Source organism: Oncorhynchus keta, chromosome 11 (genome assembly GCF_023373465.1).
Source record: "Oncorhynchus keta strain PuntledgeMale-10-30-2019 chromosome 11, Oket_V2, whole genome shotgun sequence".
NCBI lineage: Eukaryota > Metazoa > Chordata > Actinopteri > Salmoniformes > Salmonidae > Oncorhynchus > Oncorhynchus keta.
In genome coordinates, this window is record NC_068431.1 from 40,252,548 (window position 1) to 40,396,726 (window position 144,179).

The 144,179-nt window shown below is 41.2% G+C and overlaps 4 protein-coding genes and 2 long non-coding RNA genes across 7 annotated transcripts; 2 read left to right on the forward strand and 4 right to left on the reverse strand.

Annotated features, from left to right (window-relative positions):
- Positions 1-5,604: 5,604 nt before the first annotated feature.
- Positions 5,605-44,095, reverse strand: LOC118390267 (oligophrenin-1-like). Of its 2 annotated transcripts, XM_035780657.2 has the most exons (24): positions 43,659-44,093; positions 40,081-40,176; positions 39,472-39,533; positions 38,941-39,012; positions 34,318-34,419; positions 33,983-34,093; positions 32,902-33,006; positions 32,583-32,712; positions 32,378-32,478; positions 32,061-32,152; positions 29,038-29,116; positions 28,741-28,774; positions 28,526-28,588; positions 27,517-27,591; positions 26,891-26,975; positions 26,070-26,128; positions 24,899-25,004; positions 24,316-24,475; positions 23,667-23,817; positions 21,778-22,107; positions 21,395-21,545; positions 16,566-16,616; positions 9,719-9,767; positions 5,605-9,427 (listed from the first exon to the last, which is right to left on the reverse strand). In XM_035780657.2, the coding sequence occupies exons 1-24, from the start codon at positions 43,810-43,812 to the stop codon at positions 9,416-9,418; spliced, it is 2,430 nt and encodes an 809-aa protein (XP_035636550.1). In that variant the 5' UTR covers positions 43,813-44,093; the 3' UTR covers positions 5,605-9,415. The 2 variants fall into 2 exon arrangements, 1 of the variants encoding a protein (XP_035636550.1); XR_008060576.1 differs by lacking the exons at positions 5,605-9,427; positions 9,719-9,767; positions 16,566-16,616; positions 21,395-21,545 and adding an exon at positions 23,277-23,405 and having other exon boundaries at positions 21,973-22,107; positions 43,659-44,095.
- A 312-nt stretch (positions 44,096-44,407) lies between these two features.
- LOC118390268 (protein YIPF6) lies at positions 44,408-50,942 on the forward strand. Its single transcript, XM_035780659.2, has 7 exons — positions 44,408-44,545; positions 45,295-45,423; positions 46,747-46,825; positions 47,374-47,416; positions 47,896-48,021; positions 48,200-48,357; positions 48,862-50,942. The coding sequence occupies exons 1-7, from the start codon at positions 44,513-44,515 to the stop codon at positions 48,981-48,983; spliced, it is 690 nt and encodes a 229-aa protein (XP_035636552.1). The 5' UTR covers positions 44,408-44,512; the 3' UTR covers positions 48,984-50,942.
- An 8,945-nt stretch (positions 50,943-59,887) lies between these two features.
- Positions 59,888-91,848, forward strand: LOC118390792 (stAR-related lipid transfer protein 8-like). Its single transcript, XM_052457524.1, is given in 15 exon segments — positions 59,888-59,951; positions 60,233-60,501; positions 60,587-60,712; positions 61,671-61,789; positions 83,805-83,978; positions 86,589-86,691; positions 86,693-86,749; positions 86,978-87,040; positions 87,877-88,003; positions 88,006-88,075; positions 88,579-88,693; positions 89,048-89,269; positions 90,487-90,704; positions 90,957-91,142; positions 91,445-91,848. Coding segments are annotated over 15 exon segments (2,031 nt in total). The 3' UTR covers positions 91,563-91,848.
- A 19-nt stretch (positions 91,849-91,867) lies between these two features.
- Positions 91,868-96,218, reverse strand: LOC118390794 (relaxin receptor 1-like). The gene is made up of 5 exons (XM_052457526.1): positions 96,202-96,218; positions 95,721-95,950; positions 95,139-95,549; positions 94,728-94,940; positions 91,868-94,621 (listed from the first exon to the last, which is right to left on the reverse strand). Exons 1-5 carry the CDS (start codon positions 96,216-96,218, stop codon positions 94,425-94,427), a joined length of 1,068 nt encoding a protein of 355 aa, XP_052313486.1. The 3' UTR covers positions 91,868-94,424.
- A 571-nt stretch (positions 96,219-96,789) lies between these two features.
- On the reverse strand, positions 96,790-98,387 carry LOC127906185 (uncharacterized). Its single transcript, XR_008060579.1, has 4 exons — positions 98,316-98,387; positions 97,327-97,398; positions 97,128-97,199; positions 96,790-96,855 (listed from the first exon to the last, which is right to left on the reverse strand). It is a non-coding gene; the product is annotated as an uncharacterized LOC127906185 (long non-coding RNA).
- A 785-nt stretch (positions 98,388-99,172) lies between these two features.
- LOC127906184 (uncharacterized) lies at positions 99,173-111,067 on the reverse strand. The gene is made up of 5 exons (XR_008060578.1): positions 110,983-111,067; positions 103,915-103,986; positions 100,121-100,192; positions 99,350-99,421; positions 99,173-99,245 (listed from the first exon to the last, which is right to left on the reverse strand). It is a non-coding gene; the product is annotated as an uncharacterized LOC127906184 (long non-coding RNA).
- Positions 111,068-144,179: the final 33,112 nt, after the last annotated feature.

Below are 144,179 nucleotides of genomic sequence, written 5' to 3' on the forward strand. Positions count from 1 at the left end.
CTGCAGGTCATTCACTAGGTCCCCCCGTGTGGTTCTGGGATTTTTGCTCACCGTTCTTGTGATCATTTTGACCCCACGGGGTGAGATCTTGCGTGGAGCCCCAGATCGAGGGACATTATCAGTGGTCTTGTATGTCTTCCATTTCCTAATAATTGCTCCCACAGTTGATTTCTTCAAACCAAGCTGCTTACCTATTGCAGATTCAGTCATCCTGGTGCAGGTCTACAATTTTGTTTCTGGTGTCCTTTGACAGCTCTTTGGTCTTGGTCATAGTGGAGTTTGGAGTGTGACTGTTTGAGGTTGTGGATATGTATCTTTTATACTGATAACAAGTTCAAACAGGTGCCGTTAATACAGGTAACGAGTGGAGGACAGAGGAGCCTCTTAAAGAAGAAGTTACAGGTCTGTGAGAGCCAGAAATCTTGCTTGTTTGTAGGTGACCAAATACTTATTTTCCACCATAATTTGCAAATAAATTCATTACAAATCCTACAATGTGATTTTCTGGATTTTGTTTCTCATTTTGTCTGTCATAGTTGAAGTGTACCTATGATGAAAATTACAGGCATCTCTCATCTTTTTAAGTGGGAGAACTTGCACAATTGGTGGCTGACTAAATACTTTTTTGCCTCACTGTAGCTCATCTGTAAATAGCCCATCCAATCGACCCCATCCCCATTTGATTTGATTTATTGATTTATCTTGCTCCTTTGCACCCCAGTATCTCTACTTGCATATTCATCTTCTGCACACCCTACCATTCCAGTGTTTAATTGCTATATTGTAATTACTTAGCCACCATGGCCAATTTATTGCCTTACCTCTCTTATCCTACCTCATTGGCACATGCTGTATATAGATTGTTCTACTGTATTATTGATTGTATGTTTGTATATTCATTGTGTAACTCTGTGTTGTTTTATGTGTCGAACTGCTTTGCTTTATCTTGGCCCGGTCGCAGTTGCAAATGAGAACTTGTTCTCAACTAGCCTACCTGGTTAAATAAAGGTTAAATAAACAAATAAAAATAAAACACAACGTGCCATTGGAACACAGGAGTGAGGGTTGCTGATAATGGGCCTCTGTACACCTATGTAGATATTTCATAAAAAGCTGCCGTTTCCAGCTACAATAGTCATTTACAACATTACCAATGTCTACGCTGTATTTCTGATCAATTTGATGTTATTTTAATGGACGAAAAAAGTGGTTTTCTTTCAAAAACAAGGACATTTCTAAGTGATCGCAAACTTTTGAACCGTAGTGTGTGTGTATATATATATATATAGCATTTGTTTTTATTTAACAATACAATATATGAAATACTTTTGTTTACTTTCCAGCATTCAAAATAATAGATATCTCTTAACCCCAAAAAACATGTAGTAGTAGCTAATAATATTATAACCGCCAATAATGCAATAGCTGCACATAATATAATAATTTTTGCATTTATAATGTAATAAATGGTGCTAATGTAATGCATTGCCAATAATGTAATAAATATGCTGAACGTAATAATGTTTTTGTGCATAATGTAACAATGTTTTTGTGCATTGATCATTACATTATGAAGTGGGGGGAAACAAATCATCAATTGTGTCATAACTTTAACCAATATTGTAATTAACAACCACATGTAAAACGAAATGGACTATTTATTTTCATTTATATCAAGTGTAATGCTTCAGTAATAGCTGACTATACACCAAACCATATTCCTGAATCCTAGCTCTGAAGCTTACTTTCATAGTAATATCAAGACTTTCAATTGACACAATTTACTCCCCAATACACACCCAACAGCCCCATATAATCAAATGCAAAAACTCCTAAGATGCTGTTTACTGTTAAAACAATGTTGAAACAATCCAAGACACTTTCAACAATTGTTTTTATGAAAAACATTTTATTTAATCAAACATTGTTCAACACTTAACAATCACAGTTTTATTCAACAAATGTGACACTATTTTAACTTGTGCTCAAATCTTTAATGACCCAAAATCTTTAATGAACCAACATATTCATCTTATAAAACACTTAACCAAACTTTTCTCGACAATTATAACAATTAACTAAAAGGTTATCCATGGGGATTTGGAAAAACAAAAAATAACAAAAAGGTTAGCCATCTGGGGATACTCCTCTCTGATGGTCATTGGGGTGGTTTTGGTAGTGTTGGTGGGGACACTTAAGGCGGTGTGGGTGGGGCTACGCGCTGGCTCACCACAGCCTGCAGCAAGCGCTGCCGAATAACTCTTTTTCTACTGTATGGAGACAGTAGCCTGGTCAATCCTGGGATAAGGAGGAGTGAGAATTTGGAATATCACTGCAAGGTGTGTCTTTTTTTCTTGACGACACTGGATGTTTGCAATGCCAAACAAGTCTGCTTTGGCAATGGATGCAAACACAAAGTGTTCCTCAAGTGTCAAGTGTGAGATAATGCATTCCATTAAAGAAAGAGTGTGATTTTAGGTTGTTATTACATTATTTGTTTACGTTATTACACTATAGATTTTTAAAATCTACTTTACCATGTAATAATCAACGTTATTACATTATTACATCATTACATCAACGTTAAAACGTTATTACATTATGCGTTCAGCATATTTAGCACATTATTTATGACAATAGCAGCATTTATAACATTATACATGCAAAAGTTATTACATTTTTAGCAGCTATTACATTATTGGCAGTTACATTATCAGTTGCTACACGTCACTACAACTCTACTCAACTCTACTCACTACAACTCTACCCCTGTCCAGGGGTATCGTCGGATGGGGCCTCAGTGTCTCCCGACCCCTCCTGTCTCAGCCTCCAGTATTTATGCTGCAGTAGTTTATATGTCGGAGGGCTCGGGCCAGTCTGTTATATCTGGAGTATTTCTCCTGTCTTATCCGGTGTCCTTTGTGAATTTAAGTATGCTCTCTCTAATTCTCTCTCTTTCCTTCTTTCTTTATTTCTCTCTCTCGGAGGACCTGAGACCTATGTCCATGCCTCAGGACTACCTGGCCTGATGGCTTTTTGCTGTTCCCAGTCCACCTGGCCGTGCTGCTGCTCCAGTTCCAACTGTTCTGCCTGCGGCTATGTTTTCAACTCTCTAGAGACAGCAGGAGCGGTAAGAGATACTCTGAATGATAGGCTATGAAAAGCCATCTGACATTTACTCCTGAGGTGCTGACCTGTTGCCCCCTTGACAACCACTGTGATTATTATTATTTGACCCTGCTGGTCATCTATGAACATTTGAACATCTTGGCCATGTTCTGTTATAATCTCCACCTGGCACAGCCAGAAGAGGACTGGCCACCCCTCATAGCCCAGTTCCTCTCTAGGTTTCTTCCTAGGTTCTGTCCCTGCTAAGGAGTTTTTCCTAGCCACCGTGCTTTTATAACTGCATTGCTTGCTGTTTGGGGTTTTAGGCTGGGTTTCTGTACAGCACTTTGAGATATCAACTGATGTAAGAAGGGGTTTATAAATAAATATGATTTGATTACTACTGGGACAAGCCAATTTGATTCTCCTATGTACTTGAAACAACGCACAGAGTTTTGCAATATAAACCACTTGCATTATGTTTTATCATTGATAAACAGTTCAATATAAACAAAAACATGTATGATGTGTAACTATTTGTAATTGTAAAGTGTTTTTCTCGGTTGCATAGCTAAGGGACACAAATCCCACCACAATTCTAGAATGACCCATATCAAATTCAATACAAATTAAATTGTATTTGTCACAAGCATTGAATACAACAATGCTTACTTTCAAGCCCTTAACCAACAATGCAGTTAAAGAAATAGAGTTAAGAAAATATGTACTAAATAAACTCAAGTAAAAAATTTGAATCAAATAAATGAGGCTATATACAGGCGGTACCGGTACCGAGTCATTGTGCGGGGGAACAGGTTACTCGAGGTCATTTTGTCCCCTTAGAGCAATTACTAAATAAGGGTATCTTCTAATTGGCAAAAACACAATAGAATCCAATCTATCTTCTTAATTCCTTTTTGATAAGACCAAAGAGCATTTAACAGGTTATTATGAGTATGCTTTATAGGCCCAGTGCAGTCAAACACGTGATTTTCCTGTGTTTAATATATATTTCCACACTATAAAGGTTGGAATATGTCAGGGAAAAATGACATACTTACCTGATTTGTTTGATATTAATAGTAAACGGTTCTATATTTAACTAAGAGTAAGACTGGCCTGCTAATGCTGAGTTTTTATGGTGTCCACTCTAACTTCCTGCAGTTAGCCTGGGCTTCTGGTTAAGGAAATGGGTTTTGCTAGGGATAGCTTGAGCTGACAATGACTCTGTGATAAAAATCCAAAAGCGGACATTCTATAGACAAGGTCTGGTGTGTGTGACCCAAGATAGAGATAGCCGGGAAGAGTTTAGATCAATGTCTCATCAGTTAACAGACCAATAAGAAAGAGAGTCCCAAACCTATCTGCCAATAACAGCTAGTTTTCAGTTTTCCCTTCCCCACTCAGACGACTCCCAGACGGTCCTAGCAAAGTTTTTTCTTGAGAAATGTACCTTCTCTATTTTTCACATTTTTAATTGAAAACAAAGTAAGGTTCATTTTATTTAACTAGGCAAGACAGTTAAGAACAAATTATTATTTACAATGACGGCCTACCCCGGCCAAACCCAAACCTGGACAACGCTGGGTCAATTGTGTGCCTCCCCATGGGACTTCCAATCACAGCCGGTTGTGATACACCCTGGAGTCGAACCAGAGTCTGTAGTGACGCCTCTAGCACTGAGATGCAGAGCCTTAGACGGCTGCACCACTCAGGAGACCATAATTGTTACCCAGAAATGATTTGATACTGAGATAAATACAGTTGCAATGGACCTTCAAAAACAGAATCTGGCTCCCCTGGATTCCTAAGAAACTGATTCTCCGACATTCTGGAACCTCTGAGAGGAATCTTGGTTGATACAATCCTGCCCTTTAAATAATTACTTTTCTTTCACCACTTATCAGTATTGATAACCGACTCAACCTGTTTTTTGTTTTGTTGAGAAGTTGAGAACTCCAGAAGGCCAGGTATATTTTGGAATGTGTGTGACTTTTAACCATATGATTTATTGAAAATATGTTGTGGGAAGGACCTGGCTTACGGCCAGTTGATATTTGAGAATGATGATATTCCTATGTTCAGTGAAATGCAGGCTGCAGTACCAAGCTGTACTGCTACATGTATCATTGCCACTTGTTCATCTTAATCCCCCTTTTCTCAAATTCTGACTTAATAAATCAATTTTTATAAACTTTCTTAAAAAGGTCATTTGCATGTGTCATTTTTTATACAGTATTATCTTGCCCTGGATCTGAGTTATAGTTGTTTGTGTTATAGGGATTTGGATGACCACACTAGTCTCTTTTGCTCCACTTATTAACCATTCTGATTCCACTTTTCATTGCTATTTAAAAAAAAAATGTTACTTTATTTTTCAATGTTTTCCTGAACCATGCTCATACATGGTAAATGTTTCTTGAAAAACTCGTACAGAATGCATATAAGGGATAAAGAAAAGGAAAATGTAAACATGAGATAAGAAATGACAGGACATTGAAGAGCATATTGGTTTTATACAATCATATCATTTTCATACAAAAACAGATGAAAACAGTTGTTGTTCCTGTAAGAACATATTACAGACAGGGTCAAGCAGGTCAAACACATATAAGAAAATGTATGTTTCATTGTTCAAATGTTCACAGAAATAAAAATGGGAGTTGAGACTCAATTTAAAGATGAAAAACCTCTGGGAACTCTAATGACAAGATCTTAACTGCGCTGTCAATCTTTCACAAAATATTCTAAGACAGAAATCATTGAAGACAACAAAATAAAATGCTCATCACCTTCCACACAACCCAGGATTCCTAACAATTCCCTTCACTGCTTAAAAGATGTATTAAAATGTCATTTTCACAACATTCCACAAATGAAACATTCATTAATGAATCAATTAAATTAAATCAAAAGACAAGTTATCCGAATGTAGATTAGAAAATATATATTTTCTAAGGACCCACGTCAAGTGCAAAAAAGGTGGTTATAAACATGTTAGATAAAATGGTTTCCTTCATAGTAATAAGTGTTGCTAAAGTTATAGTGCTAAAGTTCAGTTAGGTAAATTACACTCCTCACATCTGTGATACATTGACATTGTAATAGATATTAGCTTTGCATAAACCTCCCCTCATAATATAATGCATTCTTAAAATGACACCGTAATCTCCATTGTGAATTAATTTGCAAGTCTTTGAAATGGTACAAGCCACAAACCGGTATAACAGTTGCTGGTACTATGTGGGCTGTGTACCCACACTGAGAACACTGTACAGTACCTGCCAATTGAATTACTATGTACAGTTGAAGTCGGAAGTTTACATACACTTAGGTTGGAGTCATTAAAACTCGTTTTTCAACCACTCCACACATTTCTTGTTAACAAACTATAGTTTTGGCAAGTCGGGTAGGACATCTACTTTGTGCATGACAAGTCATTTTTCCAACAATTGTTTACAGACAGATTAGTTCACTTATAATTCATAATTCCAGTTGGTCAGAGGTTTACATACACTAAGTTGACTGTGCCTTTAAACAGCTTGGAAAACTTCAGAAAATGCTGTTATGGCTTTAGAAGCTACTGACAGGCTAATCGACATCATTTGAGTCAATTGGAGGTGTACCTGTGGATGTATTTCAAGGCCTACCTTCAAACTCAGTGCCTCTTTGCTTGACATCATGGGAAAATCAAAAGAAATCAGCAAAGACCTATTTCCAAATGCCTGAAGGTACCATGTTCATCTGTACAAACAATAGTACGCAAGTATAAACACCATGGGACCACGCAGCCGTCTTACCGCTTAGGAAGGAGACATTCTGTCTCCTAGAGATGAACGTACTTAAAAAAAAAAAATCAATCCCAGAACAGCAGCAAAGGACCTTGTGAAGATGCTGGAGGAAACAGGTACAAAAGTATCTATATCCACAGTAAAACGAGTCCCATATTGACATACCCTGAAAGGCCGCTCAGCAAGGAAGAAGGCACTGCTCAAAAACCGCCATAAAAAAAGCCAGACTAAGGTTTGCAACCGCACATTGGGACAAAGATCGTACTTTTTGGAGAAATGTCCTCTGGTCTGATGAAACAAAAATAGAACTGTTTTGAAGCACTAGGGTGGCAGCATCATGTTGTGGGGATGTTTTGCTGCAGGAGGGACTGGTGCATTTCACAAAATAGACAGCATCATGAAGAAGGAAAATTTTGTGGATATATTGAAGCAACATCTCAAGACATCAGTCAGGAAGTTAAAGCTTGGTCACAAATGGGTTTGCCAAATGGACAATGACCCCAAGCATACTTCCAAAGTTGTTGCAAAATGGCTTAAGGACAACAAAGTCAAGGTATTGGAGTGGCTATAAAAGCCCTGACCTCAATCCTATAGAAAGTTTGTGGGCAGAACTGAAAACGTGTGTGCAAGCAAGGAGGCCTACAAACCTGACTCAGTTACACCAGCTCTGTAAGGAGGAATGTGCCAAAATTCACCCAACTTATTGTGGGAAGCTTTTGGAAGGCTACCCGAAACATCTGACCCAAGTTAAACAATTTAAAGGCAATGCTACCAAATACTAATTGAGTGTATGTTAACTTCTGACCCACTGGTAATGTGATGAAAGAAATAAAAGCTGAAATAAATCACTCTCTACTATTCTTTTTTTAAATTTTACATTCTTAAAATAAAGTGGTGATTCTAACTGACCTAAAACAGGGAATTTTTACTAGGATTAAATGTCAGGGATTGTGAAAAAATGTATTTGGCTAAGATGCATGTAAACTTCCGGCTTCAACAGTAAATTATGGTCTTAGTCACAGTACATACATGACACTACTTAATAAACATTCATGTTGGAGTGTTGTATGAATGACAGTACCCAAATGGAAATGGAGAGATGCCAACCATCGGCTTCAACAAAATAACAATGGCAAAAACTAGGACTCCTGAGCCTTCAAATTAACCAGTGCTAATTTGGATTCCACTATCCAAAATAATTTAGTTATGAGATCTGCATGAGTTGAAACAGCATCAATAGTCGCCCCCAGGCACATATCTTATTTGTTTTGATTATGAAGAGGATAGTAGCATCGTGGTAAAAACAAGTCGTTGTACATACTGTGCTGTTCTATTGTGTGTGCAATGATGTACGAAGGGGAAGAAAAAAAAAAACAGTGTTGGTTGTCGAAGTGTTTTTGTTGTTGTAATATCGCAAATGAACATGGCAGTTTCACCACTACGAATTTAGGGATTCCAGCATTAAGGGTTCTTAACTTCTTAAAGCATTGTTGGCTTGTAAGTAAGCATTCCACTGTAAGGGCTGCTGTATTTGGCACGTGACAAATAAAATGTTATTTGATTTGAGTTATATGATAGGACTGTTGACTATACTCCTTCTGTTCATGATGCACTTTGGTGATTGAATACAGACCACAGGAATTCTGATGTGCTGAATACCATAATTCAATTTGGTTAAGCTTAAGGTTAAAGTCCTACTTAACCAACCATGATAGCAAATAATAAGTAATGAATAAGGATCCACTCTCTGTCACACTATGTTAGATGCTGTTAGAGAGAAAGTGTCTCTGACAAAAAAATCACAACCATTCCCATGTTCTTAAGAAAAATAAGTGTTAAGTAAAAAAATAGATCAGTAAAAAGTTTAAAATAAAAGTAACAAATAATTCAACGGCAGCAGTAAAATAACAACTGAGACTTCTGCACCTTTGGCTCTCAGTTTTGCATTAGATACTACTGTAGTTAACAATATTGTGCTACAACTGAGTCACTTGCTTTCATTCCAACCTGTTACAGTAGGGTACTACAGTATAGCCTACATGTATGTGAATCCAAATGGTATTAGGTAGCTACAGTAGCTTGTTTTCGAGCAGTTTAAAAGTCAAATAACTGTATACTGGAACTAGCCACTTGGACTAGGATTCATTTAGTTAACATTACATCATTCAGTTAACAGGTAAATTGTTTTTGTTTAAATTACATCATTATTGGGTTGATCCCATAGAATGTATAAATATTGATCCAGTTGCCAGAATCTCCAAGATTTGGATCAGACAGAGACATATACAGGCCTCCTTTAATAAACAGATTGTTTTTAATATCTAGACTGGAGCTCCTTTATCACAAATTAAACAACATGTTAATTGGGTCCCTCATAGCAACAAGCAGGAGGGTGTCCACAGACAGGACAAAATGCACTCTGTTTCCTTTGTTCCACTACAGTACAGTATGTGTCCAGATGCTCACTGCAATTCCACAGGTCAGTGACAGGAGTAGAGGCCATGGTAACAGACTCATCAACTTAAATTCTAAGAGAAAATAAAAAGAGTGGTTTTGATCACAAACGGCAAAGTAAATTATTTAAAAAACAAATGTGGAGAGGGCCTGGGCATTTTCTTCTGGTTTATGGGCCAAATTAGTTCATAAAAGCTTAGCAAGGCCTATTTGAAACCCATTTCCAGGTATACTGTACGTATGAAGCTGAGCTATTATCTCAACTAGCTCTAAATCGCTTCTGCAGTAGCTCATTCAAACCATTACTCTCTCTCTGTCTGCTTGTTCACAAAGTGTAAGGGGGGTGAAATCACAGGACATCATACCTCCTCTTTCACATTGAGTAAAGTAGATGCTGGAGGTGAGACCGATGAGCTACATGAGGAAAGCAGAACAACCCATTAAACATGAAATAAGCAACAATGTCAGATAAAATATTATTTAAAAAAATACATTTAGAATTTCTCCAACAGTTACAGTTGGCAAGCAATACTATTGTCTACAGTAACCTGTCAGCTTCAAAGAACATCCCTCTACATTATTATTCTGCATTTGCTTTACCCGCCTGGCTTGTGTATACAATTATTATTTAATTATTAAATAGACTTCAATCATCAATTATAACAGTATAATTATTGTATATACAGGTAACTTCCAAAATAAAGGAAACACTTCAGTAAATGAGGGATACAAAGTATATTGAAAGCAGGTGCTTCCACACAGGTGTGGTTCCTGAATTAATTATGCAATTAACATCCCATCATGCTTAGGGTCATGTATAAAAAGTCTGGGCAGTCCATTATCTTGGCTACCATGGCAATGCCCCATAGGATGACAATGCCCCCATACACAGGGCACGAATGGTTACCGAATGGTTTGATAAAAATGAAAACGAAGTAAGCCATATGCCATCGCAATCTAAGTCATCCAATCGCAACAAAATTGAACACTTATGGGAGATTCTGGAGCGGAGCCTGAGAAAGCATTTTTTACCACCTTCAACACAACACTTGTGGAAGAATGGTGTAGCATCCCTCCGATAGAGTTCTAGACACTCGTAGAATCTATTCCAAGGTGCATTAAAGCTGTTGGTAGCCCAACGTCCTATTAAGACACTTTATGTAGGTGTTTCCTTTATCTTGGTAGTTATCTATAACGGCATACAATGATTTACTGGATTTGAACCAAACGGTCACTGAGACTACTGATCATTTGACTCTATGCTAAATTTAGGACAAAACAACAGCCATCCAATCGGTGCCTGAGCTTTATTTATTCTGAAACTCAAGTGGTTCTTTCAAGGTTTAACTCATAGTTACCAGGTCACACCTGACACCAGGAAAACGCAACATCACTGAGGGCTCTATTTTAACAAACCTAACACAATGTTAAATCTTAGCACTGGCGGTTCAGTGGTATTAAAAAATATTTTCAATATTTTTTACAACTGGAATTATGGGCGCAGTAGATGATAGAGGCACGAAAGGGCTGAGTTTTGATGAATAAACAAGTTGTATGTGTCGATGATTGACCCTTCACTGACCAATCGGAACGTGACTAAATATGCGGTTTCTTGAAGTTGTGTATTTACAGTTTTATGTATTGCGTTGGAATCAACTCCAATTCAAATGTTAGTACGTTATAGGCTAGTTAGTTAAAAATAGCCTACAGAAACTAAATGTATGTTGGTCTATCCCATCTTTTCTAAATATGTTGAACATGTAAGAAGCCTAATTGTATGGCTTCAATATGGAAATATACAGTTAAACATAGCATTCACACTGATATAGGGGCTAGGCCTATAGTTAATGTAATTAATGTTTGCCATGTCTGAGCCATGGAAACATTGTCAATAAGCAAGATTAAATTCACTATTGATAAGGCTTCAAAAGAGAGTGAATATTTGTAATCAAATGAAACAACTTGTTTTAAATAGGTTGTCTTAATACAGTTACAGGCACTACAATTCAAGATGGCGCTATCCGTACCTCTAATAAACCTGGTTCATTATCAAAATCCTAAAAATAGAGATGTTTCTATGTTAAATGCACATGTTTAGTATTAGTGGATGGAATTTCTTTGCTTAGCTTTACTTCCTTATGTGTTTCCATTCCCCTTTAAAAATAGTTTATTTTCTTGTCTCTACACTTTACATTTTAGCCTCAAGGCAAAAGGACAGAGTTAGCCTACTAATAGCTAACAAAATCTCTTCACCAAGTAATGCTAGCCTATCAAAAATGAATGATTACCCCTCTAATACAAATATAAAAGTACTGTAGGCCTACCTTACAACAAAACATGCTTAATTTTGATCAAAATCATGCAAATCATTAGGCTTCATGTGGCAAAAGCAAATTGCAACTGAAAACGTGGGTATAATTCACCGGGAGTTGAGATGTTTGGCTGATTTATATGGAAACCCATTCCCGCCACCCAAAAATAAAGGTTGCGTTTCTTCATTTGTGCCATTGTGTGGCGATATCTATCTACGCTGCAGCGGGCCGCTGGAAAATGTGTGGCGAGCAGGCATTTGCCCCAGCACTTTGATTTGGTTTAATAAAAAATATTGACACAAAAGCGTCGAAAAGAGGGCCAAAGCACTCTTGTTTAGACTGATTCGCCTCATGATTTGTTTGACAGGATGTTCATGTTTTTATCCTTCCTAGGGTTTTTCCAGGATTTAATATTTTTTTTAAACCATATGACCGGACCCAAAAATTATTCACATCATAGCCCATATAAAACAGTTTTTATTTACAGTTGGTTTATTAGTCATTACCATCACTCTGGGATCTGTTGTGCCACCTTTGAAATCACCACACAATGTTACAAATTAAAAAAGCATTCTATTCGTATGATCTATCTCAAAATGTTGACTTACGCAGTTTTACTTACTTTTACTCAACATTTTGACATACACATCTAAACATTTTGAGGTAGTGCTTGAGACGTGATAATTTCACAAGTTTACACAACGGTATTGTCTCTAGAGAATCGATCCCTCGAGAACCTGTCGAAAATGTCCCTTTGCTATCGTCATTGTGAAAACGGTCTAAGAGGACTATAGATTTTAAAAGATGAGACATTGAGGATTGTAAACACTGATGTCACATGAGCAAGTCAAACACCTGTGAGTCGAAAGATGAACTTCACTTTTCATGTCATAAAACATATACAGTGTCAATGTTTATGATCACTATGTTTGATGTACAGTTACCAGATGACATGGCATCATTCCCTGGGTTGTTCTGAACAGTTTGTCTACTGTGAAGAAAATGTATCACGGCACACGCACCTGAATGCGCTCATGATTCCTTTCTAATCCGCACCAAAATGACATTGTTTCTCTGAATTGCATTGTGAAAACCTAACACTGATATATCGTATTTGATAACTTTGGGTTGCATAAACAACAACAGTAATTATGTGATGGCTGGGATGCAGGGTTGTGTTCCAAACAAAACTACTTCAATTGTGCTTGCTCTAGTTCCTTGACGGCAAGCAAGGCTAGGAAAGCTCAAAACAGCACCTTATAGTTGAAGACTGTTCTTTGAGCCATAAAAGGGCATTGGAATTACTTAGGAAATGTGTGCACTTTGGAGAGGAGTGTGGCCATTTGGAGACATCAGTTAGTACTCTCACTCAAATCCTTGTAATTATTTTGTCTTATGCTGTATGAATTTTCCATGAATATTCTTATCATGTTACTGAATGTATCCAAAGCATTTTCAGATTTCGTTATAAACAAATATGTCAACATACAGTAAATCTAAAATGCACATAAAATCAACAGTGTAATGTTTGGATTCAGCTTTGTGTCAGGTGAACTGTTGTGTCCTCACATTTGGTCTGATAATTCCCCCATAATCTCCAGTGTTCCCTTTCAATTGCTACCATATTCTTCTGTTCGAAACATTTACATTTATCCCTATCTGTATAGGCCAATTCCCATGAGTCTAAAGGGTTAAGGGAAGGTTAGGCTATGCATTTCGCTACACCCGCAATAACTGCTAAATATGTGTATTTGACCAATAAAATGTGATTTGATGCTTGGTTTTGTATCAAAATAAACAAAATGGGCAGAAAACAATTGTTATGTTTCCCTATATTGTATCACTCCATTATATTGGTATCACTCCACAGTGGAGGGATACATCCAAGTAAGGATTTACGCCCGTGTACACCTGTGTCACGGCTGGGGTCCACCCCTATATATAGACCCCATGGCCGCGACACACGTTCTATTTCATTTTCTCGATGGACGTCTGTACGGTTTGAGGTACAAACTTTCTGAAGTTCGCTTGGTAAGTCACTGGTAAGTGTGTAATATATTGCGTAGAAGTATACTCACTGGCTGTTTACAGCCTGGAGCATGTGGCCTGGCCACATGGCCAGCCCCTCTTCTTCAGTGCTCCACTCACTGCGTGCGGTTGATCTGCATCTTCCGCCTGTGGTTTGTCGTGCTTGTGCTTCGTTAGTGTTACACTATGATTCTGTGTGCATCTATTAATATATTGGTGGCTCTTGCTGCCACAAACTGGATGTACCTTATACAAATTTGCAGACTGGCTTGTTTTGTGTGTGTTGTGAATTGCTTTAACATGCTGTCCCCACGCTATAGGCGTGGGTTCTCTGCTAATTCCCCTACATGTGTTCTCTGCTAATTCCCCTACAGGTTTTTTTGTTCTTTCTCTTGTTCTTTCTCTGCAGAATGTAAGAGTATGGTGGTGGGCTGCGACTACGTTGAGACATTAACTTTGGAGTTCCTTAACGGAGTTACTCCATCATACGGTGCTGTTTTTTGTTTTCTGCTTAGATATGAAACATTCTAGGTTAAATCGCAGTTGGCGTAAAACAAAAACAAAAAAAACAAATCAAATCCATTACCTGGTTGCTGTTCTTTTTTTATTCTTCCTGTTTCTCCCACAGGGGCCTTCCCCTGGGTTTGCAGAGGTACTGGGTAATTTATCCCTCTCCGGGTTCCTATTCCTCCGGGCGGGTCACAACATAAGCTCTCCCAGGGCGTCGGACCCCTGCTCCGTGGCCTTGTTGGCTGAGCTTATGGCTTCCCTTTGTGACAGGTGTCAACCGTCACCGCCATAGGGACGTGCCTGGGGGACCCATGCGCTCAGGGCACCAGAGGATAGGGAAGGGTGTGTTCCCTGACACACCCTTCCCCGGCTGCTTCTCCCGGTCTCAAAGGGCAAAGTGGGAGGAGTGTGTGGAGTCCCCATGGGTGTTGTCCCCAATGCTCGAGGGGTACCGACTTCAATTCCGGTGCCCGCCTCTGTTCTTCAGGGGCCTTTGTGTCACCACGGTGGCCGACCCTCTAAAGAAAACCCTGCGGCTGGAGATTTCCACACTCCTGGACAAGGGTGTCGTCTGCAGGATTGAGACATCAGAACAGCTAGGTGGGTTCTACTCCACTTATTTTTTGGTCCCAAAAAGAGACGGAGGGTTTCGACCGATTCTGCTCCTCCGCAACCTCAATACTTGAAGGTACTGAGATTCCACATACTGTCCCCAGACCACGTGTTGCAGGGACCAGTGGTTTGTGACGCTGGACATGATGGATGTGTACTTCCATGTTCCTGTTAACCCAGCTCATTGGCAGTACCTTTGATTCGCTTTCGAAGGGACGGCTTACAAATTCATGGTTCTACCCTTGGCACCCTGAACTTTCACCAAGTGCATGGGCACTGTCCTGGCACTTCTCACGTCCCGAGGATTGTTGATCCTCAATTACCTGGACAATTGGCTGATTGTGCAATGGGGCGCCCAGTGGGTCGCCATGAAGGGTGGGGCGCCCCACAGTGGGTCGCCATCCCTTGGTCTCCTGGTTTATGAAGGGGGTTTGTCGCCTGGGTCCAGCTAGGACCAGCTCAATGGCAAGCTGGGATCTGGATGTGGTCTTGGCAGCTTGGCAAAGACGCCTTTCGAACAGTTGGAGCCTCCCTGAAACACCTCTCTATGAAGGTGGTTTTCTTGGTAGTGATTACTTCCATGAAGAGGGTGGGTGAGCTCCATGCTCTTTCAGTAAGTTCTGAGTGCTACAGGATGGACCCTGGGGGGAGGAGTATATCTCTCCGCCCCAACCCTTCATTCCTCCCGGCCAGCTGGGCACCTTTGCTCGGTACTATCGGGTAAATGTGGCACCTCCCTCTGCGGTTGGTTCAGTAGTCCTGGGCGGCACCTCCCCTTCCGGGGACTGTGCTCGGACCTACCCCTTCAACATTGACGGCCCCTGCGTCTTGGTCCCGCGCTGGGACTGTTCCGCTGGTTGGCCAGGTCTCTCTTGCACCGACTAATCTGGTACGGGTATACCAATATATTGGAGTGATCCAATATAGTGAAACATAACGAAGGTTACGTATGTAACCACGGTTATGTGAGCTATACGGATCACTCCAATCCTCTATGGAGCTAGAGGCGCCTCAAAAATGATGTTGAGAATGTGTGTCGCGGCCATGGGGTCTATATATAGGGGCGGAACCCGATTGTGATAGGTGTACATGGGAGTAAATCAGTAAATCCTCACCTCGGATGACAATTGTCAATTTTGTGCTTGTTTTTAAGGACACACCTCAAATATTGCCACCACTTCCACCTCAGTGCAAGCGAGCTGATGTTAGACTGGTAATTTGCTGAACCTGGCATAAGAGGTGGAAAATGCCAGTGTGTTTGACACTTGCGCCTCTTTAGCGCCAGGCGAAAATAGAGCCTAATCATAAGCTCAATCACTTGTTAAAGCTTGTTCGTGGGAAAGACATATAGGTCTGTGGCAGTTAAAGTTGGGTGCTTATCACTTTAGTCATACAAGCATGGACATAGTTGTATGGCCAAGTATGGATCATTTTCAACATTCATTTGAGATCATTCAAGACAACCTCTCAGCTCCTCTTTAATTATAAACGGCCAAACAAGCTGAGACCAGGGACAGTGACTACTTCATTTTTAAGAGCAAGTTACTTTCAATAGTTAATCTTTAAAGTGAACTCACTGATTTATTTCTCAGCCATCAGCATGAAGCATTATGTTTAAACAACTTGGCTTGGCAGCATGTTGAGGCCTTGCCATCTCATCATGTAACATGCATATCTTGCTGATTTACTCTACATAAGGATTTCATGGGGCAAAGGAGCATGTAGAGATTGAGTTTATTTTCAAACCTACCTTCCAAATTGCCTTGAAGCATTCTCAAAAAACTTGGCTTTGGAAGCAACACTGAAAAAAAGAGTAAGAGAAAGACAGATTAATCCCAGATGATCCCGGAGACATGTTAGGCTTACAGCATACCAAACACTGCTGGAGTACAATGACAAACGTTACGGGCAACATTTTCAGCCCTGGCAATGTGAAAATTACATGTAACTTAGAATAGGATGTTACACAACCACTGTAGTATTTGAAATAGACAGGAGGTCACCTATAATACAAAAGGAGTTTGGAATAATACAGCTTGTGACCTCATTGCCTACATCTGTGGAGCACACTGTTCACTTGAGATCCACATGAATGATTACCACAATCACATTGACATTGTAAACGAGAGCTTTTGAGATGCATTACAGTGAAAGTATTATTAGTAACAGTTTTCCTTTTGTGCATTTTAGCTGTATTTAGTGGGCAGAAAATATCTCCCTAAATCTATTATGGCATTGCACGGCATACCCCTTGTAAAACAACAGGGGCAGGCATGAACGGAGTACAAGGGTCAATGGTGAGTAGGTTATTTTGTTGCTACAATGTGATATCAAATAGGACACTGAAGCTGAAATTATAGCGGGGGATTTCTGAAAAGACTAGTGAATAATAAGAAAATACACTGACTAAGACTTCATGTACACCTTTCCAGAAACAAGTCTCTCAACGTTGCCGCTTGCTATAGACCACCCTCTGCCCCCAGCTGTGCCCTGGACACCATATGTGAATTGATTGCCCCCCATCCATCTTCAGAGCTCATGCTGCTAGGTGACCTAAACGGGGACATGCTTAACACCACGGTCATCCTACAAGCTAAGCTTGATGCGCTCAATCTCACACAAATTATCAATGAACCCACCAGGTACAACACCAAATCCGTAAATACGGGCACCCTCATAGATATCATCCTAACCAACTTGCCCTCCAAATACACCTCTGCCATTTTCAACCAAGATCTCAGCGATCACTGCCTCATTGCCTGCATCCATAATGGGTCTGCGGTCAAACGACCACCCATCATCACTGTCAAACGCTCCCTAAAACACTTCAGCGTGCAGGCCTTTATAATCGTTCTGGCCCGGGTATCCTGGAAGGATATTGACCTCATCCCATCAGTAGAGGATGCCTGGTTATTCTTTAAAAATGCCTTCCTCACCATCTTAAATAAGCATGCCCCATTCAAAACATTTAGAACCATGAACAGATATAGCCCTTGGTTCTCTCCAGATCTAACTGCCATTGACCAGCACAACAACATCCTGTGGCATTCTGCATTAGCATTGAATAGCCCCTGTGATATGCAACTTTTCAGGGAAGTTAGGAACCAATATACACAGGCAGTTAGGAAAGCTAAGGCTAGCTTTTTCAAGCATAAATTTGAATCCTGTAGCACTAACTCAAAAAAGTTCTGGGACACTGTAAAGTCGATGAAGAATAAGAGCACCTCCTCCCAGCTGCCCACTGCACTGAGGCTAGGAAACAATGTCACCACCGATAAATCCACTGTAATTGAGAATTTCAATAAGCATTTCTCTACGGCTGGCCTTTCCTCCTGGCTACCCCTACACCGATCAACAGCCCACCAACCCCCACAGAAACTCGCCCAAGCCTCCCCATTTCTCCTTCTCCCAAATCCGTTCAGCTGATGTTCTGAAAGAGCTGCAAAATCTGGACCCCTACAAATTGGCCGGGCTACACAATCTGGACCCTCTCTTTCTAAAATGATCTGCCGAAATTGTTGCAATCCCTATTACTTGCCTGTTCAACCTCTCTTCGTATCGTCTGAGATTCCCATAGATTGGGAAGATGCCGCCGTCATTCCCCTCTTCAAAGGGGGAGACACTCTAGACCCTAACTGCTACAGACCTACATCTATCCTACCCTGCCTTTCTAAGTTAACAAACAGATTACCGACCATTTCGAATACCACTGTACCTTCGCTATGCAATCTGGTTTCAGAGCTGGTCATGGGTGCACCTCAGCCACGCTCAAGGGCCTAAACGATATCACAACCGCCATCAATAAGAGACATTACTGTGCAGCCGTATTCATCGACCTGGCCAAGTTTTTCGACTCTGTCAATCACCACATTCTTATCGGCAGACTCAACAGCCTTGTTTTCTCAAATGATTGCCTCGCTTGGTACACCAACTACTTCTCTGATAGAGTTCAGTGTGTCAAATCGGAGGGCCTGTTGTCCGGACCTCTGGCAGTCTCTATGGGGGTGCCACAGGGTTCAATTCTCGGGCTGACTCTTCTCTGTATACATCAATGATGTCACTCTTGCTGCTGGTGATTCTCTGAACAACCTCTATGCAGATGACACCGTTCTGTATACCTCTGGCCCTTCTTTGGATACTGTTAACTTCTTCGAGATAGGGGGCGCTATTTTAATTTTTGGATAAAAAACGTTCCCGTTTTAAACAAGATATTTTGTCACGAAAAGATGCTCGACGATGCATGTAATTGACAGCTTTGGAAAGAAAAAACTCTGACGTTTCCAAAACTGCAAAGATATTATCTGTGAGTGCCCCAGAACTAATGCTACAGGCGAAGCCAAGATGAAGTTTCATACAGGAAATGCCCCAGATTCTGAAGGCGCTGTGTTCCAATGTCTCCTTATATGGCTGTGAATGCGCCAGGAATGAGCCTGCCCTTTGTGTCGTTTCTCCAAGGTGTCTGCAGCAATGTGACGTATTTGTAGGCATATCATTGGAAGATTGACCATAAGAGACTACATTTACCAGGTGTCCGCCCGGTGTCCTGTGTCGAAATTATTGCGTAATCTTTAGGTCCATGCGCGTTCCATTTTTTCAGAAGAGAAAGTCAACTGCCACAATGGATTTATCGTCGATAGATATGTGAAAAACACAGTGAGGATTGATTCTATACATTGGTTTGCCATGTTTCTGTCGATATTATGGAGTTAATTTGGAAAAAGTTTGCGTTTTAATGACTTAATTTTCGTTTTTTTCTTACCCAAACATGATGAAGAAAACGGAGCGATTTTTCAACAAAAATAATATTTTTGTAAAAACTGAACATTTGCTATCTAACTGAGAGTAGTCTCCTCATTGAAAACATCTGAAGTTCTTCAAAGGTAAATTATTTTATTTGAATGTTTTTCTGTTTTTTGTGAAAATGTTGCATGCTATGGTTGAGAAGCATATTTTGAAAATCTGAGATGACAGTGTTTGTTAACAAAAATCTAAGCTTGAGAGCTAGCATATTGATTTCATTTAATTTGCAATTTTCATGAATAGTTAACATTGCGTTATGGTAATCAGCTTGAGGCTGTATTCACGATCCCGGATGGCTCGTCGCAACAGGTTAACAAACCTCCAGACGAGCTTCAATGCCATACAACTCTCCTTCCGTGGTCTTCAACTGCTCTTAAATTCAAGTAAAACTAAATGTATGCTCTTCAACCGATCTCTGCCCACACCTGCCCGCCCATCCAGCATCACTACTCTGGACGGTTCTGACTTGTGGACAACTACAAATATCTAGGTGTCTGGTTACTGTAAACTCTCCTTCCAGACTCACATTAAGCATATCCAAACCAAAATTAAATCTAGAATAGGCTTCCTATTTCGCAACAAAGCATCCTTCACTCATGCTGCCAAACATACCCTCGTAAAACTAACCATCCTACCAATCCTCGACTTCGGCGATGCCATTTACAAAATAGCCTCCAACAAGCTACTCAACAAATTGGATGCAGTCGGTCACACTGCCATCCGTTTTGTCACCAAAGACCCATATAATACCCACCACTGCGACCTGTACTCTCTCGTTGGCTGGCCCTCGCTTCATACTCGTCGCCAAACCCACTGGCTCCAGGTCATCTACAAGTCTCGCCTTATCTCAGCTCACTGGTCACCATAGCAGCAACCACCCGTAGCACATGCTCCAGCAGGTATATCTCACTCGTCACCCACAAAGCCAATTCTTACTTTGGAAACCTTTACTTCCAGTTCTCTGCTGCCAATGACTGGAACGAACTGCAAAAATCACTGAAGCTAGAGACTTATATCTCCCTCACTAGCTTTAAGCACCAGCTGTCAGAGCAGCTCACAGATCACTGCACCTGTACATAGCCCATTCAACTACCTCATCCCCATACACTATTTATTTATTTATCTTGCTCCTTTGCACCCCAGTATCTCTGCTTGCACATTCATCTTCTGCACATCTACCATTCCAGTGTTTAATTGCTATATTTTAATTACTTCGTCACCATGGCCTATTTAGTGCCTTACCTCCCTTATCCTACCTCATTTGCACATAGTGTATATAGACTTTTCTACTGTGTTATTGACTGTATGTTTGTTTATTCCATGTGTAACTCCGTGTTGTTGTATGTGTCGAACTGCTTTGCTTCATCATGGCCAGGTCGCAGTTGCAAATGAGAACTTGTTCTCAACTAGCCTACCTGGTTAAATAAAGGTGAAATAAAATACAAAAAAAAAAAAAAACTCTTGACTATATAATGCTTTCCAACTCAACTCTGAAACAGAATAACAAATGTTTGGAGAGGAGTAAACCAGACAGACTATGTTGGCAACAAATGCAGTCAATGGAATCGGTATGGTGTGGAGGGTTCATTAGGAAAGGCGGATACAACTTCATGTGGTATTTCAATTTTACAGGAGAAACATTTAACAAGGGACTTACAAGGACTGGAAGAAGACCAGAAGGAAACTCATAGCTAACATTTTGTGATTGTTCTCTTGATTACAATTTGAATCAGTCTGGATGGAGTGTCTGGGTCTGGCTGAGTTCTAAGATCTACTTACTACGACGCTGGGGTGTCCTCGCTGGGGGCTGCAGTGGGGCTCTTGTGGGGTGCAGGGTATCGGCTAGGGGGGTCAGGGGGTCTGGTTGGAGGTCTGCAGATGGCAGGCTTCTCAGCTAGAGACCTCGTTTTTATCATGCCATCACTTTTTGCTGCAATGCAAGGAAGGAAAATCTTAGGAAAACTGTTGTAAAATGTAGATTCAAAATGAAAAAAGCTAACAATGTTTGAAAACCCACTTTCCAATTTCTCTTCTCATTACACATGATATGGCATCAATATCACAGACCAGCTAGGCACTGTGGTTAAGCCGCATATAAAAGTCTAGAATTCATAGTGTGTTTGTGTTGTGAGATGATATAGTAGGCTAGATTGTTCTGCTACCTTCTCTGATGACTGCAACACTTCGAGGAGGTGGTCTCCTACATTGGAAGGACTGCGCTCGGTTCACAGTGACTCCTGTCTCACCATTGACTGTTGCTGCTGTATCTGGCCTCTGACCTCCGTCTTGTAGCTTAGCGACCAGTTTGGCAACGTCAGAGTCTGAGTGTCTGTCCTGTCGGGTGGATGGCTTGGGCAGGAGGGCCTGCCTTTGAGTGTCCCTGTGGAGCCGTAGAGGGGCGGTGATAGGTTTGGTCCTTTGGAGAGGTGTGGGGCTCGTTGGGGTGTCCCCGCCAAAATCCACCCCCTCTGGTCTGCTGCCATTCTGCTCATCTATGTGACAAACAGTTTCAAAACATAGTTAAATCGAAATACAAAGTGCAACATATTTTCAGCATAGGCAGATTCCTGGACCACCTTCTTGTGGTGGGTTTATTGGTTAAAGAACATGCAGGTAATTCCCCACATAGTCATAGTGCAGAGGTTGCTGCTTTAGAACTGACTTTGAACTTGATATGATCATTACTTCTCCTGAGCTCCTAACGATCATGTGTAGCATACTACTACTATACATGTGGTATGTGTGATTTAACCATGTTTAACTATTTCAAACAACTGAACCACACAAACTAAGATATTTTATTTTAATTAGTACTTTCATTCATTCATTCATGCATTCTGAGTACTATGAAAGCAATGTCTAATGTGGGCATTTGGGCAGATTTATTAAATAATGGAGAAAAAAAACAAAGCCTTTTGTGAATTAATATAGTCTGTGATCCAGAGAAGAATTATGTTTTTAGGAAAGAAGATTGCGTATAACAATTATCTATTCATCTAGGAGATTAAAAAGTAAACAGACAACTTCGGTGTACTCTTTGTCTCATCTAGAGTCATGCTGTTGGCCAGGTTTCCAGTGGTACATGCAGTATTCAAATGCTGCGATGGATTCAGACAGGTGGTAGTTACTTGTCATGCAAAGTGGAGCTGGTTATTTGGTAACTCCACGCAGGAACTCAGAGAATAGCAATAAATAAAATACCACACAATGAGGGGAGGACACGTAGCAAGTGCTCCACATCTATCCATACCACAGTAAATGAAAGAACTGACTCACACAGAGACATTTAACGCAAAGTTACAAGAGGTATAAATTACATGATTTAGCCTGAAGCAAAAACTTCCATTCAGTGAGCACACAAGACCTCCATCTACCTCTCTAAGTGCAGTTAACAAATAAAATGTATGGTTAAGCTTGGCTTAGGAAGAGGTCGGAATAAGCCAACATCTAGATATGACATTACATTTTTTTATGTTTATTGGTTCCAATTCAACAAAATTGGTTTAAACTTGATAAAATAACTCACACTTTTCCCTCAAAGGGCATGCAATTAATGTAAAGATCAAACATTTAGAAATAAAAGTACATGCTGTATTCTGGCTCCCGAGTGGCGCAGCGATCTAAGGCACAGCATCTCAGTACTAGAGGCGTCACTACATACCCTGGTTCGATTCCAGGTTGTATCACAACCGGCCGTGATTGGGAGTACCATAAGGCGGCGCACAATTGGCCCAGCGTTGTCCAGGTTAGGCCGTCATTGTAAATAAGATTTCGTTCTTAACTGGCTTGCCTAGTTAAATAAAGGTTATATATATATTTTTTAATCATTCTATGCTAGCAATTCACAAGTACTTAGGATTCACACATCAGTAATACTGTATCCAGAATAAACATCAGCCACCTACTGTATAAATCACCTTACTCATACCAACTGAACACTGTCATAATCTAAATATAATCTGCATTCGCAGGACAAGGGATGGTAATGATAATAATGGTTATGGTGATGATGAGGATGATCATGATGATTAAACCAGAAGCAAATAATTACTCTCAGTGTTCTGGAGCTGGCCACAATTAACTGCTAGGCAGATGCGGAGCGGACGCTTGGCGATGGTGATTGGTTGCCGTTTCCTTGGGGTGATCCTTGGAGGAGGCATCGGTGGAGCTGCGGAACTCTCATCTGGTGCGCTGCAGAAGATCTGTAATCACACCAGCTCATCTGAAAGGACTTACATTTAATATACATTACATTATACCTGAAAATACACATTTAATAGTATCTAGATCTACTAATACACCTTTCAAGAGTAAGTTGAATGACCGACTCAGGCTTTCAACATATTCTTGAAAGTTGTAATAGTAGAATACACAAGGTGCAATTTCGAAAATGGGTAGTACATCAGCAGTTTTCCTCTTGTCATGTCAGGCATTGCAGACCTTTGAAAGCCATTTATAACTTGTCAGAAATGTCCAGATCAAGTAGCACATGTCAGCTGACGTTTTCTTTATAGCTAGGTCGTTCCCCAATGATGGAAGGTGCCCCCCCCGCGAGATAAAATGTTTTTTTGAGATTCACTGATCGTGAATGTGCCGTGGCCTACTTGAATGTTTATGATGCCACAGTGCATAAAATAACCATCACATGACTCTGGACCTCTTTGCAAGGGAGGAGCGGTAAATTAATCTTTCAAATTCACCTTGGTATAGTCCTCAATGAGAATCTCAACAACAATGTTCTGGAACTTTATATCCAACATGGCTGCCACAGTCTCCTCCTTTGCCCTCATCAGGGTGGGGCCAAAGATCACACCCATGTTGGAGGGAGTCATCAGGTTGTCCCCACTGTTACCGCAGACACTGTCAATAGCAATCCAGACAAGTTCGTAAACAAAATGACTCTCTAAAGACATGCCCAATAGGAACAAACATCTCTCAAATAGTGAACAACAATGCCAGTTAATGTCAATTTATAATTGCGCAACTATCATAAATTAATGAACAGGATAGTGATTATATTGGAGGACTGGACAGGTATTTCCCAATGTAAAAGTACATTACATTTGCACTCTACATAGATACAAGTTTCTAGGTCCGATACAGTAATCATCTGAACAGATGCAAGTTAACCCCTTCACTGGGCCCACGGGCAACACAACAGATATGTAATTACACCACAATAAAATGCCTAAATAAGAATAACCCTTGTGACTGCATCAGTTAGGAGGCAAGGCACAGAGGCTGCGGCACAACAGCGGCACATCATATCAGGTTAGCTCTTACTTGACCAGGTGTTGGATCAGTAGGCTTAGCATTTCTCGATTCTTCCCTGGGAGTTTGTACGTCAGGCAGTGGATTGCACCCAGTCGATCATCTAGATTATCAGATTCTAAGAGACGAGAAATACTTTTTACATGCTCATGCTCAATCATTTATATATTATCCTCAACTGAGACTGACCTAAACATCACTGCTTTTCGGGCATTTATCTGTTGCCGATTTTACACAATCCATTATTGTGGGGTGTTAATTAAACATGCATAGACATTGTGCATGAGCAAATAAATCAGCAAAGCCTAATCCCAGCCAAAACATTTCAGGGGTCCAGCTCCACACAGCTGCATTGTGGTGTAATGTGAAACGAGGACCTCGTTCAATTGAACAATAGGTCTCCTGGGGCATGGGAGCTTGTCTCAGTTAAGAGGATTAGAGCTGGTGTACAACATACCATTACAATGATTTTACCATTTAATTATGGCATTTTCAAATACAAAATATGGAGTTTCACACACCCACTATGACACTGTGGATCCAGTCTGTGGAGAAATGGAACAGAATAGAAAGCAGGGGACTAGAATCCCCCTGCAGGAGAACTGAATAAGCTATCTGGAGGTTGGAACTTCTAATTGATTGGAAAGACCTAATAAAAGAAAATGCCTTTTTCCTTTGTTATTGCTTATGTGAGGAACACACAGATGTGTGCGTGTGTACTTTTTTTCTTCCGTTTTATAGCTGTAACCCAGCCTGTAGAACTTGAGAATGAACTCACTCTGATGGAGAACAAATGCACAATGAATTAACTCCACAGAGAGCATTTGGCAAACACACGACAAGATGTGGACGTAAACAACCTGTTGCTCAGCTCCCAAAGCCAACCGTAAAAATGTAATGACTTGTACAATACAAAATGTACAGTAGTGTCAGACAAAATGTGTCCTACAAAGACATACCCTCGCATGAGAAGGAAACGTATGTTTTATGTGCAATGAGACTATGTTAAAGATCTATAAATCTGTTATGATAACAGAATTCCATCAGTTTAGGGGACTGGTGCAGTTTCTTTTTAAATGTGTAAGCCATATGAAAATCAGATAATATTGTATCTTGAAGTGGGTTTCAGTAATTGTTTCCCCAATGTTGTTTTTAAGTCAGTAAGTGTGAAAACACATCTTACTTGCTGCTAAGATGAGGTCCCTGTTGAGACCATAGGTCATCAGAGGCTCTGCTAGACTCCTGTGGATGAACACACGCGATCAGGTAAACAAGTACAGTACAAATACTATAACACTTACATCATACCCTAAAACACCCTTTTTAACCACTGCTACTCATGTGTTACTCATGCACTTTCAGCATCAACAAGTGCTACTCATTCTGAATGAATGAGAGTTCACTGGCACATTTCTCTTTATCAACATTTTTTTTTCCTGATCTGAAATTAGATTTATCAGTGCAGTGTTAAGGCATGAGAGACCAAAGGCCTTGAGTAAGCTCCTTCAAACAGCTGCCTGGCCTCTTCCAAGTGTGGCAAGAAGACATGTGAGTAAATCATCATGATGGGTATTGGGGGAGGATAAAAACCTGGCCTTGAAGCCAAGAGGCCTTGTCACTGAGTACTTCAAACAGCAAACAATTATACTAGGCTCATGGAGCAGAGGAAAAACCTCTCATCCTCAGCCAGCATAGATTATTAGAAAGTATCTCTAATCATTACACATAACTAACTTGAAACATACTATTTTCATATTAAACATATACAGAATATACAGTCTGGAAATGCCATAGAACTGCAAAATGTTCATACCATACTGTGCATACTGTACACTTCACGCAATACAGAGCCGTATATAATTTTATATGGCTCTGATGTAGAAGCTGAGTGCTAATGGGCTTCAGACAAAGGCTGGTGTAACACAATTCTATTGAACTTGTTGTTCCAGAGCAGCTGGCTCTTGCGTGTCACCTGCTGGATGATTTAAGAGGATGGGAACACACCTGAGATAAAACTTCATGGCACTGGTTATGGTTTTTATGTCCCAGTCACTGCTGTGGAAATCCACATCCCCTGGGCATTTCTGGTCTACAGGGAGAGGAGGGAACCGATTAAAAAGAAACATGCAGAAATTATAAAAAATATATATAAATAACTGGCAAGTTATCCACAGTAGGTTCAGCCAGTTGAAATATCTCTAGAGTCTAGAGTGAATTAAACTACTTTATTAAAATAGTTGATTTTTCTTAGATTATTTATTTATATGCAACCATTTATTTTATTCCTTCATTCAAAAAGGCAAGTAAATATAACATTTCAATGTTTCCACAACATCATTATAGAGGGCTGCAAACATGGATAAAATATTATAAATTAAGCCTTTGCAATGGCACATCATAAATATCGAAAAAATGAATTGTCATCTGCCTTAGGGGATAAATTAGGAATAAAACAATATTTACTTAGTGCTTTTTAATATTGTTTCAAATCCTGTTGTGTGTGCTATTGAAACAGGGAAATTTAACAGCTTAATCATTTTATTCTGCTTCAAAACAGCCCTTCTGTTTCTATGCATTCCTCAATTCCAACTCAATAGAGGGCACAGATGTTGACTGGGTAATTTCCTCACCAAAAAATACATTTAAAAGCTTCTGGACTTGGATGTTGCTGCCAACAGTTCTGTAGACTCCTTCTTGTGTGAGTCCTGTAAAAGAGAGCAGGAGATGGAGAGAGTGGATGGGGTTGAGGTAAAAGGAAACTAAAGGGGGAGTTTCCTCCAGAGAAATTCCAAGCAGTGGAAATGTACAGGCTGTTCCTCAGTGCAGGCCTGTCTGAACTGGAGTGAAAATGGGAACGTAGCAGACACCGCCTTGACAACGCTAGCCTACGTCCCAACCTCTTTCAAATGAATGATTTGTTTCACTGCTCCAGTGGACGGCTGGAGTTTGTTATTATATGATCCCTGCATATCTTACCGGTTGTGAAAGATACAGGGAGCATATCATAGTGCTGGTGCCTCACCAAACTCAGAATTAACAGACAGAGTGTATTTTTACTAAATTAAAGTAGAGTATAGAAGAGTGAATTAGGGAGGGCTGAAGTGAGAAGGCCCATGGAATCTATAAAGAATTTAAGCTGCTTGAGAAATAAAAACAGTGGAACGTGAGGTGCCCACACTGTTAAAAGTGTTCTGATGCCACATGTGAATAGACTCCCTCTGGAATAATACCTTTGTTGCCTACCTGCAAGCATGGTTATTAATAAGCTATGCATAGTACTGGTGCATTATTAATAGTTCCATTGATGTAAACAAAGTAAAACAGCTCATTTAGTACGGACTGAAGTACTCTACTGTAAGGAAGTTTATTATGTTGAGCTACATGCCAAAGTTATGCTCTCCTGGCTGGACGTCACATTGGAGCCAGTGTGTTTTTATTTAGTACTGGCCTTTGGTGAGAAGGTTCATTCAGGACAGCAGTGAGGCTTCAGCAGATCTCGTTCCAAACACAACTCATCTCTGCCCTCTAAAGGGCAATGAGGCAAACTGACTAGACTATGACAAAACTGGCATGAAATCTGATCCGCGACATACAAAGCGAAAACACATGGTGGGTACTGGAACTTTCTGGTAACTTTACCTTTAGTTTCAACATAGTTGATGCATTTTCTCACAAACTTGAATCCAACTTCATTCAATTCCACTGTGGAAGGCAAGTAACATTTTATAGATTTGACAAGCAGTGGCACTACATTCAAATGTGTGTGTAAGGATGTTCAATGAGACGAATACATTTAATTCACTGTATTATACGGCAGAAAAATACAAAAAATGAACACTGGTAATGGTACATACTTTCAGCTTGCTTGTGAATTGGGGAATGATAAATCTGGAATGAAAGGAACATGTAAGACCAAAAGAAAAAGAAATATATGTGAAGCTTTCTGTGGCCATCATAAATTATCTGTATGATGCTGAATATATGCTATTATTATAAAGAGATGCTGCTTTTATAATCATATTATTGTTTATCAAAACCAAAGTAAACAGCAAGATGAGGACTATAAACATAATGCCTTCACAGTACAGAATAACTTTTGGACCAGGGGGGGTTGTATGGACCCTCCAGTAGGAGGCAGCAAAGAAACTCACAGGCTCCTTTCCATACATGGCCTCCATCCACAACTTCCTGTTGGCCTCCGAAACTGCCTGGAGTGTGACAGGTGTGTTTCTATGGATATAGGAACAAGTGTCACAGTTAGGGCATATATTGCATTTATTTGTCCACTGCTTTTAATCAGGGCAAGGTGTCTGGTAACATGTCCGAATATAAACAATGCAGCTATTCCCTCCGCAAGGCTATTAAACAAGCTAAGCGTCAGTACAGAGACAAAGTGGAATCTCAATTCAATGGCTCAGACACAAGAGGCATGTGGCAGGGTCTACAGTCAATCACGGACTACAAGAAGAAACCCAGCCCAGTCACGGACCAGGATGTCTTGCTCCCAGGCAGACTAAATAACTTTTTTTGCCCGCTTTGAGGACAATACAGTGCCACTGACACGGCCTGCAACGAAAACATGCGGTCTCTCCTTCACTGCAGCCGAGGTGAGTAAGACATTTAAACGTGTTAACCCTCGCAAGGCTGCAGGCCCAGACGGCATCCCCAGCCGCGCCCTCAGAGCATGCGCAGACCAGCTGGCCGGTGTGTTTACGGACATATTCAATCAATCCCTATACCAGTCTGCTGTTCCCACATGCTTCAAAAGGGCCACCGTTGTTCCTGTTCCCAAGAAAGCTAAGGTAACTGAGCTAAACGACTACCGCCCGTAGCACTCACTTCCGTCATCATGAAGTGCTTTGAGAGACTAGTCAAGGACCATATCACCTCCACCCTACCTGACACCCTAGACCCACTCCAATTTGCTTACCGCCCAAATAGGTCCACAGACGATGCAATCTCAACCACACTGCACACTGCCCTAACCCACCTGGACAAGAGGAATACCTATGTGAGAATGCTGTTCATCGACTACAGCTCGGCATTCAACACCATAGTACCCTCCAAGCTCGTCATCAAGCTCGAGACCCTGGGTCTCGACCCCGCCCTGTGCAACTGGGTACTGGACTTCCTGACGGGCCGCCCCCAGGTGGTGAGGGTAGGCAACAACATCTCCTCCCCGCTGATCCTCAACACGGGGCCCCACAAGGGTGCGTTCTGAGCCCTCTCCTGTACTCCCTGTTCACCCACGACTGCGTGGCCACGCACGCCTCCAACTCAATCATCAAGTTTGCGGACGACACAACAGTGGTAGGCTTGATTACCAACAACGACGAGACGGCCTACAGGGAGGAGGTGAGGGCCCTCGGAGTGTGGTGTCAGGAAAATAACCTCACACTCAACGTCAACAAAACTAAGGAGATGATTGTGGACTTCAGGAAACAGCAGAGGGAACACCCCCCCATCCACATTGATGGAACAGTAGTGGAGAGGGTAGCAAGTTTTAAGTTCCTCGGCATACACATCACAGACAAACTGAATTGGTCCACTCACACTGACAGCGTCGTGAAGAAGGCGCAGCAGCGCCTTCAGGAGGCTGAAGAAATTTGGCTTGTCACCAAAAGCACTCACAAACTTCTACAGAGGTACAATCGAGAGCATCCTGGCGGGCTGTATCACCGCCTGGTACGGCAACTGCTCCGCCCTCAACCGTAAGGCTCTCCAGAGGGTAGTGAGGTCTGCACAACGCATCACCGGGGGCAAACTACCTGCCCTCCAGGACACCTACACCACCCGATGTTACAGGAAGGCCATAAAGATCATCAAGGACATCAACCACCCGAACCACTGCCTGTTCACCCCGCTATCATCCAGAAGGCGAGGTCAGTACAGGTGCATCAAAGCTGGGACCGAGAGACTAAAAAACAGCTTCTATCTCAAGGCCATCAGACTGTTAAACAGCCACCACTAACATTGAGTGGCTGCTGCCAACACACTGTCATTGACACTGACCCAACTCCAGCCACTTTAATAATGGGAATTGATGGGAAATGATGTAAATATATCACTAGCCACTTTTAACAATGCTACCTTATATAATGTTACTTACCCTACATTATTCATCTCATATGCATACGTATATACTGTACTCTACATCATCGACTGCATCCTTATGTAATACATGTATCACTAGCCACTTTAACTATGCCACTTTGTTTACTTTGTCTACATACTCATCTCATATGTATATACTGTACTCGATACCATCTACTGCATGCTGCTCTGTACCATCACTCATTCATATATCCTTATGTACATATTCCTTATCCCCTTACACTGTGTATAAGACAGTAGTTTTGGAATTGTTAGTTAGATTACTTGTTGGTTATCACTGCATTGTCGGAACTAGAAGCACAAGCATTTCGCTACACTCGCATTAACATCTGCTAACCATGTGTATGTGACAAATAAAATTTGATTTGATTTGTCAACAGTTTTGTTACATGAGACCCTTAGTCCAAATAACAATGAACTTAAATCTACATGTAACTGCCAAAAAGAGGAAACACTTGAGTATGACGGATAGAAAGTATATTGAAAGCAGGTGGTTTCCACCACCATCAACAACAACACAACACGATGGAATTTCTCATGTAAGAACGGTGTCGCATCCCTCCAATAGAGTTCCAGACACTTGTAGAATCTATGCCATGGCGCATTGAAGCTGTTCTGGCGGCTCGTGGTGGCCTAACACCTTATTAAGACTCTTTGTTGGTGTTTCCTTTTGGTAGTTACCTGTATTCGTCTGCCCTGATTGATCAACATTTTATGAACTTGTGTCTGACATCCCTCTGTCTGATATGAAATGTCAGTGTATGGCTTGTGTCCCTCTGCTGTGCATATTGTACAGAATGTTTTGCTTGTATACATATGAGTTCATGGTGTTCCCTTCCCCTGAAATCACTGAGTTTGCCATCTGCTTCCAGCAGGATATAGAGAAGCCTGCTGCCAACTGATTGTTTGGGCTAGAATCCACTCTGTACCCACACACTCAGTGTCCTTGTAGACCACCTGTTCACCTCACTGCTCAAACTTGTTTATCCCAAAAGGCATGTATCATCTTATACAAAGTCTACCTCATCTCGAAGTCTGAAAGTGGAGCATTTGTACTAACCTCTCGCAAGTTTCAATATCAAAGCAGAAGCGCTTGTCTATGGACTCTGTCTTTCTACGGAAGCAGGATTTAAGCTTCAGCTCTGTGGGGCCCTGGAAGAAACCATGAGTGTGTAGGTAAAAGGTGGGGGAGAGAGGACTAGAGAGAATCTCTACATTAAACCTTTGGAGAAAGTTAATAAAATAGTAAAAACACAAGTAATATATGAGCGCATGTGCCTTCAAATCATTCCATTGAGTCTGATCAAATATCAGAGATGTGACAGATAGTTGTTCCAAGTGTCTTATACAGATTATACGACCCATTTTATGACCTACCTGTTTGGTTGCAGGTTTTGGTTCAGCAGGGACCATGACAAACAGCTTGCTGTCTTTGTGATACTTACAGTAGTACTTCACCCATGACACACCCAAGGCCCCTGAGAGAGCAGGGTGTTAGTTTATCATGTCAGGTCAGGGCTCATTGAATACAACATGTTGAGAGGAATGTAGCAGGTTTACAAACTGTAGCATGCATACTTACACTTCTCCTGAGAGTACAAGTAGCCCTCAATGACTGGTTGGCTGTGCATTTTACCAATCTGGGTTGGATGCTTCATTCTCTTCATCAGCTCCTCCATCTCCTCACGAGTGCTCTCAAAGTGGTTCCGCGTCTGCAGACCATATCACAACACACTCAGACTCACGGTCATGTTCCATGGTTATTGGGAAGCCCTATGACAGCTTCTTGGAGTCCTAACGAGACCCATCACCATTACTATATCTCTCGCCTCCGGGTTTAGGCATCATCATTATTGAGTCTCATTTAACTAATGTTGTCATTACCATCGGTAGCTACTCACATTCTGCAAGCTGAGCTGCAGCTCTTGCTTATAGGGCATGAAGTCCTGTGTCATCTCCACCGTCAGGTTGTTGAGTGTCAGGATACTGTGAAGAAATGCCAGCACCTGTTCATTGAAAACAACACAACATACAACTGATTATTAGTATATTGATAATTATTTAAAAATGGTCCTGTCACTATATTCTTATAATAGGCACATTAATTTTATAATACTTTTACAAAAAAAATTATACCCCTTTTTCTCCCCAATTTCATGGTATCCAATTGTTAGTAGCTACTATCTTGTCTCATCGCTACAACTCCTGTACGGGCTCAGGAGAGACGAAGGTTGAAAGTTATGCGTCCTCCGATACACAACCCAACCAAGCCGCACTGCTTCTTAACACAGTGCGCATCCAACCCGGAAGCCAGCCGTGCACCTGGCAACCTTGGTTAGTGCGCACTGTGCCCGGCCCACCACAGGAGTCGCTGGTGCGCAATGAGACCCTCCCTAACCCGGACGACGCAAGGCCAATTGTGCGTCGCCCCACGGACTTCCCGGTCGCGGACGGTTACAACAGAGCCTGGGCGCGAACCCAGAGTCTCAGTACAGCGCCCTTAACCACTGCGCCACCCGGGAGGCCCTGCATTTTATAATAATTAATGAAGTGTAAGAGTTCACCTCCGTACTACAGTAGCCTTGCGTACCAGACTTCTAGACTCTCATAGCTGTTCAAAGGCTGTTCTTAACACTCACTCATACCGTACTCTAACACTGACCTATTGCTAATCTAGAATTGGGTTCAAATGAGAAATCAAAATCGATGAGATTGTGAGTAATTCTTTCCTAGTGTGCCATGTCAGACTTGCCTGGCTCAATGTGCAATGGTGTTCAGAGTTAATTATGGTTGTTCAGGATGTGTGCCACTGTGTGTGTGTGTGTGTGTGTGTGTGTGTGTGTGTGTGTGTGTGTGTGTGTGTGTGTGTGTGTGTGTGTGTGTGTGTGTGTGTGTGTGTGTGTGTGTGTGTGTGTATCCATACAGCAACACAGGGAGGTGTAAACAGGAAGTGTGGACGACAGAGAGGAAGAAAACACTCACAGGCTCCACCACATCAAACTTCTTCCTGTCCTGCACCTGCTGGATCTGGTACACATATTCCACTGACGACTCATAGAAGTTCCGCCTCTCTTTGTCCAGCAGCTCATCAGCCTTTGGAGGGATGAAATGGTGATTACAAAAGCAGCTTGTTTCCGAATAGTCTTAATATTTGTTGTGATTGGCTAAATTTTAAGCCGGTGAGCTTGAGCCAGTTGAGTTATCCAATTAGGGAGCATTAGAATAAAATATTCACATTTTACAAACAAAACTTTTAATCCCTTCAGAGTTCCATTAAACTCTTTACAGGAAGTCTCTGTTGAGGGATTTCCACCAACCTCCTGCAGCTGAGTTTCCTTCTTCTTAGCAGACAAATTCAGATGTTTATCTAACTGAGAGTAATATTTTTCACTCTCTTTCTCAAACTTCTTCCTTCTTTCCTAAAAGACAGACAGAAGTTTATTCAATAAATTACACAATAATTCAACAAAACTTTAGAAAAAATTTTCAGTGTGAGACTTCATCATGTGTCAACAAGAGTAATAGCAAGATCATAATGTCATAATCGTAACAGTTTGTACATGCACATGTTGCTCCACACAGCCATATTTGGCCTTGATCAGTTGAGATCATTGTTTCCCAAACCTCTCCCGGGGGACTACAAAACAGTCCACAGTGTTGTTCTCGCCCTGCACTCAACCCTCACACGCCTGATTCAACTAATCAAGGGGCTCTATTTTTGTCTGGCACTAAGGTGGTGCAAGTGTCAAAACACAAGTTAGCTGGCAATTATAGCATTTAAAAACTGGCACTCTGGCATTTTCCAACCCTTGTGCCAGTATCAGCCCGCTTGCACTGAGGTGAGAGGAGTGGCAATATTTGAGGTGTGTCCTTAAAAAACTAGCGCAAAAGTGACAATTTAATTCAGTGTAAATAGGGAGATTTGACTCGTTAAAGCATTTCGTTATTATCCATGACGCATAGTGCCCAAACGCTCATGGAACAACAGAAATGTGCTCTTTGTGCCCGTGTACATTTTAATTTTACCTCTATTTAACTAGGCAAGTCAGTTAATTCTTATTTACAATGATGGCCTAGGAACAGTGGGTTAACTGCCTGTTCAGGGGCAGAACGACAGATTTGTACCTTGTCAGCTCGGGGTTTTGAACTTGCAACCTTCCGGTTACTAGTCCAACGCTCTAACCACTAGGCTTGGTTTTTAATCTAATGAAAATAACTTAGATGTTTCTAAATACAGCACGTGTGTCACCGTCTCAGCTCTCATTCCATGATAGGCATATGTACATGTAGCCTACGTGAGGCGCGTTCACACTGCACCTTAGCCCAGGGCTAAGGGAGATTTTAGCCTGGTGCTGAGCGAGTGTTCACACTTGCACATTCTAAAGTAGGCAAGCACCAACCTTAGCCCGGGGATAGCTGGCCCTGCTCCTGAGCAAGGTTAGAGCTGACTTTTCAGGGCTAGCCCAAGAAACATGGTTCCAAAATAGCCCATGTGAAATGGGCTCAAGAACAACGCATGTAATTTTCTGGGTAACAATTAAGTACTTTATTGTAATAGAGTTCCATTAAAATGGGCAAAACTAGCTTTTTAGCAATTAAAAAAAAACTTTTCTCAAGAAAGCATTTAGCTAGGACTGTCTCTGGGACCCATCTGAATGAGGAAGGGAAAAATGAAAACTAGCTGTTATTGGCAGAGAGGTTTGGAACTCTTTGCTGCTATTGGTCTATTGGCCAATTTACAGGATGGTCATATCACCATGGACAGAAAAAATGCATTTTGACTGCATTGGGCCTTTAATAAACAGATGAGGACACAAATATTCCGTGCCCCTAGATTAATTGGAGTTGATGACAATTGAAAGGCAGTCAATAACATACACAACTTGAGACAACCGCATGCAGAATTAATCCTTGGAACAAGTTGATTGGCCAGTGAATGGTCAAGCCCTCGTCCCTCAACTCCCACCTACAACTTATATATTAATCAAAACCCAGCCTTTTCGCGGCACCGTCACCTATTGTGCCCATAATTCCTGGTGGGAAATTAGCACAAATATTTCTGACACACCCCCGGACCTATAGCGCTACCGTCAGCGCTAAGATTTACCATTGTGTTAGTTTGTTAAAATAGAAGGTTTGGGCATTGAGTATTAGTTGATTAGATGAATCAGGTCTGTTAGTGCAGGGCTATAACAAAAATGTGGGCTGTCTGGACATCCTCAAAGACAGAGGTGGGAAACCCTGGTGTAGATAGTACTGCCAACACGCTTGGAAGGCCTAGCATTTGTTTGAGCTAGCTTCTCAGCTGAGGTCATCTGCAGTTGATTACAGATGCCAAAGCACTACAGTCCACAACCTATGTTGGACTAGACCATAGCTTCCTTGGCAAAGGGAAGAGAGTCACACAAATATTTAGTTGGATAAAGAGAATCTACCACTTCTTGAAATCAATGTCCATGTATTTAGTACAAATGCTGAGACTAATGTGTGTTAGATAGATCTGGAAACACAACATCATTTCAACGTGGATAATTTGGTCGAGACGTTGATCAATGGGATTACAAATTATATTCACCCTCTCAAAAAGACAGTTGAATTTCCTATGTGTTATCACTATGCTTTCAACTATCTAAAAGCACAACCAAATTCCCATGGAAAACAATGTCTGATATTTGGATTTGTTGTCACCCAAACATTTAAAAGCCCAGTAAATTTCAAATGGGAATAAAATATCAAACATTTTGTTTTGTTAGACAACAGATTAATGTGTCATCACTGTGATTAATCTAATAGCAGAACCAAATGACTGGGATTGCAGTTGAGATGACATTAAAAGTACATGGTGCAAGTGATCAATGCCATTTGAGATTCAGCGCAGATTATTATAGCAATGGTGAAGATCTCCACAGAATGTGATCTTGATCATAGTTTATATGATTACATAAGACCTTTATAGTTTTAGTAAGCTCAACATGTGGCCACAGATGTGTTAACTTGTTTTAAGGCAGAATATTACATTCCTTTGTAAAATAGCCTAAATTAAGGAAACTATTTACTGCATTACAAAGGTAATATAAAATTGTGTTTGGTTGACAATGCAACCAAATATCAACATTTAAAGGAGGAGATATATCTACTGCTTGGATATTTCCATCTGAGCCACAGGCTTAATCACATTATTTTACTTTTGGATGAGTGTGAGATGTGAATCCAATATCATTTGTTAACAAGTTAATAGGCTATTTATTGGATTTCAAAAGTGATAGTGTGTTTGGTTGTCAACACAACCAAATATAAACATTTGAAGGTGATGTATTTTATGCTTGTGTAGTTCCATCTGTGCCACTGACTTTAAATGCACTATAAATAAAGTGTGATGAATTAGTCCTATACTTTCACTTACAGTGAGCTCGAAAAGTATTGGGATAGTGACATATTTTAGTTTTGGTTCTGTACTCCAGCACATTTGATTTGAAATGATACAATGACTACGAGATTAAAGTGCAGGCTGTCAGCTTCAATTTGAGGGTATTTTCATCCATATCGGGTGAACGGTTTAGAAATTACAGCACTTTTAGTACATAGTACCCCATTTTAGGGGACCAACAGTATTGGGACAAATTAACAAGCTTAGTATTTGGTCCCATATTCCTAGCACACAATGATTAATTACATCAAGGAATGTGGGACCAAACACTAAACTTTCGACTACTTTAATACACATAAGTGAATTTGTCCCATTACTTAATAATTCAATATCACATTCAATTTGAAATCAACCAGAGCTTGAAACCCTAGACTGTTTATTTTAAACAGTTCTGGGTTGAATTCAAACAATTGTTGTTGATGACTTTGTAAAATGCTACATAGGTCTAAATATCATTCTTGCTGAAGTATGGCCACATTTCATTTGCTCAGTTCTTATTTATTTTATTTAACTAGGCAAGTCAGGTAAGAACAAATTCTTATTTACAACCTGGACGATGCTGGGCCAAATTGTGCGCCGCCCTATAGGACTCCCAATCACGGCCGGTTGTGATACAGCCAGGAATCAAAACAGGGTCTGCAGTGATACCTCTAACACTGAGATGCAGTGCCTTAGACCACTATACCACTTGGGAGCCCAAACCAACCTGGACTCAGGGGTAGATGTAACATAATATATTTAAATCTAGCTAACATGCTAAGTAGTTGCAAAGTTGCCAATTAGTTAAAATGCTAAAGTTGTCAGCGATGACATTCGAACACGCAATAGCCATAACTGTATTTTCCATGTTGATTCCATATCACAATAGGTTGAAAAATGACATTGACTCAACCAGTTTGTGCCCAGTTGGAAGCTCCTTCCTCCAGAACTTGTCTTTCTACATTTATGTAGTCGAACACTAATGGTGTTAGTACAGCACATCTACTCACCTTTGGCAATTTATTCACTTAATCTAAAGGCTCAACTCAATCAACCTGCATTGCAGTAGGACAAAGTATATATAGAACTAGTAAATTTGAATAGTCTTTGCAATGGTAAAAAAGTTTAAAGTGGATCAACTCGGTCAGTTTATGGTGGGACTGGATAGTACACTAAAAACAAATAAATTGTTTTTGACTGAATGTCTTGCTGAATAAGTAGGTTGGTGTCATGAGCTTCGCGCTGAATTTTCACAACAAGCAAATCTGGAGGAGATGGAGGAAGGGGAAGGGGGCCCGTGTCACCTCAGCAGCACACGAGAGTGTGATTTATATGCACTGCCAAAACTAAGATCCTGTTTATCTCCCATCTAGTTAAAGTGAAAAAGTGCTACATGAGCACATGACTGTTCAATGAAAAGTAGGTATACTCAACAATCCAATCCAACAACCAATAATTTAAAAATGTAAATACTGAAGTATCCACCACACTAAATATTATAAATAAATCAATATAAAGCTAAATATGAACTCACCTTTGTCACTCCTATTTGCTCCTTGCGAAACTTCTCCAGTGGCTTGATAAGTAGATCACAAGCATTCTGAACCTGAACGAGGAAAAAACATGAAACATTGAGTGTTGTTGGCCATTTGGCAAAGGAATGCCATGCATTACATTACAAACATGGAAGATTAGTTATGATAAGAAATTGGATGAAAAAGGGAACCAAGCAATTAGAAACCTAGAAATGAACAGGGAATTATCTTGCACTCCAGCAGGTGTTGCTCTTCTTCCCCTCAAAAAGAGCATCAGCTGTAATTATAGAGTAGCTGTGTTTTAGAAAAAAATCCTTAAAGCATCCAGAAAGCCCAGTATAACAGGATCTGCTGCTTTTCACTGCACACTGATAATGCAGTGTCATGACACCACGATTTATATTGCACAGGCCCAAAAGGAGGACAAGACCAGAGACAGAGTTCACCCCAGGAAGCCAATTCCAGTTGGAGTTTCTCTTATTTCCACCTCTGGCTGTATGAGGGTCAAAAAGGTGCTGCTGATAACCCACCAGCATCATCCTGTCATCCTCCACTTCCTGTAAGAGACCAGCAAACTCCTGGAAAGACTCCGCTGTAGACAAAGAGAAAGATAGATATTAGGTTACATATCATAACTAGGACACACATGTACATAACTACATATTCTTTAACCTTGGACACTGTTTTGACAAAAAGGTAATGGGTTATCAAGACATTCTAGCTGTGTGCTGGTGTCACAATACATTTACAGATTTCCAGTCTTGTAATGTCACATTACATTATGGTGTGGCCTATGTTATGTAACTGTATAGTGAATATATTTGGCAGAGGTCTTGTTTCGTTATTATATAGTGTAATTCATGGGGTACACATTTTCCCTAGAAGATGACAGGTTCATACGCACTGAACAAGGGAGGAAGTGAAATCAATAAAGGCTTTGTGCCATCACCAACAACAACAAAAAATAACTTCCTAATTCATGAAGTCAAATACACAGAAATCTATTGCCAACCAGTCAATGCTGGAGAGAAAAGTAATAAGGCTGACTAGACTAGAGCCATATAGAGATATGCAGAATATGGCTTTCAGGCTGACCAATACAGTAAGTGCATGTATGACAAAGCACTATATGAACTTACCAATGTTCATCTCATCATCTGTCAGAGAATCACCAATGAAGTCAAACTGGAACACACCGAGTGTCTGGGAGAACTTCTGCACTGCCACTGAATAACCTTCATAAAACACACATTACACATCGACAGAATCAACATAATAACAGTAGCACTTTACATTTAGATTTAAAAGGATAAAGTGTGTAATTAGCAAATTATCAATTAAATTGCAATATTTATTTTGGTGATTGCCAAACATGGGGCTTATATGTGATTGAACTGTTATCATTACAGTTCAGCCATAAATAAATAAGCACATTATTTGGAGAGCAACTAAACAGAAAAGGTATGTTTGAGGATGTCACGCCTTGGTCTTAGTATTTTGTGTTTTCTTTATTATTTGGTCAGGCCAGGGTGTGACATGGGTTTATGTTATTGTATTTTCGTATTGGGGTTTTTGTATTATTGGGATTGCGGCTGAGTAGGGGTGTTGTATGGGCTTGGCTGCCTGAGGCGGTTCTCAATCAGAGTCAGGTGATTCTCGTTGTCTCTGATTGGGAACCGTATTTAGGTAGCCTGGTTTCGCTGTGTATTTCGTGGGTGAATGTTCCTGTCTCTATGTAGTTTCACCAGATAGGCTGTAATTAGGTTTCACGTTCCGTTTGTTGGTTTGTATTTTGTATCGTTATTTCATGTGTCACTTTTTCTATTAAAGTCATGAGTAACCACCACGCTGCATTTCGGTCTGACTCTCTTTCTACAAACAAGGAACACCGTTACAGAGGAAGTCACGCTGCCTGGAATAAGAAGAATAAGGAGGCCCACCCACTTCCCCTTAGACAACTCTTGGTTTGGGCTAACTCAGGACTATTGTCAAAGTTAGAGACAGGTACTGGTTGGTTCCCATGACTAGCCCAGACAGGCAGCATGAAAACACATCAAATAGTTTCTGGTTGCTGAATTTCACCATCAGAAATACAAATAATATACTTAAGCAATAAGGTCCTGGGGGGAGTGGTATATGGCCAATATACCACTGCTAAGGGCTGTTGTGCACGACACAACGTGGAGTGCTAGGACACAGTCCGTAGCCTTGTATATTGGCCATATATCACAAACCCCTGAGGTGCCTTACTGCTATTATAAACTGGTTACCAACGTAATTAGAGCAGTAAAAATAAATGTTGTCATACCCATGGTATACGGTCTGATATACCACGGCTTTCAGCTAATCAGGATTCAAGGCTCGAACCACCCAGTTTATAAATCATCTATTTTCAGCATTCTAATGAGTGAAGACAGTCATTACATTAGCATAGGTGTGTCAAATTCCTTTTACCTCAGGGGTGTGCCAATGAAGAGGCAGAAAATATCAGACAGACTAGTCCAACAATAACATAGCCCATCCTTTCAGTCAAAGGCAATTCTGTAATTAGGGTTTTCAATTTTTTTATAGAAAGTCAACCTCCTCACTTCAGTGAATAAAAAAATTAATTATATACTATACTAGAGGACTTGTGTTTGCACCCAGATGGGTGTTAGGCTTATGATTTATATCATCAGGGGGGGGGGGGGAAACTCTTATTTCAGCTCCTTATACCTCAACAACAAAAACTCTCTTCAAGTGACCAAGACAGAATAAGTGGCATATCCTATACTCAGCAGCACTGCATCTCTCCTTACAATGACAGTTTGTGTTTTTGAGATAAAAAGCTTGACTTTTGTGAATTGGGCTACAGAATGGAATCTCGGTGGGTCAAACAATGCAAATACTGTTCCAGTAAATGTGGTCCTATACCAACAAAGGCAGCGGTACTCATGGAGAACATCCAAGAGCTGACGTTTGGGATTAGCACAGTGGTACTTTGGTGACACACTGAGGATAGCCTTCAGTATACCATTGGCCCAGTCTAGCAACCCATCTTCCAGTCACCCCTCAACTCTCTCTCACACACACACACACACACGACTGGAAAACATCTCATATCATCCACATCCCGAAAAAACCATACCCCAAGGAACACAATGACTACCAACCAGTGGCCCTGAACTTTCATTTGGGTGATTAGCAAGCTGGACAGTCAAGACACTGTGTGAATGTAGGTCCATTATAATTTCTACAGCTTCAATTTGGTTTTAAAGTATATTTCGTTTGTGTGTGTCCCCCACCTGCATCACTGTGTGGTAGAACAGTGTCATTGTACAGGCAAAAGCCAGTGACAAGTCTGCTGAAAACTGCCTGAAAAAATGATCAGCAACCCCACCAAAAAAACTTTTCTGGACAGCTACCACACAAATATGTTGAAGATGGTAAACAAAATAGCAGAGGACCTCTCCCATATGCTAAACTCAGAGTGTGTGCTCCTGCCGTCCAGGAAGCGCTACAAACTTCCCTGATGCAAATGAACTAGGTACAAATACTAATTTGTGCTACACCCACTGACCCTTATGAACAAATAAGGACATTAGGGGCTGACTCATTCATTCAGGAATGTGCAATAATGAAAAGTGATAAGCAAAATGTAACTGTGCAATAACATTATGTGCAATGCTCAGGGACCTTGGACAGTAAGGGAATGTGCTATATTGAGTATATGGGGGGGGCTATGTGATGTGGAAGGGAAGGGATGGGTAAGAATCCTTAAGCTGCACTTTTTCTGATCTGCAAAGGCAGCATTTTCTCCTTATATGTAGAGTAAAATATCACATGGCAGTGGTTTTGGTGGAGGAGAAAACAGGAAGGAAAAGAGACAGGACCATGGCATGGATAAGGCACAGCGCGACAACAATGAAAAAACGTTGTTTATGCTACAGGTTCATGTTGCTTATGCAGTTGCGTCTAACAAGGAATCACTGAGGAATGCCAATGTTCACTTACGCTTTTTTAGCATGTGGTTTGGGTTTCGTTATTGACTGTGCAAACATCAGGTCATATTTTTTGTATGACTGCAACAAACATTTAAGCCTACCTACAATGCTCTGTGGATTTTGACTGACTTTATGAAGCACAGTAAAATGTCACATGCCCAAGTCAGCATGGAATGAGTCATACATACCAGAGTTCCCCAGAGTTAAGTTACACTATAGCTGTAGGTTGTCTGTCTATTAGGTCATGTTTTTTACATGTTATGTTAGTTACATAATTGATAGTCTTCCACAGCTCCAACAGATTATAAACAGTCTGGTTCGAGCCACGAATGCTGATTGGCTGACACCTGTGGTATATGGTCTGATATACCACCGCTATGAGAAAAACATGTATTTTTACTGCTCAAATTACGTTGGTAACCAGTTTATAAAAGCATTAAGGCACCTGAAGGGTTTGTGATATATGGCCAATATACAAGGCTAAGGACTGGATCCATGCAGGCATTCCGCGTTGCGTCGTATGTAAGCACAGCCCTTAGCCTGGTATATTGCTTCATTATATCATATCAAAGCAGGCTTTGTTTTTTGGAAACAATTGCTCAACTTATTTGTATGTTGGCTGTGTCTAAACAATGCAGGTTCCTCCTCTTCGCATACTACATAGAAAAACATTAAACCCCCCAAACAGTCTATATAGAAAGTAGTAAAAAGGGCGAAGAAAGAGAGAAGCTTACCCTTGATTGCATTGATTACACTGTTGCCGTCTTTGATTACATCTTTGAGAAATTTGCTTGTTCTTTCCAATTCTAATTCATAGCATTTTAGTCTTTCTCTAAAATCCGGACTATCCTCATAGCAGTCGCTGAACTCAAGAGGAGGATGCCCCATGGCTTATTTTTGGAATGATGTACAGTAGCCTAGATGTTGAGGTTAGAAATCTGAATTAATGCATCGAATCAGTGCAGAACATTGTCGATAACATTTCCAGATTGGAATTTGAGTAGCCCACTCCTCCAGATATGAATGCTGTCGAATCCTTGGACCCGTGGCACACAGTGACTCTTCTTTGGTTCCTTGACGCATTAATTCTTTAGGTAAACAATGTTAGCTGATTCTTGTTACAATGTATTTTCGTGTCTATCTGGTTCGGTGTTGCCAAGGACCTCCTCCTTTCACACCCATAGTAGAATTCTTAAAGGAACAACTACACCAAATATTTTCCATATTGTAATATTTTACTTGTAGTTCTTGTCTCTTAATTCATGTCAATTTGACAAGTCAAGACAATATACTTTGATCCCGTAACCCCACTTAGCGCAGCACCCATTGAAAATTGAAACGCAAATCCCTCCATATTGGCATCAAACATCCCATTATTTGCATCAGTCACTGTTTATACTAGTATTACATTCTAATTGGAAGAAATTCCTTTTGAAAATGTGCTAATCTTAGACATTCTGGAGGCCATGCAAACATAAAAGTGTGTCTACTATGTCTAGTTTCTGTACGTTTTTCTCTCCAGCATGTTATCAAGCCACGTGACATCATGGTCAAAGCATGACGTCTCATATCCGTATGGACAGAGAAAATGGCGGAAGTGGATGAGTTAAGTAAACCTATGGTAAGAATAAAGTACACAATGTAACTACCGCTATTCTTGTACAACAGTGTATAAATTCTTTAATATCTTGTTTTTCATATTATACACGGACGTTTTATTAAGCGTTTCTGATGCCAATATTAAATAGAGATAGCTAGTAAGGGAATGTCAACATGGGTGTTCAAGTTAGCTTAACTACAATAGCTAACAGTTAGCTAACGTTTAGGTAAACGCGTCAACAGAGAGAGCGAGAGAGACAAGCACTCCAATGAAAGTCACTGTCCATGCAAAAGTACTAAATGTCTTCCAAAACCTGAGGGAGAACTATAGCAACTGTAACGTTAGCTGTCTAATGTTAGCTAGTTAGCTAACTGTATAACTAACGTTAGCTAAAGTACAGTAAATATATTTGCGCTAGCTAACAAAATGTAATAAGACTGCAGTGAATTAGCATGACGAAAGTGCATTGGCTAAATGCCAAAAATCGGTTGTTGTCATTATTGAGAAACAAGTATTTATGTGTAACGTTATCTGTGTTTAGGGTGTCAGTTAGCCTAGTGGTTAGAGCGTTCGGCCAGTAACCTAAAGGTTTCTTTGGATCGAATCCCCGAGCTGACAAGCTACAAATCTGTCGTTCTGCCCCTGAGCAAGGCCCCGGGCGCCGAAGATGTGGATGTCTTTTAAGGCAGCCCCCGCACCTTAAATTCGGAAGACACATTTCATTTGAATGCATTCAGTTGTACAATCCATTTTCCTTGTATTATCTCCAGTTTGCAGGTCTGTCAGATGTATCCATATCAGGAAACATCCCTGTTGAGGGGGAGATCAATGTGCCGGTTGGAACCAGCAGTCATGATGACGAATACTCCACACTGGATGAACCTGTCAAAGACACCATAGTAAGATTTCCCTCTTCATACCATACTGTGTACACTTCCATCTTACATGACCCCTTTTTAATTTGACTTACATTATATGTTAAAGGCCCAGTGCAGTCAAAAATTAGATTTTCACATGTTTTATATATATTTCCACACTATGAGCATTGGAATAATATTGGGACAATTATAATAATGCCCTTTTAGTGTAAAAGCTGTTTAAAAAGACTGCCTGAAATTTCTGCCTGTTTAGGTGGGATGGCGTTTGTCTGCCTGGTGATACCACCAGGTGGTAAATTACTGTTGTTAACAGACCAATAAGGAAGACAATTGTAAACCTCTGTCAATAACTACTAGTTTTCAGTTTTCCCCTCCCAGACAGTCCTAGCAAAATTCTTGCTTGAGAAATTGGTCTTTGCCAAGAAGCTATTGTTTTATTTTGACCATTCCAGTTGAAATCCATCACTATGATCATGTTTCCATCCACAGTTTTTAATGCGAGTAAAGTCATACCATATCATTTTTAAAAATCACTACAGATGTGATGGAAACAGGTAGATTCGGTACAATTTTTTTAAATTGCCAACAGATAATTTGTTTGTTTGACATGGTGAGATCTTTTTGTGTCTGTAAAATGAATTATGTGAGAAGTGGAGGTGGTGGAAATGCCTTTATGCGCAAATATTAATATAATAACCATCGTATCGAGGTAAACTTGTGTGGTCCTCCCACTATGACTCGGAAACCATGCAGTTTATTAGGTTACAGATTAAATAAGTTATGATAAATTTCACAGGGTGGTGAAAGTGCACGTTGATCTTGATGCACCTTTCCAATAAATATCGAGGGTCTTATTCTGGTGACATGATGATTGATGCTTGACTACCGTTTGACAAATAAAAATATTCCTTATCCATAATGATCTCATCATGTAGACTAGCCTACCCGCACTGTATCTGTGAGCTGTTGGCAAGAGTGCACATGCCAAGACCAAAGTAGACACATTTGCTATTTAACACAACAGTTTTCGTAACAACTATCAGTAGAGTTTTGTCACTTTAGATTTTTCTTCGGTACATGATAACTTAAGAGTACATTTTGTGTGCACTATGTCATCACGCACAGACTTTTATCCGCAACGAGTCAGTTTGGTGGGAAAATGCACATATTTTCTTTATACAGATTTTTTTAATATTTACATGACAATCTGTTGCCAATTGAATAGAAACCGAGTTAGTAATGTACTTAATTGTCACCCAGAAATGATTTGATATTGGGATAGAAATGGCTGCATTGGACCTTTTTAAAACCTCTTCTAAAATCCCTCTCATGTCTCATTTACAGTTACGAGATCTGAAAGCAGTGGGGAAAAAGTTTGTTCATGTGATGTATCCTAAGAAGAGTTCAACGCTACTGAGAGACTGTGAGTACTATATACTTTGAAAGATTAATGAATCTTTTATACTATTCCAACACAATAAATTGGTATTACATCATGTGACCTAGCTGTATTTTACTTAGTGATATCTATCCAACACGGAGAAGAATAACAGTATGTATATAACAAACATGATTTAAACTGACATTTGTAATAGTACCTAGGAAAATGTGACAAACTAAATGTGCCAGGTGTTTGGTCATCACTACTTAACATAGCCACAAAGTCATAATTATGGCTAAACCAAGCCTATTTCAATCATTTCTCTTTATAAAATCTGATTTTAAACCTAACCTTAACCCCATTGCTAACCTTATGCCTAACTTTAAATTAAGACCAAAAAGCACATTTTTGTTTTCAATAAATGTTTACAATATAGACAATTTTGACTTTGTGGCAGTGGTAACTAGTGAAAACCCAGGTGTTCTAGTAATATTATTTTAACTTCCTCCTGTACTACCTAGACAAATGTGACAATGGTAATTGTGTTTGATGTTCTAGGAAGATTGGGTTAACTTCCTCCTCTTTTCCAGGGGACTTGTGGGGCCCATTATTGCTCTGTGTGACACTGGCTCTGTGAGTATTTGTGTTTCAGTGTAGTAGCAGAATATGACTGACACTCTTTTTTTAAAGGGGCAATCTGCAGTTTCTACATCCATTTTTTGACTTAAAAATGAATCATATGTACCCATTGATTCTTGAAGAATATAACCTGGAAATGCCTCATGAGTTTGGTTCCACTGTCATACCCCATCAGAACCCAAAATGTAAACTTGTTTTACTCCAATGTTTGTAAACAAAGTAAATGTAAGCAAACACTATATAGCCTCAAAATATGGTTAAAATGATCATTTTGATGTAATAGATGGTCTTTGTATCCATAGCCCTGTGTATGAGTGGTTGCTTTTCTCCAGCCCCATCCCTTTAGCTTTTTACTAAAATGGGGGTAGGTAAAATTATTTGTTATTGTTTCAAGTGATGATTGCCATTTATGAATGAAAGACGACTGGATAAGGATGCGCTATGGATTTATATTGTTTCCTTCCTGTTTTCAGGATGCTGCAGGGGGGTTCAGTTGACAGTAAGGAAGATGGAGGGCCCCAGTTTGCAGAGGTGTTTGTGATCATCTGGTTTGGATCTGTCATCATCACACTGAACTCAAAGCTGCTGGGAGGCACCATGTACGTATCTTTCCAGTCAGCTTCCAATCATTATAGTCAAATGAATCAAATAAAAATATTAAATGCTTTTGAACGTGCAAGTACTGTAATATGATTAGTTCCTTAAGAGGTGAATTGTATTTATTAATTGAAAGCTTAGAAATATGTGCATTTAAAATTCCTGTTTTTTCCCCTCTAGATCGTTTTTCCAGAGCCTGTGTGTGCTTGGCTACTGCATCATGCCTCTGACTGTGGCAATGGTTGTCTGTAGGCTGGTGCTGCTGGGTGGGTCTGGGATGGTCAGCTTCATCGTTCGACTAATTGTGGTCACAGCATCATTCAGTTGGTCCACGTTTGGTAAGGAAAGTCCTTTTCATAAGGAGACACCTATATTACACATCTTATTTGGTTGACTATGTTTATTGGTGCCAACACACCTCTACAAACTCATTGACTGTTTGCAGTCATATTGACTTACAGTAGGTGGTGCTGTTGCATAAAGATTAAACTTGTTCAAGTGTTCCTCATGACATTAGTACTACATTTTAATAGATTATACAGTCTAATCTTTATTATAACCTGGGTTGTTCGATCCCTGAATGCTGATCGGCTGAAAGCTGTGGTATATCAGACCGTATACGACGAGTTTGACAACATGTATTTTTACTGCTCTACGTTGTTAACCAGTTTATAATAGCAATAAGGCTCCTTGAGGCTTTGTGAAATATGACCAATATGCCACGGCTAAGGGCTGTGTCCAAGCAACCCTTAGGGGCTGTATATTGGCCATAAAACACACCTCCTTATTGCTTAAGTCACTGATAACATGTAACTGAATGTATGTATATTATTTTCCCCCAGCCTCTACAGCTTTCTTAGCAGATAGCCAGCCTTCTAATCGCAAAGCTTTGGTGGTATATCCCGTCTTCCTCTTTTACTTCGTTATTGGATGGATGATTCTCACGTTCTCACCGTCTGCGTAACAGTGGACTTGTCTCTAAACTGGACTTAACACAATCCGTTTGGAATAGAAGGATACAAATCAACACCATGTAATTTGTGGAAGATGAGGACCATGATGTGTTGGGGGTACTCTTGGTGTAAAACGTTGTGCATTTTCCTTTGGTGCCACAAGGAAAATAGTGAGATTTGACCAAAATGCACAGTGCTTTGCCTCTCTCTTTTTGTTTCCATTATTGCTAAGCTCAGCTAAGAAACACAGTGGAGTACAATGCATACAAAAGAGTCAAAGTGAGGCTTTTCTGATATCCTTACAGGGACTATCTGCTTGATTAACAGGCTCTCTGTGTCTCACATGAAGAAATTACTTCTAGTACACTAGCAGTAGTAAAGGGGACCATGAGATCTATATTCTATGTGACATGGTCCATTTACCTATATCACTGACTAATATGTGATGCCAGTGTGTATGTATACTGTACACTGCCTTATGCCCCATTTTCAACATTTCTTAGGTTTCTGTTTTATTTAGATTATTTACAAGTAGTATTCTCATTTAAAAATTAAGATTTGATTATCCAAGAATAGTAAGTGGCAGTGTTGCTCAATTTTCATATGAGCAACATTTAACATTATGTACAGTAGGTGGCTGTAGTTAATATTTACTGGGGAAGGTTATGTTATTATATATTTATAAATGCCCTGTTCTCTTTCAGTAATTTAATATAATTCTATTTAAACAGAAATGTGAAAATAAACTGTAATTCTCCAAAATCTGAATAATTTGTATTTGGTTCTATAATTGTTTTTATTTTTATATTTGGTTCTGTAATATGGTGCAAAATCATTTTTTCTGTTGTTCAGATGCCAGTCAAGATCTCCGTGTAGCATGAATCACAAGGTACAAGGTACAGTCATCAAATGTATTGTACATGGGGGTAATCACTCTGCCATTTACCGCTTACAATTGACCATTGGTCCTTGTGGTTAGCTGTTACATAAAATACCTATCCAGGTGTGCTAAGATCGGGCATGTGTCAGGAAAGCCTGGGCAGAGGAACAGGCTCATTTAAAGCCGTGTTTAGACTCATAACTACTCAATATTACTTGTAGATCAGTCAGTCACCATTTACCCATGATGCATCACGGTTTTTATGCTCTCTAACACGGCCACTGATCACATCTGCTGTGCATCGTGATTTTTAAACATCTATGAGCAGGCAAAGGTTAGTAAGAAAAAGTAGGTTTGTTGAAAAAGGGTGAATTAACCCCCTTAAAACTGACAAGAGGCATCACGCAGAGGGATTCCTGGCTTGAAGATATTGGGCTTTAGTGGTAAGTTTTAGTGGTAAGCCGGAAGTAGTTTACAAGTAAAGCCGGAAGAGGCACATACGCATCTGCTGTCGGATGACTTCTGCTCTTTCTAGGAAATGTGTCAGTGGCAGACCATGGCATTTGCCTTTGTTATTGCCGACGAGGTGGATGCTATTGAAATTCCACATCTACACAAAGCTGAACATGATCAGCATGGTCTAAGGAATGAATATCCTGATAAAGAAATGAGACACCAGTCCAAGCTCTAACATTCACAATACTTCTTTTGTATCTGTGATGGTGTTCTCAAAATTTAACCAGGAATTGAGTGCATAGGCTACTAGAATGAGAAAATATGTGTTATTGCATTATATGGGATTAATGTGGATCACATGAAGGCCTATGTGATTAGATTGTGAGGACGTAGAGCCTGTAGTGCCCTTTGCTTCCAAAAATCCGAGAAGGTTGTCTCCCACAATGCTTTGGTTCTGACTTCAAGTTGCTGTTGGTAAGGAGCAAATTTCCAGTCGACTGCAGTAGAAAGTTCATGACCTTTGATCACATGGTTTTGTAAAGGTCATACCAAAGACATGCAGTCAACATGTAGTGTTTCTGATTTTGAATGGTTCAAATATAGGGATTTGGAAGAATAAAAGTCCTTGCCTTGGTATGCGTTTTTCATGTCACTAATAATATAACTCCAATGTATGCAATAAGAACTGAGGAATACAACATCAGCGGTTTAACTAAAAAGCATTTTTGCATATAATACAGGTAGTTAAATAACCTCTGTGAAACTTCTTACAGTAAACAGCATTTTCCACCACCATCAACAAAACACCAAATTATGGAAATTCTCATGTAAGAATGGTATCGCATCCCTCCAATTGAGTTCCAGACACTTGTAGAATCCATGCCATGGTTCAGTGAAGAAACTTTATGTTGGTGTTTCCTTTATTTGGCAGTTACCTGTAGCTTGTCTGTAATAACAATCTTTAGCAATGCAAATGTTTCTGCCTGCATCATGAAGTTTGTACTTATATAAGACTAACTACACCTAAAATAAGTGAAGGGAAGAAAATGCATGTTCCCTTTTCTGTCAAATTAGTAGTTTTCCGGGAGCTACTTAGGCTACACGGTGCTGAGTTACACTGATTAATCAGAGTATTGTACATTTTCATCCACTTGTATTTTGGTAATGAAGTGTGAGATATCCCTCAAGAAGTATTTTCTAAAGTTATCTCAATGACATATTGCATTCAGTGTAGTCTACAAAACATGTTTCAGTTAGATGGGTTTTTCTCTCCACTGTTACTGAACTTCCCACAAATACACAAGCCACCCTCTATTATCTGACACTCATCTAAAGTCCTCGATTGGACTGAACACCATCACCAACAGAACAAAGACAGCATAGATCCCACTAAAGCATTTTAATTGAAGTTATTTCCCATCACCATCTCACCAACATTATATAAGTCCACTAAAGCTTTAGAGGGATCTTTGTAAAATGAACTATATTGGCACAGGAAGCGATAGTTAGATATTCTTGTAGAGGAGAAAAAAGCAGGTAAGATTGCCACTTCCCCTGAGTCGAGAGGTCAGGCTTAGCTGCCTGCCTAGCAGACGCTTTTTCTATTGTGTCTGTCTATCAAATCACCCGCTATGAATCTGTTATAACAACCTCAAAAGTGTTCTAGAAATGTCACTCAAGCAGCACTGTCTTTTGTTGAGTGGACATGTACATTTAGGAGTAGAGAGAGGTATGTTCAATTATCAATGGATTTCTCTTATAGCAGACAACACATGCACATTGTATCATTTGTGTAATGAAAACAAAGACATGTAATGAATAGTATAGAACATTTCCAAAAGGCACTGTGATGAATTCCAAGAGCACTTGAGAAATTCTAAAGTATGACTGGCATGTAATCCCTACCAGGTCAAGTGTTTTCTGATGAATGACCATGAATATATTGACGATGAATATATCCCCACAATATAGAACAAATCCATTACTGTCATTTTTGACAGTTCATTACTTATTCTGCATTATGCTTGTCAGTCTGTAAGGTGATAGCTTCTCTTTGCATTCATGATAATGCCACAAACAATAAACTTGTGTTATACATTCTGCATGTTGTCAAGAGTGAAAACCATCTGATTGAAGGACATTACCAGCCAATTCAAATTCAATCAAATGTATTTTATAAAGCCTGTACATCAGCAGTTCAAGGGTTCCATGCGGACTCTATTAAATTGGAACCAATTTATGTTATTGTTGTGGATGGAAACACCATATTATGTAGTCTTTGAGCTTTGTTGACTTAACATATTGGAAATCTAAAAATACAAAATATTGAGATCTTGTTACTTATAAGCCTGGGAAACATGTTGATCGGCATGCTTGTCTCCTCATGACAGGCCTTCATGACAATATTAATTAAAATATGTTGTGCGCTATCCTGGAAAGTAGAAAACACAGTATGACATGAGGAATAGATATATAACAATATTGTCCATTGTTCAGTTGTCAATCATCCCACAGTGTGTGGGTATAGCATGTTTCCAGAGGACAGTCCTTGGTCAGCGCACATTGGGACCATTGTGCATTCTACGTCAGTCAAGAGATGCTTATGTGTTCACCATCATTGAATTTAGTAAGTTTAGCCTTTTCCATTACTGGGGGCTGGGAGGATTATGGTCTTAAATTGCTTAGAACTGTCATGTAATCCCTTCAGTATTTCTGATACACTGTGCTTCCCTTCTTGACCTACAGAGAGAGAGAGAGAGACATTATACTGTATGCTGTTTTTTGAGGGGCCTTTTTTTCCAGAGCCAATGTCCAGTGATTCAGTCCATTGGTATGCACCAACCATCATTTGGAACAGGCTTGCGCTACTGCTGTGATTTACTGTCCCAAGCCCTGCTCACTTTCCTCAGCCTGCCTCTTGATATTCTGCCTCCCAGCTACAGCTCTAGAACTGGCTGTGGTGGACACTGAACAGCCATGTAGGACGCAGCACATTTGGCCCCCCTTTAACCCCGCATCCAGGACCTGTGACCTTTCATAGGACACCTGAACATGGCCTTGTTCAGCTGTTTGTGCTCATTGTTTGGAAGGGCAAAAGTAAGATTTTTAAAAATGTAAATGTAAACAATGTTTTGGAATATTGTTTGAAATACATGCACCGGTAAGGACAAGAATTAATGTGATAGAGAGCATCTGTTTTTAAATGTACATTTAAGTATTTCTGATACTCCAACTGTGTTTTGTATTTAATGGATTCCTCTGCTCTTTAAGAAGTAATTGAAACATCACTTATTTGAAACATCACTTATTTTTTATAAACTACACATGTATATTTTTGCAGTTGTATACTCTTTTTCAGAAAGAAACATTAAAGTATGAGAGTTCTCATAACTTGCTTACGGTTTCATAGTAGTAGTCGGTTCATCATGTAAGTGACACCCAAAGTAACAGACTTTCCAGTCAGTTGGGAGTGGGTATGGGAATGGAGTAAATGCTGGCTTGTTTTCAGTGAGCATGCTCTCAAGGATGTATTACCCCAGAGTTACCGCAGCAACGGGATTCAAAAGTAACTTTCACAAGACTTCACATGGAGCTAATCGTGCTTATTTTAGAAAGCTCTGACATCACCAAAAATCAAAGTAACTACAGTGAGGGAAAAAGGTATTTGATCCCGTGCTGATTTTGTACGTTTGCCCACTGACACAGAAATGATCAGTCTATAATTTTAATGGTAGGTTTATTTGAACAGTGAGACAGAATAACAACAAAAAAATCCAGAAAAACACATGTCAAAAATGTTATAAATTGATTTGCATTTTAATGAGGGAAATAAGTATTTGACCTCTCTGCAAAACATGACTTGGTAGCAAAACCCTTGTTGGCAATCACAGAGGTCAGACGTTTCTTGTAGTTGGCCACTAGGTTTGCATACATCTCAGGAGGGATTTTGTCCCACTCCTCTTTGCAGATCTTCTCCAAGTCATTAAGGTTTCGAGGCCGACGTTTGGCCAATCGAACCTTCAGCTCCCTCCACAGATTTTCTATGGTATTAAGGTCTGGGGACTGGCTAGGCCACTCCAGGACCAACCTGTTGAGGCTAGGGGGCAGTATTTTCACTTTTGGATGAAAGGCGTGCCCAGAGTAAACAGCCTCCTACTCTTTTCCAGATGGGAATATATGCATAGTATTATTACTGGTGGATAGAAAACACTCTGAAGTTTCTAAACTGTTTGTCTGTGAGTATAACAGAACTCATATGGCAGACAAAAACCTGAGAAGAAATCCAAACAGGAAGTGAGAACTCAATTTAGAAAACAGTGCCATTGGATGTCCACCTTAGATATGGATGAGAATTTCCTAGGGCTTCCACAAGATGTCACCGTCTTTAGATTCTGGTTGTATGATTCTACTATAAAGGTGGGGCTCATAATAGCTCTTTTAGTGGGTGGTCTGGCAGAAAGCCTCGGTCTCATTACGCGGGGTCACGAGAGAGTGTTCTTGAGTTCCTATGCTTTTCTTCAGACAATGAAATTCTCCGGTTGGAACCTTATTGCTGATTAATGTTTAAAACATCCTAAATATGGATTGCATACATCATTTGACTTGTTTCTACAACCTGTAACAGAACTTTTTGAGTTTTTGTCTGGAGGAATTGCTCGTGCTTTTTAAGGATTGAATGCTGGGCTGAACAAGCTAACAACAAGTGGCTAAATTATGGGCTTTTTGGAACTTTATGGAACAAATCAGTCATTTATTGTCGAACTGGGATTCCTGGAACTGCCTTCTGATGAAGATATTCAAAGGTACGTGAGTATTTATAGTGTTTTTGTAGCTTCTGTTGACGCCAAAATGGCGGCTATTTCTTTGGGTTCTCAGCGCCGTTCTCAGATGAAAAATGAAAAAAAAATGTGAAATCTGACACAGCGGTTGCATAGAGGATACATTTATCTTTAATTCTGTGAATAACACTTGCATCTTTTATCAATGTTTATTGTGAGTATTTCTGCAAAATCACCGGAGGTTTTTGGAATCAAAACATTACTGCACGTAACGCGCCAATGTAAACTGAGATTTATATATATATATAAATCTCAGTTTACATTGGCGCGTATATATATATGCACATTATCGAACAAAACACACAATATGTATAACATGATGTCCTATGAGTGTCATCTGATGGAGATAATCAAAGGTTAGTGATTCATTTTATCTATTTATGCTTTTGTGACTGAAATATCGCTCTGTGTGTTTTTGAATTTCGTGGTCATCTAACTCAAATGTTGTTTTCGCTGTAAAACATTTTAAATATCGGACACGATGGGTAGATTAACAAGATGTTTATCTTTCATTTGCTGTATTGGACTTGTTAATGTGTGTAAGTTAAATATTTCTAAAGAATATTTGTATCAGCTGAATGGGAGGGCGTGTTCCCTTTAGGGAACTCCTTGTGCCCCCCCTAGACCCAACAGGTTTTAATGTGCTTCTTCTTGAGCCACTCCTTTGTTGCCTTGGCCATGTGTTTTGGGTCATTGTCATGCTGGAATACCCATCCACGACCCAATTTCAATGCCCTGGCTGAGTGAAGGAGGTTCTCACCCAAGATTTGACGGTACATGGCCCTGTCCATCATCCCTTTGATGCGGTGAAGTCGTCCTGTCCCCTTAGCAGAAAAACACCCCCAAAGCATAATATTTCCACCTCCATGTTTGACGGTGGGGATGGTATTCTTGGGGTCATAGGCAGCATTCCTCCTCCTCCAAACACGGCGAGTTGAGTTGATGCCAAATAGCTCCATTTTGGTCTCATCTGACCACAACACTTTCGCCAGTTGTCCTCTGAATCATTTAGATGTTCATTGGCAAACTTCAGACGGGCATGTATATGTGCTTTCTTGAGCAGGGGGACCTTGCGGGCGCTGCAGGATTTCAGTCCTTTACGGCATAGTGTGTTACCAATTGTTTTCTTGGTGACTATGGTCCCAGCTGCCTTGAGATCACTGACAAGATCCTCCCGTGTAGTTCTGGGCTGATGATTCTTCACTGTTCTCATGATAATTGCAATTCCACGAGGTGAGATCTTGCATGGAGCCCCAGGCCGAGGGAGATTGACAGTTCTTTTGTGTTTCTTCCATTTGCGAATAATTGCATCAACTGTTGTCACCTTCTCACCAAGCTACTTGGAGATAGTCTTTTAGCCCATTCCACCCTTGTGTAGGTCTACAATCTTGTCCCTGACATCCTTGGAGAGCTCTTTGGTCTTGGCCATGGTGGAGAGTTTGGAATCTGATTGATTGCTTCTGTGGACAGGTGTCTTTTATACAGGTAACAAACTGAGATTAGGAGCACTCCCTTTGAGTGTGCTCCTAATCTCAGCTCGTTACCTGTATAAATTAAACCTGGGAGCCAGAAATCTTTCTGATTGAGAGGGGGTCAAATACTTATTTCCCTCATTAAAATGCAAGGCGAGACCCAGATGCAGACACAGGAGGCAGATGGTTGGAGTCTTACAATGTTAAATAATAAAAAGGGGTAGGCAAGAGAATGGTCATGGATAGGCAAAAAGGTCTAAACCAGATCAGAGTCCAGGAGGTACAGAGTGGCAGAGAGGCTTGTGGTCAAGGCAGGCAGAATGGTCATGCAGGCGGGTAAAGAGTCCAGAAACAGGCAAGGGTCAAAACCAGGATGACTAGAAAAAGGAGAATAGCAAAAAGGAGTATGTGAAAAACACACTTGTTGACTTGACTAAACATACAAGACGAAGTGGCACAGAGAGACAGGAAACAGGGATAAATACACTGGAGGGGATGGAGACAATCACAGGAACAGGTGAAACAGATCAGGGCGTGACAAGTGGTTCCTTTTGTTGAGTATAGCTGTCACAGTCTAGTACATTTCTCAAGTCTTACTTAATTTCTCTAATTTTACTTCAAGAATGTTGGCCCTATGACTAACATAACAAAGTTGTAACCTAAATAATGTTTTCTAACAATTTATTCCCTTACAAAAAAAGATAGCCGTTTTGAAACTGCAGTAAAAGTGCAGTAACTGCAGTCGACTGTGATATTATGGACACACTAATGGCAGAATAACTGCAGTGTAATGCAAAATTACTGCAATAAAAAAAGGGTTATTTTGGATGCAGCATCTGCAGCATACTGCAGTTGTACTACACTCCGACTGCAATCTTTTTTCATAAGGGTTTACACCACATTTCAAAAGTCATATCATTATACGTTTGTAAATAAATAAGAAGTTACTGCATTTGAAGCTGCAAAACATTACATCTTAACCCAAGTATGGAAAATTAGATGCACTATTTTCCTTCTTTCAGGTGATGTCCTCATCATGGGACTACAAGAATGGAGGTAAGGATAGCTTGGTCGCAAATGGGTCTTCCAAATGGACAATAACCCCAAGCATACCTCCAAAGTTGTGGCAAAATGGCTTAAGGACATCAAAGTCAAGGTATTGGAGTGGCCATCACAAAGCCCTGACCTCAATCCTATAGAAAATGTGTGGGCAGAACTGAAAAAGTGTGTGCGAGCAAGGAGGCCTACAACCTGACTCAGTTACACCAGGTCTGTCAGGAGGAATGGGCCAAAATTCACCCAACTTATTGTGGGAAGCTTGTGGAAGGCTACCCGAAACATTTGACCCAAGTTAAACAATTTAAAGGCAATGCTACCAAATACTAATTGAGTGTATGTAAAATGCTTACCTACTGGGAATGTGATAAGAGAAATAAAAGCTGAAATAAATCTTTCTCTCTACTATTATTCTGACATTTCACATTCTTAAAATGAAGTGGTGATCCTAACTGACCTAAGACAGGGAATTGTTACTAGGATTAAATGTCAGGAATTGTGAAAAACTGAGTTCAAATGTATTTGACCAAGCTGTATGTAAACTTCCTGACTGATGTTTTGAAATGTTGCTTCAATATAGCCACATAATATTCCTCCCTCATGATGCCATTTTTCTTCTTTATTGTAAATATTTATTTATTTTAGTAAATGCTTTATTAACACTTGTTTTTCTTAAAACTGCATTGTTGGTTAAGTAAGTATTTCACTGTAAGGTATTGTTGTTGTATTCGGCGCATGTGACACATTTCATTTGATGTCCAGATGATTTACAACCATCTCTTGTAATAGAAGGGTTGTTTGGTCTAATCAGCAGGCTCCAAATAGTTACCCCGGGAACCCAGCCATAACGTAGCCTTCACAACACTATTGTCTCATGAGCTGCAGTAGCTGTGGTATATCATGTTTATTTTGCTAACAACAGGAAGACATGCTTCCCATATTGTGAAATGCAACGACACAAGCAGTTCCTCTTATCCTTTTCATTTGAAACCAGTTGTATAGTAGAAAGAGCTATATGGTCTTAATAAACCAACAGCTACTGTCCAATTTCAGACTTGGGATTATGGTTTACTGGCCATGATTTCCCTAGAGACAGCCAAGTGCCATTACTAACATAGTGAGATGGGCAGTGCAGTAGGGATAAGGGCAGTGCTTTTTGTACTTTTAAAATATTTCAGAGCTTCTAAAAAAGCACAAATGTAAAACAGATTAGAAGTGTCTCCTTTAAACAAATACTTTGATTATGTTATTGCTACTTTCAGTGCACGAGAGCATGCAGAGGGGAGGATGGCTCATAAGAATGACCAGAATGGAGCGAATGGAATGGCGTTTCAGTGATACCTTCAATGTTTATGAAAACATATGTGGGTGGATTATACACTAGTTTCATGCACAGGACTCTATGTCAGAATGCAAATGTACATTAGGGCAGGCCTACTTGTAATTGCAAGGGCTTTATCATGTGAGCACTAATTTAAGCATCTTATTTATGGTAATGCTCTTTTTCTGACAGGTGAAAGGTGATGGAAAGGTGATGGAAATTGTTGATGATTGTCCCTATTCTATACCTGTCTTGTGAAAGTGTTTCTCCTCTATATCACTGAAAAAGCATGTTCAATCCTCACAGGATTTCCACAAATGCTCATGTTCTATAGTCGGTGGTATGATTCAGTGGTTAGGGCAGAGAAGATGCACAAAGTAAGAAGGACAAATCCTGTTGAGATGGAATTGGAATGAGAGACTATCTGATGCATTGTTTGTTCAGCACAAGCTCACGCTATCTTCAGGTGCCCTCAGACGGACTACTAAAATGCATAGACAGACACCCAGCATGTTTTAAATTAAGGTGTTGTTTAAAAACGAAGGTGATAGAAAGTTTTGTGCAGCCGTGTGGTGGACACACAGCATCACAGGAGCCCAGATGTTATTTGAGGAATGACAAAGGTGGTGAAGTATTGGGCACATATCATCCTGGTTGTCACACCCTGATCTGTCTCACCTGTCTTTGTGATTGTCTCCACCCCCCACCCCCCCTCCAGGTGTTGCCCATCTTCTATCCCGTGTATTTATACTGGTGTTCTCTGTTTGTCTGTTGCCAGTTTGTTTTGTTAATCCCTGAGCCTGCTTGACCATGTTCGATTTAATACACTTTTGTTACTTCGACACTGTCTGCACCTGGGTCTTACCTTCAAACCTGATAGTACGAATTGGCCATGACTGACCCAGTAGACCCGGGCCAGTGGTGCAACGCCATCTCCTCCCAAGGAGCCACCATCGGTAGACCATCCGTTCTGCCATGTACATTGTCTGAAGTCAGCGCAACCTGCCCCAGACCTCTCTGCCATTCCTGCAGAGTACCAGGACCTTTGGGAGGTGTTCAACAAGGCCCGGGCTTCCGCTGCACCAACCATATGACTGCGGGATTGACCTTCTCCCTAGCACCACTCCGCCCGGGGATGAATGTACTCGCTGTCTGGACTGGAGACCAAGGCTATGGAGAACTACATTGGGGACTCCCTAGCTGCAGGATTTATCCGTCTTTTGTCCTCTCCCGCCAGTGCAGGTTTCTTCTTTGTGGAGGACAAGACCCTACCGGGGACTCAATGACATAACGGTGAAGATCCGCTACCCGCTACCACTCATCTCCTCTGAGCTGCTCCAGGGTGCCACCATATTTTCCAAGGCGGATCTACGGAACGCCTACCACCTGGTGCAGATATGGGAGGGGGATGAGTGGAAGACCGCCTTCCACATGGCCAGTGGCCACTACGAGTATTTGGTCATGCCAATTGGCCTCACCAATGCCCCTGCTGTGTTCCAGGCTCTGGTAAATGTTCTCGCGACATGTTGAAATGGTTAGTCTTCGTCTACAGTGATAACTTCCTCGTCTTCTTCTGCTCCATGTCCGACAGGTTCTTCAACGTCTCCTGGACAATCAGCTGTTTGTTAAGGCAGAGAAGTGTGAGTTCCATCGCTCCACCATCCCCTTTCTGGGGTATATCATCTCTGCTGTGAGTGTCCAGATGGATCCAGAGAAGGTGAGAGCGGTGGTGGATTGTCCCCAGCCTACATCCAGGGTGCAGCTGCAATGTTACTGGGGTTCGCAAACTTTAATCGCCGGGGTTACAGCACCCTGGCTTCCCACCTGTCAGCACTCTCTCCCAAGGTTCCATTCACATGGTCCCCTGTTGTTGACCGGGCATTCCGGGACCTCAAACACCACTTCACCACTGCTTCCATCTTGACTCATCCTGGTGGAGGCCAATGGTTCTGATGTAGGAGTGGGGGTGGTCCTGTCCTAGCATTCTGCCCTGGACCAGATAAACGGATGTTTGTGCCTGATGCAGTCTGCTCCGCGGTCCTGAAGTGGGCCCGCTCCTCCAGACTGACCTGCCACCCGGGCTCCTGTCGGAGATTGGCTTTTGTGCGACGGCGCTTTTGGTGGCCTACCATGGTCCCTGATGTCTCCACATTCGTTGCCGCTTGCACGGTTTGTGCACAAAACAAGACTCTTCAACAAGCTCTGGCTGGTCTCCGCCAACCTCTGCCTGTCCCTCACCGTCCCTGGTCTCACATCTCCCTGGACTTTGTCACGGGTCTTCCCACATCTGATGGCAACACCGCCATCTTGACGGGTGGTGGATCGGTTTTCCAAAGCTGCCCACTTCATTCCTCTCCCAAAACTACCCTCTGCCAAAGATCCATGGACAACCAGTCGACATGGTCTCTGACCAGGGCCCTCAGTTCTCGTCCAAGGTTCTGGAAGGCGTTCTGCACCCTCATTGGATTATCGGCCAGCCTGTCCTCCGGGTTCTACATCCAGTCCAATGGCCAGTCCGAACGAGCCAACTAGGACCTAGAGACTACTCTGCGCTGCCTGGTCTCCGCCAACCCCAACACCTGGAGCCAGCAGCTGGTGTGGGTCAAATATGCCCGCAACCCCCTCCCTGCTCTGTCATGTGCCTATCTCCTTTTGAGTGTTCCCTGGGGTGTCAGCCCTCGCTCTTCCCTGAGCAGGAAGAAGATGTCAGCATACCTTCTGCCCAGATGTTTGTCCACCGCTGTCGTTGTACCTGGAGGAGAGCCCGGTCGGCCCTCCTCAAGATCACCTCCAGGTATCAACAACAAGTGGATTGCCACTGGACCCCGGCTCCCCGGTATCGTCTCGGGGCAGAAGGTATGGCTGTCCACCCGGGATCTGCCCCTAGGAAATGGGTTATCTCCAAAATCATTAGCCCCATCGTATACATCCTACATTTCAGGTGTCCAGAGTTAAACCCATGTCTCACAGCCCTTTGTCTCCTATTTCCAGGGCAGGGGGTTCCAATACCTGGTTGACTGGGAGGGTTATGGCCCAGAGGAGAGGTGCTGGGTCCCCGCCAGAAACATCCTGGACCCAGGCCTCATCGCAGATTTCCAATGACGACACTGCGGTCAACCAGGTATGCGCCCGGATAGGACGCCTGGTGGTGCCCCTCCGGCGTTTTCCCCCTTGTTCCTGTCTTGTCTATAGTTCCTGTTTTCTAGTTTTCCCGGTTTTGACCTTTCTGCCAGCTTTTACCCTGAGCCTGCCTGCCATACTGTACCTTTGCCCCACTACTCTGGATTACCGACCTCTGCCTGCCCTGACCCTGAGCCTGCCTGCCGTCCTGTACCCTTGCCCCACTACTCTGGATTACTGACCTCTGCCTGCCCTGACCCTGAGCCTGCCTGCCGAGCTGTACCCCTGCCCCACTACTCTGGATTACCGACCTCTGCCTGCCCTGACCCTGAGCCTGCCTGCCGTCCTGTACCTTTGCCCCACTACCCTGGATTACCGACCTCTGCCTGCCCTGACCCTCAGCCTGCCTGGTGTCCTGTACCTTTGCCTGCCCGTGTTTAATTTAATAAACTTTTGTTACTTCGACACTGTCTGCACCTGGGTCTTACCTGGGTCTTACCTGATACTGGTAGAAGAAGAGACTATAAATAGTGTGTTGTCCGGCGTTTTCTATGATTGATTTGTAGTTACTCATTCTGTTGCATTTATTTTCCAAAATTGAATTTGAGGTGCAGACACGTGTTTAGGAGGATTTCCTGAGAGATCTGCTCTCCTGTACCACACCTTTTCCCATTGCTGTCTGTTTTACATATTCACTGTAGTTTCCCAGAAGTCCATACTTCCCTCTGAACCTATCTGCCTGTATGTAAGGAAATGTCTGTCATGGATTAGTCATATAAATGGAAAATGAAGAGAAAGTTCCAAACTGCTTCTGAACTTTGATCTGATCATGAATATCAGGCACTATTGGCTTTACCTCGGCTAGAACTATCAGATCTGAAGATACTTATGAAGAGTATCCCAACATATAGTGTGCTATTGTGGAGCTTTATGTGGAAGGTTTTGTTGCTCCACAATATGGTAACAGCGAGGTCCGTTGGCCTTGAGAGCTCGACCTCTCAAAAGGCAAAGATAATGTACAGACCGGGACAGAACAAGTAGAAGGAAAAATGTGAAGAAGAAGCATGTAATTTAACACCCCAAACCACACCCAAATTAAAATAAAATGTTACATTATCGCAAGTATCACTACATTTTTATGTTCCTAGCTCCAACAATACAGCAATACCTAACAATAGAAAACAATACACCCAAATCGAAAAAAGAAAGGAATTAAGAAATATAGAAATATTAGAATGAGCAATGTCAGAGTCTGCAATACAAATTATACAGTGCATTCGGAAACTATTCAGACCCCTTGACTTTCCACATTTTGTTAGGTTACAGCCTTATTCTAAAATGTATTAAACTGTTTTTTTCCCCTCATGACATTTACATAAGTATTCAGACCCTTTACTCTGTACTTTGTTGATGTACCTTTGGCATCGATTACAACCTTGAATCTTCTTGGGTATGGCACTACAAGCTTGGGGAGTTTCTCCCATTCTTCTCTGCAGATCCTCTCAAGCTCTGTCAGGTTAGATGGGGAGCGTTGCTTTACAGCTATTTTCAGGTCTCTCCAAAGATGTTCGATCGGGTTCAAGTCTGGGTTCTGGCTGGGCCACTCAAAGACATTTAGAGACTTGTCCCGAAGTCACTTTTGCATTGCCTTGGCTTTGTGCGTAGGGTTGCTGTTGGACGGTGAACCAGAAACGTTTTGGCTCCCTTCCACAGATCTGTGCCTCGACACAATCTTGTCTCGGAGCTCTAGTGACAATTCCTTCGACCTCATGGCTTGGTTCTTGCTCTGACATGCACTGGCAACAGTGGGAAAGGAAAGGAAAGGTGTGTACAGCAGTAGCTATATACGATGAGCCTTGACTAGAATACAGTATAGACATATGAAGTGGGTAAAATAGTATGTAAACAGTGTTCAATGACTATGTACATATAGGGCAGCAGTCTCTAAGGTGAGTACCAGATGGTAGCCAGCTAATAACAGTGACTAAAGTTCAAGGCAGGGTACTGGGCGGAGGCCGATTAGTGGTGATTATTTAACAGTCTGATGGCCTGGAGATAAACGCTGTTTCGGGTGCTTGTTGTGGCCCAATGCCAAATTAAGGCACTTTATGTTGGTGTTTCTTTTATTTTGGCAGTTACCTTGTTGACTTGTTTCAAAAAGTTGGTTGTCTGAACAGAGCTCACACAGGCTACAGTACATAATGTTTGGTTTGAGATAACATTTGTGACAGCTTCAGAGATACAATGAGTGTACAAAACATGAGGAACACCTGCTTTCCAGAACATATACTGACCAGGTGAATCCAAGGGAAAGCTATGATCTCTATATATTTCCCAAAGATTGGAAAGCTGCCGCGGTCATCCCCCTCTTCAAAGGGGGTGACACTCTAGACCCAAACTGCTAAAGACCTATATCTATCCTACCCTGTCTGCCTAAGGTCTTTGAAAGCCAAGTTAACAAACAGATTACTGACCATTTCGAATCCCAGCATACCTTCTCCGCTATGCAATCTGATTTCAGAGCTGGTCATGGGTGCACCTCAGCCGCGCTCAAGGTTCTAAATGACATCATAACCGCCATCGATAAGAGATATTACTGTGCAGCCGTATTCATCGACTTGGCCAAGGCTTTCGACTCTGTCAATCACAACATTCTTATTGGCAAACTCGACAGCTTTGGTTTCTCAACTGATTGCCTCGCCTGGTTTACCAACTACTTCTCTGATAGAGTTCAGTGTGTTAAATCAGAGGGCCTGTTGTCCGGACCTCTGACAGTCTCTATGGGTATGCCACATGGTTAAATTCTCGGACCGACTCTCTTTTCTGTACACATCAATGATGTTGCTCTTTCTGCTGGTGATTCTCTGATAAAACCTCTACGCAGACGACACCATTCTGTATACTTCTGGCCCCTCCTTGGACACTGTGTTAACTAACCTCCAGACGAGCTTCAATGCCATACAACTCTCCTTCCGTGGAATCCAACTGCTCTTAAACGCAAGTAAAACTAAATGCATGCTATTCAATCAATCACTGCCCGCACCTGCTCGCCCGTCCCGCATCACTACTCTGGACGGCTCTGACTTAGAATACGTGGACAACTACAAATACCTGGGTGTCTGGTTACTGTAAACTCTCCTTCCAGACTCACATTAAGCATCTCCAATCAAAAATTAAATCTAGAATCGGCTTCCTATATCGCAACAAAGCAACCTTCACTCATGCTGCCAAACATACCCTCGTAAAACTGACCACCCTACCGATCCTCGAATTCAGTGATGTCATCTATAAAATAGCCTCCAACACTCTACTCAACAAACTGGATGCAGTCTATCACAGTGCCATCCGTTTTGTCACCAAAGCCCCATACACCACCCACCATTGCGACCTGTACGCTCTCGTTGGTTGGCCCTCGCTTCATACTCGTCGACAAACCCACTGGCTACAGGTTATCTACAAGTCTCTGCTAGGTAAAGCCCCGCCTTATCTCAGCTCACTGGTCACCGTAGCAGCACCCACTCGTAGCACGCGCTCCAGCAGGTATATCTCACTGGTCACCCCCAAAGCCAATTCCTCCTTTGGTCGTCTTTCCTTCCAGTTCTCTGCTGCCCATGACTAGAACGAATTGCAAAAATCTCTGAAGCTGGAGACTCACATCTCCCTCACTAGCTTTAAGCACCAGCTGTCAGAGCAGCTTACAGATCACTGCACCTGTACATAGCCCATCTGTAAACAGCCCATCTATCTACCTACCTCATCCCCATACTGGTATTTATTTATTTATTTATTTTGCTCCTTTGCACCCTAGTATCTCTACCTGCACATTCATCTTCTGCCGATCTACCATTCCAGTGTTTAATTGCTATATTGTAATTACTTCGCCACCATGGCACATTTATTTCCTTACCTCCCTTATCTTACCTCATTTGCACTCACTGTATATAGACTTTTTGTTTTCTCATTATTAGGCCTAAATGTAGGCTAGTTATAACAAATATACAATTGCGCCATCAGTTGTAGTTTGAAAAGAAGAAAGGAAATATCTTTCTGTATTAGTTGTGGTTGTTAAGGCCATTTTAAGGCCCCTCACTAGCTCAAATGGTATGGCCCTCCTGAAAGGGGGTGGGGTGTTTGAGGTGGGACATTTGTTCAAGAGGAACCAGATGGTTTTCAGCATGAAAGGTGTCAGGAAGGCCAGGTTATTTTAGGCTGGTACGGTCGTTTCGCGCATAGAATAGTGGCCATAACTTTGGAGTTCATGGCTTCTGTTTCCTTAAATTATTTTATTTTGCCTGTTTGAAATGTATTTTTCTTGGATTTGTGTAACTCTAACTCTCAATCACTTCTGGAATCTGTACACTTTTGACCACTACAAGGCTACTGTTGAGTGTTTTGTGCTTCAATGCTCTTTTAATTTGTTAATGAGTGGTCGGATTTAGTTTCAACAACTGCTTGGAAAAAATGGCGCGTATGAGACTCCCCTCTGAATAGCTGATAGTATTTTTAGTTTATTTACACAAGTATATTATGGAGTCCCACTGAGAGAAAACAGAGGGACAATTTAGACCATATGATTGATAAATTTCTTCTTACAAAAGCTTATGATGTGCTTTGCAAACATCACATGTTCTGTCTTCTAAAGAAATGGTTTACCTTCGTCAGTACTTTCATTAATTTGTAAATAGATTGTATTTATTTTTAAAGCCAATTGTAGTGCAAAATGAAACAGCTCTTTTCCTTATGTTTGTGGTATATTATAATGCCATAGGCTTAACAATAATGTTAAAGCCATCCACCGCATAGAGAGAATGAGACCTTTGAACTCTGAGTTGTTCCTGATGTCACCACACACGCTCAATTCTGCTGGAATTTTAATCAAATAGAAATGTACAGTAAGACTTCTTGTTCGTGTGGGCTTTGAACACTTGGTAATCAATGGCTGACATTGTAGTTTCTTGGCCTTCTATTGCAACATTTGGTTTGAAACAATGGCAGCCTTACATCTCCTGTGAACAAAATGAATTATTCCGTGTTTTGAAGGAGAAATGGGAACGCAGGGATTTGTGGTTACTTGCGAGAATATCCCCTCTCTATCTTGGGACCACAGTGTTATTCTTGTGTCTATGGTAAAGCACTGATTAAAACATTTGCATTAATTCAGTGAATTATTAAAGTTGTCCGAAATGGAAAGTTGGATTTGGTTTTTAAAGAGAAGGCATTGTTATAAGTTGTATGAAAAAATGTCACAAGCATAATAAAGGCACCCACATATGTTGGGCTCCCGAGTGGTGCAGTGGTCTAAGGCACTGCATCTCAGTGCTAGAGGTACTGGTTCAATCCTGGGCTGTATTACAACCGGCTGTGATTGGGCGGCGCACAATTGGCCCAGCGTCGTCCGGGTTTGGGGAGGGTTTGGCTGGGGTAGGCTCTCATTGTAACACAAAATTTGTTCTGAACTGACTTAACTATTCAAATAAGGTTAAATAAATCTAAAAAACAAAAATGTGGAACTGGTACCACTGCAAGGCTTTTTAGGCCATACCATGGGCCCAACTTTTACTGGGGACAGGCAGGACATGATCCCCCTCCCTCCCACCCCCCACATTCTGAAATTGACACCATAGAGCATGCGGACAGGCTGTGTGAAGGCAAGCTTTGCTTATAGGACCAGCACGGGAGAGATGAACAGAGGCAGCTGCTCTGTTTCGTTTTTTTTCCTGAGGTGTAAAAGCAAGCAGTGCAGAAACTGGCTACTCTTTAGTTGACTGATCTAGCTGGCAAGGTAACTGCTGTTTGACAGAAGAAGAAAAAATATTCCCAGTGCTGAGCTGGTAGTGTTACTGACATGTTACGTTTGCTAATGTTTCATCCAATCTTGACTGAAGTTAATAAACTACTAGCAGCTCGCTAGTCGCTACCACAGCCAGGTCAGCTCTAGCTAGCATCTAGCTGTCTGTCAGGTAGCAGTATCTAACAGCTGTTGTGTGTATGGAAATGTTATGTAGCCTTTGTTTCAACATAAGTACATTTGATGATGTACCATTAGCTAGAGCCAGCCAAAAGTTGGCTAACGTTAGCTAGCTAGCTCAATAACTTTAGCTATTAATTTTCCCTCAATCCCACTAGACTTGAATAAAACGATGAAACCAGCGTTTTTCATCACAATGTGAGTTTTTATTAGTCGGTATAGCAATGTAACGCTATTGAGCTCTCAGTTTCCTTAGCTAATTCCTTACTTTTCACACCGACACAGTATAAACAGCTCGATAGGCTTCACTGTCATGGTGCACAGTAAGTACACAACACTATGCTGATCATGTCTTACCAGGATCAGATGGTGACAGTTGTAGGATCAGACAGCCAGGGAAGACCAGTCTATGGAGCTCAGGTGATTTTTAAAATTATATTATAACAATCAGTGAATGGATACAAAGTTCCATCTTGAGTTGATGGGTATAGTCTGGGATCTGGGAATAATGGTCATTTTAATTATTGAATCATTTCTATTCTTGGATAATATACTGCATAAATGTACACCAAGGGAATTCTTTGTCATACATCATCTGAGTAGGATCAGGTGGTGACAGGGGTCTCATCAAGGTCAGGTAGCCAGGGAAGCCAGTCTGTGACGGCGCAGAGGTGAACTTTTTCAGATACAACACTTCATTCTCTCTGTGCAGCAAACACTGGACAAGCAAGAAGCTTCAAAGATTGAAACTATTTTAAGGCAGTCTGACAAACCTCTAAAGTTGATTTTCAAACTGTATCAAGAGTTGATAGAGGCTTCAATGATACAAAACATGTCAAACAAAAATGTGAGGAAGACCTGGGAGATGCTATAGGTGATGATGATGATGATGAACGGATAAAGATACTGTAAATTAGAATGCTCAGTCATGTGCATTTAATCTCAGACATAAATTACTGCAGTTTAAGTGAAACTGAATATCATGCACTCAAAAATTGTCTTATTCTGCTGAAAACACAAAGGGGGACACATTTGCATATGTTATGGTCTTGTGAAGGCTGGCTGAATTATGGCAAAGAGTGTGTTATTTTATCTCAGCATGTCCTATTCTCCCTTCTCCCTGTTTTTGTTTGCTTGGAAATGTTAATACTGGAGACTGTTATCAGAAGAAACTGTGTAACCTAGCATTTGCAGCAGCTAAGAAATGCATTGCCTTTAATTGGAAGGTAGGTTATCCTCCCACAATGGATGGAAGAAATGTCAAGTGATCTATCACTAGATTTGATTTATTACAAGATTAAGGGTATACTGTGCAACTTTCATATGGTCTGGATGCCTTATGTGGAATACTGTTCAGCAAAAGGAGTCTTGAAAACATGCCCACATCAGGGGATTTATTTAGGAAATCCTTAGCTGCTGGGCTGCAAAGACCTGGCCCTGGGGGTCTGCCGTTGTTTTGGTTGTCACTCTGACCTTGGCCTAACACACTTGAAACCAATAATGATCCCCTATCTGTGTGTCGTGTGTTGGGTTGGGGTGCTGCAGGGCCGAGGACCCCTAGGGGCAGGACGGGGTGACCCAGATATGTTGTGTGCAAGTAAAAAGAGCTCTACAGGACTAATAGGCCTGTGATAGGAACGATATGGAGGATGTACTGTTTCTGTGTGCTAATGTGGAGGTGTATGTGTGTTTTTATTAAACTTTTGTTTTCCAAAACGCTTCCTTTAGACATAAAAAAAAGATGGGAAGGAAGTTGGGGAGAGAGCTGAGTTATTGGATACACTGGTGGGCGTGCAAGTGGCTCGGGCCTGGCTGGGTGGTCTGGATGAAATTTGACAAGAGGATGTCAAAATCAAATCAAATCAAAGCTTATTTGTCACGTGCGCCAAATACAACAAGAGAACAAGTATTTGATACACTGCCGATTTTGCAGGTTTTCCTACTTACAAAGCATGTAGAGGTCTGTAATTTTTTTTTTATCATAGGTACACTTCAACTGTGAGAGACAGAATCTAAAACAAAAATCCAGAAAATCACATTGTATGATTTTTAAGTAATTGATTTGCATTTTATTGCATGACATATGTATTTGATCACCTGCTCTCACAGACCTGTTCGTTTTTCTTTAAGAAGCCCTCCTGTTCTCCACTCATTAACTGTATTAACTGCACCTGTTTGAACTTGTTACCTGTATAAAAGACACCTGTCCACACACTCAATCAAACAGACTCCAATCTCTCCACAATGGCCAAGACTAGAGAGCAGTGTAAGGACATCAGGGATAAAATGGTAGAATTGCACAAGGCTGGGATGGGCAACAGGACAATAGGCAGCTTGGTGAGAGGGCAAGAACTGTTGGTGCAATTATTAGAAAATGGAAGAAGTTCAAGATGACGGTCAATCACCTTTGGTCACCCTCCAGGCAAGATCTCACCTCATGGGGCATCAATGATCATGAGGAAGGTGAGGGATCAGCCCAGAACTACACTGCAGGACCTGGTCAATGACCTGAAGAGAGCTGGGACCACAGTCTCAAAGAAAACCATTAGTAATACACTACGCCGCCATGGATTAAAATCCGGCAGCGCACGCAAGGTCCCCCTGCTCAATCCAGCGCATGTCCAGGCCCATCTGAAGTTTGCCAATGACCATCTGGGTGATCCAGAGGAGGAATGGGAGAGAAGGTCATGTGGTCTGATGAGACAAAAATTGAGCTTTTTGGTCTAAACTCCACTCGCCGTGTTTGGAGGAAGAAGGATGAGTACAACCCCAAGAACACCATCCCAACCGTGAAGCATGGAGGTGGAAACATCATTCTTTGGGGATGCTTTTCGGGAAAAGGGGACAGGACGACTGCACCGTATTGAGGGGAGGATGGATGGGGCCATGTATCGTGAGATCTTGGCCAACAACCTCCTTCCCTCAGTAAGAGCATTGAAGATGGGTCGTGGCTGGGTCTTCCAGCATGACAACGACCCGAAAGACACAGCCAGGGCAACTAAAAGAGTGGCTCCGTAAGAAGCATCTCAAGGTCCCGGAGTGGCCTAGCCAGTCTCCAGACCTGAACCCAATAGAGAATCTTTGGAGGGAGCTGAAATTCCGTATTGCCCAGCGACAGCCCAGAAATCTGAAGGATCTGGAGAAGGTTTGTATGTGGGAGTGGGCCAAAATCCCTACTGCAGTGTGTGCAAACCTGGTCAAGAACTACAGGAAACATATGATCTCTGTAATTGAAAACAAAGGTTTCTGTGCCAAATATTAAGTTCTGCTTTTCTGATGTTATGTCATGCAATTAATTGCAAATCATTTACTTAAAAATCATACAATGTGATTTTCTGGATTTTTGTTTTAGATTCCATCTCTCACAGTTGAAGTGAACCAATGATAAAAAATGACAGACCTCTACATGCCTTGTAACTAGGAAAACCTGCAAAATCAGCAGTGTATCAAATACTTGTTCTCCCCACTGTACATGTAGATATGGCTAAAGTGTCTATGCATATATGATGAACAGAGAGTAGCAGTAGCGTAAAAGAAGGGTTGGCGGGTGGTGGGTCTTAAAGATGATCAAAAGTTGTCTTTGTACTTTACTTATAAGAGTTGTCAATTTGTTAGGCTATTGGTTAAATGTGCAACACAATATTGATAATTGAATTATCCTAGATCTAGTTCAGTCCCGCTTACATTTTTTTAATACTGATCTCTTATTGCTTATTTTTTGTTGCTCTAAATAGATACCGCTAGAAGGGCCATGGGCCATATTAGATTGTGTAGAAATGCAGAAAATGAGCTTTAGATGCCCCCCAAAATGGGAGGCCCCCCACACTTCTAAAACCAAAGGTGTGCCCCTGGGCCATACACAATGTTGTCTATTTTATATTCTGGTTTCATGGTCCTCAGACATTCCCTGAGAAGTACAACAGTCAGAGAAGAACATGATCATAAGATAGCACATAAATGATGGGTTATATCGTAATTGATGCTCTCAGCAGCACAGAGAACACACTATCATAAAATATGTAGATCCTCTCAGGACACTGTGGTTTAAACATCTCCCTTTGTGTCAACACTCCCTCCCAGTGCTGGGGATTTCCTGTAGGCCATTAGCCTCCCATCCATCCTACCCCACCCCGTTCCACCATGGCTCTGTTTCTCCGTAGTGTCAAACATAGAAGCAACACCTCCACTACCAGAGACAGACACATTTCCTGATCAGTACTCTCTCCCCCAACCCAAAGCAGAACAGCCACCGACCGTTCTGACCATTTTCTCACCTCACACCCAGATGGGGAAACAGCATCTTGCTCCGTGGTTAACTTTCACTTCACTCAAACAAATAAGACCACACTCTGCTCTCTCATAGAGACCCACATCTCCCCTGTCTAACCTTCCAGTCAACTTGTGAAAGACAGGCAGGCCTCCTGCTCACCTCTCACGTCCAGAATGACAGTCTTCCCTTCTGTTCCCTTTGGACCCCTGAAGAGACAGCCACATTTACATTCAGACAGTGATAAAATCTAATCAAGCATAGCAACAAGTCTCATAACAAGGCTCAATGACCTGATATATTGGATATTTTTAGATTACTTTGATTATGAAACACAGTTAGGCTAACATAAGCGAAAGCTCCATATGCTGGCAACTAAAATAATTTGAGCCAGTAACGCCATGATTGACGTAAATTTGCTGATGAACGAAAAGACTGTGGTTGAAGTGTCTCATACTGTAATATGATTTATACGAATGCAGCGACCAGTATTTCTTTGTAAAGATCTGCTGCCAATTTAATTACTTCAATCATCACTTACAGAATTACAATATGGCATCCATATTATATACTTAATCATTGTATGGCTCTAAAGCTTGTGCACTGTAGATAGCGGCAGTGAAGTAGACGTCAGAGAAGAACCTGATCAGTGTTCCCTTGTAAGGAGCTCTGAATGAAGATGTGTTAACACTCTCCAAGTCTCAGCTGTTCTGGTGTCTGATGGTGTCAAGGATCAGAGGGCGGCTTTAAGACTCAGCATGAGGGAAGGACTAGACTCCAATTGGCAGGCGGCTCAATTTAACATCGTAGGGCAGGAAAAACAGATGGTAGCTCTGGTCAGGATGCTGCACTTGCCTCAAGGCAAATCTGTTTGAAGTTTCAACATCCTTCCAGCTGCTTCTCGAACTGGTCTTGGCCAATGTGGAGCGGTTGGAGTCTGTTTGATTGAGTGTGTGGACAGGTGTCTTTTATACAGGTAACGAGTTCAAACAGGTGCAGTTAATTCAGTCACTGTAGTAATTGTTTTGTTTTTGGGTGTCTTAGGTTTTGACCTTCCCTTTGGAAATGAATCATGACTCCACAGCAGAGACGATTCTGCTAGTTTGGCTTAAATATGTGATAAGAACCAAGTCTCAATGGTGGAAGTGTATGTCATGTAGCTATTTTAGTTTCAGTGAGGGGTTTGTACTGGTTTAATCTGTTTCCAATGAGTGATCCCAATGAGTCTGCATTTACAGTACCCCAGACCTTTTCCTGGAGCCAGTTTGCTATATGGTAGTAAGGGAAAGGAGATCTGCATGAGAAGGAAGCATGGCTTCCCCGGGGACCCACACAGCTCACTCTACAGGGCTTTCAGCTTGAAACTCATTAATTGACGACAGGTTCCTTACAACTACTCTAATCATCTCAATGATGATATGGGCCACACAGATTTAGTTCATTTCTCCCTTGATATAAATGTTGATGTCCTGAATAACTGAGTAGACTGGTAATTTGGCATTTGTTCAGATACAGCTCTATTCCTTCTGAAAGTTGATTTTGTGAAGACATATTTCGCAATTCTCCTGTTACTGCTGGAGTTTCAGGCTTTCCCTGGTGGAGAGCACAGTGAAACAGTAATGGTGCTTGGGAACACAGGCCTCTAGTTATGATATTCCGTCTGAACTTGGGGAGTAAGGGATTAAGGAATGTCGCAAAGCGGTGGAGTCCCTCCAAGAGGAAAAGAGAGGGCCAATTTAGACAACTTACTGTAGACTATAGTATAGTAAACTGATGCTAGAGGTCTTTGTGTGAAAGGCTCACTGGTTACCCATACGGAAAAGTAATATATGGCCATATTTGGCCTTATTTATAAAAGAATGTGACTTAGATTTTAAAATACATTATCATATATTTCAATAATCTATATAAAACTCACAACCCCATACAAAAAAAGATTAAAAGGGTCGTCACGACTTCTACCGAAGTCGATGCCTCTCCTTGTTCGGGCGGTGCTCGGGGGTCGACGTCACCGGTCTTCTAGCCATCATTGATCCATTTTTCATTTTTAATTTTCCAGTATCTTGTTTTCCTACACACCTGGTTTCAATCCCACTCATTACCTGTTATGTATTTAACTCTCTGTTTCCCCTCATGTCTTTGTCAGAGATTGTTTGTTGTTTAGATTTTGTGTTGTTTGTATTGGTGCGCGACGGGTCCTCGTACCCACTTTGTTTTATATTATTCATTAGTTTTGGAGTTATGTTTTGTTTAATGTCATTAAACAACTCCATTCTACTAAGTTTGATTCTCCTGTGCCTGACTTCCCTGCTACCTATACACACGACTCTGATAAGGGTAAGTATTTCATCATGCAAAATTAACTGAAAACATTATTTTTTTTGTTCTATGCATTTATTGCTTTGAAATGCATTCCAGAAAATGTTTTGTTGCAAAGAAAAAGCCATATCTCAGACTGGCCAATAAAAATAAAAGATTAAGACGGGCAAAAGAACACAGACATTGGACAGAGAAACTCTGCCTAGAAGGCCAGCATCCCGGAGTCGCCTCTTCACTGTTGACGTTGAGGCTGGTTGAGGCTGGTGTTTTGCACGTACTATTTAATGAAGCTGAGCCAGTTGAGGACTTGTGAGGCATATGTTTCTCAAACTAGACACTAATGTACTTGTCCTCTTGCTCAGTTTTGTTTTGCACCGGAATCTCCCACTCCTTTCTATTCTGGTTAGACATTTTGCGCTGTTCTGTGAAGGGAGTAGTACACAGCGTTGTACCAGCTCTTCCGTTTCTTGGCAATTTCTCGCATGGAATAGCCTTCACTTCTCAGAACAAGAATAGACCAACAAGTTTCACAAGAAGTTCTTTGTTTCTAGCCATTTTGAGCCTGTAATCGAACTCACAATTGCTGATGCTCCAGATACTCAACTAGTCTAAGGAAGGCCAGTTGTATTGCTTCTTTAATCAGGGCAACAGTTTTCAGCTGTGCTAACATAATTGCAAAAGGGTTTTCTAATGATCAATTAGCCTTTTAAAATGATAAACTTTGATTAACTAACACAACGTGCCATTAGAACACAGGAGTGATGGTTGCTGTATACCTATGTACTGTAGATAATCAATAAAGAAATCTGCTGTTTCCAGCTACAAGTCATGAAGAACATTATCAATGTCTGCACCGTATTTCTGTTTCTACATCAATTTCATGTTATTTTAATGGACCAAAAATGTGCTTTTCTTTCAAAAACAAGGATGTTTCTAAGTGACACCAAACTTTTGAACGGTAGTGTATATACTTAAAATCAATGCGTAAATCTCACACGTATGGATGAATTATATTCTAGATGCATTTTGTGTTAGGCAACCTTAGTTGTTTCTTGTATATACTGTAGATGGTACTTGCAATCTCATTTTGAGATTAGATTGAGATGACAGACTAGTGTAGGTTTATCATTTGTGATGGCAGGTAGTCTAGCGGTTTAGAGCCTTCGGTCAGTAACCAAAAGGTTGCTTGTTCTGAATCCCTGAGCCAATAAGGTGAAACATTTGTCAATTTATGCTTGAGCAAGACACTTAACCCTAATTGCTCCTTTAAATCACTTGACAGAGTTTCTGCTAAGTGGCTAAAATGTGATGTACACACTTTGAGAATGCACAGAAACGTATAAGAATGTTTATTTTCAAAAAACATTTTCTGTAAGTCTTCACACTGTTGCTGTATTTTGGCCCATTCCTCCATGCAGATCTGGGCCAGAATGGGCCAAAATACCAGTAACAGTGTGTGAAAACCTTGTGAAGACTTACAGAAAATGTTTGACTTCTATCATTGCCAACAAAGGGTATATAACAAAGTATTGAGATAAACGTTTGTTATTGACCAAATACTTATTTTCCACCATAATTTGCAAATAAATTCATTAAAAATCCTACAATATGATTTTCTGGATTTTTCTTCTCTCATTTTGTCTGTCATAGTTGAAGTGTACCTATGATGAAAAATACAGGCCTCTCTCATCTTTTTAAGTGGGAGAACGTGCACAATTGGGGGCTGACTAAATACTTTTTTGCCCCACTGTATATACCTAAAAATATAAGTGCCTTGGCAAATCATTAGTAAGCTTGTGTAAAATCTGATAGCTAATGTTTGGTAGCAAGCTAATCACTAGCTAGCTAGCTAAGCACATGTCAGTCAGTGGTTGACAGATTTAAACTGGTAAAGTTATCAATAAAATGTGTGTCACTCTATGCCATGAAACATGACATTGCTAACTACTATTAGCTAACACAATTTCAAAGTTTATTAAGAAGTTGAAGAGGTTAGACACTCACCGGACAACTCCGGAAGGTAGCTAGCTAGATAGCTTGGTGTTTCCATTTTCCAACAGATTTATATTTTCCCCCAGACTGCTTGTCAATGGTTACTGCTCATGTGTCCTGTTTGCCACAGGTTTGCCACAGATTCAAATAGAATGTAGAGAGAAAAAAAAACTCTGCCGAACTAGTTACTAGTGGCAATGCATATTATTGTGGCCAAAGGTTTTCCGCAGATTCACCACTAGTGGCAAACTTCTTGCAACATTTTGTGGCACACTATTTAGTTTGCAGCAAAGTTTGCCTCAACAATTTTATTTTCAGAGTATGCATTGCTGGTAATGATTTTGCATTTCTTTAAATTACCCTTACCGTACAATTTCTGCTCCCTCGGAAATCTAATTCGCATAATACATAATCAAAATCTGTTTAAGCTAGAGATATGTTTTTTTGTTGCATGAGCTGCGTCTCAAATTTCCATATCCGATGATGTCGCCCTTCGGCATCTGCGGTGGAAGGTGGCAGAGCTAGAGCGTGTTTGTCAGACCATGAGACATCCCAAAAATCGGTCTTCTCACAAAAACATCTGGAGCGTCCGAACGGTTTGGCCTACAAAATATTATGACCAATATTTAAAGATGAGACTCTCACAAGCTCTCTAGGACTACAGTACAGTATTCTTGTATCTTGTATCTCTCAGATATAGGACAGACACTTCAGAACAAACTTTGTTTTGATATTTTTGGGGGGACTATCTGATGTTCCATGTTGTGAATCTGTTATTCAATGCATTTATAATGGCTAATAGCAGTAATGCCAAATAAATAAATAAAACCCACATTTTTTAAATATATATTTTTTTACATGGGTCTCAAAATTCTAAATGAAATTGCTAAAAAAAATCCTTGTGTCACATCCTGACCTTCGTTACTTTTTTATGTCTCTGTTTTAGTTTGGTCAGGGCGGGAGTTGGGGTGGGCATTCGATGGTTTTGTTCTATGTTTTGTATTTCTGCTTTTGGCCTGGTATGGTTCCCAATCAGAGGCAGCTGTCAATCGTTGTCTCTGAGAACCATACTTAGGTAGCCTGTGTTCCCACTAGGATTTGTGGGTAGTTGTTTTCTGTTTTGTATATTCACCTGACAGAACTGTTTCGTTTCTTCCTTTCACTTTGTTATTTTGTTTCTTGTGTTCAGTCTAATAAATTAACATGGACACTTACCACGCTGTATATTGGTCCGATCCTTCCTACCCCTCCTCAGACGACGAAGAGATTTGTTACACCTTGGTATGACCAGCTTAAAACAATTTAATGATTATCTTAGACCAGTCATTAACTCGATCATCAGTTGCACAAATCTATGAATACATTAACTCTGTTGAACAGCATTCTGGTGTGTGGGCAAACTATAATTTGAGTTGATATGATTTCTCTCTTTCTCTCTCTCTCTCTGTGTGTGTGTGTGTGTGTGTGTGTGTGTGTGTGTGTGTGTGTGTGTGTAAGAGCAATAGAAATACATGACTGAATTGCCAATTGAATCCCACAATCGCTTAAGCTCTGAGTCACTACATGCTATCAGGTTCTCCTCAGAGGAGTAGCTATGACTGTGTTCCCAGAATACAAATATACTTAAAAAAAATGGGCATTCTAAAAAATATTGAATTGAGAACATGGCATGTATGACTAATAAAATCATTCTCAAGATAGCACATTTCTTATGAAAATAAAATTGTTGTTACATTGATTACCATTAAGCAGTGACATGTTTAAGATAATTATTGGAAAAATATAGTGAATGTCATAGCTTGTCTTCGTCACCAGCATAAATAATGAAGGTGAAGAGGGGCCCTTCGATATGATACGATACAATAACAATGAAAAAATAATAAACTTTTTTACTGTTTTCAAGTTCCAACTATTGCAACTTTGAGCTGTACGAGAACAGTTTAACTGTTGTCGGTCTTCAGCAAAGTCATGAATCAAGCAAAATTAAGTTATGGTAGACTTTCTGACTCGTTACATTTTTTGACATCATTTGACATATCATCGTTTTCTAAATAAACCTCTTTGTGAAATGCCTCACACAGACTCATTTAAATCTGTAGTGCAGCAATTTACATGGTGTGAAATTCGCACTGGGTGAAGTGATGTAAAAATGGAACAGCCTGGCTACAAGGCCTTCATGTCTGCATAGTCTTGCACTGAATTATGTTCTGTTCCAAAGATAAGTCATACATTTTGATCCATCAAAGATGTTTGAGCCCCCTTCAATACCAATTTTGGGGGGTGGGGGATTTGCATATGTGTTTTCATTCACTGTCAAGTCCCATTGTATGGGACCTAAAATAACCCCTTAAAAATATAAATATATGCATGAGATGCAAACTGATCTGGAACACAATTACTAAGGGAAGCCAGGTATGTATGTGGTCCTTAAAAAAATACTGGAAATATTACACATTATGCGAGATTTGGCGGTGGAAATGCTTTAATGCGCAAATATTGATGGAATAACCCTCACATAAAAATCCAAGATGGTGTAGCAGTCAGACGTCTTTGTCATGTCGTGTCCCTTGTAAATATCGTTTTACATATTTTTCGTTGCATATCCTTTAAAATATTTTGCTAAACCTCATCTAAATACTCTCCTGCAACCCACCTCACCCAATGTGGGGTGGATCTGCTTTTTTCCCCCCTAAAGTATTTATATTTACTTCGGATCTGGAATGCCTCAACTGAAGCTAGCCAGCTAACTATCAGATATCAGTCAGCAAACCATTGCCAGCGGTCATCAGCTAACCTTCAGCTCGGAAAGCTCTTGCCAGTTCGAACAACGTGACTCTAACCAGAGTTTAACGGACCTGTTATTTTTATCCCCGGATTCCTACCGCAAACTGAACATTTTCACCTGGATCTTCACAACTAGCTAACTGCAATCCCGGATGACTACTCCTGGCTAGTGTTTCTATCCCAGAGCAAGCACCAATTTAGCTTGAAGCTAACTCGGCCAGGGCTCCTGTGCTACCACCGAAGCATACTCCAGGGCTACAATATCGGCCTGCTAGCTACCTAGAGCTACTTGGAACCCTACTAATTCCACGTCTGGTCTATCGACGTCACCGCACGAAGAGTTAAAAACAGACTTACCCCCATCGCGACGCCCCCCCCCCCTCAAGGCTAACTTTCTAGCCCCTGCTATCTGCTTGCTTGCTAACCCGGTCTGCTAACTGCTAAACTGCCGGGCCCTGGTCTGCTAACTGCTAGCTGGCCTGCCTGGCCTGCTAACTGCTAGCCCTTGCTAACTGCTTGCTTGCTAACCCAGTCTGCTAACTGCTAGCTTACACTGGTCTCGTAACTGCTAGCCCATGCTAACTGCTTGCTTGCTAACCCGGCCTGCTAACTGCTAGCTTGCCCTGGTCTACTAGCTGCTAGCTTGTTTAGCTCCGGCCTACTAACTGTTAGCTTGTTAGCCTGCTAACTGTCTGAATCGCAGTGTCTCCAGCCAGCCCAACCACTCATTGGACCCATATGCTCACTTGGCTACGCATGTCTCTCTCTAACATCAATATGTCTTGTCCATTACTGTCCTGGTTAGTGATTACTGTCTTATTTCACTGCAGAGCCTCTAGCCCTGCTCAATATGCCTTAACCAACCATGTTGTTCCACCTCCTAGATATGCGATGACATCACCCCCCAGGTGCTCTCATTTGTTGACTTCTCTAAACGTAAAAGCCTTGGTTTCATGCATGTTAACATTAGAAGCCTACTCCCTAAGTTTGTTTTTACTCACTGCTTTAGTACACTCTGCCAACCCAGATGTCTTAGCCGTGTCTGAATCCTGGCTTAGGAAAACCACCAAAAACCCTGAAATCTCCATGGCTAACTAAAACGTTTTCCGCCAAGATAGAACTGCCAAAGGGGGCGGTGTTGCAATCTACTGCAAAGATAGAAAGTAATACAGAACTCTGCAGGCTAAGCCTGTACCCAAACAACTTGAGCTTCTACTTCTAAAAATTCACCTTTCCAGAAACAAGTCCCTCACTGTTGCCGCTTGCTATAGACCTCCCTCTGCCCCCAGCTGTGCCCTCGATACTATATGTGAACTGATTGCCCCCCATCTATCTTCTGAGCTCGTGCTACTAGGTGACCTAAACTGGGACATGCTTAACACCCCGGCCATCCTACAATCTAAGCTTGATGCCCTCAATCTCACACAAATTATCAATGAACCTACCAGGTACAACGCCAAATCAGTAGACACGGGCACCTTCATAGATGTCATCCTAACTAATTCAGCCTCCAAATACACCTCTGCTGTTTTCAATCAAGATCTCAGAGATCCCTGCCTCATTGCCTGCATCTGTAATGGGTCTGCAACCAAACGACCACCCATCATCACTGTCAAACGCTCCCTGAAACACTTCTGCGAGCAGGCCTGTCTAATCGACCTGGCCGGGGTATCCTGGAATGACATTGACCTCATCCCGTCAGTAGATGATGCCTGGCTATTCTTTAAAAGTGCCTTCCTCACCATCTTAAATATGCATGCCCCTCTCAAAAAATGTAGAACTAGGACTAGATATAGTCCTTGGTTCACGCCAGACCTGTCTGCCCTTGACTAGCACAAAAACATCTTGTGGCGTTCTGCATTAGCATTGAATAGGCCCCGTGATAGGCAACTTTTCAGGGAATTTAGGAACAAATATATACAGTCAGTTAGAAAAGCTAAGGCAAGCTTTTTCAAACAGAAATTTGCATCCTGTAGTACGAACTCAAAGGTTCTGGGACACTGTAAAGTTCATGGAGAATAAGATCGCCTCCTCCCAGCTGCCCACTGCTCTGAGGCTAGGAAACACTGTCACCACCGATTAAATCCACTATAATTGAGAATTTCAATAAGCATTTCTCTACGGCTGGCCATGCTTTCAACATGGCTACCCCTACCCCGGTCAACTGCCCGGCACCCTCCACAGCAACCCGCCAAAGCCCCCACCATTTCTTCCTTTACCCAAATCCAGATAGCCAATCTTCTGAAAGAGCTGCAATATCTGGACCCCTACAAATCAGCCGGGCTAGACAATCTGGACCCTCTCTTTCTAAAATTATCTGCCAAAATTGTTGCAACCCTTATTACTAGCCTGTTCAACCTCTCTTTCGTATCGTCTGAGATTCCCAAAGATTGGAATGCTGCCGCGGTCATCCCCCTTTGGGGTGACACTCTAGACCCAATCTAAGGTCTTTGAAAGCCAAGTTAACAAACAGATTACTGACCATTTCGAATTCCACCGTACCTTCTCCGCGATGCAATCTGGTTTCAGAGCTGGTCATGGGTGCACCTCAGCCACGCTCAGGGTTCTAAACGACATCATAACCGCCATCGATAAGAGACATTACTACTGTGCAGCTGTATTCATCGACCTGGCCAAGGCTTTCGACTCTGTCAATCACAACATTTTTATTGGCAGACTTGACAGCCTTGGTTTCTCAAATGATTGCCTCGCCTGGTTTACCAACTACTTTTCTGATAGAGTTCAGTGTGTCAAATCAGAGGGCCTGTTGTCTGACAGTCTCTATGGGTGTGCCACATGGTTCAATTCTCGGGCCGACTCTCTTTTCTGTATACATCAATGATGTTGCTATTTGCTGCTGGTGATTCTCTGATCTACCTCTACGCAGACGATACCATTCTGTATACTTCTGGCCCCTCCTTGGACACTGTGTTAACTAACCTCCAGAAGAGCTTCAATGCCATACAACTCTCCTTCCGTGGCCTCCAACTGCTCTTAAACGCAAGTAAATCTAAATGCATGCTTTTCAATCGATCGCTGCCCGCACCTGCTCGCACGTCCAGCATCACTACTCTGGACGGCTCTGACTTAGAATATGTGGACAACTACAAATACCTGGTTAGACTGTAAACTCTCCTTCCAGACTCACATTAAGCATCTCCAATCAAAAATTAAATCTAGAATCGGCTTCCTATATCGCAACAAAGCATCCTTCACTCATGCTGCCAAACATACCCTCGTAAAACTGACCATCCTACCGATCCTCGACTTCGGTGATGTCATCTATAAAATAGCCTCCAACACTCTACTCAACAAACTGGATGCAGTCTATCACAGTGCCATCCGTTTTGTCACCAAAGCCCCATACACCACCCAGCATTGCGACCTGTACACTCTCGTTGGTTGGCACTCACTTCATACTCGTCGCCAAGTCGCCAAACCCACTGGCTACAGGTTATCTACAAGTCTCTGCTAGCTAAAGCTCCGCCTTATCTCAGCTCACTGGTCACCATAGCAGCACCCTCTCGTAGCACGCGCTCCTGCAGGTATATCTCACTGGTCACCCCCGAAGCCAATTCCTCCTTTGGTTGTCTTTCCTTCCAGTTCTCTGCTGCCCATGACTGGAACGAATTACAAAAATCTCTGAAGTTGGAGACTCACATCTCCCTCACGAGCTTTAAGCACCAGCTGTCAGAGCAGTTTACAGATCATGGGCTGTTTACAGATAGGCTATCTACCTACCCCACCCCCATACGGGTATTTATTTATTTTGCTCCTTTGCACCCCAGTATCTCTACCTGCACATTCATCTTCTGCCGATCTACTATTCCAGTGTTTAAATACTATATTGTAATTACTTCGCCACCATGGCCTATTTATTTCCTTAACTCCTTTATCTTACCTCATTTGCACTCACTGTATATAGACTTTTTGTTTTCTTTTGTTGTACTGTATTATTGACTGTATGTTTTTTTTATTCCATGTGTAACTCTGTGTTGTTGTATGAGTCGAATTGCTACGCTTTATCTTGGCCAGGTCGCAGTTGCAAATGAGAACTTGTTCTCAACTAGCCTAACTGGTGAAATTAAATAAACAAATAAATAAAATAAAATTGAAGTGTTTTTGGAGTCACACGATGATATGCTGTGTGGTCCTCCCACTACGACTTGAGAAAGCATACAGTTTAATAGGCTACAGATGAAACAAGTTATAATGAACTTCACAGGGTGGTGAAAGTGCATGATGATGAGGCTTGATGCTACTTTCCAATAAATATCGAGGGTCTTGTTCTGCTGACATGATGATTGATGCTTGGCTCAACAATCACCTTTGTTCCCATTACATTTCCCCTCTCTCTAGGAAGCTACGGTGGTATAGTTTCCAGAACTCTCACAGGCCAAGCCTGACTTCAGCCTCCCAGGAGATGAACCGCCAGTCAGCCCCTCAGCTCAACCTGCTGCAGAAGTTCTCTCTGCTCCGGCTCACTGCTATCATGGAGAAGTACTGCGAACCCAACCAACATGGCTGGAGCTGGTGAGTGGAGGGCCCTTGGGAACTGGAGAGTGGAGGGCCATTGGGAACTGGAGAGTGGAGACTTAAATTGAGATAAAGGCCAATACGTAGGGAAGTGCACTCTATGCACTCTATTATACTGACCTTTGATATGCATCTAACCAGGGAATGAAAGGTTCATTTCAAGAGATTCGTGTTTCCAATTACTCAGAAGCAAGTATTGCTTTGTTTGTGGTCAGGATGTTGCTTTTTAAAATTAATTGTATTCATTGTTCCATATGGCAAGGCCTTTGATCTACATGTCTGCAGCTAATGTATAGTATTATAACAGTTAAATCTGCTTTTCACAAAGATGGCTGTTAAAAAGTTTGATTTGAACAATTTCACAATCGTCATTCAGGCTCGTATTTTCTATTCGGATGACTCATGCTTCTGCAAAATAAATCACATTTTCCTACATAAAGAAACTAGGTCGCCTGGCGGGTAGGAGTGTTGGGCCAGTAAACAAAAAGTAAAAATCTTACAAGGTAAAAATCTGTCATTCTGCCCCTGAACAAGGCACTTAACCCACTGTTTCCCAGGGGCGCAGATGATGTGGATGTCGATTAAGGCAGCCACCCGCACCTCTCTGATTCAAATGTGGAAGACACATTTAAGTTGAATGCATTCAGTTGAACTACTAACTAGGTATCCCCATTTTCTTTGCAATGGCTGTTTTAGGACAAGCTCAGTTGTCAGTAGTGAATTAGCAGGTTTTATTCTCCATACTAAAAGGTTTGTCACTAAAGCACCTTATACCACCCACCACTGCGACTTGTATGCTCTAGTCAGCTGGCCCTCGCTACATATTCGTCGCCAGACCCACTGGCTCCAGGTCATCTACAAGTCCATGCTAGGTAAAACTCCGCCTTATCTCAGTTCACTGGTCACGATGGCAACACCCATCCGTAGCACGCGCTCCAGCAGGTGTATCTCACTGATCATCCCTAAAGCCAACACCTCATTTGGCCGCCTTTCGTTCCAGCACTCTGCTGCCTGTGACTGGAACGAATTGCAAAAATCGCTGAAGTTGGAGACTTTTATCTCCCTCACCAACTTCAAACATCTGCTATCTGAGCAGCTAACCGATCGCTGCAGCTGTACATAGTCTATTGGTAAATAGCCCACCCATTTTCACCTACCTCATCCCCATACTGTTTTTATTTATTTACTTTTCTGCTCTTTTGCACACCAATATCTCTACCTGCACATGACCATCTGATCATTTACCATCACTCCAGTGTTAATCTGCAAAATTGTAATTATTCGCCTACCTCCTCATGCCTTTTGCACACAATGTATATAGATTCCCCCTTTTTTTTCTACTGTGTTATTGACTTGTTAATTGTTTACTCCATGTGTAACTCTGTGTTGTCTGTTCACACTGCTATGCTTTATCTTGGCCAGGTCGCAGTTGCAAATGAGAACTTGTTCTCAACTAGCCTACCTGGTTAAATAAAGGTGAAATAAAAATAAATAAATAAAGTTCCAACTTTAATTTATCTCCCCTCTTGTACTGTCACCCAATTAAGCTTCATCCCTCAGCTGAAAAAGCATTATGTGAATATTCATCAGACAAAATGGAAACCGTTAGACCAAAAAGTTTATTTTTAAAAAAGACATCAGATGTCCAGGGAAAATATCTAATGTTACCTGTGGTCAGGCACGTGCACAGAGAGTCTACCTGTGCTTGAGCACCTGCCCCTTGCCCTCCCACTCGCCAAGTGCAGTTTTGGGAGGGGATATAGTTTTTTTTATACAGTTTTTGTCGATGTTGTTCTGATCCCACAAGTCGTCATCAAGTTCGCCACCCCCTGCCCCGGACCCCGTCCATTGATTGTGCCTGTTGGTCATGCCCTGTTTCCCGGTATACCGGGCGCGCAGGTATCCAAACATGTCTTGAGATGCGTGAGAGTGTGTAGCAAGCTCCCTATTTTAAATATCAACAGTACTGCCGAGGCTGCAGCAGAACATTTTATTAACACTTGATAACACTTGATTTACATCATCATCAATATTCGTTCTGGTTGGCTGATATGTGCAGCAGAGAGAGGCAGAAAGACATAAAGAGGAGCTGCACCTATGACCCAACTCCCTCCTTTCATCAGTTGGGAGTTGCACATGTGTGTCAGCAGCAGCCACAGAGGTAGTCGACTTTAGTTAACCACCATATACTAAAATATCCACACAGCCAGCCATATATCATGAGTTGAAATATTATGAATATTATATTATTAAGTTATTATTTAGGAGCACTGAAGATGAATCACAATCAATAAAAACATTATTGAGCTAGCTAACTAGCAGATGTACATCAATCATCAACATTTATGATCAGCGATAGCCTACCCTTTTTGCCCAATGTCATTCATGTCTTTAGGAGGCAACTAGCTTGATTACAATTTGTGATGAGTGAGTGTGTTGTTGCGGAAATAAATAGGAATATGCACAAAAAAATACATCGCACAGAGGCTGTTAGTATGCTATGAATTTTCAGGTATGAATTATTACATGTATTTCATCTAACAACCTATATGCTGATATCTACATGAAAAGATTGAATCTAGTCCCCCTTTTCCTCGGTTTTGGCAGGTCAATTTCTAAGTTTATGAAGAGCAGTAAGGTCCCTGACTACAGGGACAAGCAGGTTTTTGGTGTCCTGCCAATCATCAATGTCCAAAGGACTGGGCAACCGCCTACCCCAGGGCATCCAGCAGGCCATGCGCTACCTCCGTAGCCAATGTCTGGAAAAGGTACAGTCACTCTCATCCCTTCAAAGTGATCATATGTTCCCTCATGCTACATTGTGTGTATAACCTTATAACTTTAGTATTTGTTCCACTCTAGATATATTATGTTATTTCCATTGTAGTGAGATTTCATGTACTTGGTGATACATTATATATGATAATGCATTGAAGTTTATGAATTATGCTAATACACCAGTGGAATTAATAAGTTTCTCTACTTTTCCTGTCAAGGTTGACATTTTCCGTAAGTCTGTGGCTGACCTGCTGAAACAGTACTTCAGAGACCTGTTGAGAGTTAGAATAGTGCAATTTTGAAAGGTAGTTGTGCATCAGTAGTTTTTCTCTTGTTATGTCAGTCATTGAAAGTCACTGGGGCCCCTCATGAGGAGTTTTTTTTTCTTCCACATTTTTTGTAGCCCCAAAGTTGCCCATCCCTGCTCTAAGTGCTCCCCACCCACTCTGGAAAGCACTGAACTCCTGTGTCTACTTCAGATTACCCCTCAGCACATAATTCTCATATTTAAATCATTGACTAGATAGTCTCCTCTGAGAAGTCAATCAGCTTATTGAGAGGCATAATAATGATACAGTACTCTGATGTCCCCCAGCTATAATGTTACAGCGGCAGTTAGGATTTATAGAGGTTTTACAAACATGGTATTAAATCGTCTAGATTTGATTTCTGGTTGTAATCTATATAGAATGTCTACTGCTATAATTACCAGGTTCATTCAGATGTCATCAGTTTCTTCATTATCATGCTAAGATCTTAAAACTTTAAAAAAATAAAGGAGAGCTGCACACTTTAGGATCTCAGATGCAAAAATGTAATGTCCAACGTTTTGACAGACAAGCTGTCTTCATCAGGGTATAATGACAAACACTGCGGGGTGACTCATTTATAGTGTCAAGACACACACAGGTGTCTGTAATCATGACCGGGTGTGGCCTGAATCATTGGTTAATGCTCATATATTAAAATAGCATCATAAAATGAACATAACAATTGACGTTCAGACACCAGCTTTGGTCTGTGTTCTCGGTCAAATTACCATTTTACACATCAGAACATCAGAGATTCCAAAGATGGTGATGGTATCTGTCATGTGTATTTTCCAGGTGTCCTGAAGGACATGCGTCTTCAGGCAGCCCAGGCTGCAGTCATCCTGTTGCCTGACGAGAACTGGGAGGTCCTGCAGACCCTGCTCTACTTCCTCAGTGACATCGCTTCTGCTGAGGAGAACCAGATGACAGCTGGGACCTGGCCGTGTGCCTGGCCCACTCCATCCTGCACCTCAACGTCTCCAAGAAGGAGGGCACCTCCCCTAGGTATGTACTGGTATGCGTGTGTATCATGGCATGTATTGATTTGTTTTGGCGTGTGCTGCATTGCACTTAATGCCTTTGCAGCTGGATCATTGTTTTTAAATGACGCCCAGAGCTCCCTCTGGTGTATTCTCTTGCACTCCTACATCCATCACCATTAGGGAACATGAGTGCTTTAGTGGCTCCACTGTACCCATTCTGATTGATGAGTCAAGTCAACATTTTGTACAAACAAAACTACCTTGGACTGACAGTGTTCGAGCAGTTGTTTTCATCTGGGTTAAATAAATGCCCCAACATTCTGCTTATTATCATCCTCATGGATGTGTCATGTCAAAATGGAGCCCAAACAAAACTACAGAGGTCAGACAGTGTTGGACCATTCATTTTCCTCTTGACTATTTCCTCATCACAATGCTGCATATTGACAACATTGTACTGTGATTGAACTCAAAGCTTAGAGGATGATTGTGATGTGTGTTGACAGTGTTCCATCTTTCTGCCAGATTAATCCACCAAAAGGGGGCAGGTGGAAAACCAGACCACAAGGACCTGAGTGAGAACATGGCTGCCAGTCAAGGGCTCAGCCACATGATTGTGGAATGTAAGAAATTATTCCAGGTATTATACAGAACAGTGAATCTACAGTCCTTGAAGTAAATTGTCTCTATTCTGAATAGCATGATCCTTCAGGACAATCAGTCTCCAACAAAACACCATCCAGCTGCATTGACTATTGTTAAAAACATGACCCATTTAAAGACGGGTTTATTTTTAAGAAAGATTTGTTTTAGAATGACTGAAATAATCATGTTTTCACAGTGTACATAAATCGGATAAATGTGATATTGGATATGAACTTGATGTACTTTCAGAGGAATTCAGTAGGCTACACTATACATGAATGAAAACCGCTATATACATCTCTAATTCATTTAAAAAACAACCCAATTGCCCTCTTATTTGGTGTGCCAGTTCCCTCATGAGATGATGTTGCAGTCGCGGAACTCCTACGTTGCAGCAGACGCCCAGCCAGTCCCTCTCTACAGCCTGGGCCTGAACATGAAGGGCAATCCTGTGGATTACAGAGCCTACCTGGAGGATAACATCCAAGCTGTACTGAGGGAGGCCATAGCAAAGAGCAAAGGATGGCACAGTGCCCCAAGCCCAGAGAACACAGAGCTGACCTACAAGAAGGTATGGCTCAGTGACTCTGCTGCATGCTGATACTAATGCTGTCTGTTCTCATACAAGAGCAGAATTTACTGCTCAATCATACTAATATAATTTTTTTTAATTTTCCTGCAGGCAGAAGCGCCTCTAGACTTTTGAGGGTCCTAAGCGAGATTTGATTGGGGGGGGGGGCCCGCCACCTCACAGGCAAAATATTTCAGTGTTAAAGTTAATTTTCTGCAATTCTACTCATTTTTCCATGGGGTGTAAAGAACATTTTGCAGTTTTAAAACTAATTTCATGCAATTTTACAAATTTTTCCATGGGGGGAGAGAAAATGTTGCAGTTTCAAAGGTAATGTCCTGCAAATCTACACATTCTGCCATTGGGTAGTGAGAAATATTTGCAGTTTTTACGCTAATTTCCTGCAATCCTACACATTTTTTCATAAGATATCCGAGTGAGAGTGACTAACAAAATCAATGGGGGCCCCCTGGAGGTCAGGGCTCTTGGGCACATGCCCTGCGTGCCCGGTAATTTGGTGATGTTTACTACAAGGTTTAGATAACTGACAAGACTACATTAGCAATAAATAAAAATGTAGTTGACAGGCTATCTGAGTGACTGTCAGTGACTCAGTGGAAAACTGCTAATTCACTACCACATTTCAAAATTGCACCTTGCACCTTGTATTCTTCTTTTCTAACTCTTAACAGTAAGTTGAGACCCTGACTGAGTTCCATTAAAAAATAACTACATAATAATAATCAGCCCCCTGCAGCTCTCTGATTCAGAGAGATTGGGTTAATTGCAGAAGACACATTTCATTTGAAGGCATTCAGTTGTACAACTGACTAGGTATCCCTCTTTCCATAATAATAATTATCATTATAAATAGATTACTATTTATATATATATATATATGTATGACCATTTTTCAATGTCACTAAATATTTTATTTCTATATGTTTTGGGTTGGGGCCCCCCTAACGGTCATTCAATCACAGGAGCATGTTTGCCAAATTGAGTTTGAATTTTGACGTACATTGTCACGACAGTATGGCCTTCAATCTTTGTATGACTGGAAAATGGATTTACAATTTGGCATAGCTTCTTTTGCTGTTGGAATGAAGTGAATCCTGTCCACTTTGAAAAGTGAAGGCACGTTAGCTAGCTTGTTAAAGCTACAGTATATGGTCCAGTCCTAAACCATAAAATCACAATCCATTTGTTCTCTTCAGGTAGGGGATGGCCATCCCATCCGTCTTTGGAAAGTGACCACAGAGATCGAGGCTCCGCCCCAGACAGTGTTGCACAGAGTTCTGCGTGAGCGCCACCTGTGGGATGACGACCTACTACACAGCCGTGTAATCGAGGCTCTAGAGGACAACACAGAGGTGTATCACTTTGTGACAGACAGCATGGCACCTCATCCCCGCAGGGACTTCGTAGTGCTGAGGTACGCATGGCGGACGAGAATAGCTGTCTGTCTTGCCAGGTGCTCTATCCAACGCCTCATTGGGAGACATGGACTGAAGGGCAGTGGCCAGAGACCAATCATTCTTATGACTGCCCTTTTCTCAGGGATAGTCAAACATGTTGTTGATTCAGTATGTTGTTGATTCAGTAAGGTGAATTGTTAAATCTTCAGGCTGTTGATTGAAACCAAAGATGACAGCAATGACCCTTGCTGTATTTTTCTCCTGATGAGGCGGTGGTGATTAGGCGGTGGAGACCTTCCTCGGGGCCTATGTCTGCTAGTGTCCTCCTCTGTGGACCATGACAACGTTCACCTGGAAGCGGGGCTACAGGCAGTGCTGCTAACCTCACGGTTCCTGATTGAGCCCTCTGGGATGAGCCGGTCCAGGCTGATGCACTACTGCAGAGCGGACCTCCGGTAGGAAACCAGCTATGCATTCATTTCTATTGGACACCATATTTTTTTGTGATGATTTAAATGGCTAATTGATGCCTACGCACAACATGTTGACCTCGAGTTCATGCAATTAATTTGCACCTTGCCATTTAAACAGTCATAATTACCATGAAAATAATTATGCAATGTAGATTTGTTGTGTGAAAGATAATCTAAATGTGAATGCTATTGATATATCTTTCTGAGTGGGTGAACCTCCGCTGTTATTGAAGTATGTAATTGGATCATAATGTCTTATTTGCCCTTGTGTTGTCATGTTTCAGGGGACGATCACCTGAGTGGTACTGCAAAGTGTTTGGCCATCTCTGTGCAGTGGAAGTTTCTAGGATACGGGGCTCCTTCCCTGTGCTCACAGCAAGAGGAACAGAGACAAAGATTTGAGCTCTGAGATGGCCAGACAGCCCACCTCAGACACGTGCTGCCTACGGCTCACAATTACTAAAATTTAGAGTGCCAATCTGTAGCATTATGCTACATCTACCTGAGAAACTCTCTACAGTGTCATCAACATAGGACTGTCAGGATGTGGACTCTCATATTGTACTGATGTCCCATTAGGAGCAACTGTGGAATTGGTAGCAATATTCTAAACAAGTCTATGCATTAACTCACGATAACATATTCAAAAGTACTCTGAAGTCAATTAAATAGTTTAGATAAACAAAATCAATTTTTTTGAAAGACTAGGTTAGATTAGGACAATTGTGTTGATAGCTTTACTTATGATACTTACATATCAGTTCCCATTTTAATGCTGCTGTGAAAGGAGCAAGACTAAAGGCGAGGATGCTAAAATGCCATGGAATAATTCAGGAGAGCTCTTTAGCAACCATTCCTGTTTGTTCTGTATACTATGCAATTTCTTCATGATAAATTCACAGAGCTAATATATTTTACTACTGTGATTCGCTGCATCTCAAACATAAGAATGGCACCATACCTTGCTACTTGAATAGCTAAACCCCAGTATTGATGATACTTAGATGTAAGAGAGAAAATGGTTGCTTACTGAGACACCTTAGTGGGTGGCAGTGAGCTTTCTTTTATCTCCTAGATATCGGACTTTTTTTTGGACTCTCTGTTTTGCCATGTATTTGTGTGTTACTCAATGTATTTCTATGGGCTATAGTAGTAAAGGCCAAATTCAATATTTTATCAATATATATATTTTTATACTGACAGGGGTCCTAAAATTCAAAATCAAATAGCTAAATGATCCATGGTATTACCATCTTAAAACAATTCCATATGTTAGCTTAGTAGACCCCCCACCCTCCCAGGCCTTGCTTTGGCTATACATTCTCATCAACTGCTTGTATTACTCAAGTGTTTATCATCACACACTGTATGTTAAACATCTCAAGAGGGGGCTCTACTCTGGACTTCATGTTATGTCTCTTCCTTTTACTCCTATCTTTATAAGTCTAACTGGTTAACCTCCTCTCGCTTTAATTTAGCTGCTGAGCTCTAGGGATCAGTCTTCTTCCCCAGATCTTCAGAAGTTTAAAAATAGGAACAGAGACATGTTTTAAATGGGCAAATATCTGTTCACCAAGGCCCAAACTATAATATATAAGCACGGAACTCAAACGATAGAATAAATCAAACTTTGATGTCAGGAAATTATCCATGAATAAATATTTAACTATCACAATGAGGAGGGGAAAGGATTGGAGCATGCTCCACAGTGGACAGACAGCCCGAGCTTTAGGAAACGTAAGTGTGGCAGGTAGCCTAGTGGTTAGAGCGTTGGCCCAGTAACTGGAAGGTTTCTGGCTTGAATCCCCGAGCTGACAAGGTTAACATCTGTTGTTCTGCCCCCGAGCAAGGCAGTTAACCCACTGTTCCCTGGGTGCCGTGGATGGTGACTAAGGCAGCTCCCTGCACCGCTCTGATTCAGAGGGCTTGGGTTAAATGTGGAAGGCATTCAGTTGTACAACTGACTCGGTATCTTCCCTATCTATTGTGTCTCAGTAATCAGTGTTTTATTTATGTCTGTATGATTGAGTCCTTTTGAGTCGTATGACCGTCGTGTGTCGTGTGACTGTGACTACCAGTATGTAAGTGACTATAAGTGTCTGTACAGAATGTAACCATGTACAGGGATGATGTTTTGTTTGATCTAATCTTAATCTGAGTTATGCCATGACTGAATGCCTTTAACCTTTTTCAGTGTTTTCTTATGCCATACGCTTTACATACAGTACATACACTAGTAACCAGTGCTCCTAACTGGAATTACGCCCATTGAATAATTTAAAAAATTGTGTGGAAACAATAACCATAAACACAGTTCTGTGAACTACAGTGTATTTTTAACTTAATTATTTTTTTGTAACACATAACAGGCTGTTGTACTTATATCATTGAAGCAGTAGTAAATAACTTAACATCTTAGCCCACAACGTCTTTATCTAATTTGTCTCATCTATTACTCTTTATTCTCCATTTACTACCTATTTGTATTATATGGCTCTGACTGTAAACAAATGACAAAAGCATTAGATTTGTTGAAATGTGTATTCTCTCCCTAAATCCCCAGCCCCTTTTTCACCACCATCATTTGTATTCTTGTCACAGTTGAGCTTGAAGAAAGCCGTATCACTGCATCAGAATGTGAAATTTACCAAATGTCACACATTAAAACCTGAAACATATCACTAATTTACACCGTTTCAATTCCATATTTGTGGATTTTTTTAATTATACATTTCTACAATTCATATGCAATGAGTGTACAAATCATTAAGAACAGAGGCTCTTTCCATGACAGACTGACCAGGTGAATCCAGGTCGAAGCTATGATCCCTTATTGATGTCACTTGTTAAATCCACTTCAATCGGTGTAGATGATGTTCCTAATGTTTGGTATACTGTAATTTGGGTCAGGAAAATACGTTGATTCTGCACATCTGTGTTTACTGTAACTGTACATTATGTATTCACAAAACATTTGGCAATAAATTGGTTCCCAGAGAATTTGTTCTCTTGCTGGTAAAGAATGATTACATGAATACATCACTCTCCATATCAAATTACATAAGAGCATGGATAGCCAACCCTCCTGGAGAGCTACTCGGTATGCAGGCTTTGCTCAAGCCCTGCTCAAACACACTGATCCTATGTATCAGATGATCTGCAAGATCTTGATGATCTGAATCAGGTGTGTTCCAGAAGGACTGGAATAAAAGCCTGCACACCCAGGAGGGTCGGCGAGCTCCCTGACTGAGAGGTTCCTTTTTGTTAAGGAGGAGGGCTGGGGTTCTGGTAGACTTCAGATACTTTTTGGGAAGTTTCCCTGAGCTCAGTCTGTTTGCACTTGGCCTTCAGGCAGAGTTTCAGTCTCTCCTGGAAGGAGCTGGTGGTGATGGTGTACAGGATGGGGTTTAGGGCACTATTGATGGGCAGGATGAAGATCACCACCCATAAAACGATTGTTCCTGGAGGAAAGGGAGGATGAGGAGGAAGGGAATGAGGCCACAAAGATTAAACTAAATTATAGCAATTTAATAGTAGTAATCATACAACCACATGTATCTGGTTTACCTGCTATTTTCACTTGTAAAAGAGAGAGGATCTTTAGGAGGAATATAGGTGTCCAACACATGGCATCTGTGAAAACAATGAAGAAAAACCTCTTGGCTATAGAGACCTCCTTGTTGTAGACGGACTGTCTTGCTGTCTTAGCAGTTTTCTGTACAGAGTAAAACATGCTGGTGTAGGAGAAGACGATCATGACGAATGCAAAGAGATTCAATCCTGAAAGACAAAATGTGTAATACATGCTTTCATTACACTACAATATACCATCCTGATATAAGCATTGAATAAAACAGAATTATGTCAGCAAAACCATAATCAGCGTAAAGCTATTGCAAAATCCAAGGCCTGTGGAATTGCATCCTCATTATCTTGCAGGAATCAGCCCTGATGGTGGGGCTTCTATGTTCCTCTTACCCAGAAATATTCCAGTGGAGTAGCATCGGGCACCTGGTTTCTCAATCTCGTCTGAGTGAAGTGGAAAACACACTCCATTCCTGCCGTAGTAATTCCCAAACGTCTGCTTGTCCCAGAGGGGAATGACGGCGATTATGAAACCCAGGACCCAGATGAAGATGAGGTAGCAGAGTGTCTGTTTCCGTCCGGCTCTGTAGTTGTGGAAGGGGAACACAATGCACAGGTACTTCTCCATAGTCATGTAGGTCAGAAGCATGACTGACACCTCAGTGGACAGCATGGCCAGAGAGCCAATCAACTGGCACTGCATGCTCTCCATCCACAGCTGGGCGTGTCTGTTGTACTCTCCACAGTATTTGATGTCGAATGCACCAATGAAGAACAGGTATACTCCCATCAAGCAGTCAGCACCTAACAGATGTGATGGATTTCAGGGCACTTAGTTCATATGCATAGATTTTCATGAGATTAGTTGTTTATGCACTGTGTGGTGCTCAATGTATCTCAAAAAATAATTAGTTAGCTAAGTACAAGTTATGTGAAGTGATTGCTGCCCTCATTGTGTTGAGGCAGTCTACTCACAGCACAGTGATATGATGGCCATGGTGTGGTGCTGATTTTCGGATGCAATGCAAGACCGCAGGCATATCACAAAAACGTTGCCAAAGCAGATGATGAAGGCCACCACCCACACAAAAACGCGAAGGATGATGTTTGCAAGAAGATTCTCAAATGTTGAAATCCCGTCAGTGTTTGGCTTGCAACTTCGCACATTAGGAGAGTAGCCACAGTATTCAAATTTCTTAAAATAACTGGGTCAATCAGAAAAAAACGACAATATCACAATTAATCACTTTTGAACAAACTTCCTTCTGAAGTTTTATCATTGATCATTTTCACAGATTCACTTTTATATTGATATGGTTGACAGTTGACAGGTTTGTTTAGGGTATACAGTATGCTTTGTCAGAGAATAATTAGCTGACAAATGGATGTAATTAAATACAGTGCAGAATTGGCCTCTAACCAGGCTTTGGTACTTTGCATGCAGTGTGGACCTGACCTGTGCTGATTAAACATTATTGTTGATTAAACATTATTTGCAGTAACAAGACCTCACTACACACCAAGAAAGATAGCTGTTCATTTTAGGCATCAATTTGCTGTATAGTGGCCTAATTAAGCGTGTATAAGCTGCTAATAAGTAAGTAGCTTACCAGACACTTAAATAGTCCTGTATTATGCATGCATACGAAGCCATGAATTCATTAGTTGTTGGCGGATAATTGGCAACAAATGTTTAGACATCTACTCATACTACATTTAGCCTGTTTTTAGGCCTACAGTAAGCTACTTAAAAATTATGAAATTCCAATTAGCAGCTTCTACAGGCTTAGTGCCTTGCTGTTTATACAGTATGGACACATGAAATTAAATGTCGATGACATAACAATAATAAATGAAGACATAAGATATACCGGTACTCACATATGGGCCAAGTTCCGAAGAGAGCGAAACATCTGAATACTGATGTTTGGTATATCGACCTCCTCTATACTCCTGAGGGGAAACAGAAAAGTCACTATTTCTCAAATTCACTAAAACTAGTAAACCATGTTACATAAGTATGAAATACGTTACTTACAGAGATTGCAAATTGACAAACATGTCAAACTGATCATCATAGATATGAGTCAGAGGGTTATTTGAGATGTTCCTGAGAGAGGAGGAGGGGGGGGGACATCAATACAGGGCAGGTTATATCACTTTGATTTATTGCCCCTCCACTCTGTGGTCAACATGGCCTCAATGCCAGATCGATGAAAAGTAAAGTTAATAAACTGAAACTCAACAATATGAAGTTATACTTTTGGCCTACTTGATCGTACAAAGCGTATCAAACGCTTTCAGTAAATCCACAATGAGAACATCTTTCAAAACAATAAATATATCAGGGCTAGGATGCAAGTAGTCATTGGATATACTTACAACTGTTTTAGGTTTTGAAGATTTGTAAATATAGTTGGTGAGAACTCCTCAATTTTGTTTAAAGATACGTCCCTGGAATGACAGTTTAAATGAATCCATTGACAAAAAATATTTTCAACAATGAAATACATTACTGTATTTGGACATATTACAACATTATTTGACCCATGTAATGTTGTGTGAAGTAGAGTTAACTCACAAGTCTATCAGGTTTGGCATGCCAGAAAATATTCCCTCCTCAATAGTTTGTATTCTGTTTTTTCGAAGAGCCCTGCAAAATAAACGTTTCTATAAGTGATCATTATTATTCAAGAACAGTCTCTACAAGACCGATGACATTACTTGAATAGTAGTGGCCCACAGCCATTTGGATACACTGCTTGTTAGATTTGATTTGGAATTATAATTTGATAGTAACGTTACTGTAAGTATTTCTTAAAGGAATGGTGTACTATTTATACAGTATGAAAGCAAAACAAATTCTCTACTCCCACTAATACCTATCAAACTCAGTTTGTGTTACCTGTCTGTTCAAATTTGATGTATTAATTTGACTCATTCCTCACCAGATAAAGTCCAGCCTCAATAATTCAATACACTTAAGCTGACATCACAGGATACATATTTAGCACTCAGGGTTGGATGAGTCAAAGAGACAGAGTATTTCCATGCTCTCAACCACCCATGGCCTCCCCTATCCCCTTCAATTGAGAGAGCTAATGCACCCCATGTATATCAGATTGGAATTTTGCTTTCCTGACTCCTCATTATTCTCACCATCACACATGGCCTTAGAAGCAATCGCCAGTGATAGAAACGGCCAACTTAATTTGTGTAGGCTCCAATGGTTTCTCTCCCTCAGACTGAATTTCATTACCAGCTGCAGTAGTGCAGATGCTCCAGACTGAAGTATATAGCTTTAACATAAGCACCATTTACCAGTCTTGGTTTTACACCAGAAAATGTCTCCTTAGAGTATGGCAGAATTTAATTTGAAATATAAATCCTATGAAAACCGAGCATGTGTCTTCTTTCATTGCGTTCATCTCTCTCTCTAGTGCAGATGGAATAGTTTCAAATGCAATTATTGACAGTAAGGCATTCTATCCAATTGGATTTGGTACAAAGATGAACAAATATTGTAAAGAAATTGAGGAAACTATATAGTCTAAATTCAACAAAACTCACAATACTGTCAGAGTGGTGCAGTTTTGAAAGCTGGAAACCCACAAAGATGATATCTTGTTCCCCTCCAGTTCTCTGTGAAAAAGATGTGTCAGATCATTCTGGCATTAATGAATGATATCTGCATCGGTATCTGGTAGTTGGTACATGAACTACATGAACAACTACATGAATTTCACTTCTGATCTCATGTGAAGATAATGTAATAAAGTGTGGTCACAAGTAAAAGCAACATGTGACAACATGAAACTACATGTGAAAACATTTAAGCACGTGAAAACATGATCTTGTGAAATAAATGTGACAACATGGGGATGCAAAATTTCAAAATGTGACACCATGAAACTACATGTGACAATATTAGAACGTTTTTTTACATGTGAAAGTGCAAATTCAATTTTCACGTGAAAAATGTTCATGTGTTCATATGTTTTTCACCTGCAGTTCACATTTGAGGTGAATGCATGTTATTCTCCTCACATGTGAAAAGATGGTGTTAACATATGGTTTCAGATGTGTAGAACTGACCTCATTTGTCTTTTGTTATCATATGTGAACATTTCTGCACATGTGAAAACAAAAAGTTTTTCAGATGAAAATCCATATGTAAAATATCATCATGTGAAGTGTTCCAAAACCACATGGTTTCACATGATTTCACATGTGAAATCGAGATTTTCATTGAGAAGTCATGTGGTTTTTCCATATGGGTAATAATGAGTTTTGTGAAAAGAGATACTGTTGCAGAGTGATTATGGCAAACAGAGTCATAAATAATACACCTGATTATGAGAAAACATGATTTAGAGTTGTCAAATACAATCAAATATATTATCCATCATAATGCGTAATACTTACAGCCAGTTTAATCTAGGCATTTCCTGGCAGACAGATTTCTTGGGGATGGATTCTAGGGAATTGTTCAGCAAAGACCTGCAGCCAAATTAAATTACATTTAAAGAGCGTGTTGGTTAAATGATGACGTGTATCTCATGAGATCTTAATTAAAGTAATAAGCACAGTGGCATGATACTTACAGGAAAAATAACGATTTCAGCCCCTCAAACGATTTCTGTCTCAGAGATGCTATTCTATTTTCATCAAGAATCCTACACCCATACAGACCAGAGGAAAATAGATACATTTATTTGTCACACTAAACCCTATAATTGTCATATTACTTTTGCTAAAAATCTATAGAAATCTTCTGCAGCTATACTGTTGTAATTACTGTTGTCAAAGAGAACAACGTTAATGAGCATTAGTACATGGGCCATGATATCATACCATCATGTATCATACCTGAGGATTGTTAGCTACACCATAAATGTCACACTGTATCATACTTTATGCTCATTGCTTTCTTGAGAAAATAGAGCAGCACAAACAAGATTCTGAGGCATTCTCTGAGGCATTTCATAACGAAGGTGGCTTTAAAGGGATAGTTCAAGATTTTAGCAATTAATCTGATCCCATAGACTTCCAGTCATTATGCTATTCCTCGTTAGCAATCGCATCAGAAACTACCTCCAACTTCCTTCAAACTACACACAGAGACATAAAAATGGTATCCATCAGTTTCCTGATTCTGGATAAGTAGAAAAAATAACTATCCCTCGAACTATCCCTTTAAGGTCACTGAAAACAACTGCCCAGTGTAGCACAGTTTCCAACAAGATATACAGGTGTTTTTGTATCAATTAAATAAATACTGTCTACAATCTCATGAATCCCACTGAGGCACTGAAGGATTTCCTAATGAAGGTATCTTAAGGTCACTGAAAACATCCTCCCCCCAGTTGACTTACAGCCACTCCAGGTTCCAAAGGTCTTCAAAAATGCCAGCCTTCAACAACGTAATCCGATTCTGACTGAGAAATCTTATCACAGCAGGCCAGTTTTAAAAGAGATAAGGAGGTAAATGTAAAGATAAAAAGCCATACATTAATATTTGATATGGGACAACATAGAGTAAATAAAACAATATTGTCAAAGTGCAGATATTCAACTGCTTGCATGAGGTAAGGTAGGGTAAGGTAGGGTAACATCCACCTGCTACTCATGCAAATTCTATCTGAGTGTATAGGGACAGAGCACTGACACATTTTCCATGTCGTTGTTTGTTTTCCCCAGCCCTACAACCTACACCAATAATCAGGAATGCAGAGGAGAAACACTAACATCAAGCTGGATGTGAAAAGTAGGAGTTGATTTCCTGTCAACTATCCAAAGCTAGCTGTCGGAGAAAATAGAAGAAACTGAGTGTACAAACATGAGGAACACCTGCTCTTTCCATGACATAGACTGACCTGGTGAATCCAGGTGGAAGCTATGATCCCTTATTGATGTCACCTGTAATATACTCTTCAGTCAGTGTAGATGAAGGGGATGAGACAGGTTAAATAAGTATTTTTAAGCCTTGATATAATTGAGACATGGAATGTGTATGTGTTCCATTCAGAGGGTGAAAGGGCAAGACAAAATATTTAAGTGCCTTCGAACGGGGTATGGTAATGACCCCGCACATTCTGAAATTGCCTTTTTGTCCCCCCCTAGTTTTATAATTGGAATGTGATACAAACTAATATTTGGTGTGCTTTAGGACCATGCGGACACCTCTGAGCAGTTAGGTAGGCTGTTTGGAGTGTTTATCCGACTGGATAAAAAATATCCGACTGGATAAAAACAAAATACAGTGGGGCAAAAAAGTATTTTGTCAGCCACCAATTGTGCAAGTTCTCCCACTTAAAATAGGTACACTTCAACTATGACAGACAAAATGAGAAAAAAATCCAGAAAATCACATTGTAGGATTTTTAATGAATTTATTTGCAAATTATTGTGGAAAATAAGTATTTGGTCACCTACAAACAAGTAAGATTTCTGGCTCTCACAGACCTGTAACAACTTCTTTAAGAGGCTCCTCTGTCCTCCACTCATTACCTGTATTAATGGCACCTGTTTGAACTTGTTATCAGTATAAAAGACACCTGTCCACAAGCTCAAACAGTCACACTCCAAACTCCACTATGGCCAAGACCAAAGAGCTGTCAAAGGACACCAGAAACAAAATTGTAGACCTGCACCAGGCTCAGAAGACTGAATCTGCAATAGGTAAGCAGCTTGGTTTGAAGAAATCAACTGTGGGAGCAACTATTAGGAAATGGAAGACATACAAGACCACTGATAATCTCCCTTGATCTGGGGCTCCACGCAAGATCTCACCCCGTGGGTTCAAAATGATCACAAGAACGGTGAGCAAAAATCCCAGAACCACACGGGGGGACCTAGTGAATGACCTGCAGAGAGCTGGGACAAAAGTAACAAAGCCTACCATCAGTAACACACTATGCCGCCAGGGACTCAAATCCTGCAGTGCTAGGCGTGTCCCCCTGCTTAAGCCAGTACATGTCCAGGCCCGTCTGAAGTTTGCTAGAGAGCATTTGGAAGATTGGGAGAATGTCATATGGTCAGATGAAACCAAAATATAACTTTTTGGTAAAAACTCAACTCGTCGTGTTTGGAAGACAAAGAATGCTGAGTTGCATCCAAAGAACACCATACCTACTGTGAAGCATGGGGGTGGAAACATCATGCTTTGGGGCTGTTTTTCTGCAAAGGGACCAGGACGACTGATCCGTGTAAAGGAATGAATGAATGGGGCCATGTATCGTGAGATTTTGAGTGGGGCATTGAAGATGAAACGTGGCTGGGTCTTTCAGCATGACAATGATCCCAAACACACCGCCCGGGCAACGGAGGAGTGGCTTCGTAAGAAGCATTTCAAGGTCCTGGAGTGACCTAGCCAATCTCCAGATCTCAACCCCATAGAAAATCTTTGGAGGGAGTTGAAAGTCTGTGTTGCCCAGCAACAGCCCCAAAACATCACTGCTCTAGAGGAGATCTGCATGGAGGAATGGGCCAAAATACCAGAAACAGTGTGTGAAAACATTGTGGAGACTTACAGAAAATGTTTGACTTCTGTCATTGCTAACAAAGGGTATATAACAAAGCATTGAGATACACTTTTATTATTGACCAAACACTTATTTTCCACCATAATTTGCAAATAAATTCATTAAAATTCCTACAATGTGATTTTCTGGATTTTTTTTCTCTGATTTTTTCTGTCATAGTTGAAGTGTACCTATGATGAAAATTACAGGCCTCTCTCATCTTTTTAAGTGGGAGAACTTGCACAATTGGTGGCTGACTAAATGCTTTTTGACCCACTGTATATAGATATTCTATGATGGTTTTATTTTATTTTTACCTCCCCTTTTCTCCCCAATTTCGATCTTGTCTCATCGCTGCAACCCTCCAATGGGCTCGCGAGAGGTGAAAGTGGAGTCATGTATCCTCCCGTCGGCTGGGTAGTGAGACAGACAGTGTGTGCATAGCAGGACATGTGTGTGCGTCTGTTTGCGTGCATGTGTGTGTGGGTATGTGTGTATGTGCTTCTGTTTGTGTGTCTGTTTATGTGTGTGCATATGTTTGTGTGTATGTGTGGGCGTGAGAAGTCAGTATAAAATGAATTGATTTGTATTCTTGACTTCAGAACGTTCCCGTGAATAAACATTTCACTGTGGTAGACCGGGCCTCTGTCGGTTTTCATTCGGCCAGGATCTTACAAATTCTGGTTTGCAGACTGAGAGTAAAATAATTAAATTGGGTGATGTACCTGGAGAACATAATTATCTTATCACCCCCCTAACACGCTCCTTAATACCCGCCAGTTTAACCAGGAATCCAGCCTCATCAAAGGAAACACCGTTCAACTGGCAACCGGAGTCAGCCTGCATGGCCTGCCGACCATAAGGAGTCGCTAGAGCACGATGAGCCAAGTAATGCCCCTCTGGCCAAACCCTCCCCTAACTGGGACGATGCTGGGCAAATTGTTCGCCGTCCTATGGGACTAGTGCCTCAGACCGCTGGACCACTCAGGAGGCCCGCTGCTGGGTTTTTCACACTCAACAGTTTCCCGTGTGTATCAACAATGATGCACCACCCATCCAGGCAACTCGAGACAACTGTGGGAAGTATTGTAGTCAACATGGGCCAGCATCCCTGTGGAACGCTTTCAACACCTCGTGGCCATGTCCCGACTAATTGAGGCTGTTCTGAGGGCAATAGGGGGTGCAACTCAATATTAGGACGGTTTTCCTAATGTGTTGTACACTCAGTGTATACTCTCCAGGATGCCTTGATTCATAATGACTGTCCTCTGTGTGAATCCTGAAGGAGGTGGATGAAGGGGTTTCATGTGTTCCCTTAATTACAGACCAGACGGATTTATATCCACCAGACCTGGGCACTTCACACGTCTCAGGTTTGTATATCGGAGGACGACTACAGTATCTGAATCTGTATGTATAAACACTTCTCAAGGAAGCGCCAGTAAAAGGGTCAGTGTATTCAATGACTGGTTTTCTTTGATTTCAAAGAGCTAAACACCATACTACAGTACTACATTCTACATAATGTTCAATAAAAAAATTGCATGAAGTATGATGTATCCAGGACAACAATTTGTGGTGATGTAGGGATATACATATGGTACCACAGGTCAGACAGTGGTGGCCCATAGTGAATTAGGACATACAGTCTTCTTAGTGAGTAGAGTCCTGAGAATGCCTGCTTGCAGATGCTTTTGATCCTGTTGTCTTCCAGGTGTCTGTGGAATATAAATATATTGTTAAAGGTGTAAATGACAAAGGCCTGGTTTAATGAGAAAGAAAATAAGATATCATCAATAATCTTACACCAGTTGTATTCGACAAATGTGACAAGTAATTTAATTTGATTTGTAGTCTATGAGACAAAACTACATGACGATTGTCAGAGTGAGGATAAATATATTGAGGATTATCATTATGTTAGTATAAGATTAACACAACTGTTTTAATGAACAACTTACATTTAAAAGTATGGCTGCATCCTGCCTTTTCATAAGTATGGATGAATAGACAAATGTACTGAATGAATACGTTATTTCAAACTATGATTATTTAGTGTCATTTTATTGCTGATTTTTAATCTGATTTATGTCTTACTAGACCTGGACGCTTCACACGATTTTCATTTGTCTGCATTCACATTAGACATACAACTTGAATTGCATCCATTTAAAGGTCCTGAACAGTCATCTTTTTCCTCAAGAAAAATAGCATCTGAGTTATCTAAACCTCACCCATAATATTTGTTCCCGTTTAAGAAATAGACCAGTTCAAATACCACAAATTGTAAAACAGCATATTTTGATTTTTGGTGGGTGAGTTAAAAATGGAGAAACACCTGGATGCATAAGGTAAGTTAAATGTAAAATACTAGGTCAATTCCAGTAGAATGGAAACACAACATACTCAAAACAAGGAAGCCATGCCTAAACACAGCTATATCAACACCCTTCTTGTCAATTTAACAGGTAAATTGTGAGGAGAACATTTACCACTGCATTCAGTCGGAACCCCAGAATAAGAGCCCATTTATGCTTGATCCAAAAATGTGGTCAGAGGTGCCGTATGGATGGTGTGACGCAATTGCGAAGCCTCCGAATTGAGCTCACAGAGGCCAAATTGAGCTCAGTATTGCATCGTCGTGTGCCTCTCAAATGTTGTAACAATGCGGAGGGCTCCGTATAGTTCTGCATTGACATGATTGGTTGATGGTAGGGTAGAACATGAGGTCCTTCATAAACTTAAACTCACTTCCTTGACAACTTCCTTCACAACAGCTCTACGCTGCTCGGAGAAGCCCAAGAAGTATGAATGCCCTGACTTCTGTAGAGGCCGTATCACACTAAATGCTGCACGGCCAATGCAGACTGCGGAATGACCATGTAGCGCCTTTAAGCAGGAAGACAACACTAAAAAGGTAGCAAAAACAGTACACGACAACACTTTTAAGGTGCTTACAGACAGGCCACGGTAAGGGCGGAGGTCTCATAGACTTCAATAGGGCGGCAGGGCAGTTCTGCAAGGTTGTGCTCGCTCCTTTGAGTGGTTCAAAAAAATATATATTTTAAAAATGTTATTTCACCTTTATTTAACCAGGTAGGCTAGTTGAGAACAAGTTCTCATTTGCAACTGCGAATGGCCAAGATAAAGCATAGCAATTTGACACATACAACAACACAAAGTTACACATGGAATAAACAAAACAGTCGATAATACAGTATAACAAAAGAAAACAAAAAGTCTATATACAGTGAGTGCAAACGAGGTAAGATAAGGGAGTTAAGACAATAAATAGGCCATGGTGGCGAAGTAATCACAATATAGCAGTTAAACACTGGAATAGTAGATGTGCAGAAGATGAATGTGCAAGTAGAGATACTGGGGTGCAAAGGAGCAAGATAAATAAATAAATACTGTATGGGGATGAGGTATGTAGATAGATGGGCTGTTTACAGATGGGCTATGTACAGGTGCAGTGATCTGTGAGCTGCTCTGACAGCTGGTGCTTAAAGCTAGTGAGGGAGATATAAGTCTCCAGCTTCAGAGATTTGTGCAGTTCGTTCCAGTCATTGGCAGCAGAGAACTGGAAGGAAAGACGACCAAAGGAGGAATTGGCGGGTGACCAGTGAAATATATCTGCTGGAGCGCGTACTACGAGTGGATGCTGCTATGGTGACCAGTGAGCTGAGATAAGGCGGGGCTTTACTTAGCAGAGACTTGTAGGTAACCTGTAGCCAGTGGGTTTGGCGACGAGTATGAGGCAACCATTGAGAGCGTACAGGTTGCAATGGTGGGTAGTGTATGGGGCTTTGGTGACAAAACGGATGGCATTGTGATAGACTGCATCCAGTTTGTTGAGTAGAGTGTTGGAGGCTATTTTATAGATAACATCACTGAAGTCGAGGATCGGTAGGATGGTCAGTTTTACGAGGGTATGTTTGGCAGCATGAGAGAAGGAGGCTTTGTTGCGATATAGGAAGCCAATTCTAGATTTAATTTTTGATTGGAGATGCTTAATGTGAGTCTGGAAGGAGAGTTTACAGTCTAATCAGACACCTAGGTATTTGTAGTTGTCCATGTATTCTAAGTCAGAGCGGTCCCAGAGAATCACCAGCAGCAAGAGCAACATCATTGATGTATACAAAGAGAGTCGGCCCAAGGATTGAAACCCTGTGGCACCCCCATAGAGACTGCCAGAGGTCCGGACAACAGGCCCTCCGATTTGACACACTGAACTCTATCAGAAAAGTAGTTGGTCAACAAGGCGAGGCAATCATTTGAGAAACCAAGGCTGTCGAGTCTGCCAATAAGAATGTGGTGAATGACAACGTCGAAAGCCTTGGCCAGATCGATGAATACGGCTGCACAGTAATGTCTCTTATCGATGGCAGTTATGATGTCGTTTAGGACCTTGAGCGTGGCTGAGGTGCACCCATGACCAGCTCTGAAACCAGATTGCATAGTGGAGAAGGTATGGTGGGATTCGAAATGGTTGGTAATCTGTTTGTTAACTTGGCTTTCGAAGACCTTAGAAAGACAGGGTAGGATAGATATAGGTCTGTAGCAGTTTGGGTCTAGAGTGTCACCTCCTTTGAAGAGGGGGATGACCGTGGCAGCTTTCCAATCTTTGGGAATCTCAGACAATATGAAAGAGAGGTTGAACAGGCTAGTAATAAGGGTTGCAACAATTTCGGCAGATAATTTTAGAAAGAGAGGGTCCAGATTGTCTCGCCCGGCTGATTTGTATGAGTCCAGATTTTGCAGCTCTTTCAGAACATCAGCTATCTGGATTTGGGTAAAGAAGAAATGGTGGGGGCTTTGGCGGGTTGCTGTAGAGGGTGCCGGGCAGGTGGGGGGAACCAGGTGTAAAGCATGGCCAGCCGTAGAGAAATGCTAATTGAAATTCTCAATTATAGTGTATTTATCGGTGGTGACAGTGTTTCCTAGCCTCAGAGCAATGGGCAGCTAGGAGGGCGAGTTAGTTAGGATGACATCTATGAGGGTGCCCGTGTTTACGGATTTTGGGTTGTACCTGGTAGGTTCATTGATAATTTGTGTGAGATTGAGGGCATCAAGCTTGGATTGTAGGATGGCCGGGGTGTTAAGCATGTCCCAGTTTAGGTCACCTAGTAGCACAAGCTCAGAAGATAGATGGGAGGCAATCAATTCACATATGGTATCGAGGGCACAGCTGGGGTCAGAGGGAGGTCTATAGCAAGCGGCAACAGTGAGAGATTTGTTTCTGGAAAGGTGAATTTTTAGAAGTAGAAGTTCGGAATTGTTTGGGTACAGACTTGGATAGTAATACAGAACTCTGCAGGCTATCTTTGCAGTAGATTGCAACACCGCCCCCTTTGACAGTTCTATCTTGGCGGAAAATGTTATAGTTAGCGATGGAGACATCAGGGTTTTTGGTGGTTTTCCTAAGCCAGGATTCAGACAAGGCTAAGACATCCGGGTTTGCGGAGTGTGCTAAAGCAGTGAGTAAAACAAACTTAGGGAGTAGGCTTCTAATGTTAACATGCATGAAACCAAGGCTTTTACGTTTACAGAAGTCAACAAATAAGAGCACCTGGGGGGTGGGAGTGGAGCTAGGCACTGCAGGACCTGGATTAACCTCCACATCACCAGAGGAACAGAGGAGAAGTAGAGTAAGGGTACGGCTAAAGGCTATACAAACTGGCCGTCTAGCACGTTCGGAACAGAGAGTAAAAGGAGCAGGTTTCTGGGCACAATAGCATAGATTCAAGGCATAGTGTACAGACAAAGGCAAGATAGGATAGGTACACCTAGGCATTGAGTAATGATGAGAGAGATATAGTCTCTAGAGACGTTTAAACCAGGTGATGTCATCGCATATGTAGGAGGTAGAACAACATGGTTGGTTAAGGCATATTGAGCAGGGCTAGAGGCTCTACAGTGAAATAAGACAGTAGTCACTAACCAGGACAGTAATGGACAAGACATATTGATATTAGAGAGAGGTATGCGTAGCCAAGTGAGCATATGGGTCTAGTGAGTGGTTGGGCTGACTGGGAACACGGCGATTCAGACAGTTAGCAGACCGATGCTAACAAGCTAACGGTTAGTAGGCCGGGGCTAAACGAGCTAGCAGTTAGCTGAATGGGTTAGCAAGCAAGCAGTTAGCAGGGGCTAGCAGTTTGCCGACCGGGGCAGGCAAGCTAGCAGTTAGCAGAACGGGCAGGCAAGTTAGCAGTTAGCAGACCTGGCTTAGCAAGTTAGCCTATAGGGTACCGCACGATGGGGGTAAGTCTGTTTTTGCCTCTTCGTGCGGTGACGTCGATAGACCAGTCGTGGAGATAGTAGGGTTCCAAGTAGCTCTAGGTAGCTAGCAGGCCTAGCAGGTTAGCAGAATGGGCCTTCAGCGGACTTCGCGCCTGAGGGGCCTGTTGGAATCCTCGGGTAGGTTATCTCGGTATTCCAGTCGTAGAGGATCGGCGGGGTTCCATGCACCGTACCGGCAGTAGAAGGGGTCCGGATATTGTAGCCGGGGAGTGGGCTTCGGTGGTAGCACAGGAGCCCTTGCTGGGCTAGCTTCAGGCTAATTGGTGCTTGCTCTGGGATGGAAATGCTAGCCAGGAGTAGTCACCCGGGATTGCGGTTAGCTAGTTGCGATGATCCAGATGAAAATGTTCAGAGTTTGCGGGAGGAATCCGGTGATATGGGGAGAAATAGGTCCGTTATGCTCTGGTTTGAGTCACGTTGTTCGAACTGGCGAGATCTTTCCGAGGTTAGCTGATGACCGCTAGCAATGGTTTGCTAACTGATAGCTGGTAGGTAGTTACTGTAGCTGGCTAGTTTCAGTTGAGGGATTCCAGATCCGAAGTAAATAGAAATACTTTAGAAAAAAGCCGACCCACGCCACATTGGGTGAGGCGGGTTGCAGGAGAGTATTTAGAAGTTGAGGTTTAGCAAAATATTTTTAAAAGATATGCGAAGAAAAATATGTAGAAAGGTATATACAAGGGACAGGACAAAAGACAAAGACGTCTGACTGCTACGCCATCTTGGAATTAATGGAGAAAAAAAACAAAAAAACTTCAATAGGGTGGCAGGGCAGTTCTGCAAGGTGGTGCTCGCTTCTGTGACTGGTTCCAAAAGATGAAATTACCTGAAGTCTTGAGCGGCTGCAGCGCATGATGGACTAATGAGCAAAGTTAATCTTGTTAACCAATCAAACAATGTTTTAATGACAACATTCGAGCTGTCAACAACCAGGGACCGCTGGTCTCATGGTGCATTTGTCGTTTACCATGGCCCATGTGTAAGCAACTTTAAATGTGTTACTGAGTCTAGATATGATCAAATCAGGAGAAGAACAAGTGAAGGATGCAGCATAGAGAAAATGGTTGAAGGTAGGGTGGGTTTATAGAGATGCACAGTTCCAAAGTGTCCGAAGTTGAGGGACCGAGTTCCAAAGTGTCCAAAGTTGAGGGACCGTGCAATTGGCATTCTGACTGCAGGAATGTCCACTAGAGCTGTTGACAGAGAATGTAATGTTAATTTCTTTACCAAAATGTTGTTTTACAGAATTTGGCAGTAGGTCCAACCGGCCTCACTACCGCAGACCACGTGTAACCACGCCAGCCCAGGATATTCACATCCGGCTTCTTCACCTGCGAGATTGGCTGAGACCAGCCACCCGGACAGGTGTTGAAACTGTGGTGGCACAACCGAAAGATGTCTGCACAAACTGTCAGAAACCGTCTCAGGGAAGATCATCTCCATCCTCGTCGTTCTCACCAGGGTCTTGAGCTGACTGCAGTTCGACATTGTAACCGACTTCAGTGGGCAAATGTTCACCTTTGATGGCCACTGGGATGCTGGAGAAGTGTGCTAATCCCACGGATGAATCTGGGTTTCATGGAATTGTGTGGGCGAGCGGTTTGCTGATGTTAATGTGGTGAACAGAATGCCCCATGGTGGCGGTGGGGTTATGGTATGTGCAGCAATAAGCTTCGGACAATGAACGCAATTGCTTCAGCATGTTTCAGCATGATAATGCACAGCCCCATGTCGCAAGGATCGTACACTATAGTTGTGGCTGCCCAAAAGGTTATGGAATCACATTGTATTTGTGGTTTAGATATTGTTCTAATAAATGACTGTATATGGTTGGTTAATTTTCACCTCCCTGACCAAGGCCCTTCTCCCCCGATTGCTCAGTTTGGCCGGGGGGCCAGCTCTAGGAAGAGTCTTGGTGGTTCCAAACTTGCATTTAAGAATGATGGAGGCTACTGTATTCTTGGGGACCTTTAATGCTGCAGACATTTTTTGGTACCCTTCCTCAGATCTGTGCCTCGACACAATTCTGTTTCGGAGCTCTACGGACAATTCCTTAGACCTCATGGCTTGCACTGTCAACTGTGGGACCTTATATAGACAGGTTTGTGTCTTTCCAAATCATGTCCAATCAATTGAATTTACAACAGGTTGACTCAAATCAAGTTGTAGAAACATCTCAAGGATGGTCAATGGAAACAGGATGCACCTGAGCTCAATTTCGAGTATCATAGCAAAGGGTCTGAATACTTATGTAAATAAGGTATTTCTGTTTCCTATTTTTAATACATTTGCAAAAATTTATTAAAAAAACGATAAAAAATTATGGGTTTTTGATGACGCCTTTAAGCAGGAGGACGACAAAAAAAGGTTGCAAGAACAATACACCACAACACTTTTAAGGTGCTTACAGACAGGCCATGGTAAGCGGCGGAGGTCTCATAGACTTCAATGGGAGTAGGGCGGCAGGGCAGTTCTGCAAGGTGGTGCTCGCTCCTGTGAGTGGCGCCAAAAGATTAAATTAGCTGAAGTCTTGAGCAGCCGCTGCACATGATTGATCATTTTTTATAGTTAAAAAAAAAAGTAATCAATTTTAGAATAAGGCTGTAACGTAACAAAATGTGGAAAAAGGGAAGGGGTCTAAATACTTTCCAAATGCACTGTATATGCCCACATAAAACACATAAGTCATATACATATATATGTAACACATATAACCTTTCCATATGGGACCATGGGGCAAAGAAGGCATAGTGTGGAATTAGGAGTAGCTACTCAGATGGTTAGCCATTGAATAAACCTAAAATGGGGTGCTGGTGTGCTTCTGCACCCCTTTTAGTTCGTTGTCACAAATATCCAGCCCATGTCCAGTCCTACTCAGTGTCTCAGTGTGTGTCCCTCAACGTCATTCTGTCTCAGTTGCAGCATTCAAATCGTGGTCACCGTGTGTCTGTGAATCACAACATTAAAGACGATGAGTGATCACAGGATTTCCACAGAGCTATATACAATACAACTTCAGCATTGAGGACAGCATTTTGTTGACAGCATGTTGGTTTACACTCTCTACTGTGTGTGAATGATGGAAGAATATTACCCCGGCTGTAGGTCCATTTGAGTGTGTGTGGCAGTGGTGGAAAAAGTACCCAATCGTTATACTTGAGTAAAAGTACAGATACCTTGACAGAAAATGACTCAAGTAAAAGTGAAAGTCAGGCAGTAAAATGCTGCTTGAATGAAAGTCTAAAAGTATTTGGTTTTAAATATACGTAAGTATCAAAAGTACATTTAATTGCTCAAATATATTTAAGTATCAAAAGTAACAATTTCCAATTCCTTAAATTAAGAAAACTAAACGGCACCATTTTATTGTTTGTTTTGTATTTATTTACTGATAGCCAGGGACACACTCTAACACTCAGAAATAATTGACAAACAAAGTATGTGTGTTTAGTGAGGCTGCCAGATCAGAGGCAATAGGGATGACCAGTGATGATGTTCTTTTGATAAGTGCATGAATTGGACCATTTTCCTGTCCTAAGAATTCCAAATTTAATGAGTACTTTTCAGGGAAAATGTATGGAGTAAAAAGTACCTTATTGTTTTTAGGAATGTAGTGAAGGAAAAGTTGTCAAAAATATGTAAAGTAAAGTACAGTAAACAAAAATGACTTAAGTAGTACTTTAAAGTATTTTTTACTTAAGTACTTTTACACCCCTGATGTGTGGTTAATTAGGCCTGCGCATCAACCAGTACTGCTATTCGAATGTCTTCAGAGTGAAGTATGCATTATATATAAATATCATCTAAATGAATACCTCCCACAATTGTACCCATTGTACAGAATTATATCTTCAAAGAATGGATAGCTTCAGATCTCAATGGCAGGAGTGTGTATAAGCTTTTGTTCCAGCCTACAAATCATAGCCTATCGCCGTGATTCGTTATGTTGATCATGGTCAATAGATTACGTTGATCAAGTGTTAGAGCTCGGCTGAGACAAAACCCTACATACTCCTGCTCTTCAGGACTTCCTGCAATGACTGAAATAAACCAAAGAAGGAGAATACTGTTCCAGGTTGAAACAGCTTACCTAGTTGAAAGGTTCAGGCAGACCCATGGGTTCTGGAAAAGAGAAGGTGCAAATAAGGTTTGTAATTTGGCATCAATAACATGACAGTAATTCTATCTCAAAAACAGAAAATACACTTAAAACTCACCATAGCAGGTAGGACTAAATAAGGTTACGTAACCTTGCCTACTAGGGCTGGGAATTGCCAGGGACCTCACAATACGATATTATCACGATACTTAGGTGCCAATACGATATGTATTGTGATTCTGTAGAGGGCTTGCAGTTGCATCACCTAGCAACCGCATCAGACACCATGTTAGAAGATCAGTCAGTCCTCCAATCGTCCACATGGCTGGCTGCGTTTGACTATCACTGGAAACTTCGGGACAATTGCCCATATTTCGTTTTTCTAAGGACCCAGAAAACAGAGATAGTGGGAGAACCTATTCCAGTAAGAAAATATATTTTGAAAATGATAGCTACAGGAACTGTGTGTGCAGGCTAATTCAAATGAGCTGCTAACGTAATGTTCGCTAGCTAGCGAACTTTACATACTGTATAGCTAGCCAAGTGAATTAAATATCACCATCTAGTTAACTTCATATTAGCTAGTTAGCTACCTATGTTGATGTATTTATTCTTCTAACTCTAAATGCATTTGTAGCTAAGGAGCTAGCTCGCTAACAGCCATGTAAGAAGGTGAAAAGATTAGCTAGATGTTCCAGCTGTCAGAGAGAGTAGGCTACTCTGGATAGGGCAAGTACCTTTGTGGGAGGACATTATGAAGTTCCAGTCCCTAGCAATAAAAACTGAGGACAGAGAGATACAGTGCATTTGGAAAGTATTCAGACCCCTTCATCTACATTTTGTTACGTTACGGGAGGCACAAGTGATAGGTGCACACAAATTATGTATACCGTATACAAATCATTGGTGCCCACGAGTGGAGGCTGCTGAGGGGAGGACGGATCATAATAATGGCTGGAACCGAACAAATGGAATGGCATCAAGAACATGGAAATCATGTGTTTGGTGTATTTGATAGCATTCCAATGATTCTTCTCCAGCAATTACCACGAGCCCGTCATCCCCAATGAAGGTGGCACCAACCTCCTGTGGTGCACACACATGCAACAGCCAGCGAACAGACAATCCGACAACACTCTGAATTTTCAAACAACGCAGAGCACACTCACACTGGTGGCAATGCACCCGAAAAGCCAATTCATGCTTGATCTGGAAATGTGGTCCGGCTAAAAGCCAATTTATGCTTGCTTTGCAAATGTGATTCGGAAGCTCCTTATGGAGTGTTTGATGCAATTGCGGTGCCTCTGGAGTCTTGCTAAGGCCAAATCGAGCTACATACCGCATTGCTGTGCATGTCCCAAATTGTGTAACTATACAGAGCTATATGGAGCCCTCCGCATTGACATAATTGATTGACGGTAGGTGGAGGAGGGAGGGGTCCTGTATAAACACAAACTCACTTCCTTGACAACTTCCTTCACAACAGCTCTGCTCTGCTCCACGAAGTGCAAGAAGGTTGAATGCTCTGACTTTTGCAGAGGCTGCATCACAGTAAATGCTGTATGGCCGCTGGAGACAACAGATTGACTGACCATGCAGATCCTTTCAGTATAAATTTCATGCAGATCCTTTCAGTGGCAATTTCTGAACCTTCCGAAGGCTTGAGAATGCCAAATCGAGCTCAGTACCGCATCGCTGTGCACCTCCCACATTTTGTAACATTGCGGAGGGCTCCGTATAGCTCTGTGTAGCTCCGCATTGACATGATTGGTTGACGGTATGTAAAGGCAGAAGGTCCTGTATAAACACAAACTCACTTCCTTGACAACTTCCTTCACAACAGCTCTGCTTCACGAAGCGCCAGAAGTATGAATGCTCTGACTTCTGCAGAGGTACACTGCCAGGGCTCTGACCTTCACTCTATAGGCTGTCTCATTGTCGTCGGTGATCCGGCCTACAAACCATTATGTCTTCTTCGAACTTAATGATGGTGTTGGAGTCGTGCGAGGCCAAGCAGTCGTGGATGAACAGGGAATACAGGAGGGGACTGAGCATGCACCCCTGTTGTTGCCTACCCTCATCACCTGGAGGCGTTCCGTCATGAAGTCCAGGATTCAGTTGCAGAGGGAGGTGTTCAGCCCCAGGGTCCTTACCTTAGTGATGAGCTTGGATGGCACTAATTAAATCTATTCAAATCAAGCTTTATTTATACAGCACATTTTAGATATGGAATGCAAAAGCAATGTATTTACAGAAAAAAAAAAAAAAAATGAAAATGTAAGCTGAAATATTTACACAAAAAACAAAAGAATGACAAACTGAACGACTAAAAATCACCCTAAGGAGAAGCAAAGCTAAAAATATGTTTTAAAATATTTTCTTGATTATGTCCACAGTTTCGGCCCCCCTTAGGTTCTCGGGCAGGCTGGGGGCATAATAACGAAAGGCTGCCTTTCCATGCCTCTTGGTCCAAGGCTTTGGCATGATTTAAAGGCCAGTGCCAGAGAACCTGAGGGACCTGCTGGATACACAACTTAAAAGCATGTCAGACATGTATTGGGGTGCACAATCGTGGATTGATTTAAAAACCAATAGAATCATTTTAAAATTAATTCTAAAACTCACAGGTAGCCAGTGAAGAGACCTTATAACCGGTGTAATGTGTGTAATGTGTGCTCTGTATGTTTTGCAGTTGACAAATGGTTTTCCTGGGTAGACCAGACAGGAGAGCATTATAATAGTCAAGCCTGCTTGTAATGAAAGCATGGACGTGTCTCTCTATATCAGCCTGAGAGAGAAATGACTGCACCATGGCAATGTTCCTCAGGTGGTAAAAAACTATCTTGGTCACATTCCTAATGTGTGATTTGAAATGTAGTTAACAATCTACAATAAAACAGTTTTTTTTACCTGGTGTGTTATCTTTATTGTCCTTGAATTAAAACGTGTGGATAGATACTCTGTCTGTTCTTTGGCTCCAAGTACAGTGGTCTTGTCTTGATTTACCTGGAGGAAGTTGTGAGCCATCCAAGTATTTAAATGACTAATACAGTCTAATAATTTATCTGTGGAGCTAAATTCCTTTGGAGACACTGAAATGTAAAGCTGTGTATCGTCTGCGTAGCAGTGAAAATCAATGCTGTGCTTTCTGATAACACTGCCAAGGGGTAACATATATAAACTGAACCATGCAGGAGTTCACCAAGGTGTTAAGTTCACCAAGGTGACCAAAAACTGTTGACCGGTTAAATAGGTTCGAAACCAATGTAGAACTGGACCGGAGATGGTGTTGAAAGCTGAGCTGTAGTCAGTTAACAGCATTCTCACATATTGTAGGTGTTCCTTTTAACCAGGTGGGAAAGGGCAGTGTGGAGTGCAATAGAAATTGCGTCATCTGTGGATCTGTTGGGGCTATATGTGAATTGGAGTTGGTCCAATGTTTCTGGTATGATAGTGTTGATGTGAGCCATGACCAGCCTTTCGAAGAATTTCATGGCTACAGATGTTAGTGCTACAGGGCGGTAGCCATTTAGACAGGTTACCTTGGCTTTCTTAGGCACAGGGACTATAGTGGTTTGCTTGAAACATGTAGGTATTGCAGACTGGGTCAGTGAAGACACTTAGCGCATGATCTGAGTACCTGTCCTGGTATGCATCTGATGAGGGTCAGAGCCAGTGTAGTAGGTTTTAGTAGTCCTGTATTGACGTTTTGCCTGTTTGATGGTTCGTCAGAGGGCATAGTGAGATTTCTTATAAGCGTCCGGATGAGAGTTCCTGCTCATTGGAAGCAACAGATCTAGCTGTTAGTTCAGTGTGGATGTTGGCTGTAATCCATAGCTTCTGGTTTGGATATGTGTCACGCCTGCTCCCGCTCTCCTTCTCTGGCACTCGAGGGCACCAGACTTCCTATCATTACGCACACCTGTCCCCTTCGTTACGAGAACCTGCGCCTCATCTATCATTATTTGATTTCCTCCCCTTTATCTGTCTATTTCCTCTGTTTGTTCCCTGTGTCTGCATTGATGTTGTTACTTTGTCCCCTGTCCAGATGCTGTTCCTGTCCTGTTTTATGTTCGTTATTCATTAAATGTTCTCCCTGTACCTGTTTCCTGTCTCCAGCATCGCTCCTTACAGAATGCAGATACCAAAATTGGAAGCATCAAGGAGGCCTGTTTTTTCGGGTCCGGGGGTCATCGCCAATGGAACCGGAGGTGCCTCAGCTAGCTTGTCGGGCTTCCATGCCCTAGCTGGCTCTTGAGGTATTTCTTGCCCCTGTGGGCTCGGCAGGCACCCACCCCACGTCATACTTCGGCGGGCCATCGGGCTCCCACACCTCAGCCGGTTCGTCAGACGCCTACGTCTCAGCGGGATCATCAGGCTTTCACGCCTCAACCGGATCATCAGGCTTTCATGCCTCAACCGGATCATCAGGCTTTCACGCCTCAACCAGATCATCAGGCTCCCATGCCTCAGCCGGTTCGCCAGGCTCCCATGCCTCTGCCGGTTCGTTGGGCTTCTACGCCCCCAGCCGGCTTGTCCATCGCCCACACATCAGCCGGTTTGTCAGACTCCTACGTCTCAGCGGGATCATCAGGCTTTCACGCCTCAACCGGATCATCAGGCTTTCACGCCTCAACCGGATCATCTTGCTCCCATGCCTCAGCCGGTTCGCCAGGCTCCCATGCCTCTGCCGGTTCGTTGGGCTTCTACGCCCCCAGCCGGCTTGTCCATCGCCCACACATCAGCCGGTTTGTCAGACTCCTACGTCTCAGCGGGATCATCAGGCTTTCACGCCTCAACCGGATCATCAGGCTTTCACGCCTCAACCGGATCATCAGGTTTCTTACAACTTTGACAGTGCTCTGTCATTGAGATCAGGACAATAACATTAACCCTATCAGTCCATAGATTCCAGTAAAAATTTACTTTTATTTATCTGACTTTGCTATTAGGATTGCTAGATATGTTCCCCGTAGCTATAATGATTAGCTAGATAGATAGCTAGATATTTTCATTAGGTATCTATCTATTTAGCTATCTGTTTCTGTGATATGTCATGATTCTTAGAAATAGTAGCTAAGCCTGCTGGCTGTTGATTGTGGTAAGTAATGTTGACTAAGGGTGAAGCCTAACCCTTATGATGATAACTAGCTAGCCTCTCAGCCAAGCTTTTTGACTTGAAGGTAACTGTCAATGATATTATGTACTAATAATGCACGCATAGGTCATGGACTCAGTAAATTCAGGAATTACATAACTTTCCTGCCAGTGATGCAACAATACCAAAATGGTAATTTAGAGTTACAGTTAGCTGGTGTTCTAAAGCCGAGTGTTTCCATTCCCCTTTAACCATGCCCCTCTGCAAACAGGCCTTCTGCAATGATTATTACAAGGCGGTTCTTATTTAAGAGAAGAAGACGTTACCATTTGTTTATTACAATGAATGGCTAAATGTGATGTTGCATACATCCCCAACAATCTGGCTTCCTGAATTCAAGTTTTTGATGAACCAAACTTTATCAAAGTACAAGCAACAGTCATTTTCATGCTTTGGTCATCCTACTTTACTTTGATCTGGTTTCTTCCAAATATCATCCAATTTGAAGAAAAACATTTTTTGACTATTCAGGTCCTTTAAACAGATTGAACACAAACTTAACAAATAAATAAATACTTGTCAATTTACAATTTACAGTTACGTGCAGAGAAAGAAGGAAAGGTCAAAAAGAGGGGTTCATACTTACAGTCTCTCAAGGTGTTTGTAGCGGATGAACTGGTCTGGTTGGAGAGCAGTTATCTGGTTGCTGTTCAGCTCACTGAAGGTAAAGATAGCTGCTTGTTTGACTGTGCATAAGCCACATTTCCATCCACAATTTTTAAGCGAGTAAAGTCATACCGTATTTGAAAAATGAATCATGACAGCTGTGATGGAAACAGGAAGATTCCAGCATAGGGCAACCTGTCATTAGCATCTGGCTCTGAGGAGCATTCGGAGATGAGGCCTACCCCAAACTATTCAATCAAAATCTATATTGCATGTTGTCATTTGGTTACAGTGCATTCGGAAAGTATTCAGACCCCTTGACTTTTTCCACATTTTGTTACTTTACAGCCTTATTCTAAAATGTATTAAATAAAACATCCTCATCAATCTACACACAATACCCCATAATGACAAAGCAAAAACGTTTTTTTAGACATTTTTGCAAATGTTACAAATAGAAAACAGAAATAACTTATTTATGTAAGTATTCAGACCCTTTGCTATGAGACTCGAAATTGAGCTCAGATGTATCCTGTTTCCGTTGATCATCCTTGAGATGTTTTTAGAACTTGATTGGAGTCTACCTGTGGTAAATTCAATTGATTGGACATGATTTGGAAAGGCACACACTTGTCTATATACTGTAAGGTCCCACAGTTGACAGTGCATGTCAGAGCAAAAACCAGGCCATTGGTTCGACTGAATTGTCCGCAGAGATCTGAGACAGGATTGTGTCAAGGGCACAGATCTGGGGAAGTGTACCAAAAAATGTCTGCAGCATTGATGGTCACCAAGAACACAGTGGCCTCAATCATTCTTAAATTAAAGAAGTTTGGAACCACCAAGACTCTTTCAAGAGCTAGCCGCCCGGCCAAACTGAGCAATCGGGGGAGAAGGGCCTTGGTCAGGGAGGTGACCAAGAACCCGATGGTCACTCTGACAGAGCACCAGTTTCTCTGTACAGTAGAGATGGGATAACCTTCCAGAAGGACAACCATCTCTGCAGCACTCCACAAATCAGGCCTTTATGTTAGAGTGGCCAGGCTAAAGCCACTCATCAGTAAAAGGCACATGACAGCCCGCTTGGAGTTTGCCCAAAGGCACCTTTAGACTCTCAGACCATGAGAAACAAGATTCTCTGGTCTGATGAAACCAAGATTCAACTCTTTGGCCTGAATGCCAAGCGTCATGTCCGGAGGAAACCTGGCACCACCCCTACAGTGAAGCATGGTTCTGGCAGCATCATGCTGTGGGAATGTTTTTCAGTGGCAGGGACAGGGAGACTTAGTCAGCATCAAGGGAAAGATCAATGGAAAAAAGTACAGAGAGATCCTTGATGAAAACCTGCTCCAGAGCATTCAGGACCTCAGACTGGGGCGAAGATTCACCTTCCAACAGGACAACGACCCTAGGCACTGTAATAACTGGCCAGTTCGGGTCAGGTTACTGTGGACCACACTCCTACAAGAGACATTTGTCACACATTTGCCAGAGGGGGAGAGATCGAGAGGTGTGGAGGTGGGGGGTTTTATGACACCTCCTGCCCATTGTAAATCTTAAAGCAGCAGACTAAATCCCTTTGTCTTCTCAGTATGGAGGAATGAAATGTATGATGGGCCTATGGAGAACCTACCTCAGAACAGTAACATGCAATAAATGGACTTTGGGACAATATGTTTTGCCAGACAAAATGGTAGTAATGACGATAGATGGAATATGAAAACGAATGTTGTTTGTTATTAAAAGTTAAATGATGACGTTATAACGAAAACACTGTAGCGTGAAGAGTTTTCACAATATGTACCTGATGTTTGCATAATGTATATTGTGTAGAAAATGTCCAGATCCAAGAGAATGTTTTTGTAAAGATGAAATGTGAAGTTAGTTGTCTAAATTGGATCTGAGTAAAATCCAGACTTTGACTCGAAACTAGTTATGCCCAGAGAACTTGCCCTCGAGGTGGAAACGCCCATTTCTGACCCGAGGGTATAAAACATGTGAGTTAAGAATGAACATTATGACCACGAGCTGCAACCAAGGTCCGATTAGTTTTAACCCCAAAACGCAACACGGGGTTGAAGAAGACAAAGGAACCTTTTAATAATCTATGCTACGGATGAGTAGTTGTGTCTAAGAGGGTGAATTCAAGCAGCACCACCCGGTTATTCTCTCCAAGGAATCATGTGTCTACACTGCTTTAATTCCCACGCTGGAACCACCTATATGGCCGATTAGCCATCCTCAGAGGACCCCTCTTTTGGAACAAGGGTGAGGAAACAGACCACTAAGAGAAAAGGCACTGACATCGTGTGGACAATCAGAGAGTTACACTCTGTAACAACAGAAGTGTCGCCATCAGAGGAGAAGTCGGAACTCGGTCCATGAAGAGATACCCCATCGGAGACCTTCGACATGTAATAATAATAATAATTATAATTATAAACAGTTAATCATTCGATGAACAGCAGTCATCACATTAATCAATCCAACGTCACAACAGCACACAGCCAAGACAATGCAGGACTGGCTTTGGGACAAGTCTCTGAATGTCCTTGAGTGGCCCGCCAGAGACTGGACTTGAACCCGATCGAACATCTCTGGATAAACCTAGAAATAGCTGTGCAGAAACACTCCCCATCCAACCTGACAGAGCTTGAGAGGATCTGCAGAGACGAATGGGAGAAACTCCCCAAATACAGTTGTGCCAAGCTTGTAGCGTGATACCTAAGAAGACTCAAGGCTGTAATCGCTGCCAAAGGTGCTTCAACATAGTCCTGAGTTAACCTGTTGAACCTATGGGGGCGCTGTGTCGTTATTGGATAAAAAGACGTGCCCGTTTTAAGCGCAATATTTTGTCACGAAAAGATGCTCAACTATGTATGGAATTGACAGCCTTGGAAAGACACAACTCTGACGTCTCCAAAACTGCAAAGATATTATCTGTGCGTGCGCCAGAACTAATGCAACAGGCGAAACCAACATGAAGTTTCATACAGGAAATGCCCCGGATTCTGAAGGCGCTGTGTTCCAATGTCTCATTATATGGCTGTGAATGCGCCAGGAATGAGCCTGCGCTTTCTGTCTATTCCCGAATGTCTGCAGCATTGTGACGTGTTTGTAGGCATATCATTGGAAGATTGACCATATAAGAGACTACATTTACCTGGTGTCCCGCCCGGTGTCCTGTGTGCGTAATCTGTAGGTCCATGCGCGTTCCATTTCTTCAGAATCTGAAAGTAAACTGCCACGATGGATTTTATCGTCAATAGATATGTGAAAAACACCTTGAGGATTGATTCTAAACATCGTTTGCCATGTTTCTGTCGATATTATGGAGTTAATTTGGAAAAAGTTTGCGTTTTAATGACTTATTATTTTTTTTCCTTACCCAAACGCGATGAACAAAACGGAGCGATTTGTCGAAACAAATAATATTTTTGTAAAAACGGAACATTTGCTATCTAACAGAGTCTCCTCATTGAAAACATCTGAAGTTCTTCAAAGGTAAATTATTTTATTTGAATGCTTTTATGGTTTTTGTGGAAAATGTTGCATGCTGAATGCTAATGCTAAATGCTACGTTAGCCATCAATACTGTTACACAAATGCTTGTTTTGCAATGGTTGAGAAGCATATTTTGAAAATCTGAGATGACAGTGTTGTTAACAAAAGGCTAAGCTTGAGAGCAAATAGATTAATTTAATTTCATTTGCGATTTTCATGAATAGTTAACGTTGTGTTATGCTAATGAGCTTGCTGATAGATTTACACAATCCTGGATACAGGTTTTTTTTCGTAGCTAAACGTGATGCAGAAAACGGAGCGATTTGTCCTAAACAAATAATCTTTCAGGAAAAACTGAACATTTGCTATCTGAGAGTCTCCTCATTGAAAACATCTGAAGTTCTTCAAAGGTAAATGATTTTATTTGAATGCTTTTCTGTTTTTTTGTGTAAATGTTGCCTGCTGAATGCTAACGCTAAATACTACGCTAAATGCTACGTTAGCCATCAATACTGTTACACAAATGCTTGTTTTGCAATGGTTGAGAAGCATATTTTGAAAATCTGAGATGACAGTGTTGTTAACAAAAGGCTAAACTTGAGAGCAAATAGATTAATTTAATTTCATTTGCGATTTTCATGAATAGTTAACGTTGCGTTATGGTAATGAGCTTGAGGCTGTAGTCACGATACCGGATCCGGGATGGCTCGACGCAAGAAGTTAAGAGTGTGCATACTTATTATGTAAATGTCATATTTCAGTTTTGTATTTACAATACATTTGCAAACATTTCTAAAATCCCATTTTTGCTTTTTCATTATGGGGTATTGTGTAGATTGATCAGGGGAAAAACACTAATCAATCAATTTTAGAATTAGGCTATAACGTATCAAAATGTGGAAAAAGTCAAGGGATCTGAATACTTTCCGAATGCACTGTTAGCCTGTAATTGATTGAACTTCACAATGTGGTGAAATTGCATGTGATGAGCTTTGTGCTCTTTTCCAATAAATATTGACGGTCTTATTCTGGTGACATGATGATCCATGGTTGACTACCCTTTGACAAATAAAAACATTCTCACTCTTATCCATTATAATCTCATCATGTAGACTAGCCTACCCACACAGTCTTCCCGCACTGTATCTGCGAGCTGTTGGCTAGAGCACACGTGCCAAAACCAGATTAAGCACATTTGCTATTTAACGCATGGGAGAGTTGAAAATGCGATGGAAACACATTGAACTATTCGTTACATGAATACTTAAGCGAAAAAGTACATTTTATGTGCACTATGTCATTACAAACAGATTTTTATCTGCAACAAGTCAGTTTGGTGGAATCACACCACTGGTGGGAAAATGCACATATTTTCTTTATGCAGATTTTTGAATGTTCTGTTGCCAATTGGATGGAAACCTAGCAATAGATGTACACATTTTGTCCTGACGTTTTGATTATTCTACAATGTAGAAAACAGTAAAAGTAAAGAAAAACCCTTGAATGAGTAGGTGTGTCCAAACTTTTGACTGATGCTGTATATGTGTATATAATAAACTATAGCTGTCCCAAAACCAATCGCTGTGCTCTAGTGTTAGACTTCCCAAGGGCAGGAATCCAATATACTCACAGAGCTGTTATATTGGACGACACAGCTGGGATGCTGAGTAGACCCTTTTTGTTACAGTTTATTCTCCTGCCCTCACAGAAACATACCTCTGGGAACACGTCCAGTACTGTAGGACAGAAGCACAGAAGACATGCACAGACACGGAGTTGTATCACATACCAGTTCCTGAAATTACTGTTTGATATAGTTCCTAAACGTTTCTTAGAATTGCTTAAATGATTTATGTTATTTACAGTAACAAGGATGTGAATGGATGACCTCAAAGCATGATTTCATATTTAAAATAGGTTGAAACATTTGTTGCTTTAGTTCAGGTTTAGTTAATGCATTATTAATTCAAAGCAGTGCAATATTAGTTTGGCTATGTAAATAGTTGCATTTGCATCAGAAAATTTTACTCATCAACTCACTGCATTCCTTGGAATCTTCAACATTTTTCTTCATAAAGGCATCAAAAAGATGTGGCCACCCGCTGTTATCCACTGTACAAGGAAACATTATAGTGAATGTTTTTATTTTTGTGCATATACATTCTGTGTGTATTTTTGTGTGCAAATTAACTGTGTGAAGTTATAGACACACAGGCAACTGCCAAAAGAAACACTAGCATATAACGTTGGGCCACCATGAGCCGCCAGAACAGCTTCAATGCGCCTTGGCATAGATTCTACAAGTGTCTGGAACTCTATTGCAGATGCGACACCATTCTTCCACGAGAAATTTAAAAATGTCTATACTTTACCCCAGGATACCCATTATGGGTGGTAACTATAGAAACAAGGTAGCTTTATTTACGTCAGGGGAATTTAGCGAAACAAGAGTGCTATTTTCATGTCAGCAGAATATAGTGAAAAGTGTCAGCCTATTCGCAACACACCTTGTTATTGCGTTTCCATTTGAGTTTTTGTGTGTTGCATTTGCATTCAGTAGTGTCTATGAATCACATGATTATGAAGGCCTAAATAAATGAAAGCGTGTATTCTTATTTTTTATTTATGTAGCTCTGACCTTGTCATGTACTTGTCTATTAATGATATGTATTATATCATGTTTTATGTGGAACCCCGGGAAGAAGAGTATCTGCTGCATTAGCAGTAGCTAATTGGGGATCCTAATAAAATGCTAAATACCATAATTGAGTGTTTTGTTGATTAATTAATTACTTAATTAACTCAGGAGCCACACCTGTGTGGAAGCACCTGCTTTCAATATACTTTGGATCCTTATTTACCTAAGTGTTTCCTTTATTTGGTCAGTTACCTATATGTTTGTTCATATTTGGTGTGACTAGATCCCTCAAACTCAACTCTGGACCTCGAAGTCAGTTCTCCTGCTTTTTTCATTGTTCTCCTTTAATCAAGGACTAATTTAGACCTGGGACACCAGGTGGGTGCAATTAATTATCAGGTAGAACAGAAAACCTGCAGGCTCTGGACCTCATAGTGTAAGAGTTGAATACCCCTGGACTAGATGCTTGATGACTATCTCAGAGCAGATGCATTGCAGCAGAAATAATTGTCTTCTAAATGCTGTCTTATTTCCACCACCCCTGCCCTCCCTCCCACTTCAACTAGGGAGGCAGGTACCCTAGTGGTTAGAGCCAGTAACTAAGGTTGCTGGTTCGAATACCCGAGCCGACAAGGTGAGACATTTGTTGATGTGCTCTTGAGCAAGGAACTTAACCCATATTTGCTCCAGAGACGCTGTACTACTATGGCTGACCCTGTAAAACAACACATTTCACTGCACCTATCTGGTGTGACAAAAACATGCTGCACAATAACCATCTGTTTACACTCCTGTAGCTGCTGTTGTTCAAGGCTCACCGCAGTTTTCCTCATCAGCTCCGTTAGTACAGTCCTGGACCCCATTGCAGTGGTAAAGCTGGGGCAGGCACACAGACAGGTTTCCACAGGGGAACTGGCCCAGTGGACAGACAGGGTAGAGGCTGCTGTCTGTGGAGGATTCTAAAGGAGACACTAAAACATCTCTGATTCAATCCAAAAATACGTTAAACTCCTTTTCGAGTAGCATATACGTAATTCTAGTATCAATGGATAGAAGTAATCAAAAACAAGATAATGAGGTCAAATAGAAAATAGAGAAATGAAGACATATGAAATGAAAAATGTATGATACATTGAAACATTGTATGAGCACAATGGCTTTGTAAATGGCCTGCTTGGAGGTAAACAAGTACAGCTAAGTGCACTTATTTGTCACTGTCATATTTCATGTAGAGACCATAGGTTTATTCTAAATTATGCAAGATATTTATTAGCTGAGTACCTATGGTTAAATAGAGTGATTAAATAAAAACAAATGAATAGGCTTTTTGAAATATAACAAATACACAGTCCTATGTTAAAGACTTTGAATTAATAGATTATACATGACTTCTATGATGATAGTTTTGCCTCCTTTCCAAGATGTCTGAGTTCGTGATGCTGTCAGGTCACATGACTGATGGAAGCTGTGCTTAGAACTCTGACTGATCTGCCACCACTCGTGTGACCTCACATCATCAAGACGTCACGCAGGTTCCCCCTGTGTTCCCCCACATTCCCTGGTGGTGGCTGTGGAACAGCTCTGGGGTTAGATTAAGTTTTTTCTCTTAATTATCACAATATTTTTCCACATTTCATCTGTATCTAAAAAACAAGACATGATTAAAGTCCACTTTACAGTTCATTGGTTTGTATTTGTACATTTGAACTGAGTTACCTAAGGGAATGAAGCCATTAGAAGGTTTCACACTTTCACTACTGCACGTTTAATTTGACACAATGTACATCCTACATGTGATACTCTGCATAATCCCAAGCAAAACACCACTCCATGGTGGAACTCTTTCAACTGTTTAATTCCCCTCATGCTCAAAGGGTTAGTTCAAATGCTGACTTGAATATTGAAATATACACTTAGCATTACAATGTGCTGATAATAAATCAATCATTTTAATTCTGTATCTTTGAAATTCAAGACCACCGGTCTCAGCTCATTTGAATAGTCTTGTAGACTATAATTGTATGTGTATAATTTGTGATCTGTCTCAGTGTTCAAAGATTGTGGTTCGTTCTATCATACATTGCTTCTGTTCAGTGCAGTTACTAAATGTGGGTCTCACATAACTGCTAGTCATCAAACATTTATTGATATTGCCCTTCGTACATCAGCTGATATCTCAACATGCTGTACAGAAACCTAGCATAAAACCCCAAACAGCAAGCAAGCAGGTGTAGAAGCACCATCACTTCTTGGTCAAATAGAAAACAAATGTTAGTCCCACTAAGCGCAAACCAGATGGGATGGCGTATTGCTGCAGGATCCTGTGGTAGCCATGCTGGTTAAGTGTGCCTTGAATACTAAATAAATCACAGACAGTCAACAGCAAAGCACCCCCACACCTGCCACCTCCTCCTCCATGCTTCATGATGGGAACCACAAATGCGGAGATTCACCTACTCTGTGTCTCACAAAGACATGGCGTTTGGAACCAAAAATCTAAAATATGTCCCAAAGGACATATTTCCACCAGTCTAATGGCCATTGCTCATGTTTCTTGGCCCAAGCAAGTCTCTTCTTATTGGTGCCCTTTAGTAGTGTTTTTTTGCAGCAAATTGAGCATCAAGGCCTGAGTCACACAGTCTCTTCTGAACAGTTGATGTTGAGATGTGTCTGTGACTTGAACTCTGTTAGGTGCAATCTGCGGTGCAGTTAATTGCCGATTTCTGAGGCTGGTACCTCTAATGAACTTATCCTCTGCAGCTACGGTAACTCTGGGCCTTCCTGTCCTGTGCTGGTCCTCATGAGAGCCAGTTTCATCATAGCACTTGATGGTTTTTGCAACTGCACTTGAAGAAACTTTAAAAGTTCTTGAAATGTGTTATTTCATAGTTTTGATGTCTTCACTATTATTCTACAATGTAGAAAATATACAAAATAAAGATAAACCCTGGAATGAATAGGTGTGCCCCAACTTTTGACTGGTACTGTGTATAACCTTTATTTCAACAGAGAGTCATGCTGAGACCCAAGTCTCTTTCACAGATAAGCCCTGCATACACATTAATATAGATCAATACACATCAATATAAAGTACACACATTGCTATACACATCAATATACACATAAATATTCACATCAATACACAAAAAGAAAAACACATTCATAGATAACAAACACATTTTTCAGTAATAATGTGCTCAATGAGCTTTTTGAATTTCCCTAGAGACACCAATTCATCCAACTTTAGAGAGCCTTGGAGACCATTCCACGAGCAAGGTGCAAAAAAACTAAAAGCTGATTTACCGAACTCTGTGGAGAATGGGTCTGGTATCTCGTATGTCTACAACAATGACGTAAGTTCATGCTAGAGGGCTTTAGAAACAAAAAGAGTGCAATGCATCGATCTGTGACACTTCAGAGAGGGCCAGCCTACTTTCTGATACAGAATACAATGCTGTACTGAACCTATCGTCCGTAATAAAGCGTAGTGCGCTATGATGAACTGTGTCCAATGGCTGCAATACAGTGGCAGCTGCATTTATATATTTTATCAATATCGCTATAACCAATAAGTTTACTGCTATTTCATGAAAAGCATGGCCCATTCCTATAAAAGAAGCCCATTTTAATTCTTAATTTCTTAACTCAACAAATTTCTTAACAAATGTCTTAATCCTTAAGAGTCCATTGACTTAGCCGTGCGTCAATCTAAGTAACAGAATAAAACATTCCCCATCAAAATATGTCAGTTTAAGCTAAATATATAAAATAATTTGCATGGGCTGCATCTCAAATCCACTACATCTGCATATGTCAGACTTCCGCATCTACGGTGGAAGGTGGCAGAGTTACAGCCAATGACATATATAAACCCTGGATTGCTGAAACTATGTCTTGGCCATTGAGAGGCTTTGAAGCCATCGGTCTGTCATACTGGAACTCTTAATTTCTTAACTAATTCATCAACTAACTCACTTATTGGACTAACGCAAAACAAATATGTAATGTTATGGGTCAATGCCCCCATTCTACTCAGGAGGGATATTCATATATTATTTAGTAGACATTAACAGGCCATTCAAACCTGTGTATGTCATCACAAATAAGCTGTACTTTCAGTGCCATCCAATAGCACTTTGATTCCCTTTCCTCATTTTCACTAATGAGAATGAAGTGCACACGATTCATAGAAGCAGGATAATCATTGATTTTGTCAATGTCTGAATCCCAGTCTATACAGTTATTATCCCATTATTGATACCAAAATTAAATGACTTACCTATGATAGCTGTCAGAGAAAGATAACCGAAGATGCATAGAGGGTGCATTATAGGAGCAGTAATGAGATGCATCTCTCTTTCTGTAATCCTGTTCCAAATGATCGCAAGTGAGGATGAGGCTCCACTGCACTGACTCCACCAGCTTTTGGTGTCAGATCTCTCAAACACATAGCCTCTTGCATTTAAGTGTGTGCTGCATACACACACTCTCTATCTCTCATTTTACTCTCTCTCTCTCTCTCTCTCTCTCTCTCTCTCTCTCTCTCTCTCTCTCTCTCTCTCTCTCTCTCTCTCTCGTTCTCTGTCTGTCTGTCACATACATACACCCACACACATATGCACATGGCTGAACATTCACTTATACAATTACTCTGCCAATGTGCAAAAAAGAGAGAACAATACAACAATAGCCATTACTGGTTATTGATCATCTCTTGACTACATCCTGCCTTGCATCTGTCTGATCTGTACATTGCTTCTGTCGGATCAATCACTGTTTATACCTTGGATTGGTGCTGAGATTTCAGGTGCAGCTCGTAAAGAAAATGGTTTCATTTATTGTCTGGATGAAATCCCATATCTGATTCAAAAACTAAATGAGGTGATCACGGGTGTGTCATCATAGAAAAGACAGGAGTGCAATGAAATCTTACAATTCGCTCTCAACTGAGAAACAATTGATAATATCAATAATATATATATATATTTTTAAACTAAACTAAATCTATATTTTTGATGGAATCATATTATTCACCAGATGCAAGAATGAGAAACCATGCCTCTTGCATCAGGTGAAATTCCGTTTCAGATTCAACACAAATATACTGTACAGTATTTCAAACGGAACCCACAGTGTTTTGTATTTCTGTATTTCTTAGCTACTTTATTTCAAAATCTGACATTACATTTGGGTTTACAAGGATTTTTTACTGTAGTTATTTTACTTAAACACCACCTATCAGGAGTGCTGAGCAGGGCACATTTTTACATGCCTTCAGATATGACATTGGTTATGTCTACGTAATCATTTATCGACAAGCTAACTAGCAGCAGGCTAAAGATGTAAACCAAAACATTCCCTTGTATTTAGAGTCAATATTTGAGTTTTCATTGACCCCATTTGAATTATCTAGCTTACTTTAAGAAAAATGCCGAAGATCGTCTCACAAAGTGCTGTTTGTTCAGACATCCGAGATCGAGAGGAATATGATGATGGAGAAAAGCCTCTTCGTTATTATTGTTTGTGTGGGCAAATGGTGTTGGTTCTCGGTGAGTAGCTAGCTAACTATTTAGCAGCTATCCAACTAGCTAGCAAAGTTGGCTAGCTAGCTCACACTCATATTCAAGCATTCATAAACAACGTTTAATCAATGAGTGTAGTAGCATTATGCGTAGAAATGTCTGTATTTTGTCTGTAATCAAGAATAAATTGGCAGAGAGCTAGCTAGCTTTAAACACACTAACGTCCTGGGCCCGGTTTCCCAATAGCAACGTAATTTAGGATTATGAGTGGTTTAACAATGCATTTTTCCTACAACGGCTGAAGATATAACATACATTTCCCAAAACACCATGCATAGAAAATGTTTGCACTTCTTTGTGGTGTCGTGTCTTTACTGTCATTAACTGAAGACTGATAGTTTTTAGTTATTACGCGTCTAGACTGATCAATCATGTAACCGTAATTACTAGGAAGTCGGGGCACCAAGGAAAAATATTCAGATTACAAAGTTATCATTTCCTAAAATAACTTTTCAGATATTTGTTCTTTTATTTTACCTTTATTTAACTAGGCAAGTCAGTTCAGAACAAATTCTTATTTTCAATGACGGCCTAGGAACAGTGGGTTAACTGCCTGTTCAGGGGCAGAACGACAGATTTGTACCATGTCAGCTTGAACTTGCAACCTTGCTAGTTACTAGTCCAACACTCTAACCACTAGGCTACGCTGCCGCCCCAAGTTCTTTACCTCACGTTAGTCTCATTCCAAACGTCATAAATTGTTGGTTATCTGCACGAACCCAGTCTTCACTATGAGTCATTCATACATCAATTGTCTTAAATAATGTATTTATTACTAACTAAGTAATTCACAGATATGCATAAACAAACAAACAAACAAGGTAAATGTGGTTACATGTAATGATAGGAGAATGTGCCCTAGTGGGCTAAACCGGAATGGCGGCTTGTTAGACAAATGGTCACTACAGAGTGATAATTATAACAATTGAAATGCTAATCCTTTGCACATGAACGCTCACTCATTCGGGAACAATTGCAATCAATATATATATTTACGCTCAGTGTGTCGTCTTGATCGCTGGTGAAAAGTTCATTCATTTTGTAGAATTGTCCGTCTCTCTCTCTCTCTCTCTCTCTCTCTCTCTCTCTCTCTCTCTCTGTTTTGGTTAGATGGGATTGTTCAGAGTGACATTCGTTATGGAATGGATGTTTCGGCGGTTGTCGTTCTTCACGTTCAATGATACCGAATTCCTAGCTGCAGACTAGTAATTAATATCAAGGACTTGTTCTTATTCGGTCGGTATCGATAGTCTAAGAGTTTAACCACGTGGTATGGTTAAAAGATTCAGCAATAGTCTACAACCTTTGTCCTCCTAATGGAGAACAACATGGTCTGCAACCTTTAGCCATCTCGTAATTGAGGTAAGCTCGGTCTGCTGATCGAAAACCTGAGTGGGGTTTTTATTTGGAAGGGTTGAAGAGGGCTGTCCCAGGATGTCTGACCCTAACTGGGCTCAGGGGCGGTCCTCTGATTTAGTTCAAATCAAAAAGGAATTGTATTTTACTTAATTAAACAGTCCAAAATCATATTACACAATTATACAAACAGTATCATACTCACTCATTCATCTTATACAACAAGTAGATGTAAACCTCATATCTGAGGCTATTAAATAAACAGCGTTATGGTAATGTTGCCACACCGTCTTCCATGAGCTTCCTCAAGTTGTGACAAGCGGACCAGTTCGTAGCTGGATTCTTCACCAATCTTTTATACTTTCTCCCGAACATGAAATTTGTTCGTACCTCAAGTTCTGTGAGGTGGAAGGATTTCCTTTGTCCTCTATGTAAATTGACTCTCTCTCTCTACTATGTGGCCATGTGGCAGGGTCTTCTCAGGAATTTACGACCTCTGACCACAGCAGCCTATTTGAAGGAGGCAAGCGGGAGGCACGGAGAGGGGGATGGGGTTGCTATACCCAAAGAGGCCAACATGACATACCCCCCCTGGTGGTTTGGATCTGGTTTGTCCTGCAAGTTACAAATCAACATAAAATCATGAACACGTGATGTCCTGTTTGTAGATCATCGTTGCAGTCCCTTCTGGTGGTTGAACTTGGTAGGCTTCTCTGAAAGCGGAGCAGTCCACCACAGGGATGGCAGTTGATGTCCGGTTGGTGATCGCCGTTGCAGTCCCTTCTAGTGATGTACCTTGGTAGGTTCCCTGGAAGCTGCAAAGTACCCTAGGGATGTCCTAGTTGGTGATCGCCGTTGCGCCCCCCCCCTCTCTGGTGGTTTACCTTGGTAGGCTCCCTGATAGCGGGGCATGTCGCCACAAGGATGGGCAGTGGGTGTCCGGGTTTAGGGTCGCCGTTCCGGACCCGTCATCTGGTCGTCGTCCAGACTGGAAGATCTGGGCAGTAACTTAGGCAGATGTTAACAACGCACACACACTCATGGAATATATATTATTACATTCATTCCCCAATGAGTGGCGTTGTGGCACTAAGTGATGGTTGTATGGGGACTTTGTCTATGGCTCTATCACTTCCTAAGTGTCAAAGGAACTGAACCGAAAAGGAATGAAAGCATAAACAAAAGATATACAAAATATAGTTCTCACACAAAAATAATCTAATTGGACTGTATTCTATATACTGTACGTCCAATGTTCTGGCAAAATGACTATCATGGAATTGTCTCTAATGCCATATCTGGGGTTTTCCTACTTGGTGTGTTTCTTAGGCACTATCCTAAATTGATAACTATATGATAGGTTTACAGCTGTAAGGCACTAGTTTTGGGCAGTCTACAGGGATGGACTTGTGGGAAGAAAACTGGTGAGTGCTGTAGAGTCAAAGGCCTAGAAGTAAATGTTCAACTTTACTAAGGCTGGTATTTTGCTTGGACCCATAAGTGATCCTAGCATAAATCCTAATTGGATGGCTATACTGACAAATACTGTTGGGTGCAACTGTGATAAATCCGGTTAAAACAGTGTACAGTAAGTGTATATTTTACATTTATGAAATTATTTGGATGTGAAATGAAAGTAAAGGGCTTTATGTTTCTAGAACCACATCGCAATTGAGAATCGATTAATGTTTAGATTGAGTATTAGGCTGTCAGAGTCAGTCTACCTCTGAAAATAACAATAAGTATTCTGAATCATGGGAGCATGGAAAACAATCCACGCCTTTTTTATGCATGTTTTTATTTTATTTTTTATTATTCAGATTTCGATCTTAAAAAAAATAAAAAAATAAAAAGTTTTAAAGTGTGGATTTTTATCCATTCTCCCCTGATTCAAATTTAAACAAATTCATTGCCATGGCTCAATAGCTATTGATAACATAAATCCATATCCAATACAAAACTAACTTTACCTCAGTGCCTAACAGAACCATATACCTTCCGTCTCTCTGAAAAGTTAGTTAAACAATGGACATATTTGATTAATCTGGCCCGGGGTACACCAGGCTATGGCCCTTCCTATGACGTACAGTATATAATCCCTGGATTGCTGATGCTATGTTTTGGCCATGGAGAGGCTTTGAAGCCAACAGTTAGCCATAATGGTAATACTCAGGAACAAACTCTTCCATAGGAATGAATGGAATTCTACAGTATTTCATTTAAAGTTTCAAGGACAAAATTACATGTATTCAAGTATTTTGTATTGTACTGGGGACAGTAACTTTCAAAAAATGATACTTTAAGGAAAATGTTTTTAAATGTTTTTATGTTTAGTTCACATCATTTAAAGTATGCATTAAAGTGTCTGTTAGAATAAATGTGACAAAAACAAATGTATACATTAATAAATGCATTTCTATAGCTTCCAAAATATATTTCTTCCATTTTGGGGGAGTGCCATGATGGAGGTGCAGTGGCTTCAACACAGCACTCCCTGTCTGTCATCTAGTGTTTACATAAATCATTGGGCCCGTCATGTCATCGGGCGAAAGCGGAGAGGGAGGAGTGTCCTTCTAAAATCAACCAGTAATCTGCCCTGCTTGGCATGTTGTTATCAAGGCAGCATGCTGCATCGTCCATAAAATAAATGTTTTAATTTTCAAACAAGTTTTCGTTGGTAAGGCAGATAAAGCGTTTTTATCAAAAGCAACCACTTTTGCATCTGAAAACACAGAATCGTACTAAAAAAAAACAGTTTCACTCTTTGTGTCTGTGTGTGTGTGCGTGTTAGAGATTTAACTTTGAGTTGTTTAATTTAATCTCCAGCCTTGATGTCTATGCAAGTCATTTACCCAACCATGAAGTGATTATGACGCTGGCTGGATGAACAGGTGTTCAGATACAATGTAGATGATTATACATTGTCTGTTTAATTTTCTTCAGAGAGAAATTGCTGAACTCATATGCCCAGATTGGACAAGTGATTGAGAAGCAGTTGGAAAGAAAGAGGATGAGCAAGAAGAGGCTACAAGAGCTGGTGAGGATTCCAATCCCACTTCTGCCAAGTGATTGAGGATTTCAGACACAGTTGCTCAGTGTACACACCAACAGAAAACTGTATTCTGTGTTGGTCATACACGTCAAGGTTATACATGTAACGTTTCAACCTGTAACTAGTGCCAAACGTCAATTTCTAGTGAAGGTGCTGCTCTGTTTGAAACATTTGATGGCCTCTTGCCAGAGGCCTCTTGCCTCTTGCCAGAATAGCAGAGTAGCTAGCTTTTGACTGACCCAAACATCTGTCTGTCTCTACGGTGAGCAATAGCAGCTGGAGCATCCCCCTGAGATAGACATGGATTCTCCTGCAAACGTTTGTTAATCCTGTGAGGTTATTAAAGCTCACTAGATGCTTCTCCATCGCTCAAATGTTGCATGTTGTTAAGGACCCTGTGGCTCTGGTCTTGTATGAAAGCAGCATTGAATAATATAAAGTTCACTGCACAAAGACTCCAAGTGGTGCATGTTAATTAATGTATGCTGTGCAGTAGACATTTTAATATTAATTTAAACTATGCAAGAGAAATAGCTGACTTGCGAGATGATGCGTCAGGTGGACATACAAGACATTTGTGACACTGACAGGCACCACTGAACTTTACCACACTGACAGATGAATTCTGAATGCTATAAAAGGTTTTCATGATGTATCTTACTGATGCTGTACAATAAGACAACTGACATCAGTCTGCAAGTGGTTTCCAAACATGTCTATTTAATGAGCACAAGGCAAATACAACCAACCATAATCCCCAGACAGGATTATACCAAGAGGACAGCATGAATTTTAAGTACCCTCTCTGCATGAGGGGAAACAACCCTTGTTGAGCAGCCTATTGTTAATGGAAAAGGTTATCCCTACTCCAGCTGGGTTGGACTGGGACTCTTTTAAAAAGCAATGAGGGTGTGACGCTCAGGAAGCCAGTCATGCACAGATAATGAGAGCTGAGGAGGGCGACTTCTCATTGTAAGTCTGAAACTCGGATGGATCAAGTCTAAATTACTACTCTACACCAGCAATTGTGTATTAATAAGGACTTTATACATTTAATCAATCTTATGTTTTTGATTAATCCCTGAAACCACTTCAGATTGTCTGGCTGTGTAAACTAATGCAGTAGGATAGGACTCATAGAAAAATAATTGCTTCAGGGTTATCCAGAGTTTGTATGGATAAAGGAAATTCACAAGTCACCTCACCCAATTAATGTGGAAAGTTGATTGTTTTAGAGAATATTGCTTTTGAAAACAGACCTTATCCACTATTTACAGAACCGCCACAGGTTTAGTCATAGATTGTATTGTGTGCCAATTTACAGGACATAGTTACAGTACATGAACTTACAAAAGCTTATATAAAAAAATTGTAAAAGTATCCCCAAAGTATAAAAACCAACAATGTTACAGTACATGTGATTATGATTGACAAAATAATAAAACATATATTGACAGATTTATAAACTTTATTTTGCAAACATGTGCATTTTGATTTTTTTTGTTCAGTAATTTATGGGATTGGAGTGTAGCAGCCTGTTTCCATCATTGGTAGGATGTTTTCGAAGAGGAAATGTGAGTTTCTACACATGGTAAGACTTGACGTGGCAGAAACAGATGAAGAATTTACAGAACTGGATTGCCACCTGGTGGTGTAAAGAAGTACATCCATCTCTGTAATATATATATATGTTTTACCTTTATTTAACTAGGCAAGTCAGTTAAGAACAAATTCTTATTTTCAATGACGGCCTAGGAACAGTGGGTTAACTGCCTTGTTCAGGGGCAGAACTACAGATTTTTAACTTGTCAGCTCAGGGATTCAATCTTGCAACCTTTTTCGGTTACTAGTCCAACGCTCTAACACTCTAACTACTAGGCTACCTGCTACCCCAATATAAGCAATGTGTAGATCAGTATTTAACATGGAACCAAACTACAGTATCATTGTTTTATCCTCTGCCAAACTGTTAAGTACATTTAGCAGCATATTTGTACTGTAGAGCTATACCCTTCTTGTCTCCATATATCTACCAGCAGCAGACATCTCCTAAGCATATCCCAAATTATTAAACATTACTCATAAAACGAAAGCAGTCTGGGAAATTCCATGTTGACAAAGTGACACTGAGACTCCAGTTTTTCACTTTAAAATGTTTGTCAAACAAAAAACAATCATTGCAAATTTAAAGCACACAACTAACTACAAAAAATAAATGTCCCTTTTTCAGGACCCTGTCTTTCAAAGATAATTAGTAAAAATCCAAATAACTTCACATATCTTCAACGGGTTTAAACACTGTTTCCCATGCTTGTTCAATGAACCATAAACAATTAATGAACATGCACCTGTGGAATGGTCGTTAAGACACTAACAGCTTACAAAAGGTAGGCAAAGGTCACAGTTATGAAAACTGAGGAGGCCTTTCTACTGACTCTGAAAAACACCTACAGAAAGATGCCCAGGGTCCCTGCTCATCTGCGTGAATGTGTCTTAGGCATGCTGCAAGGAGGCATGAGGACTGCAGATGTGGCCAGGGCAATAAATTGCAATGTCTGTACTGTGAGACGCCTAAGACAGTGCTACAGGAAGACAGGGCGAACAGCTGATCGTGGCAGACCACGTGTAACAACACCTACACCAGGAACGCACAATCCCTCCATCGGTGGTCAGACTGTCTGCAATAGGCTGAGAGAGGCTGGACTGAGGGCTTGTAGGCCTGTTGTAAGGCAGGTCCTCACCAGACATCACCGGCAACAACATTACCTATGGGCACAAACAAACCATCGCTGGACAAGACAGGACTGGCATAATGTGCTCTTCACTGACGAGTTGCGGTTTCGTTTCACCAGGGGTGCCGCTCAGATTCACGTTTATCGTCTAAGGAGTGAGCGTTACACCAAGGCCTGTACTCTGCAGCGGGATCGATTTGGAGGTGGAGGGTCCATCATGGTCTGGGGCGGTGTGTCACAGCATCATCAGACTGAGCTTGTTGTCATTGCAGGCAATCTCAACTCTGTGTGTTACAGGGAAGACATCCTCCTCCCTCATGTGGTAACCTTCCTGCAGGCTCATCCTGACATGACGCTCCAGCATGAAAATGCCACCAGCCATACTGCTTGTTATGTGTATGATTTCCTGCAAGACCAGAATGTCTGTGTTCTGCCATAGCCAGCGAAGAGCCCGGATCTCAATCTCAGTCCGGGACCTGTTGGATCGGAGGGTGAGGGCTAGGGCCATTCCCCCCAGAAATGTCTGGAAACTTGCAGGTGCCTTGGTGGAAGAGTGGTATAACATCTCACAGCAAGAACTGGCTAATCTGGTGCAGTCCATGAGGAGGAGATACACTGCAGTACTTAATGGAGCTGGTGGCCACACCAGATACTGACTGTTACTTTTGATTTTGACCCCCCCTTTTTTCAGGGACACATTATTCAATTTCTGTTAGTCACCTGTCTGTGAAAGTTGTTCAATTTATGTCTCAGTTGTTGAATCTTGATATGTTTATACAAATATTTACACATGTTAAGCTATTTTATTTTTGCTGAGTTTATATGCACAATAACTACTTTTAACAATTTCCACTGAAAAGTTTATAAAATCACATTTACTTGAAGAACTGTGCAGATGCTCAGTTTGGTAAGAGGATGAAGGTTTGTGCTGTTTGTGCTGTCATTCTGTTACCAACCTTAGAGTTGTATGTTTTCTTTAACTTTTATTCGTTTACATTTCATTATAATTATTTTATTTTGTACAAATATGTGAAATAACTCAGTGCTGCCTAGAATAGATAAATATCCCAGCAAATATGTGAGTCCAAGAACTATCAGCTATATAAGGAGGAACAGGGGTATGTTGAAATAAGAACTGTGTGGTGTTCAATAGTGACAAGCTGTCATTCCCGACTTAATGGAGTATGTTAAATTGATCTGTTTTTATAGAACATGGGCTTGCCGAGGGGAGGAGAATGCATTATTGTCACCTTATAGCCACCCCAGCTGTAGTCACCATTCTGGACATCCAAATTAGGTCATTACAATTAAATTACATTGTACATTTTGGAGACTTGTTTCACCGTTATGCTTTTATGTTCTGTAATTGTTTAATTAATGGATTGTCTTTGTGGGGTTTTACTATCCTACGGTGTTGTTACCTGTGGCAGTTGATGATACTTTGATACTAATGATGATCCTACGTTTCTTTGCAACTGCTCAGCCGCATGTAATTCAATATAAGATTTTTATCTCACAATTCCCCTTGGTGGCAGCATTAAGTCAAAGTTGTGTTCTGGATATTGATGAGCCTGTTCAAGGTTGAGCTGAAATTCTCACTCAGTTTAGTTTGCGTTTAGTGTTGAAAGTGTCACCCAACCAAATAACTATACTGTACATTGGAAAAATAGTCTTTGCAAATGAAGTAAAACAAAATATAATTATGTCAGAATAGAAAACTCTACACATTATGAAAGAACATCAGGGCTAACCAACAGTGTTGTCAATCCTAAATGTCAGGAAGAAATGTTTTGCAGCAATCGGTACTCAGCAGGATTTCCTATTTACGTACCCATAATTGACATGCCTGCAAATTCCAAACACAAATAGATTTATTTTTATTTTTTAGTATTACCTTTATTTAATTAGGCAAGTCAGTTAAGAACAAATTCTTATTTTCAATGACTGCCTAGGAACAGTGGGTTAACTGCCTGTTCAGGGGCAGAACGACAGATTTGTACCTTGTCAGCTCAGGGATTCGAACTTGCAACCTTTCGGTCACTAGTCCAACGCTCTAACCACTATGCTACCCTGCCTACCATTAAACTACATTTAAGCTTAAATGTGCACTAATTTGTCTTGATTAGAGTTGCAAAAATATGGTAACTTTCCCAAAAGTCATGGTTTTTCCAAAAATCCCGGTTAGAAGATTCCTGGAATCAGGAGGGAAAAGAAGGAAATTCACAACCTCCCAACCAGGATATCTGGAAAACCTAGGAATTTCGGGAAAATTACTGGAGTTTTGCAACCTTATTCTTGTTTGCTTGGGTAAAAGCACCCGGGCCTTTGTAAGTGTAACGGATGTGAAACGGCTAGCTTAGTTAGCGGTGCGCGCTAAATAGCGTTTCAATCGGTTACGTCACTTGCTCTGAGACCTTGAAGTAGTAGTTCCCCTTGCTCTGCAAGGGTCGAGGCTTTTGTGGAGCGATGGGTAACGATGCTTCGTGGGTGACTGTTGTCGATGTGTGCAGAGGGTCCCTGGTTCGCGCCCGGGTATGGGCGAGGGGACGGTTTAAAATTATACTGTGACATTGATGCTGTTGACCCGGATTACTGGTTGCTGCGGAAAAAGGAGGAAGGTCAAAAGGGGGGTGAGTGTAACGGATGTGAAACGGCTAGCTTAGTTAGCGGTGCGCGCTAAATAGCGTTTCAATCGGTTACGTCACTTGCTCTGAGACCTTGAAATAGTAGTTCCCCTTGCTCTGCAAGGGCCGTGGCTTTTGTGGAGCGATGGGTAACAATGCTTTTTTACAGTATATAGTGTTATAGTGTGGTTTTGGTGATAGTTCTGTCTAATGGCCACTAGCACTACTATAACACCATTACCTCTATGACCATTTCAGTCAGTAATTCTCTGCTCTGCTGACTTTCATGCGTTTGTTATTTACTTTCTCTCCCTCCATTATTCTCCTCATCCCTGGGGAAGATCAGCTCTTATTCTATCTATCCTGCATTACAGGAAATAGTCATATCATCTATGTGGAGCGATGCTGCAGTGTATTAGTTGTGGGGATGATACTTCAGAGAAATCTGACACGACGTCCTTTTGCCATTATAGGCATGCATTGCATATCAGCACCAGGACATATAGACGAGATTACCTGCATGACCTACAGGTTGAATATCAGATCAATTCAACAGGGACTTGTGAAGTGGGTTAGGCAATTTATATAATGGCTGTTAAACTGTGAAGAAAATACTGAAATCATGCCATAGTGTTAAATTGATGTACATTGATGTGTGACTGAACCAAATTTATCCAGTTCAGGTGTATGTGAGTCCTGCAGTTTTCCACTTTGTGTTCAAATGATTACGATTGGAGAAAACAGGTCAATTGAGATACAGTATATTTGGAGTGTCAATCAGAATCACCTTTATTTATTTACACATACCCAGAATTTGGCTTGGTGATATGGTGCTGCCAGTGATAGACAACATTTAGAGATAGAAAACAGACAGCAAAGTTTAAACAAAGTTCACATACATTATATACAACTAGGTAGAGTGAGCATAAAGCTACAAGAGAATGAGCAGATATACAAATATACAGTGGGTATACGGTTGATATACAGTGGATGTACCAATTTACAGTATCAGTATAAATATATACAATTGAAGTCAGAAGTTTACATTAGATTTGGTGGGCTGCCCTCTCTAGGCAGGTTTGTTGTGGTGCCATATTCTTTCCAAGTTTTAATAAAGGATTTAATGGTGCTCTGTGGGATGTTAAAGTATTGGATATTTTTTATAACCCCACCCTGACCTGTACTTCTCCACAACTTTGTCCCTGGCCTGTTTGAAGAGCCCCTTTCTTAGTTGTGTTGCAGACTCTGGGGCCTTTCAGTCAGTTGAGGATGCCTGGTCATGCTTTTAAAGTAACTTCCTCACCATCTTAGATAAGCATGCTCCGTTCAAAACATGCAGAACTAAGAACAGATATAGCCCTTGGTTCACTCCAGACCTGACTGCCCTCGACCAGCGCAAAAACATCCTGTGGCGGACTGCAATAGCATCGAATAGTCCCCGCGATATGCAACTGTTCAGGGAAGTCAGGAACCAATAAACGCAGTCAGTCAGGAAAGCAAAGGCCAGCTTTTTCAAGCAAAAATGTGCATCCTGTAGCTTTAACTCCAAAAAGTTCTGGGACACTGTAAAGTCCACGGAGAACAAGAGCACCTCCTCCCAGCTGCCCACTGCACTGAGGCTAGGTAACACGGTCACCACTGATAAATCCATGATAATCGAAAACTTCAACAAGCATTTCTCAACGGCTGGCCATGTCTTCCTCCTGGCTACTCCAATCTCGGCCAACAGCTACTCGCCCAAGCCTCCCCAGCTTCTCCCTTACCCAAATCCAGATAGCAGATGTTCTGAAAGAGCTACAAAACCTGGACCCGTACAAATCAGCTGGTCTTGACAATCTGGACCCTCTATTTCTGAAACTATCCGCCGCCATTGTCGCAACCCCTATTACCAGCCTGTTCAACCTCTCTTTCATATCGTCTGAGATCCCCAAGGATTGGAAAGCTGCCGCAGTCATCCCCCTCTTCAAAGGGGGAGACACCCTGGACCCAAACTGTTATAGACCTATATCCATCCTGCCCTGCCTATCTAAGGTCTTCGAAAGCCTAGTCAACAAACATATCACTGACCATCTCGAATCCCACCGTACCTTCTTCGTTGTGCAATCTGGTTTCCGAGCCGGTCACGGGTGCACCTCAGCCACGCTCAAGGTACTAAACGATATCATAACCGTCATCGATAAAAGACAGTACTGTGCAGCCGTCTTCATTGACCTGGCGAAGGCTTTCGACTCTGTCAATCACCATATTCTTATCGGCAGACTCAGTAGCCTCGGTTTTTCTAATGACTGCCTTGCCTGGTTCACCAACTACTTTGCAGACAGAGTTCAGTGTGTCAAGTTGGAGGGCATGTTGCCCGGTCCTCTGGCAGTCTCTATGGGGGTGCCACAGGGTTCAATTCTCGGGCCGACTCTTTTCTCTGTATATATCAAATGTTGCTCTTGCTGCGGGCGATACCCTGTTCCACCTCTACGCAGACGACAGCATTCTGTATACTTCTGGCCCTTCCGTGGACACTGTGCTATCTAACCTCCAAACGAGCTTCAATGCCATACAACACTCCTTCCGTGGCCTCCAACTGCTCTTAAACGCTAGTAAAACCAAATGAATGCTTTTCAGCCGTTCGCTGCCTGCACCCGCACTCCCGACTAGCATCACTATCCTGGATGGTTCCGATCTAGAATATGTGGACATCCATAAGTACCTAGGTGTCTGGCTAGACTGTAAACTCTCCTTCCAGACTCATATCAAACATCTCCAATCTAAAATCAAATCTAGAGTCGGCTTTCTATTCCGCAACAAAGCCTCCTTCACTCACGCCGCCAAACTTACCCTAGTAAAACTGACTATCCTACTGATCCTCGACTTCGGCGATGTCATCTACAAAATAGCTTCCAATACTCTACCCAGCAAACTGGATTCAGTTTATCACAGTGCCATCCATTTTGTTACCTTATACTACCTACCACTGCGACCTGTATGCTCTCGTCGGCTGCTCCTCGCTACATGTTCGTCGCCAGCCACACTGGCTCCAGGTCATCTACAAGTATATGCTAGGTAAAGCTAGGTATCTCAGTTCACTGGTCACGATGGCAACCCCCACCCGTAGCACGCACTCCAGCAGGTGTATCTCACTGATCATCCCTAAAGCCAACACCGCATTTGGCCGCCTTTCCTTCCAGTTCTCTGCTGCCTGTGACTGGAACGAATTGCAAAAATCGCTGAAGTTTGAGACTTTTATCTCCCTCACCAACTTTAAACATCTGCTATCTGAGCAGCTAACCGATCGCTGCAGCTGTACATAGTCCATCGGTGAATAGCCCACCCAATTTACCTACCTCATCCCCATACTGTTTTCATTTATTTACTTTCCTGCACATTTGCACACCAGTATCTCTACCTGCACATGACCATCTGATCATTTATCACTCCAGTGTTAATCTGCTAAATTGAAATTATTCACTTACCTCCTCATGCCTTTTGCACACAATGTATATAGACTATTTTTTTCTTTTTTCTACTGTGTTATTGATTTGTTTATTGTTTACTCCATGTGTAACTCTGTGTTGTTGTCTGTTCACACTGCTATGCTTTATCTTGGCCAGGTCGCAGTTGTAAATGAGAACTTGTTCTCAACTAGCCTACCTGGTTAAATAAAGGTGAAATAAAATAAAATAAATAAACAATAACCGGCTGACAGAATTTCATGACCGCCACAGCCCTAGGACAATGAGCACTTAGATGACCTTCCCTGAGAAAGTTTCTGACAGTTTGTAGATGAAGAAGCCGGAAGTGGAGGTCCTGGGATGGTGTGGATACACGTGATCTGTACTTGTGAGGCCAGTTTAACGTACTGCCAAATTTGCATTCTCTCTCAAAACTTGAGACATCTTTAGCATTGTGTTGTGTGCCAAAAGGCACATATTAGAGTGGTCTTATATTGTCCCCAGCACAAGGTGCACCTGTGTAATGATCATGCTGTTTAATCAGCTTCTTGATATGCCACACCTGTCAAGTGGATAAGTGGATGGATTATCTTAGCAAAGGAGAAATGCTCACTAACATGGATGTAAACAAATATGTGCACACAATTTGAAAAAATATGTTTTTTTGTGGATATGGAACATTTCTGGGATCTTTTATTTCAGCTCATTAAACATGGGACAACCACTTTATATGTTGCGTTTATATTTTTGTTCAGTGTATACTACAATTAACTTGTACCACTCATATAGTAAAACACAATAAGTGAACGTA

Coding starts and splice junctions, on each gene's coding strand:
- LOC118390267 (XM_035780657.2), bottom strand. CDS start 43,812: ATGGGGCATCCTCCTCTTGAGTTCAGCGACTGCTATGAGGATAGTCCG. Junction 33,007..33,982: donor AGTTTGATGTGGTGGAGCCT/GTGAGTGTTTTC, acceptor TTCAATGAACAG/GTGCTGGCATTTCTTCACAG. Junction 26,129..26,890: donor GCCATGAAGTTTTATCTCAG/GTGTGTTCCCAT, acceptor GTTCATCCACAG/GAGTCTAGCAGAGCCTCTGA.
- LOC118390794 (XM_052457526.1), bottom strand. Junction 95,550..95,720: donor GGCCATCATATCACTGTGCT/GTGAGTAGACTG, acceptor CACATCTGTTAG/GTGCTGACTGCTTGATGGGA. Junction 94,941..95,138: donor CTCCACTGGAATATTTCTGG/GTAAGAGGAACA, acceptor TTTGTCTTTCAG/GATTGAATCTCTTTGCATTC.
- LOC118390268 (XM_035780659.2), top strand. CDS start 44,513: ATGGCGGAAGTGGATGAGTTAAGTAAACCTATG. Junction 48,022..48,199: donor AAGCTGCTGGGAGGCACCAT/GTACGTATCTTT, acceptor TTTCCCCTCTAG/ATCGTTTTTCCAGAGCCTGT. Junction 48,358..48,861: donor ATTCAGTTGGTCCACGTTTG/GTAAGGAAAGTC, acceptor ATTTTCCCCCAG/CCTCTACAGCTTTCTTAGCA.